The sequence below is a fragment of the Drosophila erecta genome, unplaced genomic scaffold (assembly GCF_003286155.1).
Source record: "Drosophila erecta strain 14021-0224.00,06,07 unplaced genomic scaffold, DereRS2 tig00000055-arrow-pilon, whole genome shotgun sequence".
Taxonomy (NCBI): Eukaryota; Metazoa; Arthropoda; class Insecta; order Diptera; family Drosophilidae; genus Drosophila; species Drosophila erecta.
Genome location: NW_020825200.1, coordinates 1,993,587 through 2,115,482, shown reverse-complemented (window position 1 = coordinate 2,115,482; position 121,896 = coordinate 1,993,587). Strand labels below are relative to the sequence as shown.

Sequence of the window (121,896 nt, the reverse complement as noted above, 5' to 3'; positions counted from 1 at the left end):
ATCCGAATGGGAACGAAAAGCGAAATCGAGCGGTGCGATGCGATGCGAGGCGATGCGTTGCTTTTTTATGCAAATAATCAAAGACGACTGACGTACAGTGGGCCCTCAGCATATGCTCAAGCACACCGCCCACTGATTCCACTCGCATCGGTTGACAGTTCAGTCCGGAGAGAGGAAGCCCTCTGGTTGTGCCCAATTTTCGATGATGATGACTTCTGACACCGCCTCGGCACGGCGTTCTTTTGAACCAAATCGGTTTCCTCGATTCCTATCGCCGTCGAAGGCCAACCCCCAATTGTGGAATGAATGTGAATGGTCCTTCAGCCGTTGTCATGTTGGCCGCTCCCCCAGTCGATTCCTTTTGATGTTTGCCTTATGCACGCCCAGTCGGCCATTCGAGTGTCCATCTGCCTAGCCATCTGTGCGCAGTGCCCCCAATCCTAACCCAAACCCACAGTATTCCCCATTCAATCCCACTGACACAAACCGACTTATTTGGCTAATTGAACGCGGTTGGTCGTCGGCAGCACTTCATGCAGATCTGGCCCGGATAACTCCGCTCTTTTCCACTTCTCGGCCCGCTTATGCATGACACCTTGGCACTCCGGACAATCAGATTTGGTCACCCGGCCGGATGACATTAATTAAGCTAATTAATACCTATTGATCCTTGGGCAGTGCCAAAGTTTTTATTTCCGCCCGAAGGACGCAGAAGTGCCAAGATTCTTGGGCACTCCCTTGTATATTAAAAGTAGTAAGACATCTTATCAAATTTGCTTATTTCTAGCAGATAAAAATCTAGCAGATAAAAAATTGCAATTGTTTTAGTTACCTCGGGATATAGGAATTGATTGCGAAAGTACCTGAATAGTTACATTGAGTGAGTAGCCGCAGTGATTTCATAAGAAATTATTAATATAGAAACCTATGAAAACACAGATTTTATCACGAATTTATAGTTTCTGATGCACTGATTTTATCACGAGCTTATAGTTGCTCCCACTCGAAGAGCGCTTTCCCCTCCCTAAAAATAATTTAATAACTTCCGCCATATTGGTGGCCCCGAAATTGTTTACCCGCCGTAAACAATTTCCGCGGGCGCCAAAATAAGCATAATATTTTCCGCCTTTGTTTCCAGCATATCAATAACTCTTATCGGCGGTTTGGGGGCCGTGGCACGCCCACCGATTGTGCCACAACAACTCGAGCACGCAACAGGGGCAAAGTGCGGAAAGTGCGGAAAATGCGAGCACTCGAGCCTCTCGCTGCGCACAATAAAAAATTATAATCCAATTCCATTGTCCGTCGCCGGGGGGTGGGAGGTGGGAAAATACGGCAGACAACGACTGCGCTTATCGCCCGAAATGGGGCAGAACAATAAGGACACGGATGAGGATGGATGGATGGATGGATGGATGATGCACCGAGGCGGGGATGTAAGTCGAGCGTGAACTGCAGCGTAATCTCTTCCGGATATGATTGCGCCACCAAGTGCGAGGGATTGTCTGCCACCGGTGCTGTGACCTATCAGCTTTGTGTGCCGGCATCTTTGTGTCCCTTGTATCTTGTAGCTTGTATCCTGGCATCACTCGGCTCAGCTGAGTTCAGCCCAGCGCAATCTGCTGTGATTACAATTTCTTAAAAAGCTAAAGCTGCATTTTCCTTTCAATTACGAACGCCCTCGGCGGCTCCTAATGGCCACATAAGTGTATCTCCTGTGCCAACAATGTGCTGGCTGCTGGCTAAAAAAAAGGAGAACAAAACAACACTTAACCCACGTTAATTGTCGACTCTCTGAACTATGACATGATCCCCTGCCACTCCTCCACATCGAAAGTGTCCCATGTCAATGGCTGGCTGCCATTAGAAAAGAGGAAGCCACGGGGCGCTCAAGATGCGAGCGTTACAGAATTCCATTTGAGTACTTATAGTTTGGTCTTCTACACTGGCAGAAAGTTCCTGCCCCACTAGCCACTGCAATCAAACTTTAATTGACAGCGCAAGCTCTTGGTCAACGAAACTCTTGTCGATGCAAAGTGGTTGGAAAATGCTGTGTAGCTTTGAAATGCCTCCTAATAACTCATAATCAGCCGGATTAAAACATTGTAGGCATTTTTCATGGATCAGCGACTTTATCTGAGCTTTGCAGCTTAGTTCTGACCCTGCGATCCTTTCCCGCGGAAGAGCAGCTGACTTGGAGCACATTCTGGCTGGGGTGACATAAGGTTGCCTCGAGCTCGCTTTTCCGGGCAGCAGTTGCTCGACTTCCCAGCGAGGAGCGAGATGCGAGAGGCGAGAGGCCGGAAAACGATGACAATATGTGAGGGGATCGGCGCGCTGCTTGGCAACACATTGAAATGCATTCGAGTCGACGTAACACGGCTCAATTAGTGCGGTTCAGCGACTGCCAATGCAGCTTCTCCTGTCCTCCAGTGCTCCGCATCCGCATCAGCATCCACATCCTCGTCCTGCCCGAGTCCTTGCGATTCCATTGCTCCAGCCATTGTCCGCCTGTTCGCCTGCTCGCCTGGCTTTATGTCAACTTCTTGCACGCTTATTCACACCTGAGCACAAAACCGCACCGCGGGATTTTGCTGCCTGAGGAGTCACGAATGCGCCGCCAGCTTCCCAGTTTTCCACGCCGCATTTTCACATTTTCACATTTCCACGTTTCCACATTGGCGGGCAGCGAGGCGTCGCTCATTACGTGAAAAGCTGCTGCCACATTCCATTAATTAGTCCTCCTTAGTGTGGTCTGCTTCGCCGCCTTTTGACTTAGGAAAGGGTGGTCAGAATCTGGTATCGCATTCAGGCTAAAACAAGAGAGAGTGGGCGTGGCAACATCAGTAAGCAAACTAAAATCAACTTTCTAGCTTTTATAGTTCCTGAGATCTCGAAGTTCATATGGGCAGACAGATCACTAATATTTGTATATACCTTATACCTATGCTACATACTTTTCAACGAATTTAGTATGCCCTTTCCCTCTACGAGTAACGTTTATAACAAATTATACATATGTGACCATGAATGTTCTAGCTTAAGTTCAGAGTTTTTCAAATTTCTCGGCGTATCTGCTGTCAAAACACGTAAATAGAGTTCGTAACATTGAATATCCGGAATTTCGATAGCTTAAATAGACCAAAATGCCGTGTTTTTCAACGGACCGGCGCGAGCCCATGTATTTCGAGGACGTGCGTAGCCGTCGGGTCTTCATCAGTAGGGTTTTAATGATAGTGGCCGTGAGTACGCAGTACATGGGAGCTGAATGGGTTTGCTTCCATTAATACGAGTGTGCATTGCAGATAAACTTGATCGTAACCACGCTGATAATGACATACTGCATCTTCCATATGGGAGCGAGGAAGTTCTTACAGAAGCACTGGTACATTGGGTTAGTCGGACTGCTTGTTATAACTATGATTTCCATTTTGATGTGCTGCTGCAGTTTCCTGTTTCGCACCCCGTGCAAATACATATTGTTGGTAATATATGTATTGGCCCATGCCGCAGTGGTGTGCTGTGCAGCGGTTAAATATCATCCGAGACTGGTAGGTGGCTGGATATTTGTGAAGTACAATCTGTAAGATACGATACCACGGCGATTTTTAGATTTTTATAGCCGTGGGCAGTTGTGCCGGCATTGTGGTGTTGCTGTGTCTGTTCGCCAGATTTGCTCCTTGCGATTTCACCGGATGCTGGATCTTTGTTTTCGTGTTTTCCCTAGTAGTTATGATCATGGGAATCGTGACCATTTTCATCCCAAGCGTACGCATAGCGTATGTATCGCTTGGAGTACTCCTGTTCTGCTTGTATGTGGTGATTGATATCCAACTGATACTTGGCGGCACAAGCCACCAAAGCGAGTTCGACGAGGATGATTATGTAATAGCTGCCATGACACTATACAGCGACTTTGTATTCCTCTTTATATTTATACTGGACCTCATTGGTTTGTTAGATGACTAAGAATAAATATGCTTTTGAACCGCCTAATACCATTTCTTATTTTGGACTCACATGCTGGATCTTGGATCTTCGGATGGAGGCGACTCCTTTTAAATACTTATTTAGTATATAAACATGCCTATAACAGACCGTGTTATCTGAGTCCTTTGTTAAGACCAAGTGAAAATTTGACACATTTGTTGGCGAAAATCCAGGAGGTGTCACTGTTGATACTGCTGTGCTTAGAAAAGAGCCAGTTCACAATTGTATTATTTCAAAGAGTGCCCTGTTTCCATTGCCAATTTTGAATTGAATCAGACGAGGCCTAAAATCAACTTTCTGAAACATGAAGGAGTGCGAAGTGCAGAATTTCATAGATGGCTTGTCCCAGACATTTATGAAGCACAAAATGATGCGTAACTGCCAAATGGTCGAGATCCTGAACAAAGTGCGCTCCTGCGATTGCAAGCACAAACGAAGGCTAAACAACTGGCGAATGGTCAAGTCCGTCTGCAGGCAATCCGCATCCCGGGGCTGGATACGCTTTCTTATCGCCGCCTGCTTTGCATTGCTCCTGCTCATGTCCATCTACATGGTCCATGTGGCTAGAAGGTACAACCATGTGCGTGCCTACGGCAGCAGCGCCTGCGGCTCCACTTTGTTCTACAGCTACACGGACTGCGATGTGTTTTACTAGCCTGCGCTCACCTATATTTTTACCCAATTTTCCAATATATATAATGGTATGGTAGGTGCTTTCACTTCCAGCAAATGTTGCATAAACTAACATGTTTGTAGAGTAAAACCATCATGCTAACTCCAAAATGACGCCGAATCAATACACATTTTTCCCACTGCTCACTTCATTTTTGTATTTATTTTACCATGGTCCGAGATACACATTCGGGCGTTGATGGGTCCTGGGAAAGTTGGGTGGCCCAGGGCAGGGGCGTGTCTGGCATTATTGGGAACATTCGTGCTCAACCTTTCAACCTTTCACCCGCTTTATGATTGGACGCTGCCGTAAATTATGCATAAAGCATAAGGCCAGAAAGAGACCGAGCGACGGGAGCGAGAGGGAGGGAAGGAGTGCTGGCTTTCGGGGTGAGTCCATCATCGAACGTGCCATTCAGTTTTATTGGGTTATCGAGTGGGACAGGACCTTCCAGCCAGCCCCACCACCCCCCTTCCCCGTCCATGGAAGTGCCCGCTTGTTGGCCTAGCTCAATATTGACACACGTTAATTGAAGCCCGCCGGCTGCCAAAAGTATCAATGGCCATCCCTTAGCCGTGGGTCAGCGCCGAACTGAACAACCATTGCCTGCTCACATGGCGCTGAAGGGGAGGGGGGAGAGGTGGGTTTCCGGGTGGGCGGAACTCTGGGGTGGACCTTGGTGGAGTCCCAAGGGTAAAAACTCATGAATGCAACCATGTAAAGGGTAGGGTACAAATTTATTGTATACCCGTGCCTAGTGCCCCAAAGAATATGTCGTTAATTTGGGGATAACTTTAAAGAAAGTTCACCCTCATGCTGGACTTTTGGGCTGGTGGGGTGGCCCAACCGATTGTGCCCCACATGTCGCCCGATTACGTCACCTGCTGCGCGGTCATCTCTTTGCAGGCTGTAATAAACACTGATTGCCAGGGTAACTTTAAACGCTTCCTAATTGACTCATACACGGGGTTAGCCGAACTTTACCTTTGTTCAGTAAACGTTGAATTATGTTTTATTACATGGCTTTCAATATTTCTTAGGCGTAACAATACACAATTCCTGCAGTTAGTCGTTTTAGTCGCTTGTAGATGAGTATATTATTTGGTTCTGAATGATGCCCATCCCATCTATAAATCTAGTGAGTAAGCTATCGGCAATCCTGCTGCCATATGACGTTTGCATATGTGCAGGATCTTTGAGGGATTAGATGTCCTAGACCCCAAAATCTTCGCCGCCAAATCGAGAAGAGTTCAGGCCATAAGTTCAAGGGGTCTCGGGGGTTTAGTCGTTAAGAGAATGGGCCTCGCGATTTTTGGTTAAAAGAAATCAGTAGTAAAAATAAGAAACAGTTAAATGTTTTCAAAAATTATGCATTATGTATTATTTTCGCTTTGAATTAGTTGTTTTTTTAGTTTAGTTCGGAGTTTAGATAGCATAATTAACGTAAGTGTGGGTTTTTCCTATTTGAAGTTAAATTTAATACATTTTGTTTAGTTGTAAATTATTGTAATGTAAATTTTAGGACTAATTCAAGTTCATATCTAGGTATATATGTATATTTATAGGTAGTGTTATAATTGTTGTAAATACAATCGAATAATTAACTAATACAGAATAATTACAGAACAAATTGATTGGAAATTGATTTTTCGCTCTGATCAAAAGTCTGAATATCTTTGATTCTTCTCATAAGCAATTCCCAGATAATCATTTGTGGCATGTCTAGATGCATATAAATATAATGTGAGTAGGCATACATAGTATATGGGTATAAATTGAAATTTTGGAATATTCAAATTTGACACACATTTCTCGTACTTTTGTCTTTTTCATTTGGAGTGATTCACAAACAGAACGTCAACAAAAAAGAGCAAATAAATCATACAGAAAGAAGGCATAGACTAAGCGCACTTTGTAACATTTCGCTCGACTCCTCCGGTCCGGTCCGGTCATTCCGTATCATTCCGCCTTAAACTCAAATAACACTTAACACGTACATAAACTGCTTATTAAACTTAACATTTACAGAATTTAATTCAAGCTAAACGCAATCGGTTGCCGTATAAATTATTGTTAAAAGAAATGCACACGCGCACAAAAACGAAACATATAACTTAGCGGCTACGCAACTTGAACTAATTACTAAGAAAATAAATTTACATCAACTGTGAATGTTTATTAATTACAAATTAGTGGTTGCTTGCTTGATTTCCTTGCCATTCGCCTGTGTGTGTGGTTTCAGTTAAATAAATAGTTGTTGGTTAGTCCTCCCCGCAGATCCTCTGCCCTCGTTTAGTCATTTAGTCTATCCTAAGCTCTACACACTAGGAGTTATTCTCACAGTCATCGGGTTTGTGCTTCGTGCGTAAATTGCTCAAAAGATCGGCACAGTTGTTGACCATCATCAGATAGTCTCCGTTGTCAGCGTTCAGCTGATCGTGGTTCAATCCCCCACTACCACCCACTCCTAATCCTCCGCCCATTCCGCCTCCGTTGTTCGTCTTCTCCGCTTGTCTGCAAAAAAGATGCAATATTGGTCAGTACTCTGGACAGGAGGACAGGAGCATTGCATGAGCATACAGTTCTTTATTTGAAAACCGTAGACTCATACTAAACTATCAATCCTACCGATTGGTGATGCTGCTTAGCATATTCCTGGACATGATGAGGGCGTTCTCCAGTTCCTTCAGCAGCAGTGAATTCTTCAGATTCGCATGCAGCTGCATAGCTGCCTGTGTGGTTGTATAAAGTTTATTGATCACATTGTGTACTTGGGCTTCCGCTGCAAGGAAATTCACTTTAAGTAAAGATATGATGCACATTTTTATAAATAGTTTCTTACGATCTGTGCCCTCGTAATCCTCCGTGGAAGTCACACCGCTCCGCTGTTTGGCATTTCCGCCGGGGCCGCCACTATTGTTTATCATCAGCTTGCTCTTGTGATCGAAGGCCAGGTTTCTAGGTCTTGGTGGCACAATGGGCTTGTTGTTGACAGTGCTATTGGGCGTCTCCTCGGAGCTGGAGTCGTCCTGCATGGGCGTGGCTAATGGGGGCGTAACATAATTAGTTCAGATCGAAGGAGGACGAAACTAGCACACTCACCACTGCTAAAGTTTGGCGCCTTTCGCCGATTGTTGTTGACATTGTTAGTCTTGTTGCTGTACTGGCGATTCGCAGCTGTATATGGGTTAGATTAGTTAGTTGAATTATTTTATATTTAAAATAATATGTTCACTCACCAATGGGTCCATTACTGCGTCCCTGTCCGTTGCTGGCACTCCGCAAGCGGTTGCTGTCCTCGGGTTCCGAGTCGCTCTACATAGAAATGAAAAGGGAATATTAAATTTCAGAATGCAAAACGAGTTGGTTGCTGAATACTTACACCCTGATTGAGTACGTTCATTGAGTTGCTGGAGGCACCCAGTCCAGTTTTGCCCTGCAAACTGTTCCTTTTGCTGGCCGATCGCGAGACGTTTCCATTTCGGTGCTGGACCTGCGGCTTCTGTGGAGTGCCATTCTGCGATTTTCCAGCTGCAAAGTCAGTCCAAAAATTAACAATTAGAACTTATGATTTTTACCAGGGTTATAGGACCGAGGGTGCTTACGCTTGCCAAAGTTGCCCATGTGCAGGTCGCTCAGCGAGCAGGCGCGGCGTATGGAGGACTCCTCGATGGGCATGGGATTGAGCGTTTTGGGATTGCCTGAAATGTGGGTCAGAGATTAGTTTCGGCTCGGGTCATGCGGTTATAGTAATTTGTGTGCTAGGATATCGAGAAATGGAGGGTGGTGGTCAATAAGGGGAAATAAAAACTAGTAAATAACTGTGGGTGCGCAAATGAAGGTGGCGGAAAACTCAAGAGGCACAACAACCAAGGCGGAAATGGGGCTCAAACCTGGCTCCATCCTCAAAACAACAGTCTGTCTGATGGCATCGTGATCAGCGCTAGCTGCAGTGATCTCGGTGTTTTCCGGATCTCCGCTCTCGTCGTCGGCTATCACTTCCTTGGCCAACTCCACGCCCTGGCTGTTGTAGATGCCAGTGAAATCGGTGCTCTCGAGGACATCTGGTAAGCTGCAGTTTCTGCGTATATTCCTCGCATAGGCGCACAGATCCGAGGCATCTTTGGATGCCAGATCCTCATCTTCTGTGGGATCTTCGCCTCTGGCCAGCATGTCAAAGTTCATGGTCAAACTTTTCACATAGCCCTTCTCCTTGGCATTGCAGTTGAAGGGCCTCAATCGTGATTCGGTGGCCAAGCGTATTTGCTCCATTTTGTTCTCCTCCATGGCGATTAACTTCTCGATGATGTCGATCTTTTTGGCTATATTCTGGCACTGATGGCTGGTGGAGCTGCCTGCTCCTTTTGCTTTTGCTTTTCCCTTTCCACTTCCTCCCTTTCCGCTGATCTTCCCAGCGTTGTCAAGGTTTTTCCGATACTTCTCCCGCTCCTGTTGTATCTCATCCACCACTGCTTGGAGTTGGGGCTTGGTGTACAGTTTGAGAGACTGCATATTTTCCAGATTTTCCGGGGCATTTCCGTTCTCCGCGAAATACATTTCGAAACTGCGCTCTCCATAATCGCTGGGCAGGCTGCCCACTTCCATTTCCGGCGGCTCCTCCTCTCTGGCCTGTCTTTCCCTCTTGGCACTGGGCGTATACTTGATCTGCGAGACTGTATTGAAGCGCACAGAGATCTTTGGCCTATTTTTCTGCCTCACACTGGTGGCCCTTCGACTGCTTTCGCTGGTATCAAAGCGGGAGACTTTCTTCAGACAACTCTGGGTCGCTGATCCTCCAGCCAGAGCTCCAGAACTTACTGAGCTTCGCATCGCCGGCCTCCGTTGCTGTTCCCGCTCCCTTTGCTTTTCCTTTTCAAATTTCTGTAAGTTATGCTCGAATTGCTGGACAACACTGGCGGTTCTCGACTGGGATTTCTGTTTTTGCTGCTTCTCCATGTGGGTCAAGGTGCTGACTAGATTGTGAGGTTTCGCCGGCACCGGCGGCTTGGGTTTCAATGGTTTCCTCACAAAGAGATTGTCTCCTGATTGCATGGGATTCGAATTCCTTTGCTGTCGCTGTTGGGCGAAGTCCGTACTTAAGGACTTGTTAACACCTGAGGTATATTGCTTATTCTTGGATCGCAGAGTGGGTATATTTTCAGAGACCTGAACCTGGGCTATCCTGGGATATGTCTTAGAACTGGGCAGTGGTTTCAGTGGCTCCAGATTGTAGCCCGTGACATCGAAGCTATCCGTTGTTGTGGAATGCTGTTGTCGCATATAGTAGTCGAAGCTGCCATAGGCATTGGGGCTGTTCCCGTACGACTTGGAAACCGGACCGTGGATAATAAAGTTGCGGATGCCGGCATGGCGCTGTTGAAGAACAGCCACCTGAGTTTGTGGATACTCCAGGGGAGCACTCTGGCAATCACTTTCGTCCGACAGTACGCTCTCCAAGCTGTTGCAATAGCTTCCAGGACCATCGCCATCGGAAAGCAGAGACAGTGACTCCTGACTCTGCTGGCCGGTGAGGAAGAAACTGGCACTGGAATGGCGCTGGGTCTCCAGAAATCTGGCCTCGTCCAGTCTCCTCTGACTGGCTGCAAATTGCTCGGGCTGCAGAATATCGGAGAGGGACACTTTTCTCTCGCACTGGTAAAACTCCCTGTAAACATAATACTGTGTAGTTCGGCCAGTGGGCGTGGAATCGCCAGTGGAACCCAGTCCTCCCAAGTTCCTCAGATTCGCTGGCATGGAGTACGAGGCTGGGATACTGGGCTCATCCAAATCGCCGTATTTCCGGGTGATCTCATCAATCATCTTTTCCGTATCAGCATGGATCATATCCAGAATGGTTCTAGCATCATCAGCATAAACAGAGTGTCTTTTAGGTTCGCCGAGCAGAGCACCTCTCTCGTTTCCCTCCGCAGACCATTCCACCTCTTCGTGGACTGGAGACACTGGACAAGATTTGTAGTGCTTCAGGATGCTCGGCGTACGCCTGTTATTCCCAGCTGGATTCCTCTTCGCCCTTTGTTGTTGCTGCTGCTGCTGCTGTTGACGGTGCTGCGGCTGGGAATGCGAACGCATTCCAGATGAGGAACCCGCTGCAGATCCTCCAAATGGTACACCTGGAGGCGGATGGATCTGATGCACGCCCACGTGATGTGGATAGGGCGGATAGTGCTGCTGAACCTGTCGCATCGTCTGGAAGTTCTGCTGCAACTTCGATTTCGGGGCAGCACAGTTGAAGAATTGCTGGGAGGCGGGAGGCGCATATTGCTGATGTGGCTCCTTCGGAATTTGGTATTGCTGCTGCACTGGTGGCTGGAGCTGCTGCTGGGTGTTCGTGGGTGCAGCAGTAGCTGTTGCGTTTTGAGGACTAGTATACTGCGAAGTGTCATGGGAGGCAACTAATGGGGTTAGTCAAAGTATCGTTAAGGGGGCAAATTGATCACAAATGGTAACCATTTGTAATACATTAGTTTTACCGCAGATGTCACAAATAGGAGAGCAATATTTAAAGAGAGATAGACAACACAGAGAGAGAGAGCAAACAACGGGAGAAAGAGTTTTTGGTTATATTAGCCTACTGTTCAACTTGGAGGGGATATTCATTTGGTTTACAGCTGTCTGGGCTCCCTATTTCCCCAACCCCTTACCTGGCTTCGTGTAACGTCCTGGTCCTCCGCCTGCATTCCTCGATCCATCCAAGTTGGCTGCCAGACTCAGGTCCGATATGCTATGGCTTCCCCGGAGGGGTCTATGGCCTACCTGTGGGTCAAACAATGTTAGATGAATAAGCGAACGTAACCGGAAATGTAAGTTAGCAAAACACCCAGCCTAGACTGTCAATATATTAGTTGAAGAACATCAACACACAAACATTAGTAACCGCAAAATTATATGGTATTGTTGTTAGGCGTTTGTTGTTGGAGTGAAGTTTTGGGATTGAGTCAGTAAATGGTGAGTGGTTTTCCGGTTCCTCAACTTGCTCGAGTGCTGCGATATGGAGTGGAAGGCTGAGGGGATCGCTGATCTGCAGCTCACTCCACTCATGAGACCGAGCAAGTTTTTCATGATCGCTAGCTTAGGCTATTTTTAGAAACAGCTTAGTGTGATGGGAATTTGGTTTTCCTGGAGTCACGAAGCATCGGTGGTTCAGTGGTAGAATGCTCGCCTGCCACGCGGGCGGCCCGGGTTCGATTCCCGGCCGATGCAACGAACTTTTTTGGTTTTTAATTTTTAGTATTTAAGAAATTAGTTAAATTTAGAGCGAATTCGGATTGTATTGGTTTTAGAGGGTAAATATTTTTACTTGTAAGCGTGATTGAATTTATTTACTATATGCTGTACTGTTTGCAATGTAGTGCGTTAGGTCATTCTCCCGTATGTTTAAAAGCATTGTCAAAATGTAACTGCCTAAAGCATCGTTAGGTAAGCAAAAGGTCTTTAGATTCCAACATAAATCGGCTCACCTCCGCTATAGCATTCAACCTTGTGTTGCCATTTTTGCGCGTACCCTAAACACACAAATTCGGTCAGGGAATTAATATTTTTTGGTTTTTTTTTTGGGTGCATGTGTTTTTTGGGTGGGAGGTTGGAGGTTGGAGATTGGAGGACGGACCAGACACCAAAAACAAATAAGGGACACATATAAAAATACAGAAGAACAACAAAAGAAAAACACAAATTAAATGGGCAAATAAAAGTGCTCGGAAAATGGAAAACCGACGAAGCAGTAAAGTACACTGAGAGAAAGGTCACTCCTGAGCCCCAGCACTTACATTCTCCAGTTGCTGCTTGACCTTGTTGATGACCTGCAGCAGCTCCTCCTTTTTGGTGCTCGTATACGACTTGGTGATGGTGGGCGGGGCCGCCACGCCCTTCCCATTCTCCGTATTGTGCTTGGCGCTGATGCTGCGGCGACCTGAAAGATGAAGGTATATGCAATTAAAGCCATAAAGAGGATTTCGACAAGATGAAATAATATCTTACTGCTGCCACCCCTTTCCATGGGCGTTGCTAGTCCCGGTCCCTCTGGCAAGGCGGCGTGCAGGAAGCTGTTGCTGCTGCTCTGGGGCAGATTTTCCGAGCTGCCGCCCAACGTGGAGGCCAGCGACCGCTCGGCATTTTCGGCACTGGGCGTGGAGCCTTCGTCTTCGGTATCGGAGGTCCCAGTTCCGGTGCTCGCCGTATGCGAACTTCCATTTCCGCTGAGGGCCGAGGGGGTAAGCTGAAGGCCGGACTTTTCAAACTTCTGACGGCGCACCGATTTGCGCAGCTCATCCTCGTTCATGGCCGTGACCTTGAAATCTCTGCAGGGAAATAAGCATTCGTTTACTTTATTTGCTACTGTAACTAAATTGGGTGTACTAACGTTGGTGTGCTGGGCGCGAGATTGTTGTAGAACATTCCGTGATCGGAGCTAGTTCTCTCTCCATCGGAGATGTCCTCCACATCCCCATCGTGATCATGGGTGTGGGTATCAAACCGCAGACCCGGCTTCAACCGTTTATCCGGCAACTGGAGACGCTGTTGAGCAGCTCCAGAACCCGTCGACATGGCACCGTTGGAGGCAGAAACAGCCATCGAGGAAACGGAGGACACAGTGACCACCGTTCCGTTGTTGCTGCTGCCAATGAACTTGAGTTCGCCCCTTCGCGTCTCCATCCCAGAATCGATGGAGGAGTCCTCGCTCAAGTAGGTTTGATTGTACGTAATGTCCTTGGAAGAGGCACTATTGTAATCAGAGGTCTGGACATTCACACCACTGTGACCACCTACAGATGAAACGGTTCCCAAGGGACTTTCGGAGTTGGAGCGCAGGTCATCGGCCGTTTCCAATTGAGTGCTCCTCTGGGCCCATCTTCCCCTTGCCCGGGGTGCCAGTCCTGGCATCTGTTGACTGGGCGATGAGCTCAGATTTCCCATCGATGAAGCAGCATGCATGCCAGGCACAGTTGCAGATCCACCACTGGGCGTGGGTATGGACAAGGCACCACTATCCGAATCCGCTGCTGCTTTTCGCATCGCCCACTGAGGCAGTTGACCCACATCGGAGAACCTTTCAGCCACTCCAAACTTGGGCTGCAATTGCGGCTGCTCTATTTCACTGGTGGGCGATTCCAGGACAATACCATCCGGTGGCGAAATTGGAGCCAAGGGGCGTGGCAACGGAGCATGCCCGGATCTGAGACGCTGTTGCGACATCCTGGCCTGCATGGTCACTATCATATCGTGCGGCACTTGCCATATGAAAATACAACCGTCGCCACTTGCGGATATTAAATGTCTGCAATCGTTGGTGAACTTCAGTCCCGTGACCAACTCGCTGTGACCATACATCCTTGCCATGCACTCGCTCGAGTAGTAATCATAAACAGCAAGCGTTTTATCCGTGCAGGAAGTGGCCACATAGATGCCACTGGGATCCAGACTGAGTTTAATCAGACTCCCTTCGTCTGAATGGGAGCCCTTGAAGGTCTTTGTTTGCTTGGCATTCTGGGTTCCGTAAACCCGCACGTTGCGATCCTGGCAGGCGGTCAAAATGTGCTTGGCATTCGAGTCCACCTCCATGTCGTACAACGTCGTCTTTCCTGAGGTGTTGGTGCCTCTCATGAAGATACTTCCCTGTAAAAGAAGGAGGTTAGATCACCTAGGTCATAGACAGCAATACAAGACTCACCTGAAAACTCCTAAACATAATGGACTTGTCGGCGCCACAACTGATCATCTGGAAGTTGAGTCCTGCACCCACAAACTTGATGGAGGTGATGGAGGAGCTGTGATCATCCAGCGTTTGTAGCAGTAGGTAGTTCTGTGCCACGTCGAACACATGGATCAGTCGATCCCTACTGGCACTGGCTAACAACTTTCGCTCGATCTTCTCGTTTGAATACTCCAAGCACAACACCTCAGACTCATGGGCTTCGATGGTAGTGAGCAGGCGCAAATTGACCAGACTGTACACACGTATGTTGCCGCACCGATCTCCACTGGCCAAGTGCTGCAGTTCCGGACTGATCTTGATGCACCGCACTCCATTCCTTCCATCGTAGGAGGAGTTTCCAGCTTTATCGAACAGAGACGAACCCTGATCCTTGATAAACTGCAGTTCCTCGTCGCTGTAGACGATCTTCAGCAGCTCCTTGGAGTAGATGTTCCTTCGGTAGATGTCGTTGTTGGTGCATCCATCCAATCCCCAGACACGGATCGTGTCGTCCGAGGAGCAGGTGACGAAGCATTCCTCTGGGAGGGTCTGCGACGGATCCCGCTCCACGTTATATGGCACTGTCTCCACGCCCCAGATGCAAGTGGAGTGATAAAGGAACGAGTGCGACTTGCCCACTCGTGAGATGTCGCGCAGATCCCAGATGTAAAGAGAGTGATCGTTGTAGACGCAGCTCACCTGAAAAAAACATTCGGAATGAGTATTTAATTATTTCCCAACTATTTGAAAGACCCTACCTTGGAACGCTGTTCGTCGAACACCATGGCAATGCAGTCGGGGAACTTGGCCTGCTGTGGCACCGACATGATGTGGTTGATCTGGATGCCCTGGGCCACATCCACGCCCAAGTAATGAGTTCTGGGCAGAGTGGTCACGTATTCCAGCGTGGCCGCATTGAAGATGCGTATGATGGACTCCGCACAGCCCACGAGGATGAATCTCTCATTCACGCAGATACAGTTGGCATTGGAGGTGCGGCACTGCACCCACTTGTCCAGCAGACGGCGGGAGCTGAACTCCACCAAGTGTCCTTGCCGCGTAATGGCGTACGTGCTCTCCGCACAGATCCCCTTGCCACATGCCACCGCACAGAAGTCGTTGTCCCGCAAGTCGCCCAGAATGGCGCTCCGACCCATCAGGGGAATAGGATCCTTGTACTGCAAAGGACGTAAATCATTAGCTTCTGACCTTCAGCATAAAGTGGGTTATTAAATATTCAATTCAGCAAAGCACATTAAATTGCATAGCATTTGAAGAGTATTCGATGTTCAAGGATATGCCTGCACTTTAGAGTTCTTTGTGAATTTAATAAAAACCATCTTTGAGTCCTGCTCACAGACACGAATGATTGCTTACCTTTCTGCCTCCCTCCAGATACCAGTATTTCACGTGGCGATTGCCCACGGTGACAAAGTAGCTGCCATCCTCGGAAAAGCAGACGGCAGCCACCTTGGAGCTGATTTTATTCGAGGCCATCTTGAGGTTGGCCCGCCAGTCGAACACATTGACAATCATGTCGTGCTGGGAGCCCACCGAAACCAGGTACTTGCCAGTGGGCGAAAAGGCCTGCGGATTGAGGAGGGCGTTATTACCTCGATTTAATTAAATAAATGTGATAAAGACGCGGACTCACCACACAGGTGACGGCGTATTTGTGGTCCACAAACTCAGCAACAACACTGCCGCCGCTGCAGTGCTCCAGACTTCCGTTCGGAGTCTCCAGCTCCCAGACCTTGATGGCCGGATTGATGCCGCATTCCCCGGTGGCCACGTAGCGACCACACCGGGAGAACGCCACGGAAGTGAATGCTTTGCGGGAGGTGTTGACCAGGTAGGCCTGTGTCTGGCGCTTCGCGTTGAAGAGCACCACGGTGCAGCTGCAAGACGGAGATATTCAATTTATAGTATATATATACATGCTTCTTGAATGACGCAGTCGCTTGAATGGTGCCGCAACAAAAACCACACAAATATAACGATTAAAGTCGTAAGCAAAATAAAGGATTATGATTAATTATTAGAATCGCTATGGCTGGCCAACTTTTTTTCTGGGAGTACTTCGTTCAATTGCTGATTAAATGCCAAATGAATTAGAATGCTGGAAATGATATTGCATTTCCAAAGACATTAAACGTGTGTATAATTCACGATGACTGCGTTATTTAAAACCAAACTAACAGCAGTTTGTAATTAATATTACATTTTGATTAGACAACAGGGGAAAATGAATAATCGGAATACCTTGTAGGCAGGCTTGATTTCAGAATATTTATAATAACGAAGTTAGCTACCATGTTACGCCCTTCACCCAATGGTATCATCTGCTGGCCCCGATCACTTAAAGACGCCCTTGACCAGGCCAGACGGCCAAGTTGGCTACACATTTAAAATGCCCAAGGATGCAGGCTCTGCTCTGCTTGGTCCTTTCCTGCTTCCACCCCATCACCTCCAACCGCTTAACCCTCTAATGCCAGAAGCTAACTGCCTGCCCGCCTGGCCCATCATTAAGCTCTTTGGCCTCCTTGGTTTATTTTCCGTTGTTGCTACTGTTGCTCGGTTAATGAGCGCATCACGCCCACATCTTTCACTTAGGGCTATACCCTTACAGATGGGATATGCTCAGCTAGGATATATGTATGTTTCGCTTGCTTTGGTAACTATAAGCTTTATAAGAAATACATCCATACACAAATAGTAAATACATAAATGAGTATTTAAACGAATGGCTATTTCATTTATTTATCACATGTAATTAAAAAGAATTTGAGTGCATTTAAATTTCGCGTGAGCCTGCAAGAGAATTTCCCGCAGAATTTTCTATTTATTCGTGCTTGCAAATGGCACAATGCATACATGTGTGCCAAGAAAAAACTTTTGCATGGCAATGGAAGCGTAAATATGCCCTTTTAGTTAATGCACATAATTAGTAGACTTCCTCGGCTTAATTTACTATAATTGAAATGTTCCTAGGACAACGAAACGGCCGTTAAAAAGGTTCGGTATTAAGGGGATCACGAGGAATAAATTGACTTTCTACCAATTAATTTGCGTGGATTTTCTTTAAACTAAATAACAAACGTCGTGGCACTTAATTTCCTGCCGCATTCCATTATCACAAAGCTTTCGCTTGGCCAATCTGCCATTGGTGATTACAATTATTCAGTTTATTACGTATACGCCGCGTTAAAATTGATTGTGAGCTAGGCAAACATTCAGTGGCATATGCAAATCCTCTGCGGGAAAACAGCAATCTCGTTGACATTATGTCACTTCTGCCCCTCCTGTTTGCCCCTTCCAACCGGACTGTCACAGGTTTTCCTCGTTGAGATGGGAAAAATGCAGCCATGTGCGACAGTTGAGCAGAGATAAAATCAACCATTTTCATTGCACTTTTTTTCCTTTTTTTTTTGGGGCACGGGGATGCAAACTTAAAGCACAAAATTTAACGAAATTGCATTTTTCTGACGCAAATAGGAAATGAGTGGGCGGTTCTGATGGTTTCGTTTTCGAATCCGCAGGATATGTCACGTCCTTGAGGTACGAGTATATGAAACTTACCCAGCTGGATAGGCCAGCAGGCCGCTGACTGGGGACACATCCAGAGCCGCATTGCTGCACACAGTCAGGCCCAGGACCTTTTTGAGTTTTATCTGCAAAAGGGAAAAGAACAGCACAACATTAGACATTACATTACATCACTCTACGCCCCAGCTTATTTGCCTAGTTTTTGTACTCTTTCTGCTTTCGGCAAGGTCGGTAGTAATATTTGCTAAAATAAAAGCCAAACGCAGACAAGTTGTTGTGTGAATTGTTAACGCACACAATTCGCACATTTATCAAGTTGTTGCCGTTTGTTTACATATGAACCCAGCCTTATACGATTTACATAAATATAAGCAAACGAAATTGCCTCAGCATGTTAACATGATTTTCCAATGTTTTTGTAGCTTTTATCAATAGTTTAGTAACAAGTTTTCGGAACTGGTGTATATTTCCCCACAAGGGGCGAAAGCTGGTTTCATTTTTCTTTAATAATACATAAACAACTGTGTTTTGACGAACTTTTCAGAAAAAAATTGTGATTGTGTAACCCAAAATGATATACGAAAATTGATATTTATTTGTAGTATCTGCATTTGAATACCACTAGTCACAAGTGAAGAAAAGCGGCGTAGCTTATTAAAAACACACTTGTTACCCAAGAACCCTAATGATTTCATTCATTAAAAACGTACAAATATGGCTCTTTGTGTTGCCATTCGGCTTTTGTATTCAAAAGCCGCCTTGTTACGCCTCACCAGAGTTTCACCTTGATCTTGCCCAAGCTACCAGCGAATATCTTATTAAAAAAGCCATAAAAACAAGTAAAACAATTAGGGGCGTATGGCTTAGAACAGAACAGGTTGATTTTTTTCAGTAATGGCAATAGGTAGCATAGTGAAAAGGAAGTGCAAGTCGACAAAGTGCGCAGACACACTACCGCATTCGAATCGAATATTGAAAATACTAGATACAAAAGGCAAACAGACGTAAATCAGAACGCAACAGTGGGCGATCCGTAAGACGGCTCTGTCAACTTTGGCATGCAGAGAGCATCCAAAAGATGCTTGATTGTATTTCTGCGTCGCAAATGCGAAACGCAAACTCGGATTCCGACTTTGAATCTGATTGCGGTTCAAAGTAAGCGAATACATTCCGACTGAGATCATCTCGAACTGGCGGAGAAACAAAACAAAGTAGCTCCAGCGTTTGTTTACTACGAGAATTACTTTATTGGCTTGTTTCAGTTAAGCGCGAATATCAAGCCACACCAACGCAGCTCTAAAATCTATATTTTAATGCATAAGGTCGATCTAGGAAACCGGTTTTCGAGTATCTCACTCGCACCTCTCCCGCATATTTGCATTTTTAATGACACCGTGATATGCCGTGAAATTGTACACAGATTTTCTGGGCATGACTAAAATGAAGCCACAATGAAAATATGCTAACCATGACTGTAAATTATAATCAAAGCTTCCCCCGAAATCATGACCAACTGGCATCGATTTCGTTTGAGTGAAAAATTTAGAGACATCGGGGAGTCCAGCAATTACGGGGCGTATGCGCAACGAAATCCGTGAGCTGGCTTTAATTTGTTTTCAAATGATAATTAGGCAGAGCAGCCGGAGGGGAAACAATTAATGGGATTTTTCTAATTTCAGTAGATTCATTTGGTTGGCTTAAAAGATTTAAACAGGAATTTTTGATACCACACTCCTGTTACGTATTTTAAATCATATTTATTCTACCACAACTAGGCACTTTAAATTCCATTTATTTTACACATTTACTTCTTTTTGTCCCAACGGAAGTCAACACACGCCATTCATCAAAGCTTAATTTGGGAGCTGCCAAATACAACAGAGCCACAAAAAACTAAGCCAAACAAAGCGAAATTCTTTTGTTACATATTTGGTGTAGTAGCGAAATTAACGAGCGGCCGAAAGGAACCTAAATTTCCATTTTGTGTGACAGATGGGGCAGTTAAATGATAATTAATTATGACTTAACGAGTGACGAGATACTGGCCCTGACCAGCCGTTAAAATTGGCCAGGAGGCCGGAGGCAAATCACTTTTCGGTCAAGTGGCTTTTGGCCCAATGCCCGCGGTTTGGTAATGAAGTGCCTGCTTTTGCTGGGCCTGCTGCTCATTGTTTTGGGCAAGTTCAATGCACGCAGCTGTTGGCTGCAATTGCTGGCCAAATTCTATGCTCCATAACCAACCCACATAGCTTGAATGTCTGAAGCATTTCGGATTTCTGCCCACAATCCGAGCGAAAAAGGCCACAAATAAGCTGAGCATTTGCAGCGGACAGGTGTCAACCAAGAATCACGCAATGAAAATGTTTACCTTAAGGCCACGAAAGCAAAGAGCTGAAAAATATGCAAATTGAAAGCCTTCTCCGGTGAGAACCAAAATTGACTGGGCATTATTTTGAGGCTACACGATATGCGTATCCACTCCTGCATTACTTTATTAATATTTATATACTAATTAAACATGTTCATAAATTATTATATTTAAGTCCATCAAGTCTCTTTTGGAAAACATGGCATGCCACAGATTATTAGTTTGGTTACAGTCCAGCAGCCAAAACACAAGTGGCGCCTAATACAAATACTTAATACAGGCTTAATTGGCCACGGGCTTAATCAATAAACGAATAAATATCCAAACAGGAAAAGATTTTCAGGCAGAATTTCTTGCATAATTTAGGCTTGACTTATTGAAAGGCTGATAAGTCACTTTTTGGAGTGGGTATTATGAATTGATTATTAATTCCCGGCATAAATAAATGCTAAATCTGTTCTGCACATTTTTGTTCTCGGCGGCTCATAGAATTTCTGGTTAGTGTGTGTTTCTGTTGGTTGTTTTTCTTTGCCCTACCACGTTTCATGCATTGCCAATTGGCTTTCATCGGCTTACTGGACAACCGAACATGTCCCCCATAACAAAGCTAAGAAAATCAAGATAGAATGCTATAGTCGAGTTCCTCGACTATCAGATACCCGTTATTCAGCTAGTGGAAGTGCAAACGAGAAATTTCAACATATTCTGGAATATCGGTAGAAATTGTGTAAAAATAATAAAATTAAAAAAAACTTTTAAACTTTTTAAAAGTGCGGGCGTGCCAAAAATTTTTTTTGCAAATCCGATTAAGATAAGTTGAGTTACGGAGTATAGAACTTCAGCCTTGGGACATTTTTTTGAACTTCTACACATGATACATAAATAAAAAAAAAAAAAATTTTTTTTTTTTATGAATTTCTAAATTTGAATGCAGATTTTTAGAGAATTTCTTTAGAAACATTTAGAGATATGCCACTTCAAATTCCGATTAAGATGAGTTGAGTTATGGAGTATGGAACTTCAGCTTTTGGTCATTTCTTAATTTTATTGAATTTCTACATCAAAGTACCAAAAAAATTACAAAAAAAATGTAAAAAAAAATAATTTTCTAAATTTGAATGCAGTTTTTTAGAGAAGTGCGCTAGAAACATTTAGAGGTATGCCACTTCAAAATCTGATTAGGATAAGTTGAGTTATGGAGTTTAGAACTTCAGCCTTTCTTAATTTTCATGAATTTCTACATCATCACATCAAAAAATTTACAAAATTCATACAATTTACAAAGCTTATATGGAGAGACGGACAGACGGCCCGTCATGACCAGATCGACTCGGCTATTTATCCTGAGCAAGAATATATATACTTTATATGGTCTGAAACGCTTCCTTCTGCCTGTTACATACTTTTCAACGAATCTAGTATACCCTTTTACTCTACGAGTAAAACAAAGTAAAACAAGTCAAACAAGTAAACAGAACAAAATATATTTCTTTATTTTATACTCAAACGATTGGTAAATTTCGAATGCTTGTATCCCACATTTTCGACCTAAGCTAATATTTTTTTAAGGTGTAGACAAATGACTGCACAGTATACATTTATATACAATTGTACCCACAAGGCGCTTACGTGAGCAAACTGCTTATGACTATGAAAACAAGCCAAAATCCAAGTCGCGCCAAGAGATTTTCGATGGAACAAAATCGAAATGAGCTGGATTTTTGAAATACAACTGGTATTTTCTATTGAGATTCCTCCTTTGAGTTTCAGAATCCGCCGCCAACAGCTAATTGCCTATAATTATCAATTACCCTGGGGCAGAAAACGCGGCAGCTCGGGCTCAAATAGAATACTTTTGCCGGGCAAAAACCACAAAAATCCATTACAAGTGCGGAGACAAAACTTTTGTAGCGAAATGAATCATGCGGTGGATAGTCTACCCGCGAGTGGGTAGAAATCTCAGTCATGGATATGAGTGAGTGTCTAGGCCATGTAGAAAACGGATGTTGCTCTGGCCAATATGCAAAGGGGAAAAGGCCGTTTGCTTTCTTTGCCAGTCGCATGAAAGTTGAAGTGGAACCGATACCGAAGGCGAATCCGTTCCGGCCATAAAATAATCTGGACGACCTTTACCTCGTAGGCTGCCACATCCTCCTTGCCGTAAATGGCAACTGGCGATGAGTTTCGGGGGGCGAACATGGCGCAATCTCTTCGGAGGTCCTTGAGGTCCCCGATATGCAAAAACACATTCCTCGGTGCGGGGATCACTTAGTCAGTTAATTGCGAGTCGGGACGGGACTCTTCGTTATCTATACTTTTATGGCACATTTGAGACAGACGCCCACCAAAAATAAAAATGAGCTTAAGGCTATAAATTCGTAATTGTTTTTTCGTTCAGTTCAACTCTTTTTGGGGGCGTTGTGGATTCGTTTTTCGTACAATTAATAATACACTTCAAAATAATACTTTTTACAGTTTTTTTCGTTGCTTTTCGGCTATTTTTTGATGACTAGTCTTTATAGCATGGGTTTTGCTTCTCTTCTTTTTGCGACTTTGTCAAGGTCGAGTTGTGTGTTCTCTTTGTATCCGTTCGGTTCGTTGTATCTTTCGGTTTCAGTGCTGCGGTTTATCTCTTGCTTAGCCACCAAAACTGAACTATAATTATTTTGTATTTTTCTAAAACTTTTTCACTGCGTTTCTTCAACTTTAGTTGAGGGTTTCATAAAATATTCGTTGCACGTTTATCGCTGACTTGCTTGCTAATTTCTTTTTACAAACAATCAAAGCGTCGCCCTATAATTATTCAAAAAATTGCTGCTCGTTTGTAGTTGTTTTTAACTATTTTTTTCTGCTTGTTGTTGCATTAAATTATCGTTAATTTTTCTGTCAGCCGTTGTCGCGTATCGTTTTTTAGCGCGGCTCAAATGAAACTGGCGAGATTTCAGCGATTTCAGCCACGATTTTGCCGATATCGAGTTGAGCACACCGGAGAGCTTGAGATATGGCAAGAGCTATATGCTATAAGCTATATGGAGAAAAATTGAAGAGAGAAAAACGCTCGTTTGAGACCTGTCCGATTGAGTTTTTGAGCGGCACGCACACGTATCTGCCAGATACTTAGATACTCAGTCTTCGAGCACGAAAATTTGCATATTTCACGATGGAAACACGTTTCTGGCCCCAAGTCCAAAATAGCAATCGCTGTTCTAACACGCGAAATAAGCAAACTACTTTAGATCGACTGCAACTTTGGGTGCGGGAGGGCCGAGAAATGGCGCGGATGTAAACTTAAAACACTCTAAAACAATTAATCAATGGCCGCTAGTTTTGGCACCCACGATTGCTTTAATTATTTAATAATCTGCATACACACTGGGAAAAGTTATGGCATCTAAAGTCTGTCTGCACTGCCCACCGAATGCAATAAATTCTCGGAGTTACGGAATCGGTGGGCGTACACGTTCCCTCCAAAAGCCGTAAAACGAAATTAGGCAAATCAACAGTGGCTAAAAATTACAATGAGTGTATGGGGTCAGCCAAGTGGAACACTGTTACCACTGCCATGCAGATAGTCAGATACGGATACAGATGGCTACAGATACAGATACATTTACATTAGGGGACGGATTGTTTGTTTGGCTGGCTTTGGTCAAGATTCAGTCTCTGCGCCAATTGCTAAATAAAGCCATAGAATTGTGCATTGGCTATTTGCAGAAAATATGGTAATTGCCGTTTATGACTTATGGACTTAATTGGAGGCATTTAAATGATGTTGGGGCTTCAAAGACTTCTAGATAACCTCTAGTATTCGGTTCCCTTCATAAATGCCCCATTGTAATTCCCACACATGCATCACCACACTGCTGTCGACACAAATAAACCACACTCTTTGGAAATTTTGATTCAAGTGCAATCATAAGCTTTGGCATTGCACAAAGGCCAATCAAATAGGTAGCTACCTTTCCATAAACAACTCAGCAAAACACACACAAGCCACACACAAGAGACGACAGAAAAGAAAATCAATTTGCATAACACAAATCAAGTGAAATAATCAGGCATCAGTGGAGAGAAAAGAGCCAGAGGCTGAGGCAGAGGCAGAAAAACCAAACCGATGGCCAAACAAAATCCGAGCTCGCAACGCACTGCACCACCGACAGATTGACAAACAAACAAAGCGGCACACTGGAAAAAAATGCACAGTTGACAGACACCTTTGGATTGTCGACCCCTCCCCATCCCCATCACCAGCACTATCTCCATATACATATACATTCCCCTGGATCCAAAATTGTGCAGCCAATTTCTTTATCTTGTGCCATGGCAAAGTCGCAGTTCGGCGCTAGTTTATGGGGGAAAGTTACAAGCGATTGCTCTGACAGATGCTAGGCAGATAGGAATAGTTGGGGATATGGGGGGTTTGGGGTTGTGGGGGGTTCCCGGGGGATGGGGGCCTTGGTATCTGGTATCTGGGTAGCTGTGGGTCCGCCTGCATGCGCCGCATATTCAAATGAATGCAGACTGCTCATTGTTGCTGCTGTTGCTGTTTGGTAGCCGTTTATTGCAGCACAGGAAAAAATACGACATTCGAATGGATACGAATCCATACTTTATATACCTAAAGAATATTTAAATGATCATTAGTTCCGCCACAATCTTACATCAAGGAAACTTGACTTTGATGGCTCGAAAAGATCCGAGGACCAGAGGTGCGACTTTTCTGCCAGTGTAAGTGCTGGTGCTGGTGCTGCCTGTTGTGCCACTTGGCTGCCTTTTTCCTTTGATTTGCGCCGTGAAAAATCGCTGGACTGCACTGGAATCACAAACTATCCATCCACAGTCTGTTTGCGGAGAGCTATTTATCGCCTTTGCAATCCCACCTTCTGCAATTTGTAATTAAAATGCCTTTTTGCCTCATTGTCGTTTGCCGGATTGTACAATTTTCAAATGTTTTTTTTGTAATGCAAATCACCAATCGAATTACTTTTGTTCGGACCTGACCAATGCTGGAAATGAGCCTTTGTTCGCTTCGATTTGTGTGGGCAACTATAATCAATAATTATTATGATTTATTTGCATTGTTCTGGGCGTCGCAGATTAGATCTCCGGTCTTTGTGGGCTAAGAACATGGCAGTCAGCCAAGTGGGGAGTCGCTCCGGAGGGTTGAAAGTGAGTTAGGATAGAGATAGTTCAGAGTAATTACGTAATTGGTGCGATGGTTAAGATTGAAGTCACTGCGAATGGTGTAAATATGTGATTTCTCATTCAGAAGTGTCTTGCACTATCTGTCCACCGATCACTGATCGATTGAAAGGCACTCAACATTTCAATCGCAGCTGTCGATCCGCTCAATCAGCGCTCCAAAAAACCCACTCAATCGATTCTGTGCGGTGTGGCGCATGCGCAGCTTGTCCATCTGTCAGTATCTCGGCAGCTCGAATTAAAAAAGCTCGCGATGAGGTAAGCTGCGAAATCTGAGCAAATCTCGGCTATCTGCGCCAATCATTTGCAGCCCCATTGAAGCGTTGCCGACAATTTTGATTAATTGCATTGATTTGCAGCTAGCTGCAATCCAAAGTGTTACAACTACAGGTTTGCCATCAATCGCTGCACCACAATTAATTCGAAATCAATAAACCCATAAAGCTCATTCATACGTGGGGAAATGGAAAAATAAAATATGAAACATAATTCAATAACAAAGCGTGGCAATTTACTCGGCGTACCACTTGAACTACGTGACAAGCGTGATGGCTCTCGGCGTTTAGTTTGGAAAAGTCTGGGAAAATCTGGCCATAAATTTGGCAAGGCGGGAAAGCGGCCAAAACGAAAACCAGCGCATGGAAAGCAGGAAGAAAATATTTAAGGGGCCAGCTTACTCTCGGGTGTCAAAGTTGATGAAAGATGCTGCCAGCTCCACGGGCTCTCAGCTTTGACTACAACTTTAAAGGAGGAGTTTCCATCTCGAGACTGCATCTTCGGCGGCCTTAGTCGATTTGAAAGTTTAATCAAGCATTAGTGTTAGTTAAGAGGCTTTTTCGGTGATTTTATTGTCTTCTTTGGCCAAGAGTTGTTGGTGGCACGTAGTGCACTTCGTAATGGCCGCGCAATTTGTCTAATGATTGCTATTTGAGCAAGTAATTTGTGAGTGCAGATCAGAGAGAGAGGCTTGTATACGGATGGAGTTGAAAGTCTTTTTATTCCGGTCGATTATAAGTGTTAATTATATGGCTTAAAACGCTTTCGGTGTAAGCTTTCTTTAATTGACACACCACTCTGTGACTCGAATGGCTAAGTGAACGCTGCTGACGCAAATTGAAGACGATGGAATGGTAATGTGTGGGCTTTAGTGGGTAACTACTGTGGGAAGTTGGGAGAGAAGACCTCAAACGCAGAGGTTCTTGCCAGTAGGGAAGAAGCACTATCTACTTAGATTTTCTTTAGTTAAAGAAACATTTTGGTTTAATAATCAGCATTATTTTGGTTCATGATAGTAATAAGATAGCTCCCTGTAAAATTTGTCTCGTTTTGACTACATTCAACTTTCCTAATCATCGAAAATGCATAATTTCCAACCAAGCCCATGTTGCTCAAATTGCTTTCAAAGTATCAATCTCCATCACATCTTAACCCTCATTATCTCACTTCATTTGTAGTCGTTCCAGTGCCTTTTGCATATCAATTTCCCCGCCAAAGACTTAACCCATTACAAACTGATGGCCACATTCAAGATATTGATTACATAATGCCCGAGCAGCAACCGAAAAAAAAATATGAAAAATATCAATTTCGTGCGGTCACAAAATGCATTTAAGTTTTAATTATATAGAGAGTGAAGCATTTTTAAATTCCACTTTGTTCGTGCTGTGCTTCATTTTTATGTACTGCTAAATGCTGCAGAGGAGTTGTGGTCGCTGTTGTGAAAACCACTCGAAAAAAATGCGTTTCAAATTGAAACGACTGGATACGCCCACAGGCAGACCAGATACAGATACATGCGATTCCATATGTTGTATAAAAGTCTCGGGAGCTGCAGCAGTTGCAACGCACTTAACCAAATTGCTACAATTTGACAAACACAAATAAAAAATAAAAAACAAGAAAAAAAGGAAAAACAGAGTACACCCAGGCCAAAAGTGTTGGCTCTAATAACAAGTGTCAGTCTGTCAGCTGCCAGCCCCCAAAATCTGCCCACAGTTCGACTTTTCTGTTTTTTGTATTGAAATGCAGTTTCTGCATAATTTTGCTGTAGTGATAAATTTTAAGTACTTAATTTTGTGGTATTAAAATGGTTTTATGACATTACTTATAATTTGATTAAAAGTCGGCAAAAACATTGAGGAGATCGGTGTATCATTTCCGGCATTTCATAAATTTAAAAATCAGATAGATGCCAAACTCTGCCCACAATCAATTTTTGCGCCATTTGTTAGCCATTTTTTGCTTGACCAAAACAAAAATATGCAAATCGCTTTTAACAACTCCAGACATTAATACGCCTCAACTAGTGCAGTTGCTTCTTTGAATATGGTACCAAAAGCCATAAAATATATGTTACCTAGTATATTAATTAATAACACAAGGCGGCAGTCTAAATTGTAGTGCAACAAGTATAACTAATAAATTATGGGCAAGTGTAATTTGGCGGTTTTTTTGTGTGTCGCGATTTCTTGCGTGCCTTTTGAGTTTGTGTGTCTCATTTCCTGAGCTCATTAAACAAATGTATAATTCACACCCAGACAGACCTAATGAAAACCTGTCTTAGTGTGCTAAATATAATTATTAACTTGCATAAAATTGGTGAACTATGAATATAAATCAAACTTGCGCAGGAAGTCATTATAGATAATATGCATTACATCAACTTGAGTGGAGATAAAAAAGTTAAGTTTTTTTAAACAAACAAGGACAGAAAACAGCTACTTGGAAATAATGTGTATTTGTTAGACTATTAAGATAAACAAGCTATTGGGACATCAATGATAGGATATGATAACCATTAATGATGATGTTGCCACCAAAATATTACTTATACGCCGCGTGGTGCGGTTGAACGTCAAAAGAAGTTAACAGATGAAAGTCTTTAGCAACTCGGATTGATATACGTTTTACATTGCAACTCACATCGTATTGTATTGATCTGAAAATATTGCAAAATCATTTCGTAACAGATCCCAAAAGTATACACTAATAATTCAATAGACTCAGGTGAGGTAAACATTACTAAACCGGACGCAATAATGAACAATATAACCAAAACTTCTAACATGATATTCATTTGCCTGACCGCAAGTCTATCCCAATAAAAACTATCCTCGCTACGAAGACCTCACACATTGCGGCTCAATAAACAAAGAACTTTCAGGCTATGCAAATTTGGGAAGACAAAGAAACCAAATTATAGGCGTTATCTAAAGCCAAGCCGTGTCACATAAATCGGTTACTCATCTGGGTCACAAGAGATGGCGAAGAAAGAGCCGAGATTAAGTTACCAATTCTTCAATGAGCCGTAAACAACAAGATCCAGCAACCTCAATTTGCAGTTTACATGTGCCGCTGCAACTCTCATTTAAGCTGGATTTTGTATCTGCATTTGAGTGGGCGTTCCGTCAAATAAAGCAAATTGTTATGGTTGTTAGTGATTATTTGTACAGCTTGTTAAGCAATATTGAGCATTATTTTGGGTCAGACATGCTACCTGGTAAATGCAATTGGCAGCTCATAAAGGTGGGAAAACTCAGCGTCTTTGGAAAAAATCAATTAAGTCCCCTGAATCTCCTCCGCTCATAAACACGTCATGTGAAGACCTGAAGTTAACCCCAAGTAGATAAAAGAAATATAATTTTGATTTATGATCGCACTCAGCCCGCTGGACATTCGACAAAACGGTTAATAGAAAGCTCAGACTCCAGTCGAAAAATGTTTTATTTATGACTTCTGCGGCACGCAATTGAACTGAAAACCCGAAGAGAAATAAAAGTAATTTTGGATAAGTATAACTGACATCATCTGCTGAGACAGCAAAAAGCTTTTTGCGTCTCGGACCCAACAAATCTCATTAGAAATGCATTTGCTAAGCCAAAAACAAAACGTGAATCTCAAAGCCAAGCTGAATTGGAGTCCCAACCAATTTCCGACTCGAGTTTGGCTCTAATTAAACAAATCAACCTGTTGAGTCAACGGGTAAATAGGAAACCAAATAATTTATAGCAAGTGAAAGAGAGCAGACTTTCCCAGCCAAAGTGTGGGCGTCAGAGGCTAATGGCTTGATAAAGATATAAACAGTCCATTATCACCGGCAGAATGCAAATGAATCTAACATCTCCACTCAACCTTTTGCCCGTCTGAGAAAGTCAATCTGTTAAAAAAAAAAAACCAAAGAAACTCAAAGTGGGCGTCCCCAAATGTTTTTTCTTATAAATATCGTTGAGCTCAGACTGTCTGTCTGGATATTCGGTAGCTACATGAGATACAATATCTGTATCTGAGAACAAAACATTTAGGTGTGCCCATGCATCAATCAATTTGCCAATCATGTGGGTTGTAAAGAGTAAAGAGGTATGTGGACTACAAAGAGAAAATCGAGGGGAACCCGTAAATAAAAGGTGTTGAAATCGGAGATTTATTGTTTTTATTTCTTTTTAGCTTAATTGAACCTTACTTAAGTCAGCCCAAAAGTCCTATTTTATAGTTAAAACGTGAGTGGCCATTTGTTTACACACTTATCGCACCATATTTATGCGACGTATTTAAGCACATTTGCTCACAAGTTTAAGCAAATTTGACAACTTTTTTGTCACTCGCCGGCCAGACAACATTCTCGCATTTGGAACTTCAAAAGTTTTCGCCGATTGAGTGCCACAAATCAAGTTTAAGTACGGCACCGAGGCAAAAAACTAAGCAAAACTATGTAGAATAGTAAAAAGAGCCACAACAAATGCTGCCAGTGGGCTGAAACAAATGTAATTGCGCGTGTCGAAATGTGGAACAAAAAACAGAAAAAAAATGAATAAAACTGAAAAAACCGACATGTATACAGATACTCTGTCAGTCAGACAGCCCACAAGTTTTAGATTCTGAACTCTTGATAAATTTATTTGTACGGGCGACAAAACAATTGAATATTTCGCCGGCCGGCTTCAACAGCATTTAAAATGCACAACACAACAGAAAAACACGAATTAAAGCGAGAATAAATGCTGGCTGCATTTTAAAATGGCCCAGACGCTCAAAATGTGAGGGCAACTGCCAAGTGTTAACTGAGTTTTCATGGCGCGGTTAACGTTCAACGATCGCGACTAGAGGAAAATGCCAAGACGTGCCAAAAACCAGACCCTACTCGCCCTTTTCCCCCATTTCCCCCGATTGCATAAAACTTTTCCGGGTAAAGAGAGAGAGAGAGAGAAGTCAAGTGAAGTTTTCAATCCGTCGGATTGGGCAAGAAGTGCGGTTACAAAATATTCCAGCCATCAATTTGGCGGCTTTAACAAAGTGTGTGGAGCGTTTCCAGCTTGACGCTAGTAAAACTGTCAGCCCGACAAGTGGCCATCAAGTGGGAGGAGTCGAGTGGGACGGCAAAAAGATTGTAAGGAAAGATTGATTATAGAAAGACGGCGGGTTAACTTATCACTCAGCTGAGAGGAAAGGTATTCGAATGATTAATACTTATGTGATCATCCGATTTAAATGGCATTGTATCAAGGGAAGTATTCAAATAGAAACCCTAACGTTGCACACATCTCTCACATAATCTTTCACCACAACAGCCCGCATTAAGTACACCACCCGTGATCCCCTTTTATGAATTTATCAAGCCATTTAAAAATAACTGCTTAAGTCATCTTTGGCAAGGTTCAGTTCTGGCCTCATATCTGAGCTCCATGGCTTATCGTAAATAATACAAAATCTCGATTTCATTCCGACCTGCACTCGGGCCCATTCGGGTTATTTAAATTCAGCTGCGAGCCAAAAATAAACAAATGACGATAAGCGCAAGAAATCACGCTCCGGTCTGATATAGTTAGTGGTATATACTATAAAGAATAATTCTGTTTGGCTGGGCAATGAACGGGCAAAAAACTAGTCACGTTTTTCCGGTGCTCAATGCCAAAGTGCAAATTATGCAAATCCAAGATCGCAAAATGGGGGTGGAGATAGCGGGCCATGCTTATAAAGGGTGCCAAGAGTTCCAAGACTTGGCTTTTTCAAACTAGAAAAAGAAACATAAATAATCGATGGAGTGATGGATGGCTGGTTGGGCAATAGGTAAATAAAAAATAAAAATCACGTTAACGCAGAATTTTAAACATTTGCAAAAGACTTCCTGCCACTTTTCCTGCCAAAGTTTCCTGTTTCTCTCGAGTTTTCCCTCCGACATGCTTGAAACTATTTAAGTTGGGTTCAAACCGAGTTTGCCACGCTTTGTTGCCCCAAATCACATCCAACTGACTGTGCCGCCCGTATATATAACTAATTACCACAGATAGTTCTTGTTTTCGGCCCAGTTCATTGACACCTCTCTGAATCTAGTTATAATTTCATGGGCTCCACACTCTGGATCCCCCATTTCTAACCGACTGTCTGTCATTTGCGGACTCTAACTGTTTTGCATTGTTTTATGGTCAGCCAGACTTTTGTTCACACATGGGAAACAAAGCCATCAAATCAAACGGCCAGCAAACAACAAAAAAGCAGCATAACACGATGTGCTGCAACAGTTTCCATTTAATGAAAGGTGTGGAACCACAGTGGAATTACGGTGGCTACAGTAGATACAGTGGATACAGTGGGTCACCCATGTGGCATAGAAGTTGCACCACCGAGCTGCCTGAATGGCCAACTACCGTTGGCTTGTTTAATGTCACAGTTCCACGATCTTTTCTCGTTGATTGGGTAATGCAACAGAGAAATGTGCGTCCCATTTTCACTTCACAAAAACCAAGAAGTGCCTCTGGAAATTTATGTGTGCTCCACATATTGCCCTTGTAATTAGCCCCTCGGCGATTTGTCAGCCCAACCACTTTTGTCACGTTCCCTGGGCTTTGGCTTGTTCAAGAAGGTGATGATGATGATGTTGATGTTGATGTTGAAGTCGCTGTCTTTCGGGACCCCGAGCATGAAGTTGTGGGGCGTGAAACCACCGTGAGTTCTCTGACAGCTATAAAGATATATGGGAAGTGGGTGTCAATTGGCAGCTAAGTTGTCTCGAAATGTCCGCATAAAATATGCGTGCTCCCTATCAATATCAAGCACAAGTTGCAGAAGCAGTTGTCAATTCAAGATGTGGACACACTTAGTTAAGTAATTCCTGCAAAGGAATGGCAGCTGGTGCAGTTGATACGGAGTATGCTGTTATTACAGTTTGTTGGACATTTTAAAATGTGATAAGAATCAGTGGGTTCAAGTGTTGCTACACAACATATCAGGAATTGTGTATTTAGCTTGTCTAATCCAACTTGATCAGTAGTTGCATAATGCCATGTGATAAGAATCAGTGCGTTGAAGTGTTGCTATACAGCATATCAGCACTTCTGTATTTAGCTTGTCTAATCGAACTTGATCTGTTGTTGCATAATGCATGTGTAGTACTACTCCCATCACATTCACCACAATCCAATCTCACTTTCAGCACCACAGGTCCATTCCTCATTGATGCCACCTACATGCTGAGTATTAAAGCGGAAATTTCAGCCTTGAAACGCTCCACCCGCAGAGGCAAGTGAGTAAGTGCATTGGTAATTGGGCTTAATAGTCGGGCTAATAACTAAAGGAAGGCACGCCCTACGGCCCCTTGAAAAACAACATCCAGTGGAGCAAAACTCAACTGAACTGAACTGAACTCAACTGAACTGGGCCCAACCCAAGGAAACTGAAATTGAAACGAACGCTGCGAGCTGGCCGAAAACATTAATCATGCAAATGGCCCAAACACTTTTTCTCTCGCTTTTGGAAATTACAATCCAGAAAATGCGCCACTATGGGTGACTGCTCCCACAAAAAGGTGGATATATAACTTCGACTTTGAAGGGGTATCGCGACGGAAAAGCGAGAAAAAAAAAAAAAGAAAAGGGAAAACAGTTCGGCCAAGCGGCCAAGCAGCCAACCGTTTTCCACATGGCCGCACAGAAAATTAGCAAACGAGATCAGTCCAAGAAAAGCTATCGGCTTGCAGATTTTCAATTCGAGAAGCCCGAATGCAAACAGCATCGAGGAAAAGCCGCTCCAGAGCGCTGTAAGCCGGCGACCGGGGAAAAGTCGAAAGTAAAAGGAAAGAGGAACGGCGACTTTCCCGCCGCAGCAGCAGCAGCAGCGAAGGCTACTCTAGACGGGTCTGCGCTCCGCTTTTCCTCCAGCGATTTTCCCGAGTCTGCGTGGGTGTGTCGTCGTCTTTTTCGTCGGCGGATCCAAAAGCACTCTGGGATTAGCATATATTAGCGCCCCTGGGAAGTGCAAGTCGGCCAAGTCGGGCCACTCAGAAAGAGAGAAACCCCAAAGAGTTGCGACCCAAAAGGAAAATGGGAAAGGTTTTCCACGAAACGAATCACTGTTACTCTTTGGAAATTAATTAATTTTTTGAATTCTCCATATTGAAATCTGTACATATGACCTATCAACATTTTAATAGCCTGCAACCTTTTACTATGAGTTTATAAGCCTGCTTCTTATTGTGGCCATAGAATCAGCGGATTCGAAACGCCATCATACACTCCCAAAACCCAAAAACCAAAAGTATTTGAGTGCAGCCCGTAGAAGGCTAATGCATTGCCACTTTTTAAAGTCCAAGTTGGAGGTGGTTTGTTTGCCGACTTCGGTGGGTTGTGGGTGGTGCTTTAAGTCCGGTGGTTTAAGGCCCGTGTCTGAGTAAGTGAGTGGTTTGCATTGCTGCCACTAAAGCTGATTTCATTGTTCGGTTAGCAACGGCTTATAGACTTAGGACTGGCGAAGCCAAGCCAGGGGCATAAATTAAGTCTCGGATATGGTTTCAATAGTTGACTTTGTCTAATCTCGAAGTCTGCAATCTGCAGATCAAAAGGCGGTTTTTAAGGGGCAAAAGGGGCGGGAGCGGTCGCATCGACTTTCAATATTCTTCGTGTTTTGTCGCATGCCCAAAAGCCTTTCAATTAAACGAGTCGCACGTTTTTTCACCACAGAAAAAAATGCATTTTAGCGCCAAAGTTCGACGGCGGCGAAATAAAATGAGCCGCAACAGCTATAAAGCACTGCAAAGTTGAGCATATGTATAAATTGAAGGTACAGTGGCGCCTTGGTTTGCACTAGAAAAACTGTTTAAAAAGAAGCACTACTCAAATCGAAGTTCCTAGTATGAAAACATTGATGTCATTTGAAAACGAGAATTTCTGTCATAAAGGCTACGCCTCTTAAGACGTCATCCAGCGTTTCAGTGCGAGGCTTCACTGTATGTGGTAAGCATTTTTTGTTACATTTTGAGGCCAACATGGGTTGGGGCACAGTCAACCAAACACCAACCGCTCCAAACTGGCTGCTGTTTTGTTTTTCTGGGCCTGACTCATGATGCATATGCCGCATATTGATACAGTTTTCTGTTATTTTTCTGCGCCACAAAAAATCGAGAAAAGAAATGATACATGCGCCGGATAAATGATGTATAGAGTTGGGTAGGGCTGAGACTGGAAGTGGAAAATGCTATTGTCCATTGCACAAAGATCTCTATTCATAGCCATTGAACTGGACGCAGCTTTTCCTCAGAATTTCCCGCTGTAGCACCAAGTGAAAAGCGGAAAAGACGCGAGAGATTAGAACGGCAGTGATTTAAATGTGCAAATCAGTTTCAATTAATCAATTCATGGCATACAATTCCTTCTTGCCAACGAAAGTGGAAAGTGGACTCGAGAGGAAAAGATACAAAGTCAAGGCTTCAAGTGCACTTGTTTCCTTTCACAATGTAGCCAAAAATGAAAAAAAAATGTATTCAAGCCTCTGGGGTAAATGGAAAAGCCACAACAACAGTATTGGCCAAAACCTGTCACGCAGCAACACACTTTGAGTTAATTAAGTTGCAACTCCCACACTCTCTTTCTACTAAATTATACCACATTCACTGTACGTCCAAATTAGCTACCAAAAAACACATATTGACTGTATTATCAATAGCACACTTGCTTCGTGATAAGTTCCACCCACAATTAGAAGCACTAAGCGATCATTTGCCAAAATAATTACATGATGTCAGCCTCAAATCACAAGGCGCACTTAAAGGTCTTTTGAAGATAAGTAAGTATATATCTGGCTTTATGGGAACTTAATTGAATGTTTACCTTCTTGGGGAAACGAAAGATACAACCAACTGGTTAGGCTTCGAAATTTTCCAATTAATAGTGTTTACATTAAGCTGTCTTCATCCAACCAAGATTTCCCACCCTGACATATCAATCGTAAAATAAACCCCGTTAATTGTGATCCGCTTAGCCGGTTTTAGCCAGGAAAACACCAGCCAACAATGTGAGCAATTTTTAAGCATACACTTAATCTTTCTGCAAGCAAAGTGACAAATCAATTCCCCCAGCGAATTAAAAAAGAATGATTAAACACTGTCGCCAGTGCAGTTTTCACTTTGTGTTCGACTGCCTTTAAAAGAGAATCGTTTAGGCCATATTTAGAAAAGAAGAAAAGCCGTCTCCGACTAAGAAAGTCTGCATATGTATTTGCAACATACTTGGCTTGATAAATGTTTACAAATCGCCAAACGACACTTTACTTTCTGAGCAGTTAGAAAGTCGACTTTGCGACTAACAGCGAAATATGATAAACGACTATACTGACTTGATGAGCACTTTCCCAGCGAACTGGGAGGCTGGTCATTAGAAGAAAACACCGTCGACAAGACTGGTTGCATTGGTTTTGTTTTGTGGCAGAGGGAAAAGTAGAACAAAAAAGAGGAAAATCGAGACGAGATGAGACCGGCAAACGGGACGAGGAAAAGTGGCTGCACATTTTGCTTTCAATTTGCCAAGTAGCCAGCGCAGATAACGCGGCGTATGAGCAATGTGCGAGAGCAGGGCGGGTGAAAATGGAGGGGGATGGAGGATCATATGGGCCAAAACAATTACGGCTGCAAATGAAGTTGCTTGCTTTTGTGGTCGGCGGGTGGTGGGCGTGGCTCGGGGAGCAATTATGTCCAGCAGTCGTGTAGAAAGAGGGGAAAAGCATCCATCTGCATACACGGAAAACGCAGGAAAACTCGGCTCGCTCCTCCTCACGAGCAAATGTTTTCTGCTCCAAAAAGCTCAAAGCGGCTGTGAAAATGATTTTTTCCATTTTCATCTTGTCTCGAATATCGCAAAATAGTGATTTAAACTGCAACACTATTGCCAATAATGAAACCGAAAGGCACACAGATAAGCAGAGGAAAATGCAAATTGCGTGCAAAAGTGCTGTTTGATTACCCGCTGCTGTGACCTTGAACTTTGCCACCTGTAAAGGGGAGAACAAAACAAAAACCAGACATCAAACTTGTTAAATCGCATTGCCCCCTGAGCTGTGCAGCTGATTAATTATTGCGCATTACGCAAGTCGAACGTTGAAAAGTTTCAGCCTTCTCTGTAGTATTTCCCCGCCGAAGGAAAACACAAATTAGAAAATTGTTTGCCGCAAATTGCGCTGTGCTGACATTTGCACAAGTTTTTCTGCGTTTTTGCAAAACTAGTAAATTTGCCTTGCATGATACAAAAAAAAAAAAGGAAAACGAAATTGGATCATAATTACGCGGAAATATTGGGCGGTTGTCCCAATAAAGGTCAGAAGGGTGAGGGCTCTGAATAAGAGAAATTTATTCTAAAAATGAATAGTTAATAGAGGACTTTCTTGGCTCCTGAAGTATTGCAACCAAGCCTTACCCTTGCAAGAAACCTGTATTATCACTCAAAGGGTCAGTCTTCACATTGAGAATCGCAGAGAACAGCTCTGTTATTAAAATACTGTTAGCGTTAGAAACCTGTTTTATCACTTACTTCTTCACATTGAGAATCGAAGAGAAGAGCTCTGTTATTAAAATAATGTGATCGTTTTTAGCACTTTTATCATTGTTTTATCACTTAAAGGGTCACTCTTACCATTGAGAATCGCAGAGAATAGCTCTGTTATTAAAATAACATGTGCGTTAGACACCAGTTTTATCACTTACTTCTTCACAATGAGAATCGCAGAGAAGAGCTCTGTTAGTAAAATAATGTACAGATTAATGAACAGATCTGTTATTAAAATAACGTTAGCGTTAGAAACCTGCTTTGTCGCTTACGTCTTCACAATGAGAATCGCAGAGAAGAGCTCTGTTAGCAAAATAATGTAAGCGTTAGAATCCTGTATTAACAGGCCTGTATAACAGCTCTGTTATTAAAATAATGTGAGCGTTAGACAGTCCGAAAATATTCTTCAAATACATTTTGACATATTGGCCCTCCGAAATGCACTCAAAGTCCAAAGTAAAACTTAAATTGAAATGTCAAGTGGCAGAGCTCCGCTTCACTCCACAAACACTGAACTTTATTGCCCCACAACGGGGACATTTGCATCAAAAATAAATGAACGCGTGGAAAATGCACCACAGTGGGTACAAAAACGGGGGGTTAAAAGCTGAGAAGCATAATTAATGGAAAACAAGCGGCTGCTGCACTCGTGGATCCAGATCCATTCATGAACAATATGGAGTAATTTATGATGGGGTCGTCAGTTTGTATATACATATATACATGTCTTTTTTTTGCCCCTTGTTTGGGAGGTATGCCATTTTTTTATGTTTTTTTATTGGCCATTTTTTAGTTTGCCTGACTTTAGTTTGCTGATGTTTTGAACTCACTTTTTCGCTGCGCTCGTAATTCGCTGGGAACTTGGGCGAACCAAAGACAGATGACGGCGATGGGGTTAACGGCGACGCCAGCGGCGACTGCGACTGCGATTGGAGCGCCATGCGCTGGTGGTGCAGCGTGGAGAGCGTCGGCGTCGACGCCGACAGCGACGCCGGGGTCATGATTAAATGCCGCATTATTTCGCCCGATTTTCCACTGGTTTTTCTCACTTCTCCGCCTTTGCCCGCCTTTCACTGGCAATTGTTTTTTTTTGTTTAACTGCGTTGCGTTTTGGTTATTTGTTGCACTCGGCACTCGGCGGCTATTTACATTTCAACAATTACATTGTTTTTCCGTTTGTTTTGGCCAGCGATTCGTTACGATCCGCGTTTTTATTTGCCTTTTGTTTTGTTTCACTTTATGTCGTATCCCCCATCTCAGTTTATTTCACTGTAAATGTCAATTGCCTTTGTGGGGCAAAACATTTTGCTAGAAACAACAGAAATTTAATAATCCAAATTCAACAGCTGCCGCGGATGTTGACAGAACGGAGCAGTCATCATTGCCAAATGGGTTACGTTCTGAATACCAGAAATAAAAGTGCTCTCTCACTGCCTCTAATTTGCCGCCCTCTATTTGGTGGTCAGTGTTTAAATGACAATGTTCACTCGTTAAAACATTTATTTTGATCAAATAAACTATTAATATCGGTATACAATTCATGCTCACAGATCGATTTCTACGATAATTGCAGCGATAAGTTTCTCTAGAATTGAAAATTATAGCCTCAAGTTTATTTTCTATACCAATTTGCTTACCATAACTTTTCGCTAGCTCGTTGTCTTCTTTTACCCTTATCTGAGCACTTTAATTGCCTATACTTTTATCACCTTGCTTCCTACATTTTCTTATCGCTTATCTCCCCTTCTCCCCCTTATATTTCAATTCGCAGCTTGTTATTCTCGTGTTTATTGCTGCTTTCGCTTGCTTTTTCCCATCCATAGACTAAAATGCTAGGATTTTATATTTCTTTAACGCTAATTTAACGATTAATTTAAATAATCAATAAGTGTTGTTTCAGCTATTCGAAATTTCTAAAACGGTGCTGTTCGGTACGGCTTTTTATCGGTATCGCTGTTTTTCAGCTGCCGAGCATATCAGTATTGTGATAAGCATTTTGCGGAATATTATGAAAAAGCTGATAAATTGCGTATACGCCACGGAGATAGCAAACAAAGTTCCTAAGGTTGCAGGGCAATGGTATAAAAACATTACTTCTTCTTTAATAAGCCAAAAACTCTTTTATTGCAACAATTTCAATGTAAAGACAACATATTTTCGTTTAAATTTACCACTGTTCAATGCATTTATTCTAATTTGCATGTGGCAGTGATCTAATCGCCTAATTTAATTAACCGCAAGAATCTGAGAACCGTAAATTGACTTGGGTTCTTTTTTCGCCGCTTTGCTCTGCTCTTTTACAGATTATATAACGTCATCTCGATCATTAAAACTTGATGATGGTGGGTTAATTTTTGTTTTGTGTTTATTTTGCTGTTGTTGCTGTTTGCAGTCGACCGAATTACACGCACCGAAAATGAACAAAACCAACAACTAGCAACATTCGAAGGTCATTCGGCAGTTTTTGGGCAAATTAGAAACATGAGAGGCACACTAAAAAACTAAGTTCAACACGATTTAAGCGGGTCAAATGCAATTTGTTCGCCTGCCGAAATATAACTTTTATTTGCGGTATTTCTCGTTACGTTGTTTCTTTCCCCGTTGATTGGCTTTTCATCATTTTTTTCGAATTGCACAAACAAATTGCATGCGAACGCGTTGCAAATACCAATACAGATGCAGCCAGGCGAGACGCGAAGACAGCCAAAGCCAAAAGCGGAAAAGCGCGAGGAAAATCACTGAGCACACAGGAAAACCGCGGCGCTCCAACTGGAATACGAATTGTAACTGAAAGGCGGCGACAAAGCAAACGAAGCTAAAGCGGCGCAAAGCAAAGCCAGCGGCGCAGGCAGCGCAAAGCTCCAAAGCCCCAACAGCTGACAAACAAAAACAATAACAAAAACCTCTGGGAGAGATCCCCACTCTCTCGAAAAGCTAAGCTATCAGCTGTTGCGCTTACTCCAGACTAACTAAATAGGAAATTAGTGTAAGAAACAAGTTTATAACACCTTAGCAGAATTTTACTGTTTGTTAATATCCTAGAACTTATCATAACATAGTTTGTTTTCAGTGTAGACCATTTTCACCACGCGAAAGCTTTTGAAGAGCGCGAAAGGCTTTCTCTTCTTTCTCTTCGCATCTAACGTTCGTCTTTGATCTCTTTATTGTCGCCTCTTTTTAGATCCATAATTGCCTTCGTTTCGATTTGGTTTATTATTTAATAGGATTTTGTGTGGGTGGTGGGTGTTTGGTGGTCGAGTGGTTTGTTCGTCTGTCTGCTGCGTGCATTGAACTTGACATTAAACAATGCAATTGTTTTGTTTTAGTAATTGCGTGAAACTTGAGCGCACGTTAATTGTGGGTTACCTTTGTGGAACCTGAGTTGGGAAGTGTGTGGAGGGTGGTTAATGAACTTATTCACCCGTTGGGTGGAGTGGGGTGGAATGTGGGTCGTGGAATGTGGAGTGACAATCGCCGCGGATGATTGATGAGTATTTCTTTTGCATGTGGATGCTAATTAGCTGGGTGTAAGTTTAAGTGAATGATATGTGCAATTACTTGTTTTTAGTCAGCAGTCATTTAATGACTTCAACATGTTGTATTTTAAATCCAATCATAGCTAACGACTGTGTTTGAATATTTAATATTGGACTTGAATATTTTTATGCATGCCCCTTTTAATATGGAAATGCAAATCAGTTGATTATAATACATTAATCTTCACTCATCAATGGCTTTCCGCCATACATTTTTGTATTGTATTTTTTCCAACTTTCTCAAACAACTACTTTCAATTAAAACCCGCCATTGAAAAACATAGAAAAACCAACGCCAACTCATGACCATTCAACATTTCAAAAGGAATTCCAGCAAATTAATCAAATCGTAGTCAGATGAACAAAAAATGTATTAAAGCGATCGGGAAAAATATATACAAATAAATGACACAACCCAATCGCTTTGCATTTGTGGGCGAAGTTCGAATGCATGCAGCGAAACTTTCCATTTTCCTCATCGCGCCAAGAAGATAAACAAAAACGTTCGGGAAACTGGATCACATGCGCTGCAGGCGGTCGTTCATTTAGGCGGATTCGACAGTGACAAACCTCCCAACTAAACCAACTTTGAGGCTTCTCACGAAATATATAGCGTTCGATAAAAACCAGCTAAAAGAAATGGAGTCGCTTGATCAAATGCGTACTTTAATAATATATATGCCGAGCCAGAATATGAATAAATTCCATTGTACGTAAAGTAAGCTTTTTCCATATTTCAAATAATATTTACATCTGTGCGTATCGTAGGAGTTCGGATACCAAAATTGGCGAAGGAACCCACGACAGATCCTGAGATCCTGAGATGTTTATTTTAAGCATACCCCTATCCCTATGGAGTATAATAATAATAGCATTGCAGTGGGACTCACCCTATCCATTAACTGTTCATCGTTGCGTTTGCGCCTCGCCGGCGCCCTTATAATGCGTCCCACATCTGGAACGTCCATGATTGCTGTGGATTGTAAACGCGAAAAGGAAATGAAATAAAAGAGAACGTTTGCTACCTAGTCTCTCTTTTACTTTTTCAAAATTGTGTCGCTCACCGCTCTCCAGCGGGGTTTCGAACCAGCGCGTATCACTTATACGCGAGCGCCGGTCGGTGGATGACTTCGCTGAGTGTAGCTTTGAGCATTTAGTTGTGCTCAGAAAATGCGCCTTGAGTTGCGCTCGAAGCTTACAAAATCCGCTGCATACTTTTGGGCTGGATGCATTTGGCTTCAAAATTTGGCAGTTTTCTTGTTTGTTTTACTTGAATGTTTTATAATTTTATGGCAAGTATTGAAGTTTTGTTAGTTTAGTGGTGGAAGCTTAGGTGGCAATTGGCCTTTGCGTAAGTGGACAGCGATCTGAAAAACATAAACAAGGTATTTTAATAATATTTCAATAAATAATAATCCCAGCTATTAAATTTCCATCAAAGTTTAGTCAGTTTTACTGCCAGCCCATTTAAATTTCTTCAACTACGTAAAAACTTTGTACCATTCAAGCCGTTTTATGCCAAATTGAAAAATGCATTAAAAGGACTTTTCACCTTTTCTCGTTTACCTTAAGCACACTTTTCCTGCTGTTGGTGCTCGCCCACTTTCACACCGCCCCGCCATCCCCTAAAAACAAAGTTTCCCCCACGATTTTACTTTCCCAGTTTTCCGCTGAATAAAATATGATTGAGGTTCAAGGCGACTGAAAGCTTTCAACTGCAACAATGTCAATTTGCTGCCTGAAGAGCTGCGGCTGTTTGTCTCGGGGCTACCTATTCCAGTGTTGGTAAATTGATTTTGAAGGCTAATAAAATAGTCAAGAGTTTGGAGAAAAAGTGGAAGGAAACTCGGAGCAACCTAATCAATTTGCCGAGTGAAAAGCGGTTGTGCGATTGCCAACTTAGTATATGGGCTGGGTCCAAGCTGCTCTTTCAACAAGGTAACATTTTAAGGCTTAAAGATAAGTTAAGTTGAGTTAAGGTAATTGGTATAGTTCGAATTGACTTCTTAAACAAGACAACCTAAAACTCCGTCACTAAGTCACACAAATCAGCGAAGCAATTAGACACTCCGCAAATCAATTGAATCAACATGAGGCTCGAAGATTCGAAAAGTTCGTCACTTCCCACTTGACAATTGACAATGAATAATTCATTTAAGATGCAGTTGGCTGAAGGGAAGTTCTGGCATCCAAAAACGGTTGACAATAGTCATCCAATAATGGTCGGGACATAAAGCCAATGAATCTCAAATCACACGCAACACCCACTTGTTACCACATTGCCACCCAGATTGATAAGGGATGTGGCAGTGCAAATGCACATGATTTCATTTGGCCAAGGTGAGTTTATCTTGGGCCTGCGATAAATGTTAGTGGGTCGACTGCGGTTGTGGTTTTGTGTGCTCGAATTTAAGTATATAGGCGGCACTTGGCCAACTTAATTAAACAGCGAAACAAGGAAACATTTGTAATTAATGCGCAAAAACGCAGAAACAACAAAACAATGACTAAGTGATTACAGATACAAAGCGGGCTGCAAAAAATAAAACAGAGTATAGAAAACTTGGGCGAACCCTCGATACCTCTGCTTGAATGAATCCAAAAAAGTGTGGCGGAAAAGCGTGGAAAAACAGCGGGAAAACGGCAAACAAAAGAAGATAGCTCCAGTCTTGAGGTTGAACAATTTTCCTCTTAGCTTTGCACCATTTTCGGTGTGACGCCGATTGCTGCATTTTCCTTTGCATAATTTGCTGAAAGACGCCAACGCAGGTGACCAAATATTGCGAAAATTCTTTTATTTCCCTGCCAAGTTTTCTTTGGAGGGGAAAACTTTGGAATTTAACGTTCAATGTGCAGGGAAGAGAATGGCTGTACGATGAGTCAACGAAGATAAAAAGCTAAAGTTTAAAGGATTAATTGTTGTATAATGATTCAAACTTCATGAATTAAGCAAACTTTTCAGTTGACAGCTAATCTGCTTTAAAAACAGAGGCACGTCACAACAAATACCCTATTTAATTAATGAAATCGACACTAAACTGGCAATATTATCGTTTTGTTAACTTGTTTAATTGCCCAATTCCGCATCACCGAAAGCGTAAAAATGGTGTTTATAAACAAGTGCTAACATATTGACAATAAACGAGTAATTTTTCCACATAAGCGAAGGGAAATTCAAGGTAAGGGGAGCTGCAGTGCCCACATATGGAGCAGTTTCTACCATTTCCCCAATCTTTTTCCTGGGTATCCTCTGGCCAATCAAGTCAGCTCCAATTTCGCAGAATCGCTTCAGTGTGTCGCCCACTTTTTACACCGAGCAATTAAATTATGTATTATCTTTGGATTGGCTTTCAGCTGCAATCAAGTTGTAAATCGATTAGGGGACTGCCTCCACTTTTCTCTGTGTTTTTCCTTTGTGCACAATGCCCGCCATAAATAAATGCAGTTGACGACAGTTGAGTGATTTATGCGACGGTTTTCCAGGCAATTGAAGTTTTTCATAATTTTTATATCCTATTTTTCCATTGATTAGATAGACTGGCGGCTGGCGACTGGCACATATTGGGCGGATCTTATCTCTGACCATCGCTCCTCTAGAATTTTTTTTTGCAGTTATTATTGTCTGAGCGTTGAGAACAAGTTTTATTTCATCTTTTTGTTGGTGGCTGGCGCTTTTTTCTCGCTTCTTGTGAGTCAATTGACCCAAATTGTTGGGCTTCGGCCTTTGTGTTTGAATCGACTTGGGCAGCCTCTCTTGTTGTAGCAGACGTGTCGTTTCGCTGTGCTCAGATTGGCCCCAAATACCCTGTAATTCAGGGGCATACAGAAACCAAAGTCGTCTAAGGTGTAACCAAGAAATGGGAGTTGATAGATCGCCATCTTAGCAGTTATTACAACGTAAATGAAAGGTGCTACTATTGCAACGATCCGTTTGTATATTAATAATACCTCTCATTTTGAACAAAGGGCATTCCGACTTCCACACACTCAATTAAGCCGCTATATGTTTTTCGCTCAGTTTCCTGTTCTTTTGTTTTTAGTGGGTCGTCTTAAAACGAAAGGCAGTTGAACTTTGCAAAAATGATCAGCTGAAAACTGAGGAGCTGAGAAGCTGAAGAGGCTGGGCATGTGGCTTCAAATACTCTTATCTGATGTGATGATATACAGAGGGACTGAACTATACACTAATGAACCAACTAATGAATACTGCATTTTGATTTATGAGCAGTGCGAAGTGCTTTCTGCGAATTATCAGAATGGCGAATTGATAATGAATACTCTGGAAGGAGGCTTTTGGGTCAAACCAGTTGATTGAAACAGATTAAATCACGCTCCACTAAATGCTCAGTCAGCATGGATTTAGAAGACTCCACCCAATTCCTGGAAATTAAATCGTTAAATCCGTTTATGACAAAAGGTTCAATAATGGTTCAATTCAAGGCCGACCAATATTTGTGTGCCTCGTCTACGAAATTTCGCCCACATTTCGAGCTGCGTTCGCAATTTACCCCAACATTTTATGGATCATTTAGCATATGAGAGGAGGCCCCTAAAGAAAACCGAAAGTCAAGCATCGTGAAAAATATTGCAAACTTTGATTAAATTCATTTCGAGGCCTTTGACTCTTTGCGAGTGCGAAACGAGTTCAATGAATTTCTGTGTCAACAGCTTGCAAGTTTTAATTTACATCGCCGCGTTTTGATGACTCCATTTGGGCATTCGATGAACCCCAAGCTAAATTTAGTGAAGTGGAAAGTTTTAAACACTATTTTCCCTATTTGCCAAAATTATATAAAAAAACAGCAGGACAGCAAGCGCTGTACCTCAACGCTTGAAAAAACTCTTTAATTATTTTCTTTGCATTCCAACCATATTTAATTAGCGCAGACTTATATCTTGAATTTTACACCCTATAATTGTGGCCAATAAGTATTTCAACTTGTGAACTGCAAGAGAAAGCTGTTGGCTCAAGGAAATAATCATATTTATCAGTCTGCTTTATTTATTTATTGTATTTGCTGATATTTATAGATTCCATTACGTGAAATGGGGTAATAAAAAAGTACTGCAGTCAGTAGAAACTGGCATAATTTCGAGAAGTATTCAGAATCCATTTTCGAGGAGTCTTTTGATGTAAAGACCCAGTGTTTCCACTACTCATTATTTTTAATATTTCTTGCGTACTCAAATTACAATTTTCCCCCATTAAATCGTCTGCATGGTGTAATTAAAATACAAATTTACCAGCCACAACCGAAAACGCCCCGTGCAAATAGTTTACGAGGGGGAGTAATCTCGAGATGTTTTCAGGAGCAACTTGGTGGCAAAAGAGCAATCAAAGAGGCGTCTTAAAAGAGGCGGCACTTGGAAACTGAAATCCAAGTTGGTTGATGATGCCGAGCTTAAAATTTAAGCTGGAAAATGCATACTGCATGCTGCGCGTTTCAATTTCTTCGACGCCTCGAGTGTTAATAAAATGTTACAGTTAAGCTGCCACGAAAGGCGGCGGAGGAGGCGTGGCACATCCACCGTATGTGGTAAACATTTTTCCAAGCGGAATGCTAAATGAATTGCAACCAAATGGAGCTGTTGCCGCTGCAGATGATGTTGTTGTTGCGCAAGATGATTGCAATTCCATTTCCAACGATTGGCAAACAGCATCCCCAGGGGCGTAGCGCATTAGGGGGCGGGGCCGGGGGCCCAAAGGGTGTGAAGACAACACGTCTTGGATCAAAAAAAAAAAAAAAGAAAAAAAAAATTCATTCGAGGCCCAGCACATGCAATATCTAAGAAAAACCGACGGCAAAAATTTGCATGATGTGCTTGCCATATGGAAAATGCTTTCGAAGCACTTGCAGACATAATTGCAAGTGTGATATGACTATTCAAACTTGGAAGGATTTTATTAAAAATAAATACTGCAAATAAACGTATTTTAAATAGCTTCACTTCAGAAGCCATTACTTTCAAGAAGAAAAAAGAAATGGTCAAGAAAATTGTAATTCCTAAATTAGGCGCCTTCCCCAACTTTATTTTCCAGTGCATTACATAAATTATGCCCCTTTTGCCGTCAGGTGTTGTCTAGGGAAAAACTAGCGATAACTTTGAGTGAAAAAAATGGCAAAATTTAAATACACATGAGATGAAAAACCCACAAGAAGGTGGATAAGTGGAGAAATAATTCCAAGACAATGAGGCTGCAGAAACAAACGCAACGCGAAAATGTACACGGAAGTCGAAATGAATTTCCAAGTCCAAATCGCGGGGAAAATGGTTTTCCAATTTGGCACGGACCTGTGAATCTCCGGGAAAAGTGCAAGGAAAACCCAAAGCAAATAGAAAACTGAGCTCGAGTTAAATGGGCGTTAAATTGGCTGCAGCAATCGCATATGGAAATCCAAAAGCCTGTGAAACGGCTTAGGGCCTATTAAGACCACTTCACTAAATACTCGAAAAAACATTTGCGTACTGAAACCGAGTTCAATGCCCCCTCGTCTTTCGCACAATGAAGAAAATCTCCGCAATTGACGCAACATTTCTGCGCACACACTTGAGACAAGCCACTAAAAAGAACATAATGAAAAGCCAACTAAATCATGGAAAGATATAGAAGCCCAGAAAGAAAGAGGTAAATCTTCGCACACATAACTAACAATGGGAATCTGCCAACTGGCTTATAACAAAGCCGAGCAAAAGAAAAGCAATAAAAGAACAGAAGTACACTATCGTTCCGCGAAACATGGCGTCACTACCATCGTCGTCCGATTTCCAGCTATCACCGCGCTAATTATACATATCACTAAATATATAGCACTTAGTTATCAGCGTGCAGAAATAAAACGAGTGTGAGCCGATATGAAAAGTCGCCAAGTCGCCAAGTTGCCGAGCTGAGGAGGGAAACCACTGAAGAATCGAACGGTTAAAATACAAGATGTGTCATGGGGTTTCGAAATCTCTTGTTTATTTCTCTGGCGCCTCGGGCCTATTCCATTGTTTACCTGTCTCAGAAAAGGTGTTCTTTGCCTTTCTCCTGTTTTAGTCATCAACAGTTATCAAACGGTGGCAATAAACATATATATTTGATGGTTCGATTATGGCATAGATGTTGAACAAGTCTGTTGACAGGCCATAGATTGGAGAACCTTTCAGGCAGGAATCTTGCAAGCCGATGAGATCATGTTTCTAAAGTGTTCAGATTGACACTTGTGCTCACTCAAAGAACAGCGATCTTCGACATAATCTTGACCTTAATGTTACGGCAGATTATAGATCATTATCTTTATTTGTGTTCATTAAATGGCGACCTTAATTCATTGATTTATAATGATTTATTGTTGAAGTGCCTGTTCAAATTCGTAATCATCGGGTACGTCTTGAAATTAAATTGTTTTCGAGAGCTGGAAAATCCATTAGATACTAAGACTGCATTGCACAACAAACATGATCTAATGGTAAGTAAAATAAAATCATGCTCTTAGTATAAATCAACAACCCATTAGAAGGTTTGAGTTCCTAGAAGATTGTCAGTTATTCCAATTCACTTCCACCTGGAAGCTTTCAACAATACGATGTCCAGTCCAACACTTGACAACATTCAACGGGGAAATGGAAAATCAACAGAGCTCATCAGCATGCTGCAGCTTTCATTCAGAGCGGACTTAGAATTCAAATAAGCAAAGTGTAATTAATATGCCCAGGAAAGAGCAGACTTCTGGTTTTGCTGGCAGGTTGCACACGTCAATGGCAGGCCCAGAATCCCCAGAAACAGATTCAGATTCATTTTCAGAATCGGATTCAGATTCGGATCCGAGCTGACAGCCTCATATCATATCAAATAACCTTCGTGTGGAAACAAACAGAAACCGGTTGCCTGCACTACGCTTATATAAAATTATACACTCTACATGGGAGAGGGTTGGGTTGTGTGGTCGCGTAATAAAATTAGAAAATGCAGGGGGATTTTGGGCGACCGGGAGGAGGAAGTGCCACCCATCAGCCCAGCAGCCCAGCAACCCACCAGCGGAGCTGCAGCAGAGCGGAAACCGTTCGCTCTTGTTGGCCATGTTTGCCACTTGGCTCTCAGCGGTTTGCTGTTAGTTGTTGCCTGTCGGCCGTTGGCAGATCTCAGATGGCTGGCCATTTCTTGACACTTGACAAACTTGGTTAGGGGGTATTTGCGGGGCAGATTGGACAGCGAGATATCTAACCAGCGTTTGCCCAGAGGAAATCGCATTAAAAGCCAACTAGTTAAGCTTACAATGGAAACTTTTCCCACCAATAAAGAGTACTTAACGCAATGCAAAAGACCACAGGCTGTTATGTTGGTAATCAGTTAAGAAGTATGGGTTCTATGATTTTATAGCATTGAAGCCTTGACATAAAGGGAACTAAATAATAGGATATATTTTATTTGATCCAGGGTATTTCTAAGCTTACAGCCCTCCACTTAGTTATGCAAATTCGTCAACAACTGGCAAGTAATTACGAATATTAACACCCACTTATGGGGAACTCTTATCGACAGAAACGAGGGTGCCGGTTCGCGTCCACAGGGGGCGTATTTGTCGCTGTGCCCGCCTTATCAGCTCATTAAGTCGTCTGTGTCTAGGACAGAATAAAAAACTGATTTCCAGGCGTAACAATTGCTAGTGCAACAAAACGCTGAATGGGCCACTTCATTAGCATTGTCAAACCGACCGCGAAATGACTCAACTTACCTCGACTTTTGAGCTTGGAGAACAGAAATGGGAAATAAGTCGAGATCAAGATTCTTCAGGCCTTGTCTCGTAATCTCCTCAACTTGATGGATGTGTCTTTCTGTGTGGGCCCGTGAAGCCGACGAAAAAGATACAAAAAAAGCCACTTAAACGCATACATAAATATCAATTAAACGTTTGGCCACTGAACTTTTGTTTGACTTACAAAACCGTTCAAGTTTAAGTGATTTCTGAACCATGAAGAGCCATTTAACATGCTGAAGGTCATTGTCTTCGGGCATATTAACGCATTTTGGGTCAAAAATTGGGTAAGCTTTCCCCCCAAAAACACTAATTAAATGTCACAGCGAGTTAAACATAATTTTGGCCCAGCAATTGTGCAATTGTCGCTGGAAAGTTAACCCACTTTTTCGGCCCTGTTGAGTTTAATTTGCAAACGAAACCAAAAAGAAATGGGGGAAGGGAAACGGGTTACACAGAACACAAGTTTCGACTTCATGACATTCCAATTGGCATAGGTGAGTGAAAACCACTAAAAAGAGCGTGAAGAACAGCGAACTTGTTCTCAGAATTATTATTATATTTTTTGACAATTCGATGAGCAGAACCGCAAAGAAAGCAGCAAACTTCGAGTCCAGGAAACGGAATAATGACACTAAAAAATTGCTCAAGTGAGTCATTAAGCTGCCTGGAAAGTCTCGGTTTCCTCGTCTCTTTCCATCGCTCTCTGCCCGTCTCTTTCCCTCTTCCTTTGTGGAATGTGGAAGCAGCCATAAAGGAAGCAATCCACACACCTCAACGGAACTCAAGGGGCAAGGGCAAACACCTTGAAGAACCCAGGAGAGACACAAAAAAGAGGTGGCCAACTGCATTTCCTTGGCGCTTTGTGTGTGGCATAAAAAACACCTTTTGGCCAAAGGGAATTCGGAGGAGCCATAAAGGATTTCCTTTGTTCTGCTTCGCGATGAGGTGAAACGGGTCAACAGGCGAGTGAGTTATCATTAAAATTCAACGGTGCTTGCGACAAAATGCATTTTTATATTTTGTTTGCCAGCTATTTGCATTTTACTTTTCAAATCAAGCAACTGCAAGTTACGCCCATGAAAACAGTTGTAAATTCCCCATAAAACATGAATCGATGTAGTAAAATATAGTGCTTCTTAGATTGCACCTCAAGTTTATGGGCAATACAGTTAACAAAGTAGTTATGTACGAATAAAGACCACAGCAAACAAGGCAAAACTAACAAGTAAACAACCCTGCCAATCCCACTTTCCATCATCTCAGTAATTTTTCTACCATCGTTTCTTACATTGTTTACCTAGCAAGTTTGGCAGGAAGCAGACAAACTGTCGATTTGGCCGACCAAAATAATGCAGACAACAAAGACGGAGGGTTTTCCTAGGTGCACAGGGGAAAACTCTGCCCTAAAAGGCTAAAACTCTAGTTAAAAATAGACACAGATGCATAATTGAAGCGGCATGAATGAAACATATTTTAAAGGGTATACTTAAGTGGTGACAAATCTAAAGAATGTCAACAGATAGTTGCAGTGTAGACTGCCTTCGCCTGTCTGGAAAACTTTGGCTAGAAAGCGAGGGAAATTCAACCTGCGGGGGCGTTGTCAGCATTGCCAGACGTTTTCCAACCGCAGCGGGAAAAGCGTTGGGGAAAATGGGAGGCGGGAGCGACAACTAACTACAGCTGACAGTGGCTTGGGCTGAATTGAGTTGGCATTAGTCTGGCCAAACAGAAGAAGAAGCACCTCAAGAGCGCTGAAATCATAGGTAAGAAACCCAGCAGTCGCCCCTCTTTCCGCTAAGTATATCAAATTTTTTCCAGCTACGTGTGCTGCTTCTCACGCTCCAGCTTTAGTTCATCGGAACAGATGTTGGCAAAAGTATTTCACGTCCATGTATCTATACATATAAATATATTTTTTTTTGCTCATATTTTGCCCGACTGCAACATTTGGTCGGCAGACAAAGTCGCCATATTATTAGCCAAATTCACATGTCAGGGAACTATTGCAAGCAGGGTTCAAAGTTTGTACATATAAACCAATATGTTGTACACTGTGTCTGCTGCAGAAGTGAGCAATACGTAGTTTGGCTTCAGAATGATGTGCAAGTTCCCTCGAGAAATCGTCTGGACAGTTTGAAAAGTCAGCTTTGGTCAGTCAGTGCAATGGAGTGTGAAAGGCATTCTCAAAATGTTGTTAGCTCGGTAAACAAGTGTAGCAAATATTTCACGGACACATTTTGATTTGAAATGGTAAGAGATTACCAATTAAACAAATCCGCAACATACTCATAAAAAAGCAAAACAAGCAAATTGCGTTATCAGAAAAGTTTATAAACAAGCTTTTGCAATTAGGGCACTTCATTTATGAAAATTCCACAACAAATTGTTTGCATTGTTGCCCCCAAAAAGCGTTTACTATTAATCAAGCCGAGCTGAGACAACTCTGGGGAACAAACAAAAAGCCAGCAAAACTACCGGGCTGTCTGGGCCAGGTAATAAACAATCGAAGCCGGCTAGAATTGAAACTCGAGACCGAACTAGTTTTTCCCTCACTTGGGGAGATCGTTCAATCGACGGAGTAAGTAAACAAAAAAGCCACGTTCCAAAGTCACAAAATTCAATGCAGCCAACGCCAAGCAACCAACCAATGTGGAATAATTTGAGTCGCGTCGAGAGCGAGCATAAAACGCAGTCAAACAGTCAAATGCCATTTCCGACTGCAGTCAGACATGAAAAGCGACAAAAAAAAGCAGCGGGACAACTGCCGCAGCAATAGTAACACCAGCAATAACAATGCCTGCAACAGTAACAGCTACAGTGAAGCGTCCCTAAGGGCAACGCTGCTCTAAAGCGCAAGTTTACAAGTCTGCTGCACATGCCTACCAGTTGCATTCAAATATAAAAGTGCATTCTATTGCCGGAAAGAGTTATAGCCAAGCTTGACTGTACTAAGGCCCCATACAGTAAGGCCAGGCCAGTTGAGCGCACGTGGCTCCCCAGACGGAAGCCAGTGGCCAACGAGCAGGCATGGGTGTGTCTTTGGGGGGCTGGTGGAGCCCAAGTCTGGCCAGAAACACAGACTGGTCTAAATACCCGGCGAAACGGACTAAGCGACGTGTTTTATGTGCGTTCCTCGGGTATTTATGGAGTTGCATGTTCAGCCGAAGACAGTTGGGCTTATGTTTATTATTTTATGTTGTTTTTTTTCGGTGCTTAGTGCTGCTCCTTGTCGTGGGAGTCGATGTGGGGACACCTGGGGGAGGCCCAGACCACTGGGTATAATTTTTTTAAGTGCAGCGCTTTACATTCCTCCCCCATCGAAGAAGGCGCGCCCACACGAAACTGGAAAAAGCACCTCCACACACCTAAAAACCAGCGCATATCATGGCTAATTTGGATGGTTGGGTTTGGTTGGTAGCCACCTGGAACCAGAAGTAGTCCCCCAAAATGGAGCACTCCGCTCTGCGGGGGTTGTCCCGCGAATCGTTAACATATACCAAATAACTTCATTTGCAGCAGTTTCTATGGCGGAGTTCATGAATACCCTTCCTGGAATGTAGATCCGTAATACCATACAGAATTATACATATATTCTGATATATTTCCTATGCTTTCTCCAACTTCCAGCTAAACGCCCCGAAAACAGAGCATTTCATGTGTAAACACACAACTGCAGTAGTTCTTTTCGGTTTATTTTGACTATAATTAAACAGCCAGCTAAACGGTGGGCGTTGCCCGATATGAGATTACTTTTTTGTGAACTGGTACTTTGTGGGCCGTTGGCTTGCCTTGACTTTTTGAGTTGAAGTTGATGGAGGACTTTGTTTACTACCTGCAACGATAAGAGGCAAGAAAGACAAGTTGAAAATTAATAACAAAAACATAGTCATACAATAGACATCATTAAAGCGATTAAATATTGGCACAGAGCTGTGGCAATAGGGAATATGGAGCAAATACACTTTCCTATAATAAAAATCCACTGGGGAGCTATTCACATCTGTTGCCATCTCTCTCGCCCGCCCATCGGTTATCTCTATCTGTCCGTGCGAATTAACCCACTTTTGCTGGCCATTCGCACCATCAACAACTGGCAGCGAATTTAGGATTATGAAATCGAAAATGGCTCTTATTTAATTTCAATTCATTGCATTTGTTTACCAATTGCTTTCGGCCACGTGAAAAAGCGATTTGATTTAATTGGTAAAAGCGAAAATATTGACCGGTAATATATTGCAAAGAAACTTCTGCTTTGTCCAGATGGGTGAAATTGTAAACTGAATATTGTTCATTTATTCAATCAAATATTAAGTATTGACATTTGCATAGTCTAATTCAATAATCAGTGTTTTTGTTCCGCATATGGAGCTGTGAACCTGATGAACTAAACTAAGAAGTACTAGTGCTTTCTTATCTCACACAATGGTTAAGTAAATATTTATCATTTTCATATTTATGAAAGTACGCTTCTATACCTCACTACATTCTCACTTTCAAAATCGTTCTCGCTCTCCGCTGAACTAGAAAACCGCGAAGCCAGCTCGGTTTTGAAAAGACCCCTGCTTTCTCTATCTAAACCACCTGACTTTTCCAATTTCCCATGCCTAATCATATGACTAGACAAACATTGTCGGATCCGCAGACTTCTAACAAGGAAGCGGCACTCGCAGTGACTTTCAAACTTCGACACTGACCTCGGCGATGCCAAAATGCATGGAAAATGCCACTCAGATACGACTCGTTCCATTGGGTTCCGAATCCCCCGTTCACAACAAAGTCAACAACGACTTTGACTTTCTAAGGCAATTTACGTTTGTTGGGGTTTTATGGCTAGAAAGTCCGCTTCGATCATAGAGTTGTAGAAAAATTCATAAGCATAAGCAAGCGAAAATCGTTTTGCGGCCATTTAGCGGGCCAATAAAAATGTGCAACTCGTCGACTGCTGTTTTTTTTATTTCCATTTTTTCTAGCCGTGTATTTGTGTGCACATGCATTATTAATGCCTCTGACAATTGCAACTGCATTTGGGCATTTGGCCATGTGGCAAGGCATCGTCGCATTGTTTGCAACTGTAATTTGCCACTGCCAACTGAGAAAACTCTTTAGCCGGAATGTGTGAAATTTCCAAACTGCCGGCACAGTTTAGTTATAGTTATACCCCTTTTTTCCACCGACAACATCTGGCCGTGTGCAGATAAGACCCTAATTGCATTGCCCAAATGCCTAATTTATTACTTTGAACAGCAGTCGTGTTATTTATGACGCGCACTGTCTGCTTGCACAATCAAATGCCAATCGAAAGTGAAGTTGGCACGTGTGAAAAGCATGGGAGAGATTATGTAAGAAAGCTGGTAAATATAAAATAGAAACATATGACAGATCTAAGCGGTTAATAGATTTCCACCAAAATAGAAAAATCCCTGAGCAGCCCAAATAAAGTGTTTTTTAACCTCAACACTCACCTTGGCAAATCGGAAATGCTTAGACTTTTGCAACAAAGTGCCGAAGCGAAATTAATAACACATAAATGTGTCTATAGGTGGGCAAAAAAGCCAACGAATGTCGAAGCCAAGGAAAAGTTGGGGAAACCTATATACGTTCGGTCAAAATATCTGATGCGTATAAATAATGAATTTGTATTTGCCAAATAATTTGTCCGATATGGAGTTAATGCCACTTGGACACGCAACGCAGACGAAACTTTTAGTCTGATTGAACAATATAGTAATATTGTAAGGAATGTTTCAGAAGCGGGAGGAAATGAATGAGTTTTCATACGCTGGCGAGTTTTAGTCATGAATATTATGCTGTGATATAATTTTTAAAAGATTGCCAACGAAAACAAACAATCGAAATACATGTTTAATATTAGAGCAAATCTATTTGCGTGCAAGTTTCTACCAAAATCTAATCTGTCACACCCAGTATTTAGAAAACTTTCGCTGGGCTCGTAGGAATGGTGGATAGAAAGTGCAATCGACCCCAAGAAGATCAAGATACATCCATGAGGCCGGCCAGACCGAATCGATTGAACCGAAAGTTCGTCACGTTCGCTCACTTCAAATCCTATCAATGGAATATGGCAGAGATCGCAGTCATGTGCTTTTGGTTTGAAATGCTTTCGAGGGTCGCTCGTTTACTTTTGCCCACAAAAGCCGAGACGCATAAATAACCAGCAACGGTCATTCCGCCGATGACAATGACAAACCGCTAATCATACTTTAAATATTACAACAATACCACAAAAAAATCGGCGAAACGTGCGCCTCATTAATATGTGAAAATAATAATACAACAAAAAGCGGCAAAAACTCAGGCACAAAAAGCGTTACTTAAGTAAATGTGGTCGACAAGTAAAAGTCAAAGGCGTTGAACGCACCTATCGAGGCGCAACAAATGGGGTACATATTTAAGTGTATATATTTATGTATAAAACTAAACAAACTTTACAAAATTACAGATTTCACGAGGTTCAACTAGGAAATAATGCTACAGATAGATACGTCTTTCATCCAATCTCCCAGCTGGCCACGTCCAATCGCAGCTTTCTTTTCAAGAGCCAGAAAATGTAACTCAAATTATAATTGATAAGCCAACTAAGGCGTCTTTCGTTGCGATTAGAAAACCGAAACACCGAAGTTGGGTAAAAGTATTTCCAGTTGAACCAGGTGAGGGAAAAACAAGATAGAATGATATATTCGAGTTCCACGACTATCAGATCAGATACTCAGAAACATTTAGAGGTATGCCACTTCAAAATCCGAATAAGATAAGTTGAGTTACGGGGTTTAGAACTTCAGCCTTAGGGCATTTCTTAATTTTCTTGAATTTCTACAACATCATAACATCAAAAATTTACAAAAAAATTTCAAAAAAATATTTTTTTAAATTTGAATGCATATTTTTAGAGAATTTTGTCAGAAACATTTAGAGGTATGCCACTTCAAAATCCGAATAAGATAAGTTGAGTTATGGGGCTTAGAACTTCAGCCTTAGGGCATTTCTTAATTTTTTTGAATTTCTACAACTTCATAACATCCAAATTTTACAAAAAAATTAATAAAAAATAATTTTTTAAATTTGAATGCAGATTTTTAGATAATTGCGCCAGAAACATTTAGAGGTATGCCACTTCAAAATCCGAATAAGATAAGTTGAGTTATGGGGTTTAGAACATCAGCCTTAGGGCATTTCTTAATTTTCTTGAATTTCTACAACATCATAACATCAAAAATTTACAACAAAATTTCAAAAAAATATTTTTTTAAATTTGAATGTATATTTTTAGATAATTTTGTCAGAAACATTTAGAGGTATGCCACTTCAAAATCCGAATAAGATAAGTTGAGTTATGGGGCTTAGAACTTCAGCCTTAGGGCATTTCTTAATTTTCTTGAATTTCTACAACATAATAACATCAAAAATTTACAAGAAAATTAAAAAAAATTAAATTTTTAAATTTGAATGCAGATTTTTAGAGAATTGCGCCAGAAACATTTAGAGGTATGCCACTTCAAAATCCGAATAAGATAAGTTGAGTTATGGGGCTTAGAACTTCAGCCTTAGGGCATTTCTTAATTTTTTTGAATTTCTACAACATCATAACATCAAAATTTTACAAAAATATTAAAAAAAAATAATTTTTTAAATTTGAATGCAGATTTTTAGAGAATTGCGCTAGAAACATTTAGAGGTATGCCACTTCAAAATCCGAATAAGATAAGTTGAGTTATGGGGTTTAGAACATCAGCCTTAGGGCATTTCTTAATTTTCTTGAATTTCTACAACATCATAACATCAAAAATTTACAAAAAAATTTCAAAACAATATTTTTTTAAATTTGAATGCATATTTTTAGATAATTTTGTCAGAAACATTTAGAGGTATTCCACTTCAAAATCCGAATAAGATAAGTTGAGTTATGGGGTTTAGAACTTCAGCCTTAGGGCATTTCTTAATTTTCTTGAATTTCTACAACATAATAACATCAAAAATTTACAAGAAAATTAAAAAAAATTAATTTCTAAATTTGAATGCAGATTTTTAGAGAATTGCGCCAGAAACATTTAGAGGTATGCCACTTCAAAATCTGAATAAGATAAGTTGTGTTACGGGGTTTAGAACTTCAGTCTTGGGACTGAATCGTTAGATTGGCAACATTTATAAACTTGCGCTGCGTCAATGTCTCTGGAAGCTGCATGGTTAATCTTTCTTAAACATTCTAGCTTTTGTAGTTCCTGAGATCGATGCTTTCACACGGACAGACGAATATGGCCAGATCGACTCGGCTATTGATCCCTGATCAAGAATATATATATATGTACTTTATATGGTCGGAAGCGTTTCCTTCTGCCTGTTACATACTTTTCAACGAATCTAGTATACCCTTTTACTCTACGAGTAACGGGTATAACTATTTAGATGATCGGTAATCGACTCTAATTGCGGTCTGGCTTTCGTGGGCCAAAGGTGTGCTGCCAATTAGCCGGAGCAAAGTGCGATTACTTTCGGGCCAATAAAATTCAAAGGTTGGAGAAGCACGCGAGCTGCCATCCCATTTTTCCATCTACCATTTCCCATTTTCATCCGACAGTATCTATAGCTGTTAATTAAATGTCTGAGGAGCAGCCACCCAAAATAATTAAACAAATTTACCGGCAGCTCAGAATGAATTGAAAAGTAATTAGATTTATGTAGAGTGTGCAAGTGTTTACCTTCATCAATTTTTCGGTGGGAGTTTCAAGTGGCTCGTTGAGCAATTGGATAATCTTTAACATTTAAATATAGAACAGAATCGCCACACTTGTTGTTGTTATTTTCATACTTTTTATCTCTTAGGAAAACGAAAGGTAAACAACAGGGGAATAGGCCTTTTGAAGGGCAAACATTTGAGAAAATTAGTTGGATTTTGATCTGCTTCGCTTGAGCACAAAAAATACATTTCAACTATAACTTTAATCCGCTTGAACTTTTGATATGCTCTTACTATTTTTGCCAACATTTTTTCTCTAACCTTTCACACTCTATTTAACTACTGAGGGCACAAAGTTCAATAAACCCCGAAAAATGAGTTAGCGCTTTTGTTTTATTTCCGCTTTTCTCATTTTTCATTGAGCTGTTTTCCTTTAGTAGTAATTTAAATTGGCGTAACAAGACAAAGAATAACAACAATCGGATGGGAGGCGATCCCAGCAACAATAGGAAAATATTGTGGCCAGGGGTCAAGTTGAATTGCTGGACAATGGCCATTCAAAAGAGACGGAAGGAAAGTGGCAAAGGGTGGAGTACTTCGCTTGTTCCAATTCATTTGGCAAGAACAAACAAAAAAAACACAAAAATTAAAAAAGATACAGACAATATAGACGAGAAATGCCTTTCAATAAATTCGGCCATTTTTACAGTTGGTTCTGACCATGTTCTGACATCATAACACCATAAAACCCATACTTCCTCGGAAAAATTATATTCACTTGATTCAGGGCAACTAAAGTGGCAACAAAAGAGCTAAGACTGTGCAACAAAATGAAGAACAAACCTTCTTATTATTTTTTGTTATATTTAAATTACATTTAATAAATATTTCTGTTAGGGTTTTTGTTCGAAATATCATCAAGGTATTTATTCAAATTTTGCCGCATTTTCTCCCAGTATCTTGCAATTTCTTCTTGAGCATATATATCTGATAGTTGTAGACTTGTCGATTGGTTTGTATCTTATCTTTCCACGTCTGACCCAACCGACAACCCAATAAACACGCGCTCATTCACACAGATACCCACTCCCACACTCACATTCACATTCGCATTCACGCATTCGTGGAGTCAATTGTGTTGACCATGGCCAACAGATTTTCAACATTCAATCATATTTGCTGACCCTCGCGGCTTTTTATTTATTCGCCATTATCTTCCAGCTTATTTTATATTTTATTTTTGCAATTAGACACACACTTCCCTCTTATTTTGTGGCTCTTTGCTGGTTTACTGCCGATTTTGCCTTGTGCAGCATTTTCTTTTCCCTTCCTATCTCTTTCGATTTTTCCCAGAGCTTTTCGCCTAATTAGTTTGATTTTTTTGTATTGATTTTTCGCCATGTGTGAGGTTTTTCCTTCGGCTTTTAGCTATTTGTGTTGTCTATTTTCGTTCTTTAAGAAGGCAAACACAGAGCATTAGCAGATAAAATGGCAAACACACCCACAAAAGGAGGCCAACGAAATGGCAAGGAAACAAAGTTTTGGCAATCGCTTTGTTATTGATTTTGTCTGGTGCTTTGGCCATGATTGATGTATAAAACCTTGATCTTGATGAGCTATTTAAAAAATCCGTTTAATTGAACTGATTTGACCTCCATATTTAATATTCTGCATAGTTTTCCATTAGCGAATATTCCATTAATCATTATAAATCTGTTTTTGCTTTGATCTCTCATTAACTGACAGTCTAAAGCGCTGAAAAACACTTGAGAAACTTACGTTGGCTTTCTTGCTATTGTTTAATTTATTTATTATTTTGTTTTTGTTCTTATTTAGCCACTTGACGAACACTTTCGCCTTTTCTCATGTGTTACGTCTTTAGCTTATCTGTTTGCCAATTTGTTTTTTATTTTTACCTCGTCACTTGCGGTTGATATTGCGGCTAAAAACTACGTTTTAATTTAGCTGATGAGCCATAGCATACCTACATGTATTAATGTTGTTTAAGTAAAAAATGACTACATAGTTGCTAAGTATATCTATCATATCATATATGTATCCATACATATATTTGAACAAATGTTGCCAATGGTTTTAATCAAAGTTTTTGCGCAAACTTACTGACGAATTTTGTGCAATTTCCCTGCTAGGCTGGAAACAATAAATTATAATTATTGCCCGTTAGTTTCGGCCTGGCAGTTGGCCAAAGGCAGTAATATCTGTCGAGAGATGAGGTCGAGCAAATGCAGCTGTTGCAATTCAGAATAACATTCGAAAAAGTCCCCCTGCAGGTTCTCAAACAATTTGCCCCACCAACTCGACAAGTTTGAGGACAGACAACAACGAGAAGCATAAAGTTTGCTGCCTTTTTCGGTTTTTTTTTTTTATTGCCAGTCTGCCACAAAAAAAAAACGGAAAACGGAGCAGCATTGCCTTTAAAAAATGCCACAGAAAATACAAGCAACTTTGGCCGGTTGTTGGACGACTGCATAATACTTCCTCTTCAAACTTGGCACAAGCCATGGCCAAAGCCAATTGCCGGCACTGCGGACCAGGTTCCAATCCCACTTAATGGGTTATGGCATCGATGGGTCACCACGGGGAGGATGGGCAGGACGAAGGGGTCCTCGAGCAACAATGTATACCAGGCCTAAGCCCAACTCATCACTGATGGCTAAAACTTGTAAGCCAGCAATTTCGCTTGATTAAGTTGTTCGTAATAGTTCGTTAGTTGAGTAAATAAAATGATGTGATTATGGGTTGATGCGGGAAAGCGGAATGTGATCCGCGATCATGAGTTGGCACTTCCTCATCCCACAGCCAACTCACAGCCTCATTCCTGCGGCATTAACTTGTTATATTGATTAACTACAAGTTAATTGGTGTAAAAATAAAAAAAAGTACAATAGTAGTTTTAAGCAACTGAGAACAGGACCTATTCTTTCTAACTACTAGTGGCAAAGTAATCATTGTAAGGCGGATTCTTCAACTCCCACCATAAATTTGAAAATGTTGCTACACTTCACGCATAATTGCCACATCCAGTGCATAAATTAGTTGCCACAGATTGCAAGGGCTGCAGCTCCACCCCCAAAACTAGTTCTCATCCCAAGACTCCCACATAAAAAATAAGCAGTTTTAAAGACGGCAGCACATTCTAATTAAGCCACAATACAATGCAATTCAAGTCATTGGAAACGACCTCAAACAATGGCCGTGAACGAATGCCAGAAACAAGAGGAAAGCTGGAGGAAATCTTCAAGGAAATCGAGCTGGGATTCGGAGGGGGGTTCAGTGGGGGCAGAGTTTTCCGGGCATAAATACTCGCTTCGATACTCCGATGGAGATGAGTGCGAAGGAGGAGGGCCTTGTGTGCTCAGCAGCCATGTCTTATCGAATCGGGTTTGCCATTAACTTGGCCCGCACCAAAGTAAACTGCATTCCAGCCATACTCAAGTGCGAGTAGAACCCTCACGGGCAACTCGGCTCCATCCACTTCGAACCTTCTGCCCCGCTTCCCCAGCATTTTCACCGATTCTCCACCTCAGGAAGCGCCGGCAACTTACACGATATCAATAAAAGTGCACACAGCTGAGATAAACTTGAAGAGCACCAGCAGGCCAGACACAAAACAGAAATAAACGGAAATAAATAAATAGCTAGCCCACCTGGAATGCCCTACCAAGTGAGTCCAAAGATGACTACTATGGAGTGAGCACTATACCCATCGAAAGAGTATAGAATATGGATGTGGCAGAGGACTGGGAAAAGGTGGAAAGGTGGCAACTTGCAACCAGAACAACAAGTGAAGGACGGGGCGGGGGCGGAAGGGCAGGAAAATTCAGCGGCAGCAAAAATGTTGCACCTTTGTTAGCTGTTGCTGATGCTTCTGCTGCTGCCGTTTGTTGGCGGCGACTCTTGACTTCTGGCGGCCTAATGGATATGCAACGCGCACTGCGAATTATCCAAAAATTCTGGGCGGAAGGGGGTTGGGGCAGAAAGGTGGCAGAACACACAGGTGAGCTCTGAGCCAAAGTGCAGGCCACACTTCAGTCGAGACATTCTCCCAGGTTGCCATAACTTTGAGCCTTCTTTTTTGCCTGTCTTGTTGTGTTGCCTTGGCAAATTTACAGTTGCATTTTGTGGAATGCACTCGGGAATTCTTTTCGGCCAGGCCAAAACCAGTTTCGGGGTTCTCAACTGTGAGTTGGCTTATGAAAAGTGATGGAAATTGGTGAAGAAATCGGCACTTAGAGGTGATAAACTTACTTTTGTCGAGGGCCAGTGGATTATACAAGCTTTATTTTTCATCACTCAGCTCTTAAAATGAGCAACTTTTATAATGCAGAAGCGAAAGTTAGTACATATGTATGTATATTAAAGTCAATCGGTGCAATCAAAGAATACCAAGCAATTGTTCTCTGATTATGCACTAACCAACATTTTGCAGCTTCTCTTGCCGGCATTCTTGGCCTTTTCTTGGCATTTCCCAGTTGATTGCGGCCGACACAGACTTCCAATTGAGCCGTGGCCATTAGTTGGAATATACGGCATAATATTTAATGGGCCCAGTTTAAAGTTGCGGCCAATAAGAGAGCGGCCGAGATAAAAAAGAACGCCAGAGACTGGCCAAAAGGCAATAAAAGAAGACGAGGCACCGAGCCAATGATGTGGAAAGGGGGAATCCAAGGGGGGCAGAGGCTGACAATGCCGACGCAGTTGGAATATTCAGATTTTCATCTCGCATCTATGAGATACGTGAGCCCCTTGGCACACTCACAGGTACAGTGAGCGAAATAAAAACAGGAACGCAGGAAATCCTTCGAGGGGCTCGGTATCCTCCTTAACCGTCTGTAGATAAATTGCTCAAGCGGCAGAAACGAGTTGAATTCCAAAACTAGAAACGATGCCAGCTAAGAATACAAAAACACTCAATGCGCACCTGTCGCCAGGTAAAAACGCAACCGGCGAACGTCTTAGTCAGCAGAAGGCAAGGCAAAAGGAAAAATAAACCAGAACCTAGAGACAAAAGTCCAGAAAAATCACACACAGGTAGAAAACAAACAAAATGGGAAAAGTGGGAAAACAGAGAAGAATCGAAAATAAGACAGCGCGAGAAGCGGAGATCTAGCATATAGAATCAGAATCCACCTGTCACTGGCGATCTCACCATTCTTAGTTCTTCTCTCTCTCTCTTTCTCTTTTTTTCAAACTCTTCTGAGCGGCTTTGACATTTGATCGCGAGTTTTGGGCTTTCCGATGCGCTACTCTCTCTAGAAAGGGTATGTAGATTCAAGCCAGAATCTTATTGGTAACGAACTAGGTTGAGTTTTTACTTCAAGGGTATAAAGTGCGTAATAAGCCTATGGAGTGTTTTCACTATATTGCTAAGACATGAAATGTTTTTAGAGCATGATGTGACCACTTTCTTATCGCAACACTCACAGCCTTTCTTAGGATTTTATGACCGAGAATGGCATTGGGATCATTGGGATCGCCATGTGCATCAGTTTTTTTTTTCGTATTTTCTAGAGCTCCCTGTTCGCCATCTCTTTCGCTCCTCGTATCTCGGGGCTGCCACCATTTATTTTTAACCCTCGGGTAACTTTAATGAGCTTAAACTGACCGCTGTTGGCGGCTCAAAATGAAAACACCACAGATTTGGTAGAAAAGGCTACGTAACATGAGAGAAGTCTTTACGAATTAGTCACTGTGATTAATGAGCCGACGTTGCCATCTCTCTCGCACCGAATCCATCCGTCCCTGTCTCGCTTCCAGACAAAACATGTCCGTGATTTATTTCGTGTGAGCTCCTCAACGAAGATTACAGGTGTCTTCGGTGGGCTGCGGCATGCCTTGTGCAACCCTGGGCTGCCCCACCGCCTTTATCTGGATCAGCAGAGCGTAAAGGGGCTGGATGCCAGTGGCGAGTGCATGTGTTTGGGTCAAGTTCAGTTGTTTTGGAGCTATCTCTGCTCATTTGGCTATGGAAATAGTGTAAATTGCATGCGAATGACAACGTTCATCAGCAAAAGATGCGAGCTAGTGCCGAAAGCAGTATTTCGCTGACAAGTAGCTCCCCATTTGCAGATGGTCTATGGCTGCGACTAGGCACCCACCAGCCTCCCAAATGTGCCAGCTTTCAGCAAACCGCCCCTGAACCCTCCACTGTTTGTTGTCTTCGATGCGACGGCCTTCGAAATGTGTACACACCAAGCACAGCTGAGAGCGAAAACCACCCCCAAAAGGGGGTGGCTCTGGATCCAAATCCGCCTTCGAAAACGCTCTTTCTGGTCTAGGTTAGGTCGCAGAAATTTCGACACACACGCAGCGTCCGGCGGAATGTGGTCCACCACAGCCCCCTCCCTACCCGGAAAAGGGGATTCGCTCGCTGGGCGGAGGAAAGTGTGTCAGGTTCGAAACTCACCTGGACGAGCGAACTCCTTGGAAACTGGATTTTATTTTTTTTATTTTTGGATTTCTGGAGTGACTCCTGCTGCTTTCTTTCGCCGGCGGCTGTGCTCTGCGTTTTGCTTCTCTTCGTTTGTTGTTATGGTTTTTGCCGTTTCTTTTACTTTTATTTGCAGACAGGTGCACTAGCAACAACAACAACTGACAAAAACAACAAGCGCACACACGCACACGCACACAGCGACGATTTTCGCGAGCGTCGCGCACACACACACGCACACACACACAAACTTTGGCTTTGAACTTCTTCTTTCTTCCTTCTGCTTTCTTTCGCTTTGCCCTTTTGTGCTTTTTCCTCTCCACTTCGTAGGTTTTATCTAATCTCGGTTTCTGCGTGTAGATAATGCCCAATAGCGAAATAGCCGCGCCACTCGACTTTAATTATTAACTATTTGTATTTCTCGCGTTCGTCTGCCTCTTTCTCGCAAACGCCGCACGCTGCGAACACAAAACACAGGCAAAACACAATCGCACACACACACACAGACACGGAGGCACGCGTACGCACACAGACACGGCGAATGGCGAACGGGCAGCGAAACACGTCCGACGCAGCGAAATTTTGGAGGCGCTTTGCCGCTTCGAGCTCCAAATGCCCCAAACAAACTAGAGGTGGCAGGCAATCGATTTCCCCATCGATACTATCGAGCGCGGGGCTCAGTGTGACCAGAGCGGCAACGGTGCCCGGGCGAGTTGGCATCTCCGCCCAGCTTGAAATCCCGAAGTAAAAATACCGCAAAACAATTGTAAGGTATCGGTAAGTTCCAATACATGTCAAATGTATTCTGTAGAAAGTCGACATGTTGACATGTAGACTAATGGAAAGACACTTTCATTGCTTGTACACTGCTTGGCCGCACGTGGCGCTTTAACGAACTATTTGAATTCGAATTTTAATTTGTAAACCGCTTATTTGTTTAACCGCGAAATAAAATCGAAAAATAAACAGTAAAACCATTTTTAATAAATAGCAAGTTCTATTCTAATATTCTTTATTTTACATAATTTTTTTCATTTATTTTCGAAAAATAGGTTCTTCTTGAAATAAACATTTTACTGCTCTTGTCAATCGACTGGTACGAAAGGCTAATAATATGCAGTTGCTTATTCAAATTTAAGAAATGCAGTTGCACATTTAAATACAAAAAGCACGACGAATGCAAGTGCATACCTAATTTCAACTTTCAGCAGCAACAGGAGCGGAACACAGAGGCAATAGGGAAGATGATGATGGATTCTCGAGCAGAAGGAGCTCTTGAATCAGCACTGTCGGGATGAGTTCCAGTTCTGAGTTCCAGAAGATTGGACGCAGGTAATTTTTCATAGAAAATAATGAAAGAATGCTCTCTGCAGAGAGCAAGAACTGATTGGGTTGAATTGATTGTCACAGAATTAACCAAATACATGACATTTAAAGCAATATTACAGATACAGATTATGCAGAAGCTCAGTATGTTGCTGCTACCTGCACTAAATAGTTATGGAATAGTTATAGTTAGTCAAAGAGTTTAGACTAAAGGTCGCCTAAAGTGTATCTGAAAGATGTTGTATGCGTATTAAAAGCAACCACTGTTTCAGCACCGAAAGGCAAGTCCAAGTATCTGTTAATTTCCCATAAACTCGTTTCAGCTTCTGGTTGAAGCTCCCTGAACTCACAGCTGATAAACGAAAACGAATGCTCCGGCATTCTGGGACAACTTTGCTTACGTATTTTGTTTTACAACATGTTTGTGTTTGCGGCTGATATCCCACATCCATCCAGATAGAAGCGTGCTAAATATAAAAGTATCTGATAATCGCTCTATCTTTGACATCTCCACTCCGCCCAACCAAGCGATAAACTCACACGGCAGAAAGTCGCAGAAGGACAATGGGATGGAGGCGACCGGAATTCAACCGATCGACACCACCACGAATTAGAAATATTTGCAGTTTGCTACTTAGTGGCGAGACAGATTAAATATTTTACTTTGCACTCACATGACACACGAGATGGAGTCCCACTATCTTATCTGACAGCCAACAAGCCAAAGTTATGAACTCCCTCCAGGAAGCGCCGCTAGTCAGTTAGCCAGTTAGTCAGTTGAGCCCCTCATATAAAGGCTTTTGTGGTTTTAATGGAGGTTAGGCCGGGTCAGTGGGACGTAAATAAAAATATGCCGAGACACGGCGAGAAAATCTGTTGAGCATTGGCCGGTTGTCAAGCCGATCATATCTGGTAATTGGCGCCCAGCACACGTGCTTTGATCCCAATCAATCAATCAATCACTCGATATGAGCATGTAATTTCCCTATCGCTAATGAGTTTCCCTGCCCATGTGCAGGTGCTATCGAGGAATATGCTCGATTGCGGTCAGTTCAGTTCGGTATTCGCTTCGGTTTGCAACGCTGGAAAAACTTATAGAAATCTTCGCTGATGAAATGCATGAAGCTTTTGCGATTCTGGCACGATTTTCCCGTTCAAAAGCCTTCAAGAGCACAGCCTTCAGTGGAATTTTCGAGCGGAGGGGCGATCGTTTCACTGCCTTTGAATACGGCTGATGTATAGTTGTGGCAAAAAGTAAGGAAAAGCGGGGAAGAAGTCCAGGAATATGGTTTTAAAATAATGTGGTGAACATTTGACGAGCTTGCCAGCTTATTTAATGTGATTTATCACAGATTAGATACAACTAAAAAATCTGATGAATGATCATTTTTCACTGTGCACTTGGCTGCTCTCTTTGCTTTGTATCTTTGCCGACTTAATCCGCACACCGTTCAAATCTCGAGGGGTGTATCTGCAGCACCCAGCCCCTCCGGTGGGTGAACCTTGGCCTACCCAGTGATCTTTCGCCAGCCTCCAGATCCAGGTCCCCCACCTCCGAGAGCTGCGGGCTGCCAGTCACTCTGGCGGAGATCGCGACATTGTCGCACGTCAGCCGTCGCTCAGGTTTCGTTGGCTTTTATCTCCATTCAAGAAATCCGGAGACATTATCTCTCGGCGATCTTGTCGCATCAACAAAACACCAACTAGAAGAGCTCCGGATCGGCCACCAACACACCGAGCGACGCTCCAATTTAAGTTAGAATCAGCATCATCATTATGATCACCAGTGTGCTCAGAGATCCGGGGGATATGGGATCTTGGAGATCAGTAGATCTGTATATCTGTATATCTGTACATCTTTATATCTGTCTATCTGCAGATCTGTGTATCTGGGGATATAGCTGAGAGGTTGATAAGACGTTTTCATTTTCCTGCAGCTCAGTCACACAGCGAACGGCGACTGGAAAAGTTCGAGCGGCAGGCCAGGAAGGAAAATTTGTGAGCGAATCGAGAAAGTGTGTGGAAAGTGAGCAGTTCAAAGGAAAATCCCAAAGAGGAAACCTTGAAAAGTGCGGGGAAACGGAAAAGCTAATTGAAAACAACAACGCTCAAGTATTAGAAGTCGTGAAAACCCAAAACTTGCGCAAACTGTGCTCTGTGATTTAGTGTGTAATATATATATTTATATATCTACATATATATACGTGCATAGCTATACCTACAGCGACAACAACAACTGTCTTGGTTGCCTGGATGATCACAAATTTCAATTGAATTTAATCAAAATCACAAGAAAAAGCCAGCGAGAGAAATCGTAAAAGGCAAATAAACTACGGATTTAATTTCGAGTGCCTGCCATGTGTTAGTCTGTGTGCATCCGTGTATCCGTGTGTGTGCGTGTCTGTGTGTGCCTGTGTGTGTGTGTGTGTGACCGAGAAACTTAGATCGGTGGCCGCTTTCCATTGAAACGAACTTCAGCACAGTCCACGCACAGTCTATGCCAACAGCCGAGTGTTAGCAAGGGGAAAATGGGGAAAATGGTCAGCGAGGAAATGGCCACGGATCCGGCGGTCTCGGAAAAGGTGGAGCTGTCGCGATTCGGAGAGTTCTGCCAGCGGCGCGGCATCAATCCCAACCTGATAATGCTGAAGATAACCCTTTTCGTGATGTACGGCGGTGAGTAATGTGTGCACTGTATCATTAAAAACCAATTAGAAATCGCTCTTATCACCGTTCTTCATCCAGCTGGCAAAGAAACCAAAAACCTTCATTGCTCTGCGCGGCTTTTTACAGACATCACGCATACGACACGTTGGCTCCGGCTGTTTTGTCAAGCAGAACGAAGCGGAGTCAGAGGAAAAGCAACTTATTCTAGGCATTGGCTTTTTTCTAAAGTCCAAAGATATACAATATTTACGCAGTAATGGTAACTGGTTAAAAAGGGTGTTCTTTTTACAAGTTTTTCAATATTATGCGCTCTATAAAGAGCTTACTATAAGCTATATTGATTGGGGCTTCTATTTTCACACATTGAAATATCAGCGGTTGAAAGTCACGGGCTTTTCCCAGAAATATTTACAAATATTCCAAATAAGCGCGTCAACAGAGGGTACAGTTGCGCTTTTCCATATCGCTGGAAAGCAAACACAAGCGCAGCAGCTGGAAAAACGCCGAGCAAAGTCCGGGCAACCGACTGCTTCTCTGGCAGTGAATCTGAATTCATTATCACACTCCACGAAGCCCCTGCTCCCAAAATGTAGGGTAGCGGGCTGGTCGGAAGTTATCAATTAGGCTGGGGAAATATGTAACACATTTGTGTAAATTCAGTTAGAGTCCGATGCACATTGAGCAGATTTTCCCAGCGTGTGGCAATTAGGCATTCACAATGTGTGTGCCTGTGTGTGTGGCTGTGTGGGTGTGCCTGTGTGTGTGGGTGCGTCTTTTGTAAATAAATCTAGCTTATGAGACTTAAGCTTGAGAAAGGTTTGCTCTGATTCGCCTTGGACGAGTGTACGTCTGTATACGAGTGCCTATTTTCTGACCGTGCGCCATTTTCTGAATGCTTTTTCTGGCGGTCAATGGCAAAAAGATTCAACTGCCCACCCGCCCCTTTGTCTTTCGCACACTTAACTCGGTTTGTCACTGAAATGAGTATTAATGCGTTTTTTATTTGGCTCAAGACGGGCGGAGGATTCTTTTTCGGCATTTCTTTCACTTTCGTCTTGGTTTTGGGCAGTGCAAAGTTCACAGAACAATTTAATTGGCTTAGCTAAAATGTAATTTAAAACATTTCATTGGCTAGACATTGGAATTTCACAGCATGTATTACTATTTTTGTGGCTTCAGCTATCATGTTTCTGGTACATTTTGTTCCCTTTAAAATGTTATTCCGAATAATACATTTAAATTTAATTAAATACAAAGCTTCAAATGGCTACAAAGAATATTTGAGTCTAAAATTGGTCAAAAGCAAATAGTTATATGGCTTTTTCAGAAAGAATTGTATATCTTCGGCGTGGTGGTCACAAAAAAAGAGAATTTATTATTGAATATGAATGCAAGAACATTAAACTGTAATTAGTTGGTGAAATGTGCCTTTTGTTTGCGCAAGAACCCATTGCTGATTTAATTAACTTCATTTGATTATTTGTTCAATATTGATGTCGATGCAATCAGTGTGAATTGTGGCCTTTGTTCTTTTGATCTTTTCCATTTATTTCCGCCCGCACGATTCACTGTACAAGTTTTATTTTTGTGAAAAGATTTGTGGTTGCGAATTGGTCAGCGGACTCTGAAAATAAGGTCTTGCAAATGTAGGGCTTAATTATGCAAATGGGTTACAAGTTTCTCGAGAGTTTGCTTTCAATCAATCAACTTTAATTTCCGAAACCAAGTTATCCAGTGCAAGAATTTTCCCCAAATGTAAATTCACAATTCACCGGTCGATCGGAGTTCGAAATAAAAGCAGGGCGAAAAAATGAATCGCAATTAATAATTCTGGCAGCACATCGCGCACTTGTCTCCTCCATCTGCTCGCTCTAAAATTCACAAATAAAGTTCCATATATGTAGTTGCAAATTGCATAGATGGCCCGAACGTGTTTGGCAAAACTTTGTGCCAGCGAAAAACGGAATAATAATTATTAAAGTGCGTCGAGGGGCGAGGAAAACATTTAAATGGGCAAAAGGACATTAATTACGAATGACAGCGTGGCAGGAACAGATCCAAACCGAACGGAACTGAGGCGAACTTTCCACGGACAGCTGCACAAAAGAAATATTTGTTGTGCTTTAATCACTTACATTTAATGCAACAGTTTATGCATTATGTGCACTATTTAAAACTCTGCAGTTCACTGTATACTACTCGCAGCCTGCTTGGTCTCGCAGCTGCTCAGCTACGCACATACTTTTCTCTCTGTGTCGAAAAAGTCGATTGAACATGAATGGCGGCCGCCGAGCAAACAACCCTGACATGCTTGCGTTTCCGTTTCCGGCGAGCGAAAGGGAAGAAGCGGCAGCGGCAGCGGCAGCGGCAATACGAGCAATTAATTGTTATTGCATCGGGCAAACAGAAGCAGCTCCACACACACTCGCACACACAGGGCGAATTATTGTTAATTATCTGAGGCGATGCAGGAGCTGTAAAGCGAATTCAAGCCGCCGTTTTCCGAGGCCGCCTTTTAAGTGCACTTCAGCAAACGAATTTCATTCAGGACACGCACTTTTCCCACGCTCACACACACGTACACGCATATCCTTACGTGCCCGGCATCCTTGGCGTGTTTGCATTGAAATTGGTCAAGGCTGCGGAATGAATTGGTGGCCGGGCAGCCAAATTGGGAATGTGACTGCTGCCCTGTTCGCCCAATTTGCCACCATTATTTCCCTCGGTTGCGCCTCCATTTTGACTGCAGCCACGTGACGCGTTAATGTTCATAAATTATTGAAACGCAGGGGATTATCTGCGGCCGTTTTCGATTTCTGTTGCGCGGTGTCTCGGCTGGCACATTTTGAAGGCCATAAATAATAGCGATTTATGTGCCATAATGGACTTAGGAAATTACACAAAACCACTGGCGAGCAAGATTTTTCCGTATGTCCTTTTGCTGTAATGCTGACAAAGTCGTTGTTTTAATTCACTTAACTTGCTAATTTAATGACGCTCTTTGTGTCATTTAATTACGCGCCCAATGACAATGTTTTTGAATTGAAACGCGCTTTTCCACCCATCATCAAATTATATATTTTGCGGCCATTCCAATCGCCAAGAACTCCCATTTCGTAACTGCCTTCGACTGGTAATGCCATCATTGTGTCTGAGCCATTTCCCCTCCTTTCCATTTCCTGCCGGTGATTAAGTTCTGCCCGCCCGCGCCCATAATTCGCATAATAATATAATAATCCGCACTTTCTTCTCCCCCAGCGACCTCATCCCTGCTGCCCTACCTCACCATTCACATGCAGTCGATTGGACTCACGGTGGAGGAGATTGCCATTATCTACCTGGCCCTGCCCTTCACCACCTTCCTCAGTCCGCCCATCACAGGTGAGTAGATCGGGATCGGCGGTTAATTGCCTCCATGCACTTTCATTAGCCCGCCGCCTGGGTTTTAATTAAAAGTTTGCTTTGTTTGAGCAAAGTGAAGCCAGGCGAGTTTCGCCAAGAAGTGCATTTCAAGTCGCTCTTTAATGGAACTCGGCATCTTCGCAAGAAACCTGGGTGCACACGTTGGAGGTCAACGTGGATGCAGGACTTTAGTGGGAAATCAATCAATTGAGCCTGTATGATTTATTTCCAAATATACACGCGCTGCGTAAACACACATATATTTATTCAACCGCACAGCGGACATTTGATTGGTTTTATCCGCCCGCGTGGCGGACTTTTTCAAACGCCCAGCGTTTTTTAGGCCACTTTTCCGGGCGAGTGCGAATAATTTAATTCACTTGCAGTTTAAATGACAATTAAACAGAGTTCTGTTGCTCTGTTGCTCTGAATGCCTGTATGTGAAGTGCCCCCATCGTGCGGTTGCATTCTGCTCCTTTTGTGCAGCGCGCTTCGTGCGTTCTTATTATTTGCTTTCGCATTTTTAAACAAAAAAAGATGCATTTGCGGTATGAAATGTTGGCGACAGCGAAGGTTTTTAAACATTTCATGTGGACACTGGCTGCAGACAAATGTTGTGATGTTGTGCAGCAAAAAGTGGGGCTGGTGTGGCAAGTGCATAAAGCTGCTCGAATCGCCGCACATAAAAGCTGTGTGAAAAAATATAAAATGTGCGCTAAGTGAAAACGCTCTCGTAAAGTTGCGACATCAAAATTTCGATCATCCAACTTGCATTATAATCGCGCTTGATAGTCGCAGTTAATGGCATTGGGGGCTATAAAAGCGAAACGAGTTCGAGATGAACGAGCGAATAAAATGGCAGGGCAAGGAGTTTTGGAAATGAACTGCAAGTGCTTAAAGCAGTGTGTTTACTAAACATTTTAAGTTTGTGAGCTCTAGTCGAACATAGAAGCGTATGTGGTTTCATAATAATAACTTTGTGAGCATTGACAAAATGCAACCTAAGCCGCATTCGAGCTGCCAGCAAGCAATCAAATGGCAGACAACTTGCTTGGCGGAGCCAAGTATTGGATTTGCACGCCCCACGGTGCAGCTTGCAACGCCTTACAGCAATTTCGCTCACCGTACTTACTCGCTTACCGTACTGATGCCATTTTCCCGGCCACCCACCCGCAGGCTTCCTCGTTGACAAATTTGGCAAATACAAACCGGTCGTTGTGATGAGTCTGCTCCTGAATGCGATTTTCCACCACTCGCTGCTCTTTATTCCGCAGCAGGAGATTCCGGGCGTGGTGCCATCGGCGTTCGTATTGAGACATCCGGACAGCGGCGACATTGAGGTAAGTTCTTCCACTGCAAAAATTATCCAACTCTTTCTACCTATATGACAACCTAATAGCTCCACAGGAGAATGCATCCTTGAAAGCATGAAACTTTGCCACTTACGCACATTAGGTACGACTGGCTGCGGGTTGCATCCTTATGCGTTCAGCACCCAGGTTTTTCTCGCAGTGCACACTAAAGAGTGATGAAATCTGCACTGCAATCGATTAAAGCGCTCCACCTTCGTTTCAATCAGTTTGAATGTTTGGCGATGACTGTAATCTGCTTAGGGGCTGCGGTTGAGGTGGGCGTGGGCAAATATCTTTAGACGCTTGTTTAGTTAAGAGCTTAAAATGATGTGGCTGCGGTTTTCCAACCTCGATTCTGGCAGTTTTCCCTTGCGGCGAAAGTTCCCGGATGCGTTATTCTGCTGCTCCTGGGAAAACAGCTGTTGCGCTGTACAGTTTTAATGCGCTTATTTCACGGTTACCCTGCATTTTCCGCACCCACTTTACCATCATCGAGTTGAAGTCGCTCCGCACTTTTCCGATGCCTTTAAATGCACATTGAGCTGAGTAAAGAACAGGGGGAGGGGGTGTGAATACATCATCAGTACGGAAGCGTAGTTACTTGATATAATTTAATATTGCAGCGATTAAAGTTTTAGTTGCCACATTTTCTTCAAGCACTCAAGGCGGAAATAAATTCACATTTTAGCCAGCCCGTAATTCAAATTCAACTCGAAGTGTGCTGTATTTGGAGCAGCGAATTCATACCAGCCAGCCCGAGTATTTTCAATGGCAGTTGTTGCGTGTGAGTTGCCAAAAATCTTCGGCATCCCCCCTTAGCCATTCGAAACCGCTTTTAAGCCCTCTTTCCACTCCTCACAATGGCCTCACTTCAGTCACGGCACGTCTCTACTTTGGCGGGTACGCAGGAGCCAGCGGTGCGGCGGAGGAGAACTACATAAAAGCCGGCATTTATTCGAGGCAGTGGCAACATTATGTTGCCACATGCAACACACCCACGCCAGCACTCCGCGCACCAACACAACCGCACAGGCGTGAACTATCTGTGTGTGCACGTTGCCGCGTTGCGCGATTCTGCGGAAAAGCAGGGAGTTGCCACGTTCCGCCCGGCAACTTCCTGCCGATTTCTGGGCTCCCAGCAACTTGCCACATGCTGGCGCACACACAAACGCACACGGGGCGGATACGCAATGCGACGAGGTACGCACACACAGCACAGCGCGCATATTACGTATACGCCTGGAGGACCTGACTGGCAGCTATTCCTTTATTCCAGTGACACGACACTCGACGAGGTGGCAGCAAGCAGCTCAAAGATCGGTTTTCGTGTTGGCCAGTTTGCAGTTGTAGCCCGATTGGCGTAGGGAAATTGGAATTGAATAGGTTTCAAGGGTATTCCTCGCAAAACACGAGCTTAAGCATTTCAATCGGGTCTTGATGTTCCTTTAAACTTACAGATAAAAATGTAGTTACTTTAAGCCTGGACACAGTGCCGCACCATTTTTTATTCAGGTGCATGTGAGCAAATGTATTCTCCGAGTGCACATGTTTTCTGTCACCCTGTGAGTGCAGCAGCTGCAGTCATCCCCTTTCCATTCGCTTTTTGCCCTCAGCTTTTTGTCCTTTTCACCGTCGTTGGTGCGGTTCAGCTCCTGGTTCTATCTGCATTTGTGCATAAATTTGCGTCATGTAAAATCATCGAAATAAAGCAAATAAATGTCATGCCATCTGGGAGGGTCGGCGGGGTTAAGGGGTTATGTATGCCGTAGCACAATTTCTGTGATTTTCCCCAGCGTTTCCTTTTTATTGATATCGATATGTGTGTGTGCCCGCTTTATGCTTATGATCGTATCAATGCAAACGACTCTGACTCCGGCTTTGGGGCCTCGATGTTATTGCGTGTCCTTGGGGTCCTGTGGGTGTCCTTCCTGTAAGCCGGTTAGATGTGGCATAACAAATTTGAGTACAAGCTTTACGGCTGCCAGCAAGAGATTTCGGGCATGGATTTGCAGATGTGGAGCACAGCCACAGCCACAGCCGAGGTGTTCGACCGACTTCAGCTCCGTTCAATTCCCCCAATACGGCATTCTTTATGGAGTCAGCAGGAGAGCCAGGGCCTCACACCTTTTGGCAATTGCATTCGGACACAAGCAGCTCTTGAGCACTGGCAGCAAATTGCAGCAGTCGCAGGACTGCAGGACTACAAGAGTTTTACATAAATCGAATTATGGGCGGCGAACGAAGGGGCGGGGCATTCGCATGACTGGGATATTATGGTAAAACGAAGCCGAAGGGCCCTTGCGTTTGAGAGCGGGCCGAGGCTAAACAAATTCGAATGGAAAATGGAAAATAGGAAATGACAGCAGCAGCAACGCAGCCTGACAGCCAGCAAGCGAATGGAACGCATTAGAAACAGCTCACCAGACTGCAAGATTTTCCAAAGGAGGGGCGGCAGATTTTGGCGTTCTTCTGCAACTGCTAGACGGTGGCAAAAATCCACTTTGGCCGAGTGCACATCAGGCTTACAAGCACTAGCAGAAAATCTTGTTATGGTAAAACTAAATAATTCCCTCAACTTCAGATGTCTAGCAGTAATTGAATGACACAGGCATGGATAAGTATTTTTATTTTTTCACCATGGCCGTATCAATTTTTGCTTGTCCCTATTCTGCCAGCTATTTTACCATCCAATAAGTAAGAAAAACATGTGGCTTTTAAGAGTATTTTGCTTGTATTAAAAACATGTTTTTGTTGTTTGAAAGAGTCGCAGAAGGTGAAAGCGTACCTACTTAATGGTAGACAAATGTATCTTTCTGTTTGGTTGGGCAAAAGCTTATGGATTTTTCCGAGTGGCAGTGTGAGTGTTTCGTGTCCGTGGCTGTGTATCACGTACATTTATCTTAGTGTCGTTTTGCTAGCACTTAAGCCGCACTAAAACACCAACACACACACTAAAATCTCTCTCGTGCTCACACGCACAGTCACAAGCGCACTTACACTCACACCGACACTCAAACTCACACTCACACTCACACACGCAATCGCAGTCGCACTACAGCCATTGCCGTTAGCCGTAATGAAACGCAATGGAACTGTTATTTTGGGGGAGATTCCGGGTCCTTGGTCCTGGATCCTTGGATGGATCCTGCATGCTTGGCCCTTGGCCAAAGACGACCACTCCCCCCATGCGTGTGTGTAGTGTGTGTCTGAGCGATACGCACACACGCGTCCAGGGCGGCCAATTCCACCCAGCACTCGCCACTCGCCACTTGCCACTTGGCACGGGCGTATATTGAATTTGTATTTATGATGTGCCCATAAAATACAATAACACCATTAAAATGGCTGCAGCAGACAGGGGTAGTGCCGCAGCAAACTAGTCGAATATGCAGTACCCTATAGGGCACAGCCTGCTCACCCAATGCTCCAGTGTTCTAGAGAAAGCAATGTGCTGTTACTGGCAGGACACTGAAGTCCTGGTACCCCTTGCTAGAGCGCCTGGCTGGCAACAGGACATGCAAACGCATCTTATGGCTACATTTGTGTTCACTCCGCACGTTCCACGGACATCAGCATCCTTGGAGCAGGAGTCTCGTGCAGCGCCTGCCGTGTCCTGCTCCACTGGCCCGGCCATGTCCTGTTGCTTGCGGTTTACTATTTTATGCCATTATAGAGCCGAGTTCGGTTTGCCGTTTGGCATAAATTTATTTGGCATCGACCGCCGACGACGACGGCAGTGAACGGAAATTACCATTTTATTATTGCAGGCGGGCGCTCGATGCTGCCGCCCAATCAGGCCGTCCCCTGTAGCCCTTCGCCGAGCCTTATTGAATTCGCATTAAAATTGGTAACGGATATATGCGGGAACACGAGCACACAGCCGCAGGCCGTGCACTGCGAGAAACTGCACCCACCCGTTGCTTGCCAAGAAAATATTTAAAGCGAAACACAAACCTGACCGTTAACCCATTTATTGCATGGCAATACATTAGAAATCCCAATGAATCTAGAGCTGTACATAATTTTTAGCGTTGATGGTAGTGCGACGGGCTGCTTTTCTCAGTGTAGTGCTGTGAATGCAGATACACATAAAATCCGAGAGGTATTTGTTTGTGTTTGTGTTATTACGGCTAAGGGCTTAAGTTCATATATGGGAGCTTATGATGGGTTAAGTGCCACTTTTGGCTGGATTTCGATGGGCGGCGTGTGAAGATGGGGGTGTTTAAGCCCTGGCCACCACCGTTACATCTGCGTCATTCCATATGGTCTGGTTGCTAGGCCCATCTGGTAAGGTCTCATCGTCGCCGAGTCGGGCATTACCATCGCCCTGGCCCACTTGACGGTAGGACTCCTTCTCCTTCTCCTCCTCCTTTTCATCATCCTCGTCCCTGTCCTTCTCAACGTCATGCCCATCGTCATCGTCATCTTCGTCCTGCTCATCCACGCGATCATCCTGGCCTGGTGGAAAATCGAAGGCAGTGCGTAGGGAATCGCAATCGGAGTTGATGGCATCATCGGCTGGGCCCAGGTTCAGGTCCGGAATTTCGGGAAGCAGTAGCTCCGGCTTCGGATCAGGCTTCTTTGCCGGCTCCCTCACCAGCTCCATCTGCTGCTCCCCAGCACCTTTGCCATCCTCGTCCTCGCTTGATGCTTCCACAATTGAGTCCATTTTATCCACACTATCAGTGATCAGATCTTTGTCCACGTCGATAAGCACACCAGCGGGATGGAAGAAGTCTTCCAGCATCATTTCCCAGTCGTCGTAACTGGACTCAGTTTCAGGCATCACGGAGGTCGCTTGTTTTTTTATGAAATCCGATATTTCGGTTCCCGCTAGCTCGGCGTATTTTCCACCAGGTCCAAACATATGTTCGGCACTCGAGACGTCGTAGATGACGTCGTGAAGGGCCAGCAAGTAGGTTTTATCCGGGCGCTGCGAGTTGTACTTGGCCAACTGCTTCCGGTTGAGACGGAGTCCAGTGAGCGGAGCCGGCAGCTTGCGGTGCCCCTCGTTCTCGTAGTCCTCATCGTCGTAGGTTCCATGCTGGCGCCTGGTCTGGCGGTAGACCACGTATCCCAGGACACAGGTCAGCGCGATTATGACGAAGGGCGAGTTGGCCAGTTCGCGCAACTGGATGCTCCACGACTTGGTCGGCACAGAGGACATTGTGGGTTGCTCAGCTTACAGGGATTGTATGACCTACAAATAGCTTGCCAAATTGGTACTGACAAAACGGAAGGGTGACAGCGGGGAGTGCGTTCTTAAAGCCAACTGGGTTGCTCTAAAACGACTAGGATAGATTATTTGAAGCTCGAAGGATAGAAAAATGTGTGGCAGTAAATACCTTAACAATGTTCTCACATATCCCATCGCTTTGGTGCAGAAGCAATGAGCCAAGCTTACTGCAAGCTCAAACAATCGATGTAAGGAATCCGAGCAAATGTTCAGGGATATATGCAGTCCTTACTATAGCGCGCTTGCACAAATCCTTTACCCATTTCTAATTTCCAATACGTACTTTGTCTCTTCCCCACCGCTTGCCCGGCATTTTTCTCCGCAGGTCTGGTGGTCGCCGTGTCCAAGTCGGGAATGTCCGGAGGAGCCGGAGCTGGAATTGGCCGTGCATCAGTGCGTCGACTATTGTCTGATGCAGGAGCAAGTTAATCCTCAGCTTTACACGAATACCCCGGCGTATGATGTGCGCCCGGCAGCCACCTCGTCCACCACGCAGAGATCCCAGCTTACAGCAACCACAACAAGGACGACCACAATGGAACCCTCCTCGGAATCGAGCTCATCGCCGGCCCCAACCACATCGACCACCACATCGCCGGCGTCATCATTGCCAGCGTTATTCGCAACGCAAACGAGGAGCAGATACCAAGAAGTACTTAATATGTCATCGACCATGTTCCCGCCAATGTCCCAGCTGAAGGACGCGTTGGAGACGGGTGTGGGTGTGGAGCTCGGCCAGTCATCGTCAGCCGAGCTGTCGGCCATGTCCATGCAGGGATTGAATTGTAAGTGACGTGATGAACCCGTCCACAGCGGACTCCCCTTCGCTCTCCTCCGACTGACCACAGCGTTATTATCACGGCCAGTTGGACATGCACTCGAAGAAACTCTAGTTAGAGTATAGGCTAGATTTTCAAAAAATCATCAGGGGTGCTTACATTTTATTCACTCCCTATATTACTAACAAATTTCTTTAGCATTTCTTTGCATGTTTTCAATGCTGGGTAAAAGAATCCACAGATTTTGTGTCCCAGTGTAGCTGGGCAAGTTGATTCTATGTAGTCGCTCCTTTGTTCTTCCAGTCAGTTTACTTGTTGTCGACTTGCGATTCTCTCCTATCCCCTACCCACCCATCCATTGAAGTCCATAGTCTCTGTCCGTGTCCGTGTCCGTGTCCGTATCCGTGTCGATGTCCGTATCCCTGTCCGTATCCTTGTCCGTGTCCATGTTCCTGCCCCTGTCCGTGTGTGTTTTACTTTTATTAGTTTGTTTTTCCGTCTTTGTGAGCTAGCAACCTGCAGGGCGGGAGCAGAAACCGAGAGCAACTTGCTCCGTAAAAGCCAAAGACCGAGTCGACTCTCTATGAAACTGCAAGAAATAAGTATAATTCAACCTGTCGAGTGCGTGCGAGTGCTAGTGCGAGTGCGGTGGCTGCTGGTTGTCATTAAAGCCTGACGTTTTGTGTGGAGCCAAAGTTTACGGGGGAACTTTTTCCAATTCTCCGAAAAAACTTCACTGAAAGGCGTTTTTATTCCACATTATTAAAAGTGGGCGGCAGCCCGTCGGTAGATGGGGAAAATAGACAGGGGGAATGAAAACATTTCCAATGGAGATGGAAACGAGAGTGCTTTCGCTCGGGATAATATCCAAGGTAAACAGTTTACTTTTGGCAGGGAAAAGATTGTGGCATGACTACCTTTATGGATTAAAATTTCATTTTATTTAACAAATACATTTGATAATGGAAATGTATTGTATTTTTAGCGACCGCGTTGCTAATATAAGGAAAACATTCACTTTAGCGGGGATAATAAGGAATATTTCAATTATTGCCCATCGGATTTCATAGACAATCCATCAAACGTGAAGTGATGATTGGAACAAGTGTCCTCCATTAGCTCCTAAAAGAACATTAGATCCCTTACTCCCAGAAGTGCGAAACTGGAAACATCTCCTATTTATGAGTTATACGTACGTCAGAAGTTGGCTAAACTCTCCCCAGCCCTCTTTCACCCAAACAAAAGTCAGGAGAGTCCGAAACTTTGGGAATGTCCTGGCCTGAAATCACAATGTGGGAATTCACGAACAGCAGCAGCAGCAGCAGCAGACAAAAGTGCATAACTAACTAAACATGATGGCATTACACTCGGGCCCCACTCTTGACACTTGGCACAATTGGAAATTGGTCATGCATGGCCGGCGCAGGACATCTCCGTCCAGGACACACCAGGATATAACTGGAAGTCAGAAGCAGAATCCTTTCTGCTCTTTTCTCGAGGGTGCGGAGCAGAGCCGGAAAAGTGCAGAAGCAATTTTACTGTCTGTCTGATTACGGGAAAAACTCAGTCGAACACAGCGGGGAAATGAGAAATGATAAGACTCACAATTATAACTCTTGTCTCGCAGTAATTTAGGGCCTTTCTAATTTCCTGAACCGAGAGCTGGCTCAAAAATCAATAAATCTCTAAGCAGTCTTATACAATTATTATGCAATTGCTCCACAGTGACAGACAGCAGTCAGAAGAAGTTGCCTTGGAGCAGTTGGGTGCACTCGGACAACGACGATGCCACCTACTTCATGCTGCAGATGCATCCGGATCTCGCCGATCCCACCGAGCAACTGGGCATGGAGATCGAACAGGACGCCAACGAGACCGTCACCGACATCCTGCAGAGATTCGGTCGGGACTTCTTGGTCAGGGGCAACATCAACCTCACGGATATGGACGACCTGGATTTGCGATGTGGCGGCCTGGTTCGGCGCACGAATATGACCAATATCGCATCCGGAGCTGTAGAGTGCATGATGCAGCGCTGCACGTTCACCATGAATGCGCCGGAAATCTGTCCGCCGGACTACAAGGAGACGGACGAGATCATTTTCTGGGTGTACTTCTTGCTCAGGTGAGTTTTGTAATCGCTGCGTTGACTTCATGCCCACTGTCTCCTTGCCCGTCTGATTGTTTTCCAGATTTTTGGCCACCACCATGCTGTCCGCCGGAGTAACCATCATGGATCCGATTGCCCTGACCATGATTGAGAAGTACGGCGGAGACTTCGGACGCGAGCGTTTGTTCTCCAGCATCGGCATGGCCATATTCTCGCCGATAACGGGCATCATGATTGACTACTCCTCGAGGGGTTTGGGGTACACGGACTACTCGGCTGCCTTCTATACGTACGACGTACTGCTGGTGATATCCACGATGTCGGTGCTTATGATGCCGCTCGGCGAGAAACTGCCGGCGGACAATGTGTTCCGGGATCTGTGGAATCTCCTCAAGATGCCCCACGTGATTGCCTTCATCTGCTTCCTGTTCGTGCTCGGTAACTTCTGGGGCTTCATCGAGAGCTTCCTGTTCCTGTACCTCAAGGAACTGGGGGCTCCAAACTACCTGCTGGGTGAGTTTATCCGCCCTGGCCAATTTGAGTTATTATTCCGCACACTAAAGCTGCATTTTACCGCCCGTATGACCTGGCCTGACCTTCCTTTACGACTGATTTCATTGTCCAGGCATCACCATCACCGTGGGCACCGTGAGCAGTATTCCCTTCCTGTATGGAGCGGAGAAAATCACACGGATCTTTGGGCACGTCAATTTGATTATCATCGCGTTCTTCTCGCACGCGGGTCGTCTGGTGGGCTACTCCTTCATCGAGTGAGTGCGAATCGCATTCGGCCTAATGCAATTCCAAATTGAATTCACCTCTTTCCCCTTTCGCCAAAGGAATGCCTGGTGGTGCTTCCCGTTCGAGGCCATGGAGTCGTTATCCTGTCATCTCATGTGGGTGGCTGCGGCTACCTACTGCTCGATTCTGGCCCCGAAAAGTTTGCTGGCCACCCTGATTGGTGTCCTGGGCATGGCTCACTTTAGTTTGGGTAAGTAGCCTATGGAACATGCCTATGGAACTACAAGAATTAATAATATCCGCATAAATATGATGGATCTATCCACAAATATCTTTAGTTTCATAAAACTAAAGATATTTGCAATATTATTTTGCAAACTTTGAGCATTTTTCTCCGTGTGCCCTAATGAGCCTCTTTACGTGTATGTAATGACATTTGGTGTGTGCAATTTCAGGGCGCGGCAGTGGCAGTTTCACTGGAGGACTCCTCATTGGTCAGTTCGGCACGCGGGATGCCTTTCGGTACATGGGCCTGCTGGCGGTGGTTGGAGGAATCGCCTACGGGCTGCTCCATCTGATTTGGCTGCGGAAATTCGATCACACCACGGAGGAGTCCGAGGAGGAGGTCGAGGCAGTGGAGGCGGGAGAAACGGAGAAGCTCACCGAACCGGCCACCAAGGAGCAGGGCACTTCGATGTCCTTGGAGCGACTGAGTCTGATGATTAAGTACAATCAGATTGGCAGTTTGTCGTCGCTGCCGCGGGGATCGCGGGTGAGTGTTTTTCTAGGGCTAATCAAACATCCTTTGTTGGTCAGCGCACGTATACAATACCTCTGTCAACTTAATTATCGAATGTATAATTGAATTCACATGATTGAAAGTATAAACGATAAGCTGAGTCAGTTCCTTTTGCTAATGATTCCTTTGCCCGTCACAACATTTTCCTTCGATTATTCGCGTAATGATTGGGCGAAAAGCGCTTTTTAAATTGATTTTCCCCCCTGCAGGCCGATATCCATGACCATCTGTCCGTGCGACGCAGCAGCTACAATGTGGAGTCCTTGAGGGGCGTTCCCCGGCACGGGAACATCGGCAGTGCCTCCAAAGTGGATATCCTGCGCTCCGCGCTGGAGATTAATCACAAGTCCTCGAACCATTCAATGCTGAGCAAGGCCGATAACAAGACGTCGAATCAATCATTGGGTCGCAATCGGGCCGACAGTGCCCCGAAATTGAATCACAGCAATCTGAAGAATATTTCACAGCCCGCCTTGGAGGGCGTGGTCCTGGAGGTGAGTACATACCTCCTTGGGGTCCTTTTTCGTCCTGTGTGTGTGTGTCGGTGTGCGTGTGCTCTGCGTTGGAGTTTCTCGCTGATTGCAGTCAATTGTTTCGATTCCTGTTCTTCACGCTCCTATGTTTGGTTTTTAAATACCCAACATCTGTTGCCACAATAACTTTTAGCATGCTGCCGCGTGTCCTTTGTGCCCGGCCGTATCCTGCCTCTGGTTTTTGCCTTGACTACCGGAAGCGGGGCCAACTGCATCCGCCTCGGCTTCGATTCGTACGAAATGCACTCAGAAAAAGCGGCTTTAGAAGTGAGAAAGTCTGCTGAGTGAGAAACCTGTTGGAAAATATACATTTCCCTGTGGAATAGCGTGCAATGAATAGCTTCTGTCTATTTTTGCAGGATGAAGACTGTTTGAAACTTACACTTAAGTTACCAAAGGAATGCCCAGAAATGTTGGCATATTTTTCTGCAAGTGAACTCCATTTAGGAGGCAAGTGGGGCATTGGAGAGGCGGTTGTTTTGTGTGTTTGGCATTTGGTTGCCTTTGTCGAGCGGTCGTTTCTTTTGATGCCGCTCCAGTGGATTCGATTTCGCTCTGGAGCTTCGGCTTCTCTGGAGCTCCTCTATTCCGGTTGCCGTGCAGCTCGAATTCGAGCCGGGCTTATTGGTTTTGTTTTCCGGACAAGCATATTCGCCGCTGGCCACAAACTCTGCAAATTTAAATTCCGTGCAGAGAGGAGCATTCAAAACCCCAGAACAACAAGAGGTTTTCAGGTGAAAATCGATTGGGATTGCTGCGTTTGAGGGGGGCTTATGAAACAGTAGTCTTTTCAATTTCAAAAGCAAAAACTTAGTGCCATTTAAAAAGGCTTTGCATCATCTCTGGACTGAACACAAACTAACCAGATTTGCCGCCCAGTTATCGCCCCTTTCGATTTGTAGCAAAGTTTATTTAGTTTACATACTCAAGTGCGCTGTTGCAAGAGATATTGCCATTATGGCTTAAACAGTGTAATTTGTTTCCGAGCCATCTGGCCAATGACACTTACTTTCAGATACCTACTGGCCAAATCTTTGGACATTTTTAATAATTTATGGCGAGCACCAACTGGCAGCCCCAAGCTGCAATTGCAATCGAGCAAACAGTTTCATCCGAGCCATCCTTTAATTAAAAACTTTCCCATGATATATGTCCGGCAATTGATTATCCCCTCCCCCTTCCCTTTACAATCTCAGCCTCAGCCCAATCCAGCTGCACTCAAAGCCGCTTGTCAAAGTTAATTTCGTAATTAATTTTCAATGCTTTGAGGCGAGGCTTTTATGGCAACTAGGCAACCATAATTCAATAAATCAAACGCTGCAGCTGCAACGAAACGAGAGGGAGAAAAACACAACAAATTAATGAATTTATGAACAAGACAAAGTTTTTCCTGGCATTTGCTCTTTCGCTTCTGCCGTTTGCCCAGCATTCCGATGCCAAACAGACCAAACTGACAGTTTTGCCTCCACACATCACTGGCCAACAAAATAGAATGAATCCCAGCCCAGCACCCGGAAGACCAGGAGCTCACTCAGTGCAGTGTTTTAAAAAGCAGGGGGATGTGGCCTCAGCGGGGGGCAGATACGTGCTACACTTAGCCAAACCAACAGTAACAAGTAGCAAGAATATACTCAAGAATGTACTTAAACTATTGGCACATATCCTTATGATAAGCTATTCTGTATTTAGTATAATATTTGGCTGATGTGAGTGCAGCTCCGCACTTGAGCTCCCCTTTTCTCTCTGTGCACGAGAAGGCGCTTGCAAATTGCAGGCCAGTTCGGCTGCAGAATCCCGAACCAGAACCGAAACTTCGCTTTGTGCAAAATAAATTTGCCAAAACCAGGAAAGCTGAGAGCTTTCTATTCGATTTTCGTATGTGTGAGAAAGCGGCTGTGCGGCTGTGTGTGTGTGTGTGTGTATCTGTGTGGATGCATCTCTCTTTACTATATGTGTGGATAATATATGCTATAGCCAAAATGCCATTCGCATACAAACAGGGCGTGGAATCAACATTTTTTCCCAGCCGCATGAAAAAGTATCCAAGTGGTTTGTTAACTTCAATACCCGCTGTGGATTTATCCGTAATACCCAGCTCCATGTTAATGGTAATGTACAAGAATCCAACAAAAAAACAAAAACGCACAGTAGAAACCAGACATAGTCTGAAATAAAATGAACCGAATGCATGCAAGATCGAATGCTCACTTACCCTTTGCTGAGTGGAAAATTTATCGTACTTTAATTATTTTGCGAAAGAGTTCAGTAAATCTATGCAAAATCAGATAAGAACCTAATCCCGATCCCCTTTTGACCAAATCGACTGGCCATGAATTTTGGCCAATCGATGCGACCCCTCGGCGCAGGGTAATTCGGCACACAAACATATGTAACTGCATCTGCACGGCATGTCCTGGCTCCTGGGTCCTTCGTCCTTGGTCCTTGGTCCTTTTGGCATCGCTTGTTCTGGGATGCAGGCGCCCGAAAGCATGCAGCACTGAATGCGAATAAACAGAGGCCATGGCAGTGGCAAAAGCAGCATCACTCGCCAAGATATTGCGCCACTGCACTGCGAGAATTCGGGCACCACTATCAGCTTTTCGTGTAATTACTCGGCTTAAGGTCAGCTAGATGGGCATGCATTTTCCCTTAGAAAGGGATCACGAAACCAAGCAAGCTTTCAAGTTCGAAGTCTCACTCATAGGCACCACAACTTTCTCTCAGTGCAGACGTGCTGGAAAATGCAATGGCATGTACAGCTCTCAGTGCAGCTTTGTTGGTTGCTTTTCCGATGGCTGGGTGGTTGGGTAGTGAAAAATGGCTGGCTGGAGGAACAGGAGGACGCGGTGGCTCCGGCGTCGCAGTTTGCCAAGCCATCCGGGCATTAAGTTATTTCGTTGAATTAAAGCCCGCACTTGCGCCATTTGACTTTTGGGCATCACTTGTTTTTATGTGCATAACCCACAATCCCCGCTTAACCCCCTGATGCCCCCTGCACGCTGAACGCTTAGTTGAGTTTAGTTTAATTTTGCACACTCGTCGAGCAATTTGAGCTCGGTTCCTCACATCGCCTCACATCCCATTTGGCATTTGTTTTTTGCTCCTTTAGTGTTTAAAATTTCAGATACGGAATAGCTCGGAAAATGCTCCTTTTTCTATGCTCTCATGCGCTCTGATTTTGTTTACGTTTTGCGCCAAATGATTTGTTGTTCAACCTAATACAACTTGACAAAAAGAAATAACAATGGCAGCTGCTGTAAAAAAGCAACAATGTTTGTTTATCCCAATTTAACGGGGGGTTGGGGGTAGTACAAAATGGGGTGGCAGGTGTAGTTGGGGCAAAGAACAACAATGCCATAGAATAAACAAACAAGCCAAAAGGCAACGTCTGTTCGAATGTGGCAAATGATTTCAAACTTTTCAATCGACCGTGGTAAGCCACCATTGGAAAATCAAACATAATTAAAAATATAATAAATATGCATAAATAAACAATGGAAAACGAAGAGAAATATATGAATAATATAAATACATATGATGTTGACACCCTTCAACTGAAGTGATGTGTATTTTGTAACAAATAACAGCTTGAATAACTGGCATAAAAATGTGGTTAAATCCAAATTGTTGCAAAACATTAAAGTATCTTTTTAACATATTACTAGCATTGCTTAATTGCAAGCATCCGAGCTTCAGAATGCTTTCACCACGGTTTCAAGAACGAAAAGCACGAATGAATGGAATCCCAATCGAATGCTCAATATTTTAGCATTGCCCACGGTTGCTGTGTGTGTGTTTTGCACACATGTGTGCACGTGTATGTACATGTGTGTGTTCCACTTCCTTCTACGATTTCCGGTTTGCGCTCTCTCTTCTTCAACTAGAGCTAGGAAAAATGGCAGTTTCGCCAAACCCACACACACACATGCAGAGAGTTTTCTTTTGCTTTCCTTATGGAGCTGGCATTATTTTTATTTCGTTTTCCATGAGAGCGATTTATTGATGTGCGAGAGGAGGAGTGAAACTGCACCAAATACAGAAATATTTATGGGAATGATCGCTGAATGAATGCCACGTAATTCGATGCTCTTGGCCACATTTGTCATTGTTGATTTTGGCCAGAAACGGAGGGACTATGACTATATGTACGTAATCGTGGCCCTTCGTCGAGGCCAATAACTTCTTCAGCACAACGCACAAAAAGTGAACGCGAAATTGCGCGTAAGTAATGCCCATTGTAAGCGTCTTCAAAGGACACGAGTGTGGCGAGTGTGGGCCGCAAGGAGGGGTTAAAATGGTACGTATGTATACATATAGTATACATACATATATGTGGAAGGACCGACTCGAAGGCAAACAAAGGAGTGGAAACAAAGGCAGCGCAAAATGAACTGAACAGGAACATTATAGAAATTCTCGGCCCTCATGCTGTCGGTGCATACAGAAAAATACCCAACTTAATCTAAATATTTTCAAATCTTTGAGCCCCAAAATCGTATTTGCATAATATGAAGTATGGAGAGGATATTTCAACGGAAAGTGGATAAACTACGAACAATTATGTTGCCTGCCAAACAGTTTGCTCTTAAAAAAACCGAACTGAAATTAGTAGAATTACATAGCTTTTTCACGAACTTTTTCCTGTGTACCTCGTGCTCTGCCTCCATTTTCCTTTGAGTTTTCCTCTCGCTTTTCAGCACACATGCCACTTAAGATGCGCATTTCTATACAGAGGTGCACTTGTTTGTGTGCGTCAGTTTGCTGGAAAAGTTTTGTGCATTCAACTGCAAGGCCGGTGCATTTTCCACCCACCTCACTCAGCCACCCCAAAACACTTTTTTAATAAAAAGCCAAACAACGAGCCAACTACGTTCGATGCATGGCGAATTATCCAAAAAGTTTGATGACGCGGAAATGCCTTTCGACAATAAACCAAAAAGTGCAAAAAGGAAAACCACCAGCCATCTCCGATGCAACTGCTGCAGTTTATTCGTTTATTCGTGCATATGCGATGCGAACTCAGCCGGAATGCTTATGGATCGAGAATTGAGTGGGGGAAAATGGAAACATCATTTGAAATTCGAATGGGGAGCCAGGGACCCCAAAAAGATGGAGAAGATGGGGCTAAGGAGTTATAGGGCAATAGTTTAAAGCACTGAAAGTACCAATGGTCAAGATAAATTGGGTTAAGTTCCATAAGCGTACGTAAAACTAGTTTTTCGTGGGTCTTCGAGTAGCAACCTCTATTTCCAATCCAGTCGGCAAACACGTTCATTTTGCGGGAAATCCATACGAGCTGAATATTCCGGGCATCATCGAACTATAACTCCATTAAATGTGATTTATCGGCCACTTAAATTTCATGTTCAAACCCAAATTAGCATGCATGTTGATTATACTTGCCCGCATGTGCATGAAAACGCGTTGAGGGCGCAAAGGGAAAACTAAAAGCAAGTTGGGTGAGTAAATGGCAAATAGCACTCTACACTGCACAACACAAAATGCGGCCACAATTCAGGATGGTATTCATCCGCTGCCACTTGATTTTCCTTTTTTTTTCGGCGTTTATGCTTTCATTTTGTTTGAATTGGTTGGTTAATTTTGATGCTCGTTATGGAATTGGTTTTTGCATGCATTTTACCTTTTTAATTGCTAATTGCATGTGTGCGAGTAACGAGTGGATGGCAGTGTGTGGTTGTGTACTCACTTTAATTGCAGCAAATACAGTGTGGCCCTAAAAAACCCCGATTCGCGCGAATAAAAAACACCTATCTGGGTTACTAAAAATATGCTGTGTTTGGCATGAGTTCCGCAAAATACTTACCATATTTACGCAATATTTAGCATGACGATACGCCAAACACCATTCCTTCAAAGTTATTAATCCGCTTCTTACCTTCGCATTCCATAGGACCAAGAGGGTCGCAAGGTCATTCCGGAGGAGACGGAGTTGCATGCCTCGAAAACCGCCGTGGATTTGGGGGAGGAGAAGGCGGAATCGGCCCCGCAGCAGCAAGCGCAGGAAAATGGAAATAGGAAAAGTGCGCCGTTGCAGCAGGATGATGAAAAACCCGATGCCACTTGACGGACTGGCAAGGCAACTCTCTGACCTGCCACACGTGGCGTATGAGTGATATTAACAAACCGAATGCGACATAAATGAAGAGAAATGTGAAATTGATAGGCGAGAACTATTTGTTAGTTGTACATGTGTGGTTTATGTTATGTAAATGTGTATGTCTATGTATAAATTATGCAAGAAGAGAGAAACTGAATAAACTAAAAACTGTTGAAAACACAATCGAATAGCATTGCACATAATTGTTTTCCCACTCAAATTGAATTCAAGCCTTTTCATGCATCGTTTGATTTTCCACTTTATTTCGCTGATTGGCTTAAAAATTAAATTGTAATTGCCCAAAACGCGGAGTGCTTTGCCATAGGTTAAGTTGCTATTATTTGTATTTTTTTGTTTATTTTTATTTCATTTCATTACATTACTTTCATTGGCTTTGCTCTCTTTGTGTCTGTGATTTTCCCCTTAGGCTAAGGCGTGTCATTAATGTTATGTTATTTGTTTTCCATTTGTGTGTATTCGTTTGTGTTCGGCTTGCCTCCGTTTATCGTTATTAATTACTTAATATAGCCTTTTAATTACAATCTCATTTTTCACTGCATATCAAATTGCACGAAAATCTATAATTGATGCAAAAATGAGTGCATCAAGTCTCAATATAGTTCACTTATTTGCCTTACGCTTTTGTTTTTTTGTGTTATTTTTTTTTTTTGCCACTTTATTTGATTTAAAACGCAGTGAGCTCCACTTTGTGCCGACCTCTTTTGCAATTCGATCAGTATTTATGTTTACATATCAACAGCAATATGCTAAATGTAGCCAGCACCTGGACACACACACCACACATTCAGTTATGGAAATAATTTCAAAATAAATATTATTTATGCACAAAAAACATATTAACTTTTGTGGCAACGATTTTAATTTATGCTAATTACTTTTCACTAACAACTTTCGACTGCGGTCGAACATTCGGAGCCAGCAGCAGCAATAATCTATGATATCTGCCTTGACCGAATTCAATTTAAGCCACCCTCCCATTTGCGCAATTTATTGCTGGGGCGAAATTAATTAAAACTAAACTAAACAGAATTTGCTGAAATTAGTTGATATAATTCAAGTGCTTGCGACACATTCGCGGGAAATTGATTTCATCGCCACCAAAACGCAACACAATCGAATCGGCTTTCGCTTTATTATATTTAACTAATTGCAAACATTTGCAAATGAAAATGCGGTGAAAACCATGCTTTATTAAAACCTATCAAATTCTATGTCTGTTTCTCATTAGAGTGTCATATTTTCGGACCAGCAAGCATAATTAGTTTGGCTCTCTTTTATGTTTTGCTAAAGGCTTTGGGTTTCCCAAGCACATCTCACACTAATTACATTGAAGGAGATATCTTTTTGAACTCGGCCAGCAAAGTCATTTAATCTCTTTGAAATGTCCATATGCAAATGCGCACCTATAAACTTTAATTTGGGACTGGGCATAGCAAATTTGCATACCAAATTTATGAAGATTTTGTGGCCACAATTAGCCGAGATGGTCTGCCGTGTCTGCTCCTTGAGACCAGCCCTAATACGATTCCACATGAGAAAACAACATAAATTGATGTTTCCTCGGACAAATAGGATTGGGCAGTCTGGGCAACTGAAGAAGGCTTAATGCAAGCTTATTAAACATTTACGTAATGCCAGATGATCTCCCTTCCAACGTGGTATTTTATAATCAAACATTATCCTTTCTGTGTCAGTGTGCCTTGTGTGTGCGTGTGTGCGTGTGTGTGTGTGCTTAGCCAAAATAAACGTTGATAAACAAGTTAGCTAAGCCTACGTTATGCAATGTATGCCAGAGATTCATGTATTACTCATATGTTACATACATATTTGTGTTTGCATTAGCCGGAATCGTAATCATTAAATTAGTTCACACACCTCTTTAGTTTATTATTATCGAATACTGTTCAATATTTGGAATATTCAACGAGTAGCATCAAAGATAATTACACAATCACCCGAACCCGAACCCAACCCGCTCACTCCTCTTTGCGTGGAGTGAATTTGACCAGCCATCCGCCGCTCATATCCAAGTCTCACTGTATCAACGGCGAGTGCTGTGAGTTCTCGCTAAAGTCCACCGTGTAGTACATGTCGTTCTCCAGATTCATGGCCAGGTGCCGCTGAAAAGGTCGCTCCTGCAGCTGGCCACCCAGCGTGGTCTGCGTCTGCATCTGTCCAGCCAGATGCCGGGTTCCCTGCTGCTGCCCAGCTGCTCCTCCTGCTGCGCCTGCTGCTCCGCCGGCCCTCGGTCCACCCGGGGGCGCCACATTATTGGTGCTGCTGGTCGCGGTGGCCCCCTTGCCACTCAGCCAGTGTTTGTTCAGCTTGCCCTGCATTTTCGGGCGGCGACTGAAGCCCAGAATGGGTATAAACGAGGTGGAACGTGTTGAGAATTTCCGATACGTCTGATTGACCTTGCAGTGACAAATGGTGACCTGCAACGGCGAGAAATGTGCACGGGGGTTAGGTAAATGGTTATGGATTGCCGCCTAATGGCATTGCAAGTGGAGCAGCGAGTGGTAGTTGCCAAAAAAGCTATTTACCAAAAGGCAGCAGCTTTATAAACTGAAATCAACTTAGGTAGCTCCCCATTGCAAACAGTTCTGATTGCATATACATTTTGTATGTGAAACTATGATACCTCTTTGCCTCTACCCCACAGAAAAAAGCCAAAGTTTGCCCGTTAAATAGTCCAACTTAAACTTTCGACATTAACCTGTCCTCTGCAGGACTTTCCAAGTTTGCATTAATTCGGCAAGGGAGCCATGCTAAATCGCTCACAGCTACCAATAAATTGGCATGGACTCGACTCTCCACTTGAAGGCGCACACATTGTGAACGGACACCAATTGTATAAATTTGCATCTACTTTAAGCCCCGGCGTCCAGGCGATTGGGCAACTTTTGGTTAAAGCCTCGTCTGCAGCTCGAACCATTTTGCCGACATCGAAATGAATATGCAATGCCATTTCGCGCACTTTGCATAACCGCAGAGTACAATTTCCCCCGTTCGGTCATGGGAGCTTGTTCGAGTTGTTCCCCGGATTCCAGGGGAGGATGAGGAGGATATGCGGGCATGCGGGTATGCTGGTATATGAGGAGGAACTTACCACAACGGCAACGATGAAAATGGCGGCTGCCAGGACTCCGGCCGCAAAATATGCATTATGCAATTCAATGGGACTCTTAAGCACAACCGATGAACCGAAAGTTTTGTCATTAAAATTTCTGGCGTTCGCATCGTCCACAATAAATTCGCTGGAACTAACGACCGTCTCCACCACGAACTCATCTGCGAAAAGGCCGGAAAGAAATCGCCGGAAAAAAGTTAGATAGCCGCCGGGTAAGGCATATATATATATTCTGATGGCCCTAATCAAGTTAATGACTTTTGGGCAACTCACCTTCGCACATGGTTCCTGTGTAGCCGGGACGACAGGCGCAGTAGAAGCTATCGCCGCTGGACCAACAAGTGCCGCCATGGGTGCACGGATTCACGTTGCATTGCTGGAAGTACTGAGAGTTATCAATGCGTTGGAGGTGGATTGCATCGGGAACTGCCCCGGGAGCTAATTCTGGCTAACCTAATTTGGATATGGACACAACCTGTTCATTATTAAATATAGATAATATAACAATATTGCATTTCAGGGTTTTCATTTAAACAATGGCTCACTACATCATTTCGCCAGCACACTTTCGGGCTCCCAAAAGTGAGAACAACAATTTTCGTATTATATCCCATATCCTTGCCTCACGGCGCTCGTATCCTCTAGTCACGCCCACTAGCAATTAGAATGGAGGCGCCACCGCCATTCTTCCACTTTCTGTGTGTACCTGGCATGTAGAATGTAATTAATTTAGCTGCCTTCCCCAACAGGAGCCACGAGCCACCATCAGCCGCAACTTGGAACCGCGGTCTGCCCTGCTCCTGCCACGCCCCTTTCCCCGCCCTCCCCCAGCATAATGACAGTGTGCTGCGGATGCTTGGGTCCTTGGAGCAGTCGCGGTTAGTCAGCGTGTCCATCATTTTCACAAAGCTTTAATTATGGCGCCTTGCCGCTTAATTTATGTACATTTTGTTAAGTTTTATTTTAGCACCACAAATTATCAAGTCCATTGAGCGTTTATTAAATTCCTCCTAGTTGGTTCACCCCTCGTTGGGGGCTAACTCGATTTATGAACCAAGTTGGCTTCAATGGAAATCGATTTGCAAGTCCAAGCAGGCGGTAAACTTCTACACGGAATATCAATTTCTATGGGCGGCCAGCGCAAACCGAAGTCGTAAATCAGTTTAAAAATGCACAGCAGCCGCACAAACAATTCTGCATGCAATTGGGCCAGCAAAATTGGCTACAATTATGCCACTGCCAACAATTTGTTTGGCTGGAATGCTGGCAGCACTTGCAGGACTTTCAGGACTTGCAGGACTTGGAGGACTGGCAAAAGGAAGCTCCCGAAAATGCGGAGCCCAAGCGAAACTGCATAAATCATGACTTACCGTTCGTGGCATTTGATTACAATCCGGTCCGTTGCGACCTCCTGGGCATTCGCAGCTGAAATCATTTCCATGATCAATACAGCGATGTCCTTCGGGGCAGGGCTTGTTGGCGCAGAAATCAACCTAGAAAACACAGCAGAGAGCGGGCACAAATCAGAGCATATTGTGGCGGCAGAGTTGCGAGGCTTCATTACGTATTCAAAAATGTATTTGCCCAGCATTCGTATCTGAAGGATACACTCCCACCCACACACATACGGCCATCCAATGCCATTTGCTATGCCTGTACGCGACTCTCGGTCGGAGCAAATTAAATCAATACCCATTCAGGACTCGCAGACTCGCAGACAACCGCCAGCTGGCTGGAGTCCTTCCACTTTCTCATCGGGGAATTGTCGCGGGATTTGTTTTCAATACAAAATATTGATTATCCTGGGGAGCCAGCACCAACTGATGGGCACTCCTGGGGCTCAATTTTCATCGCAGACTCACAAGTCATGTTTTCGCGCATCTCGGATTGCTTCGTAAATGGTACAAGTGCTGCTCAACTGAAGCTTAAGATAAATTACAAACAATATATCTGCTGCACTGTGAAGGCGAAGTGCTTCCAGTTATTAGAATTCTAGCAATTTAGTTGGACTTATCGCAGCACTCAGATGTTGAGTGCGTGTGTGTTTTGCAAACTCCTCTCCGCCCAGCTGAAACTCATTTGACATTGCTCACTCACCTTAATTTGGCAGCGGTTGCCACTGAATCCCTTCGTGCAGCGGCACTCGTAGCTGCCAATGTGATCGATGCACTCGCCGCCATTCTGACACGGATTCGATTCGCATTCATTATACTCGAAGTTGCACAGCTCGCCGGCGAATCCTGCGAGACAGGATTCGAAGAAATGAAATAAAAGGTGAGTTCGAGATGGGGGAAGGGTTCAGTTGAAAAGCTTGCGGGTAATGTAAATGTGCAAAGTAAATGAAATGGAAATTTCAATGGGAAATGGAAAATGGGAAATGCTCGTGCTTGGGCGACAGACTACTGTCTCGACTTTCCGGAATTGCCCTCGTCTGTGTCTCAGTCTCAGTCTCAGTGATTTTTTATACATTTACTTTCATTGTGATTGAGTGCGATTTATGCAAATTGTGTTTGTGCCAATGAAATAATTTATGAGCTCCGATGTAGATTTTTTGATTTGCGCTGATTTCAATTCAATTGCAAAAGCGAAATTTGATTGCCTTAAAGTACGTGGATTTTCCGTGCAGAAATGCCCGTACAATATTCGACTCGCACATACAGAACAGTAAGTATATATAAGCTAGTTTCTTCTTTCGGCAAAACAAATATAATTCATGACAAAGCTAGTCCAAAAATCCAATATATAATAGATCCAGCTAAAGCCAGCAATCGCTGTGTGCAATTTCGACGATGATAACTCGCAAAATATTGGCATTATGGGAGCGATTTCGCCAACGAATCAACAAAAGAATAAAGGCAATTTGCGCTTATTTGGCTGGAACTGTTGGCCCCGTTTACTCACCTGGCTGGCAGAAGCAGCGGAACCCGTCCTCCTGGTCGACGCAGATGCCATGAACACACGGCGAGGACTCGCACTCATTCAGGCTGTGCTGGCAAAGAGGTCCTGTGAAGCCGGGAGCACAGTCGCAGCTGCGGGGCGGTACAGAGGGGGTTAGTACAGTGGGGAGTCGCAGAAGTATAACAAAAACTTGGCTAGAGCTGGTGGAACGACTGGGGGATTTTGAACATGCGACAAAAGTCAACATTTATGAGCAAACACAGACGGCGGCGGCTAGACAGAACCGCAAAACAATGGCCAGGATAATTGAATGAAGGCTGCTCCTGCTGCTGCTGCTGCTGCTGCTGCTGAATGTGTACCCTGCACTCGGAGCAAAAGTGATGGCTCTATTCGAAAATGTTAGGTTTTAATTGCTGCCATGTACTATTCTTTACTGACTTGACAACAACTTATGCTGTGCAAATTAATGTTTGTTGCGTAAAAATCTTTAATTTTAGGTTCTTGGGCATTTCCGTGTGTACGGCTGCCGTTTGTTTTTCAGAGTGCAGCTTAGCCACTCATCTTCCAGCCATTTCTGCCTTCTTTGCCGCCTATTGTTTGCCCCAGACTCACCGAAAGTGCGTCGAGTTGCCCACACAGCTGCCGCCATTCATGCACTCGGCGGGATTGCAGGGATCCGACTCGTATTGACAGTTCTTGCCCGCGTATCCTGCGGAGACAAAGTGGAGTGGATGGATATTAATAGCATTATCGCAGCGCACCCACAGCCACTAATGAGGCACCAAGCTAATGACCTACCGTACGGGCACAGGCACTGGTACGAGTTGCCCTCGTGACCCTGCGAGAGGTCCACGCAGATGCCGTTGTTGGTGCAGGGACTCGGATTGCAGGCGTCTATCTCCTCGCAGTGCGGTCCGGCGAATCCGCTGCAGCACTGGCACTCGTACTCCTCCATTCCGGCGTTCGAGTAGCACACTCCCTTGCCGGAACAATCGGCGTTCTCGCCGCAATTGTCGGTTTTGGTGGTCACCTTCAGGCGCACACACTGCGCGCCCCACAACTCGGACACCACTGTGGGCAGGAGCAGAAAAGGGTTTCATATTAATTAAGGCAACACGAAGGCTCCGGCGGGGGACAAAAAAAAAAGCATTTAATAGGCCGAACGGGAACCACAAACAGGGAAAAAACGGCTCCCCAAAGGCAGCTTCCGCTGGCACGAGTTGGAAATGACACCGCCTAGATGAAGATGGAATACCCTAGCTGGCCAACTGGGAAGCCCATTCCGAGGTGCTGATGGCGCTTTGGGGAACATTTTACTTAAATATTCAACAGGACAGGTTCAGAAAATGTTAAGGCACAGGAAACATAAACTCTGCAACGTACTTCATCGCATATTACATGGATGTGCTCTCTGGTGTTAACTTTTATTTGCAAATTAAGACTCCGCACGTTGGCAGTGGAATGAGCCCGTTTGAAGCCACAAATTCGGCGCAACCCGCTGAAGTGAGTACTCACCAATTAGCAGGTTAACTCCCTCGGTGAGGTCCTTATCGTACAGGGTAACCAGCTTCCTGCCGTCGACCACCAGCGGTGTGATATCCAGCAGGACGCCCTCGGTCACATCGCAGTGTTCGTGGCCGGAACGAGTCACCTGGTACACCTGTGTGGCATGGACGGCGCTGCTCGTGGATGACGTTTATTGGGACAGCGACCAGCGTTCAGAGTCCGGAGTCCAGAATCCAGGTTTCAGGATCCAGCATCCAGAATCCGGGTGGAGGTGGTGCGGAAAAATAGACACAGACATGCAATGAGTGGGGCTCAAGGTGGCAGCCAAGCTAAATGGCTTATGTTTGCTTGCTTAAGTTATAAATATGACCGAAGACATCGTAGTCCCTACTGCCTCGGTCTTGCCTGTGTATGTGCTTAATTAATTGAAATTTATTTATAAGCAGTTGCTACCGCGCTCCTCCAGCTCCTCCAGCTCCAGCGGAAATTAAATAGCACAAAGGCGGAAATGAAATTAGTCGGGCAGGGCGGCTGCCTCGGAAAGAAGGGTTTATTTTGAGGATTCCCGGGCCGCAGGGCTTCCTTCTAATTTCCCTGTTGCCAGGCGGTTATTGCGGTTACTTTTGCGGCAGTCTGCAGTTCATAAGCAGATATTAATGGAGTGCCAATTGGCGAGTCCTGGGCCTATGTGTGTAAACATGCGTCCACTTTCCCTAAGTTGTATCTAGACATACTTTAAAATATTACTTAATATTATTAAGTGCTTCCCGCCTTATGGTTTCTGCCACTTGGTTCTAGTTTTCGATATTCATTTGGTGGAAAGGGACATGTGTTCCACTCCTTGGTTTCACTATGAACTCTTGAAGCCTTTCAGTTTTCCGCCTTATAGAAGTACTGCACTTGTGTTCATTCGAAGCCATCTTGCCGACTTTGCTTTGCAGCTCTCATGTGAAGCCCTTTCTGTACTTCCACTACTTGCCTCGAAAGCATAGATACAAATAGGGGGAGACACCTCGTACAGTATCCAAGTTAGTAGTTTTTCAACAACACGTAGTCGAGGAAAAAAGGGAAAAGTTGTTGGAAAAGTGCGACCCCAGAAAGTTAGTGGCTCCACCTCCAGCGCCGCCAATCTATTTGCTACCCACTCGCTTTTCCTTGGGTTCGCAGGAGCATTATTATTTGTTGCTATTGCATTTGCTAACTTGGCAGGAGGCGCACACATACACATATTAAATCGATAATAAAAACTTTTTTGACATCTCATTTTCATAGTTGGCGGGAACTTTCCTCAGCGGGCCCAGCGCTCAATTGTGCGCTATACCTCGCATCACTTTCACTCCTCAACTAACTCGATTGTTTGCGGTCTTATTTTGCCCCCAGGAAAGTTACAAAATCGGAACTTATGCCAGGCATTCCCAGTTGCCAGAGTTGCCGCGGGCCGGATAGCAAAAAGAAATGCGGAAATATAAGGAAAAGCGGAAAATTTCCAGCGCGGTCGCGTTTGATGTCTGGCCCAAAGTTCGACAAATGAATTTTAATTTTTCTTGCGCTTCTCTCCGGGGTGAAAAACTTTCTGATGGCTGGCGGCTGCGGCATCTATCAAGTGATAAGATAAGAACCAGCCACCACCACACCGAGCCAAATTAAAAAGGGCCAAAAGTGTGGCCGTCCAGTCGGGCCAAAAATGATAGCAAAGCCGAGAGAAACGTGATAATTGCCATGGCAAAAAGGGTCAGCCAGCTGCGCTGTGTGTACAACCAGGCCCATGACTAATGGTCAACAGCTAGGACTGCACGCAGAGAAAAATCCGCGATCCAACAGGCATTGATTCGGCAAAAAATAATAGTCCATTTTAATCCCACGTCTTCTTCAAAAACTCGATCTGTAATTCCTGCCGCGCAGGACTTTTTACAATGATTTTAGTACTGACAACATTGTTTTCAGTGCTTGGGTGATATCGCATTTATATGCGCAGTTTGTTGGGGCATTTTTGTCTGGTTTTATAAAATAAACGAAGAGAAATAAAAATTTGCGAGCTGAAATAAGGGATATGGCCAGAAAGGAGAGTTAGACTGCGACTGCCAAGTAAGAGTAAACAATTTAATAAACTGTAAAGAGGCCAAGATAATGGCGAACGTGTCTGGGAGCTCTAACTATCCCCTATCTTTCGACTCGAGCAGACGTGCTGGAGAAAAATCAATAAAGGTCCCTAATGGACGTTATTATATAATAAGCCGCCGAACAAACACGTTTCAGTGCGCATTAAAGCGTTTAACTGAATATAAAACAAGAGTAAAAATAGCCCAAGCCACGCCCACCACCTGCCAACTAGGTGTAAAATAGGGGAGTGATTTCGTTTTTTGTGGCACGGACTCGGGGACTCCCCCTTTCGCTTCCTAGTAAACTCAGGTGTCTGGCGAAAGGGTCGCTCCATCATGAGCTCCATGATGAGGCAGCAGTTGCTGGTGGAAAGTGCTGCTGCCGCTGATGTTGCTGCTGTTGTTGATGATGTTGCTGATGCTGCTGATGGCACTTAATGACAGTTTTTCCGGGGACCCGAGTCACGGGCTTTGATCAACTGCATACATCACTGCCAGCAGCCAGGTTAAGTCGCCTTCAACAAGTAACGACGGCAAAAAGTGGGGATTATGTAATTGGATACCTTATCTGCCGTAAATTGATACTGTTGGTCTCCGTACAACACCAAATGACGCAGAGGAAGTCGTGATTGTCTCAGATTATTTGGGAAAACTGTATCTGCGTGCCTCAAAGGCGAAGCCATCCACTGTATTAAAATCTATGTATCTCCACCTCGAAAGAAAAAATCGATGGTTCATCATGGCAATGGGAAAAAGTATTTTTTCCGCTTTTACAACATGTCACTGCCAACAGGATTAAACTGAAAGTTTGGAGTGCACAGCTGCGATACAATTCTATTATACATTGTATCCCATTGTTTGCGGATTAAATTTAGCCAGCAGCACTGAAAACTAATTTCTCGTTCACAACAATTTAAACTAACCATTTTTTTGCTTAAATACAGTTCAAACTCAGCATTCACACTCACCTGCTGGTGTTGTTCGGCTCGTGCGAAGGATTCAACATGGCATCATTGATTTCCACGATTAAAATGTCGCCGGACTGGATCTCCGCCTCACCTCGCCAAGTCAGGACATTGGGGACGCAGTGCTCGTCCGGCTTGCAGTGCTCCGTGGTCTGGAGAAGATCAGATTGGGGTGCAAATGGGTTAGTCAGAGCCTGGAAAGCTGAATTATTTAGCAAGTTTTGCTGTCCCTTTTGGACCGAATCAGTTAAATAAGTAGTAACAGCCCCGAGTTAATAAACCTACAGCTAAAAGGTTCATTCCGGCTGGATATTAGCAAAGTTTCTGGCATATGCCCGGATCCACTCGATGTTGCCAAATTTGTATTAATTCGGGTTAAGCCAGACATACGCCGCCAGTGGGGCACGTCAAAGTCGGTATACAAATAATAGAAATCCACATCCCAAAGTCGACTTTGCGGTCATCCCTGCCCTTTTTTATGTGCTCGTCCTCTGTGTCCGGCAATTTTAGCATATTTTTGCGCAATTTGAAGCGGTTTAGTTTGCCTGTCGCTTTTTATGCCGCATTTGTACTTTTTGGGGGGGATTTGTAGAGGCTCAAAATTTATGGCATTTTAATGGCCTGTCTCTACGCACATAAAAATCCACATTGTATGTCGGCCAGGACGAAAAAAAGCTGCATATTTACATCTAAAAGGGGAATGTTGACCCACTGGGCAATGGCCAAGTTTTTTAGGTCGCATAGAATTTCATGCGTATTTTGTGGTCGGCTCTTTTTTATGAACACCGCAATAGGTAATGGCATAAATTTCCATTTTTATTTGTTGTATATGTTACAAGTTTTCGTTGTGGACCGCGCTTCTTGGAAACATACAATTTGTCGAAATTAAAACCACAAATATTTGGGAATTTATGTCCACAGTTCTTTCATGAAATATTCAAATTTACGCTTGGCCGAAACTCGACATGTACTTTACAAATTTCTAATTTAAAGTCATTTCAATTTTAAACAGAATGAAGGTATTATTCTATAAGCTGTAGCAATTAAATATTTTGAATCTTTTAAGTGCAACCAGGGCATTCTGCACACAATACTTAGCATAGGCTCAGAAAGGAACTAAAAATATGCATTTAGGCTTAAATGACTTAAGAAGTATACAGTAGGCAGACAGAATGAAAAATTCCATCAAAAGGAGGCCCGAAACAACAAACAGCAAAGTAAACAAATTCAGTTGAGAAATGTTTTCACTGACCTCCGAGAGCGCAAAACTTGATGAAAAGCGTCCACCTTTTATGCAAAATTGTTTTCTTTAATTGTTTTCTTTTTCTCGGTAGCTCGGCAGAAAAAGGACCTTGAGGCGCCAAGGAAGTCGGCATTAATTTTATGCAAGGTACACATTATGCCAATGCCTAAAGTATATGTATTTTCCATTCAGGTGGCCGGAGTTTGCATAATGCTGCAGTGCGTTTTAATTAAATTCATGGCCGAACTGCCATTGGCCATTTCCCATTTGCCATTTGCTGGCCAAAAAGTAAACAGGAAATCAATTTCGCTGCCTTCTTTGCTGCTCCATTTTGGCCGCCCACAAAAGAAACGAATCTCGCCCAAAACATCCTTCAAATGGCCATCAAACTTAATGGCATTTCGCTTGGCAACACACAGAAAGCCGTTTGAATAGACAGTCCGCTCGATGTTAATTAAACATTCGGTCCACAGTCAGCTAGTCAAAGGTTTTCGGCTCACATAACTTCTGATGCCGATGAAAAGGGTGTGTATTTTCTACGAAATGAATTTAAATATTTGCCAAGGAGCAGCAGCAGCTGTGATTTGGCCAGGCAAATGGCTTGATTTACGTCAATATAAACAGGACACGAAAGGGATATGTGCAGAAAGGAAAACTGACTCCGAACTGGAGCCCTGACCCGAATGGAATTCGCCAGATGAGCTCCGGCTGGAGTCCCTTGTCTAGCTTATTCGTGATTTAACAACAAATGCGATTTAATAAAGAAATGAATAACCCTTTTCTCAGCCGAGCGGACAGTGCGTTTCGGCCCTGAATGACCAGGCTTTAAAATACTACCCATCTTTGGCGTATATTTTATAAAAGTAATTACCTAGATTTACTAATTTGCAGTCATCAATTAATAAGCCAGATTTAAATAACCGCAAATAATGGTTAATAGGTTATAATCAGCTTGTGCTTTTTTTCTAAACTTAATTAAATAACCACTCCTGTGGCTATTAAAGGACCGCAAATTATTTATACATTTTGCATCTCCCGTTATTGCTTATTATAAAAATTAAACTTCAAAAGAAACATTAAGTTCAAACGAAAAATAGCCGATTTATTTATAGCTCAAATTTGCACCTGACTTCGGTGGGTCCTATACAAGCGAACTGGACTGTAAGCACACCCCAGGCTTCGTCCTTTTTGCATAAGGACTAGGGAGACCCCAATGTTTCCGGTCAACTTGCTTAGGGTCATCCCCTCTACGGCCATCGTCCACATGCTGCTGGGAAATGGCCAAATAAAATGACGATCAATAATTTCCTTTGTTGGCCAACTTATCGGGGGATTAAATTTGCACGGAGAATCCTTTTTGTGCCGATGCCCTTTTCTTGTCCACTCAACTGTTCCCGTCCATGTTAACTTCAAATGTGCTTGTCATTTATTTATGTGGCTCCGGTTGCCATTGATTTCCTTCGGTTGCCGAATTGTCTCAGCCCTGAAAGGTTTTCAATTAGCCGAGCAAACAGTTTTAACAAGTTTCGGCTCTTCCAAGGGAACTTGGATATCGAATGTCGGTTGTCATTGGTAAAGCTGAAGCTAAAGCTGAAGTATTTGGGTTGCCTGCGCTGAACTCGGTCCCTAATCAATCTTTTCTAACAACTTCAGCAGCTTCATTAGGATTCACGTTTCCGTTTGGCTAATCCGTAGGTTGCGGAACCCGAAAACCGAAAACTAAGCTTTCTCCATACTAATTAGCCGTCAGCAGGCGTATTATGTAAATGGAGTCCGTTAGTCAGTCGCCAGCTCTCACTTTTCTTGCGCATTTTCCGTTGCCGTTTCCCCAACCGCCAGCTAATTGCTTAACCCGCTTACTCGAATAACACGCATACGCCCTGTGTTCCCGCTCCTTTCAACCGTTAAGCTGTGTTTTCTTTCGCTGCCTGTGTGTCCTTTGTCTCGCTAATGATAAGAACTTAATAAGGCCTCAATTGTGCTGATAAACGCACTGCACAGAGAGAACTAGATGATATATAAAAAAATATATATACATATTACCCAATTCACTTTATAATAATCCAAGCAAATTCCCAACGAAAATAAATAAATATATTATTAAATGACTTTTGATCCCGCATGAATCGCTTACGAGTGGACTCACCACAATGGGCAGCAGCAGTTCGTGGGTCTCGTTGCCACGCCACAGATGCGAGTCCTGCGGCACATTGGGCATCTCGCACTCGAGCGAATTGATTTTCTCCTGCAGGCGACTCAGGATGCGCGGCCTGGCGATTGGCTTTGAAGCGGTCTTAGTGGGATTAGCTGCGGCAGGACGAGTCCTGGCGGTGGCCAGCAGAGTGGCCATCGTTGTGGTGTGGCTGGCGATTGTGGTGGTGCTGGTGGTGGTGGTGGTGCTGGTGGTGCTGGTGCTGGTGCTGGTGGTGGGGCTGGTGGTCGATGATGGGTATGCCGTCAACTTGTCATCCGACTTTGGCGGTGTCAAGGCCTTGAGCAATAATTTGGCACGCTTAAGCTGCTTCTGATATTTTCCAGTGGTTGTTGCCGGCAGTCTGGCTGTTGTTGCTGCCGTGCTAGTTGACTCAGCAGTTGTTGTTGTGGTGCTGCCCGCCGCTGTAGTTGTGGTTGGGCCAAAAGTTTTCCCTTCTGGCGTCACGTTCGAGCTTGTGGCCCGAGTTGTATCCTCCGCTGACTTTATCGGACTGCCTTCAGCCTTGGCTGCCTTCATTAACTTGCGCTTATTGTGGAGCAGCATTTCGTTGTACAGCTCCTTGCTGTTGTAGAACTTTGTGGTGGAGAACTCGGGATGCGAGGCTGGGGGATTGGGCGCGTCGGCATCCGTTTGGAACTTGGTGTTGGCAAAGTCAATGTGCGGCATGGCCATCACATCGCTGGCGCGATGCTGCATGGGAAACTCGAAGCTCTTCTTGACCCGGCGATCAATGAATGTGTTTCCCGGATGCTGCATGGTCGTTGCTCTGGGTCTCAATGTTGTCGTTTCGTGCAGCTGGAATTTGCTCTCGATTTCGGTAATCAAATCATCCTGATCGGCCAGCAGCTTGCCCGTGAAATCGGCTGTCGTTCCCTGGTGCGGTCTGCTTGTGGTGGGCTTCACTGTGGTCGAGCTGTCGAACTTTTCCTGATTTACTTGAATCTTGTCCTTTAGCTCAATCACCTCCTTGTCGACCATCATCTCCACTTCGTTGGGCATCAGATTCTGCTTGTACTCCTCGGCATTTTCAGGCTGGATGAACACGGTTCTCTGCTTAATCAACTCATCATTATCGTTCTGTATAATTGGCTGAATGTCCTCGATTTTCAATGGGTATAGGTCCACTATATTCAGTTTGCTGGCCGTGGGCTGTTGGGCCAACATGGCGTCGTATCTGGCCCGTTCCTCCTCGTTCAAGTCGGCCAACGTTTCGGCTACTTGATAGGAGGCAGCAGCCTGCATCTGAATTTGCAGCGGGGAAATCGTGGGGGTTACATCCTCCTCATCCTGCTCATCCTGGTCCATGGCCTCTGGTTGCTCCGTGGTGGTTGTCGCTGCGTCCACTGGTTTTTCGCTCAGTTTAATCCGATGCAGTGCATCCTTGATGCTGCCTATTTCACCCAAATCGGCTGGTACCATCTTTTGGGTGGTTGTCATTAGCCCGACTGTTGTTGGTGTGGAAGTTTCTTCCATTTCCTCCTCCCGCTCGGTTGTGGCCCGGGTTGTTGTTGTGCTGGTTGTGGCCGTCGTGGTGGGCGTGGCCGTTGAGGTTGACCCGCCCACAGCTGAAATTTCCCTAGATTCGTCCGTGGAAATTTTCAACAGCGTTCTGTTGCTTTTCGCAGTCAAGTCATTTGTTATGGCTTCACTAGTTGTTGCAGCAACCACCGCAATTACCAATGTATAAATGTACATTTTCCACATTTTTCTGGCTTTGAATTTCCCTTTGGGGATTTTTCGTCGTTTGAAAAATTGTTACACTATTTCAGTTTTTATAAATTTCCGCTCATGGCGACTGCAAATCTGTAAATAGAAAAATAGATTATATTAGTGCAAACAACTTTTGGTTTCCCTTTTTTGCAACCACATCCATATATTTGCTAAACAAAAAACGGTCATATATTATGTATAAATCCATGGCCGGCTGACTTTCTGTTGTTTGGCTTTTCTGACAAATATATTTGCATTTAATCGTATTTATTTCCAGCGCGTTTCGCTATACAGTATTTGTTTGGCTTTTTGAAAATCTGACGGCGCAAATAGAATTCATAATGCCAGGCAACATATTAATTAAAATTCCCTACACCCAAACACATTGTTTACGGAAATGCCACGCACACTTGAAATTTTCCAATACAACAATAAGCTGGTAAATACACTTGTTCAGCGAATTTCTGGCCCTTCAAAAAGAGTTTTCGCTCGACGAGTTGTTCGAAAGTATGCAACAAATTTGTGCACTCGACACTTGAAAATTTTTGCCAACTGCTGGTCGAATGTTTTTGTCAGCTAATCGAACAATTTCCCGCATGCGGGTCATTGCGGGCCATTCATAATTCATTGGACAAATTGAATACATGCCAAAGTAAAATAACTTACACATGCAATTGAATTTGATGGCCCGATAAAAGGAAGACTGGAATTACATAATTGACAAAGCATTTCAAGGGGCACTGGAGCCCCAAAATCAGTTGGGAATTTCAAGGGGACCCGATTGATTTGCGGCTTGCCGCGCTTAACCCACTGTTGCCCCTCCTTCTGGCCACTGCCACTGCCTCTGGCAGCTGACAACTCACAGTTGATTGCGCCCAGTGGACTGGACGGGACAACCATTGAGCCAACTTGAGTGGAACTCTAGCTGGACATACATTCATGACTGGCTCTGTACTGGCTCCACGTCCGCCCTTTCGCACGCTTATCTCTGCAGTTTGTCAACGCAGCTGAAGACGCAGAGTCGCCTCATGAATTTCTCGAGTGCACTGAGAGAAAATATCGGGAGAAATTCAACGAACAACCTACTGTTATTTATATTACTCTGCAGTTAGTTAAGCCGCATTTATATAAATTCATAAATTGTTTTTTTACATTTCCTTCACTAAACATGATTTTCTCCCGGTGCAGCATGTATGGATGGGCATGTGTGCTGACTCTAGTTCAACAGTCGTTCGTTGTGGTACTTTATGTGCGACATATTTATCTGGAAAGCCATAATCCTGCAGAGCGAAGAGCGGAGGGGTGGAGGGGCGGCGGAGTTGGTATCTTGAGCTATTTATAGGCACATTTTCCCAGATTAAGTCGGCCCGTGCTCGCTCTGTGAAATGGTTCCCCTGACCAGTCCAATGCGATGAACCATCTCAGATATTCTGTTTGAGCCGAAGTCCTACTGCTGCTTAAACCAAATTGGCCAGGACAAACCACCGACTGATTGGGTGGCTCTGTTGGGTGGGGAAAATCCATTTAATTTGGATAAGTTTCACTTTGGATTGACTTAAATCTGTGAAAATGTGATTTAAGGCAGTTCAAATGAGGTTAGTCTCGTAAGCAGTCATAAAGTTGCTACGAAGTAATTGCTAACGAAAAACATGCATTTTTAAAGCATTTCATAATGGATAAGCAAAGTAATTTAGGAGTATTGTAATGAATTGCTTGCAGGGGTCTGCCCACACTAAATGCAATATCAGATGGGAAATCATTAGTTGGCTTAGTTGGCTACCAGCCCCAAGGGCAGTATATTGGGTTGGCCTATTTACGACCACCGATGGCTGGCGATAAATCAAACCTGGGCGCACACAGTGGCGTCGAAAAGTTGGCACCCGTGGTGCATGTGTAATGCCGACTAAGTAGCTGTAAAATATATTGCAATTTGTTGCAGCTGCGCAACCAGCCGCCCACCCACATTGCCGCATGTCCTTGAGCGCCCCCAGCAGGCATTCAATTAATTATTGTAATGACGAAATTAATTAAAACTCATCCAATTTGAGGCTGCGGCTGGGCCATATTGAAAAGTATATTTATGTTCTGCGGTCTGTCTGTCAGGTGGGGAAACTCAAAGCCCCCAAATGGTTGTCAAATCGGCGTACAAGGGGGGAATGGGAAGTGGTTGGGGGGCTGGGGAAACGTTAAGAGCATCGGGGACTTTCCGGCACAAACAACTTAAGCATATTTCTTTGATTGGCCTGCAGCAGCAAGCGAAAACAAATCAAAATCCGCTTAGTTCCGCATCCCCGGGCCACTCTTCATTTTTTTTTTTTTTTGAAGTCTCCTTAAAGTCAGCGCTGTGGTAAGTCCCGATAACTGAGCCCAACTTTTCGCATCTTCAGCCCCAATATTCCCAGATTTTTCATCAACTTTTTGCGGCTGAGCTGCACACGCAAAAAGTCTGAAAAAAAGCAGTCGTAAGGAGGATAACTGCGGGAATTTTCATATTTCCTTTGAGAAATGAATTTATGCTCCGCAATTGGCCGGCTTTTTGCTGACCACTCTGTACTTCAAAAGGCTTTTTGTCCGACTGTGATTCATTGAGGGCGATGGCTTCAATTAGAAGTGAAGCTCTGCCTTTCGTTTCATTTGCGAATGGAATTTTAAAAGGATACAGCATCAATAGGCAGAAAAAGTTCAAATAGAAAATGAAATAATGGCTAGGTATTTCAGCTTAGTTTGTTTGACTCAGATATTCTGTGTGTCAGTAGTAATTAGCCACACATTGCCCAACAAAATTTTATTGGAAAGGAATTAGAAAATATACTTATACAACTATTACTAAAATAAATACGTTAGTCACTGTATTTTTTCCACCAAAAATATGTCATAAAACCTAATATTCCCCTTGACAAAGCTTATTCAAATCCCTCTGCCGAAATTGTATACTCAAATAGAAAAACTCATTTCCGTAATCCAGAACGAGATCGCCCGACTGTTTCCTGTCATAAATCATGCTCACAAAGCTAATTCCCAAAATGAAACATATCTTACGCCGGCTTACGAAGAGTAAAAATAAAACACTTAAAAATTTCCCAATTTTCTGGAGCTTACAAAAAGAGGCACGCGAAAACGCCGAGCAAACGGAAGAGCAGAGTAAAGAAATAAATACAGAAATGGAGTGAAGTTAGCCTGTAAAAAGCAAAGTAGCAAAAACACATAAATAAACACGTTCAATGGCAAATAAAAAATAAATCAAACATTTCACTTGGCGCGGCCCGAAAATAAATAAAACAGCAACAACAGCGGGGCATCAACAAAAATATTGTAGAAATGCTGGAATAATAAAAGTGAAAATGAAAAACAAATAAAAAACGCTGGCAGGGAGGCGTGGCCCTCTATGTCTGGAAAAACTTTTCCGCTGCTTCTTCTGGGCAAACAGTTGCAGCAGCCGAGGAAAAGCGATGTGAAAGAGCAAAATGTAAATAGAAATAAAAATGAAGCTTAATTTAAAATGCGACGAAGCGTGCCACACACACACACACAGAAAAAACCAGGGAAATGCCTCGAATTTTTTATACTCGGCAGTGTGCAAAATATGTAGCATACTTTTTTGGGCAGCGCACATATTTATTAGGGGAAAATTAAATTTGATAGTGGCCGAAAATCTTTTTGTACTGTATCTGTTCTATATTATTACACTTTCCCCACACTGGTAAACTCTCCCATTACTGGGTATACAAAATACATATACAGTGGGCCATAAACAAGCGCTAATATCAACAGAAAAATAGAAAAAAAAAAGGAGATGGAGATGGGCCGCTGCAGATAAACATTGCGAAAAACATTTTTCGCTCTATGCAAAACAACTTTCCTCCTTCATTTGCCCCCTTTTATATTTGGAAATGTGTGTGCTTTTTTTGTGAGCTTGCTTTGGTCGCATTTTTGGGGTAACACACACACACACCACCACGGACCGAGAAAAAGGCTAAGAGAAGAAGAAATCTAAAACTCGCAACCGCAAAAACCACTCTACTCCGCTCCCCTGCGCTCCTAGACCAACTCCATCCACAAGTTTTTGGCCTGCTGGTGACGTTTTTTTGATAGCAGCCACAGCGCCACCCAAAACAAACTCCCCCTGTTTATACCCCTTAGCCAGGACCTTAAAACAAGGTGTGTCCTTGCACAGTGGTGGCCAAACCGTTGGGCAACTGAAACTGTTTGACTGATTGGCGAGGAGCTGCAAAGTTGTTTAATTGGCTTTAAAACTTGCTGACAGGAGTTTGTTTCGCTAGCTAAGCAGTTGACAAAAGATCCTTTTATAATTCCAAGCTTTTGTGGTTTCACCTATGTTTAAAATTCGTTAAATTATTGCGTTAAATCGCTTGCAAGCCGCGGAATCTGTGTAATAGCTGTAGTCACGAGTTTAGTGAACTTCTTCACGCATCGCCCACAGTGCTCGGTTACAAGAGGGAAAAAGGGGCGTAGTGAAAGGGGGTTTTCATGGGAACTCGAAGTGCTCGGCGCTGCGTTGTAAAGAACTCGCATTTATCTTTATTTTTATGCCACAAACACGCCGTCTTGCTCAAAGCGAAAGAGAGGGCGACATGGCGGGGTTTTTAGTGCGCTACGCAGGGGTTATGGCGGAGTTAACTTTCGCACCCTTGGCCCTCTGCCCCGCCCCCTTTGCACCTACTCCACCCACAGCGCCCCCTTTCCGGGGGCAAACTGAAAGCCAACATTAGCTGGGGCCACGTTGAAGGCGGCGAACGCATACAAATCACAGAAACAAGAAGGTGCGAGTGCGAAAACGACACTCGAAAAAATACATAACCCAAATCAATTTATTCTGATGTAATAAGATGTAGTGACGAGGTAAATCCTCCTGGTTTTTTCTCTATCTTCGCCTTTGTATGGTAAGAAACTTAAAGGTACAATCCTTCTACAGTTGCAATAACTTGTGTGCAGTCTTTGGTCTCCAATTTTTGCCAGTGTACGAAAGAGGCTGGCCAGAAGGCTTCGGGTCGTCGCGGCAGTGGGCGGGTGGGCCTAATCTCTTCAATCTTCTAGTTTTTGCTATGTAAAGTGAGGCGCTTAAGGCCTCTCTTTCTCGTGGGTGACAACATCAGCCAACCGCACAGTCACACACACAGACACACCAACATACACACACACACACACGTGCAGTGCCATGCCTTCAGTGGGAAAATCGAAGCCCTCGCACGCCACTTGAAGCGCTAAGCTAAGCTGGAAAAAACGGGACTTGGAGGGGCTGGAAAAGCCGAGGGAGGGGGTAGCCACAAGAAGCTAGGTAAACTTCAAGTGCTGAGCGGTGGAAAAGGGGGGAAATATCAGGCGAAAGGGGCGGGACCTCGCACATCTGCCAGTAAATATTATTCAATGTAGTTCTTGAAAGCAAAATCACGTACAAACTCCGGCTAAAATCCCTTGTCCGTCGATCCGATCCGTTGAGTCTGCTTATCGTGTTAGTTTTAATTTCAAATTATTTGTTTGGGTTCACCGCCTTTACTTCGGCCTTGGCTCGTGGCTCTGGTGTTTGCACTTTTCCGTTTTGTGTTTATTTTTTTTGTTAATTTCACTTTGTCGCTTTTTGTTTGTTTTTCATGAATTTTACTGTGTTTATACTGCAAGGAATTTTGTGGGTGACTTTCATAGAATGTTATCTTTGGGGCCACAACTACCCCAACTGCTGGCTCACTTGACCAGTTTCGCAAAGTTTTTCTAAGCCGGAAAAGGCTATTACTGAAATACTATCTGCTGCTGTGTTTTCTCTGATAATCTAAACAAAAACTCTGGCTTAACTTTTTTTTAAGCAAAAATGAGCAATACACAGTGGGAATGAGTTAAATTTGAGGACTTTACCCGATCTGATTTCGAAATATTATTAAAACAGCATGCCGTCAAACTGCAAGCATTTCAGATTTCAAGTAAGTAAGTTGTTACGATACAATATTATGAGGTACGGATTCATCACTTAATAAATATATAATAAAAAAAATAAATTAAGTAAACCGTCTTTTCAACTATTGCAATTGCATACTCAAAAATCCTTAATGCTGTGTGGCTACAGCTATTGGTATTTTGTTGGCTGAATATTCTTTTCTATAAATGTGTTTATTCTGTTTATTCTGAGCACTTTTTGGCCGAGTTGTGTGCCGAATTCGCAAGCACTTGGCCAATTCAGCTTAAGCCCACAAGCGACAGGAGCACTTGGCAAAATCCTGGCGATTGGATGAGACCGCTGTGAACTCACTTTGGCTTGCAAACAATGTAAACACACTTCGACCGGGCAACTTGTGAGGTCCTGTGCGATACTCCGACTCCAAATCGCGACCAACCGTAACGCTTCAAAGTTACTCCGCTACTGGTCGCCAGGATGCTGGCCATGTTCAGATAAACGTCCTGGAGCTTTGCCATAAAATCCGTGGGAGAGTGATTGCTCTCCGCAGGACTCGCTGCTCTCCACATGCGCACTCAGCATCCGAGAGGAATGTTTTGGGTTTTATTTGAAGGGAAGTTTCGGCTCTGTGAGGAGAGGTTTGTCTGAAATTACCCAAAACATTGGATGCCCCAACAGCTGGGCAACAGCTGATTCAGGATGAGGATGAGGATGGGGATGGGGATGCGGATGAGGCTTGAGGATGGTAAGGAGCCGAGGCAAAGCTTTCATAACTTGTGGCGCGTTCATCTCTATACGTGTTATCTGTATTTATTTTCCTTTTTCGCCGGCTTCTGCGTCTGTTTGATGTTGCGGTTGCTTTGGTTTCTCCTTTATTATCATCATTATCGTCATCAGTGTGACGCACTCTTGGCTGCCAAATGCTTTTCATTATGCGCACTAATGTCTATGGCCTTTATGTCTAATGCGTGCATAAGGACCCACTCTTAAATCCCGTCTTGGCCCTCTTTGCGGCATATGTATGCGTGGAAATGCGTACATATAAATACAGGGGCATGTCGGGGCACACATTATGCGGATTGGGCCAGTTTATTTGTACTTTTCTTGGCTGTGGATTATTTTTATCATCGCCTGTGCATGTAATTTATTATAATGATTTACACATTAAGTATCATTAAGCCGAGTGCTCGCTGGGCTGTTGTGTGTAAGGGCGTATAAATTGCAACTAATTGTTCACAACGCGGCGTATGCGTGATATATACGCAAAACTTTAATGAGAGCGCAAATATTTACACGCACCCACACACTCGCAGCCAGCGAGTTATTAATAATCCTGCATCGTTTGGGGAACTTGAGGCAAATTCTCATCGGCACCTTAATGAGCAACTTTTCCAGCAGTGCGTGGGTGGGCGGTGGGTGGAAAATGATTGCGGAAAAGCACCCAGCCCGCACGCAAAACTTTCCTTCTCATCAATTCGAAACTAAGAGGAGAATTTCGCAGGCGTGCATGATATTTATGCCCCGGATTTGGGTGTTCCCCCATCGCCTCCCTTCGCTTCCCTGGGAGGTTCATTAATTTTTCGCCAGCTCTTCGTTTGCAATTATACAAGGAAACTTTTCGCCGCCAGTTCGACAGCCAAGCCAACGGATTGACAGTGAGATATTGATTTGATGCATTGCCAGAACTCGTCGGACTTTGTGTGTTTCTGATTTATTTGTGAGCTGCCTGCGTGAGCGGTGAAATCTGCCAAAACTTTTGGCACAAAATGTCAGTCTACAAAGGGGAAAATATTGCGCAAACCCCTCTGACACCAAAGAGTGCAAAGATCACTTTGACATTTTCATTTAATTAGAATTCATGTGGCATTTCTGCCTGTGTAACCGCTTACAATTCCACTTAAAAGCAACTAAATGACAGTCGTTCCCCAGGCAACTTTGTCTGCTAAACGCTGCCATACATCCGATATTTCGCTATCAGCAACCAAACACACCACACGAAATGCATTAAAAATATGCCAGGCATAAAAAGTGTTCTACCATTCTGTGAATTTAGCGCACAAAGTGGGAAAACTTTCGATTTTGTGTGGGCCATGGTTGGGAGGATATAAAAGATTGGCACCGCGCTTTATTGCCCTAGTTTTCCCAGCCCTTTTTATCTATTTTCTGCTTCTGCTTTCTTTTTTTTATTATTTTTTTTTTGTGGCTGGCGCCTTCTGCACCTTGACACTTTTGCAATTGTCGCATGGGAATATTTTTCCATCCGTTGTTATTCTTGCTCAATTTGTTTTTGTGTGCCCCCATTGTTTGGGCCCAGTTTTGTTGATTTTTATTCTCGTTATTCCCCTATTTTTCTGTACGTTTTCTGCACTTTTTATTTATGGTTAGTGCAGCAAAATATTTCAGCATCAGGCGGATAACCAAAGTGCCGAGTGTGAGGGCGGCATCGGGCCAAAAACTATGTGGGTGATTTTTTATGGCTTTGCCTTGCCCCTTCAGTTCAATGAATAAATCATTGGACACCAAGGGGATTGGTTGGGGCTTTGCAAAATGGAGTGAGACTTCTCTGGTAATGTTTGATAATATTTTATGGAAATGTCTGTACTCGTTTTGGCTTTGCATAAATGCGTCGGGAGTCGGACGAACTGAAAAGATAACAATTAGGCAATGAGCTTTAATTTTGGAACACGTTTAAATTAGCATTTGAAACCTATGATTTTAATAGTACCGGATGCAAATAAATATTTCCTAAAGCTTCAAGGAAAACCCCATTTAAGTTGTCAATGTCTGAACCCCTTAGCGTTACCCTCTTTTTGCAAGCCGATCCCATTAGCCGAAAATCCCAGAACTTTCGCTGGCTGCAGGCCAGCAAAAGTAAACTAAGCAAATCTGCTGGCATTCTAATCCTTTTGAAATTTGCTTTAATTAACTCGAATAATAAGCAGCATCCGCATACTTTGTACTGCTCCTTCTGCCGGAGCCTTTTTATGCTGTTCGTGGGCTTATGAGCTTTGGCACTTTGTGGTTAAAATTTTGTGATTTTTTTCTTTGGCATTCGGATTTCCGACATTTGCCAAAGCAAATTTCAGCAGAGCGGGACTAATAAGCCAAACAAGAGACACTGGAGAGGGGGCGGATGGGAAAAGGGCGTGGCTGGCAGACAAAGTTAATACGACACAGCTGCCCTCGCGGTTGGTGGGCAATTGAAAAGTTTATTAATAACCCGCAGAACGGCAGTGGCAGCCATACGAACTTTAAAGAGACTGCTGCTCATTTTTATTTGCATGATTTTTATTTTTAATTAAAAGAAGGCAAGCCTGAGCGGTAGTGAGTGCGGTCTGAGGGAAATGTAATTACATTTGAACAGCATGCGAAATATGTTTTAATTTATTAAATTAAAATAAGCGAAAAAGAACCGGAATGAAGGAAAAAAAAAAAAAAAAAAAAACAGCAACAAAACAACAGGCAAAGGAAGCAACCAGCCGCAAACCGAGTGCCCAAAGCAATTTGAACCAACGTCACACGCGGCGTATGCGTAATGTGCTCGCAACAAAATCAACGTTATGCAAATTTTAATGCGAGCATAAGGCGGAAACGAAACGGCGCTACGCTTGCCAGTTTTCTCCTGAATCCTGTTACGAGAATCGCCAGGGTATCGCCTGGGCATGATGGACCCATGCATTAGAAGTCAACTAAGCTGACCACATGAAAAATTTTATGAACTGTATTGTATATCTTGTAAGTGTGCCATCATTGCCATAATAATAAAACCATGTAACTTACACAATAAAACGCTTAAAATATTGCCTACATTTGGGGGCACGCCGTAATTCTATGCGATTAAATGCCATATTTTATATGAACCACTATTGAGGGAGCTCAATTACGGCAAGAGCCACAACAAACCAATTTCAGCTTTCCGAGCAATTGAGCAATCCGAGGGTATCGCTTAAAGCCGACCCAAATCGGCGCAGGACTCCTTCGTCCTGCCAGTCGACTGGCAGTCGCCCTGCAGTTGTACTTGTATTTACATAAGCGTCCGTATGTATTTCTCACGGAGCACTCGCCTGGCGCAAAATTACACTTTGTTGGCGAGACACACACTCAAACACACCCATACTCACACACTCACACGCACACATGCACACATCGTGGCGCAAAAAATTGTAATGAGCTTATTAAGTCATATTAAAGTCCAAGTACAGCCAATTTGATAAAAACAGCAACTGACAGCAGACCGGCAATGTTTCCATGCGACATTTTTTACGATAGCATTTGGCATTAATGTTAATAGCAAATGGCGTAGACACACGCGGTAGCTATGTGCGGTACACTCGAAGAAAAGCTAGGTTTTAATGAGTAAACAACAAAGGTGCTGATTTGTATCTTCGCCTTGCGAAGATACGTAGATGTAGAAGAAATATAAAAATCATTTGCCTTACTGTGATTTGAAAGCAATGAATAGTAAACAATTTCTTTAGGTGCACGTAATTTATATGACTGATGTAAATGAGCTTGGCAGCAGGTGGCTTAACATTTTTATTCGCTCCGCACTGCGGTAAATTGTTGTTAACTCGGCTTAATTGAGTATGATCAAATGTTCGCTGAGTTTGCACTCGACTATATTTCGCCCGAACTTTCAAAATTCATGAAATGCTGCGCACGAAAACAACATAAACAAAGCCCAGTTAAAGTTAAAAAAAAAGTCGTAAATATGCCGATACTTGATCAAATGCTTCCTACCAGTAAGTAAAGTTATTACATACTAGATAATTACTCAATGAACTCACTTCTGCTCCCAGATCTGGGTCCCAATTTGGTGACAGCCTCTAAAGCGCTTAAAAGTCCTCTTGGCCAGGCGTTGGTCTCCTTCTTGGTGGGCTACTTTGTCACCACAAAGTTGTCGCAATTTTACGGCAAGTTCAAGAGGGACTCTGAGAAAACCGACGCATCGCAGGAGGATTTGGACACACCACCCAGGGAAGACAGTGAGTCAGTGACCAAAGGACACGACATTGTCCTGCTCACTGTGGAGGAGCTAACTGCCTTCGATGGCTCCAGCCCCAGTCTACCCATTTACACTGCCCTCAACGGCCTCATATACGATCTGAGTCCGGGCCGAGAAAAGTTCAGCACTCATGGGCCATACTCCCTTCTGGCCGGCTGCAATGCCAACAAGGTCCTGAACATTGCCTGCAGTTCCATGGGCGTCTGCGCCCCGAATGTGATAAGTCGCTGGGAACGGAGCCTGAAAGCCGAGTTTGCAGTCGTGGGCTACCTAGTAGTTGCGGATTTATATTTTGATGATGGGGGTCTAGAGAAACACGAAGATTTGGCCGCAGCGGATCAAACGGTGTGATTCTGCTTAAGGTGCTGTGAATATCCCATTTTCTTAGCTTGGCAATAAAATATTATTCATCGAACTAGTAATTTAATTCCAAGCCAACTAAAGGGGATATTCACTGCAAATGCATTTGGAAAAATTACATGTAACTTGTAGCTTGAGCTGTAGAAAAAAGAAAATTAATGAAGACATATTTTCCGCTGGTCTTGGGTTGCCAAACAAATGGTCGGCTATTCCTTTCAGAATCTCCTCCTGCTTGAGATTAAATTAATTCTCCCCCTCCATTTTGCCGTTTGACCGAGCTCCTGGCATTTGGAAAGCGGAAAAGTTTTTCCGGCTTTGTCTTGTGATTTTTTTTGCTCAGCGGTTCGACAGGAAAATATCGACAACGGCAAATGTCGATAACAACAAATTGTTTGTCGTGTTTTCTTTTTTACTTGGCACTTTTTGCCCATCAAGCTGTTGACTTTGTCAAGTTGTCGCCGAATTTTCAGGGCTTCGGGTGATTCGGGTTTCCCATTGTGCTGGTATGTGTGTGGAAAAACTTTGCGCCAAACACGCAATTGACTTAAATTGAATTGAAAGCTGAATGCTGAAAGGCAAGAAGTGACAAAGTGGGCGGGAGAGCAGAAGGAATGCCGTCAGGTGCTACACAGCTAATAAAATCAAAATTACTTTTCGCCAGCGCAAAGTTTCGCCAGTCGACGTGCTTAAGGAATTTAAAAAAGTTGTCCAAAAATTGTTAAGCACACACTTCAAATTCAGTCAAATGTGCAAAAGGACAACACACACTCGCTGCCAAGTAGCAAGAACAACATTTGGCAAAGTGTTATTTGAAGTGTCGAATTTGATCAAGCGCAAAGGTGACAAAAGGGCTCAGAAGTTAACAACAACTACGGCCAACAATAACAAGTGGAAATGGTCCTTAAAAGCTTAGGAGATGGCGGAAAGCTGGAGCCAGCCAAGATGGAATGGACAATGTCCTGGAGTGGCCCATTTGCATAAATTGTACTCACTCTTTTCAGTTTTTTATTTGGACTTACTGAAATCCGATTGCGATTACCCAACACCATAACAGAACATGATAGAATGCTATAGTCGAGTTCCCCGACTATCAGATACCCGTTACTCAGCTAGTGCAAGTGCAAACGAGAAATTTTAACATTTTCATTTAATAAAATAGAAAAAAAACTTAAATATTTTTTAAAAGTGTTTCGCCAGAAACATTTAGAGGTATTCCACTTCAAAATCCAAATAAAATAAGTTGAGTTATGGAGTTTAGACCTTCAGTCTTAGGGCATTTCTTAATTTTCTTGAATTTCTACAACATCATAACATCAAAAATGTACAAAAAAATTTCAAAAAAATAATTTTTTAAATTTGAATGCAGATTTTTAGAGAATTGCGCCAGAAACATTTAGAGGTATGCCACTTCAAAATCCGAATAAGATAAGTTGAGTTATGGGGCTTAGAACTTCAGCCTTAGGGCATTTCTTAATTTTCTTGAATTTCTACAACATCATAACATCAAAAATTTACAAAAAAATTTCAAAAAAATAATTTTTTAAATTTGAATGCAGATTTTTAGAGAATTGCGCTAGAAACATTTAGAGGTATGGCACTTCAAAATCCGAATAAGATAAGTTGAGTTATGGGGTTTAGAACTTCAGCCTTAGGGCATTTCTTAATTTTCTTGAATTTCTACAACATCATAAGATCAAAAATTTACAAAAAAATTTCAAAAAAATTATTTTTTAAATTTGAATGCAGATTTTTAGAGAATTGCGCCAGAAACATTTAGAGGTATGCCACTTCAAAATCCGAATAAGATAAGTTGAGTTATGGGGTTTAGAACTTCAGCCTTAGGGCATTTCTTAATCTTCTTGAATTTCTACAACATCATAACATCAAAAATTTACAAAAAAATTTCAAAAAAATAATTTTTTAAATTTGAATGCAGATTTTTAGAGAATTGCGCCAGAATCATTTAGAGGTATGCCACTTCAAAATCCGAATAAGATAAGTTGAGTTATGGAGTTTAGAACTTCAGCCTTAGGGCATTTCTTAATTTTCTTGAATTTCTACAACATCATAACATCAAAAATTTACAAAAAAAATTCAAAAAAATTATTTTTTAAATTTGAATGCAGATTTTTAGAGAATTGCGCCAGAAAAATTTAGAGGTATGCCACTTCAAAATCCGAATAAGATAAGTTGAGTTATGGGGTTTAGAACTTCAGCCTTAGGGCATTTCTTAATTTTCTTGAATTTCTACAACATCATAACATCAAAAATTTACAAAAAAAATTCAAAAAATTTATTTTTTAAATTTGAATGCAGATTTTTAGAGAATTGCGCCAGAAACATTTAGAGGTATGCCACTTCAAAATCCGAATAAGATAAGTTGAGTTATGGGGTTTAGAACTTCAGCCTTAGGGCATTTCTTAATTTTCTTGAATTTCTACAACATCATAACATCAAAAATTTACAAAAAAATTTCAAAAAAATTATTTTTTAAATTTGAATGCAGATTTTTAGAGAATTGCGCCAGAAACATTTAGAGGTATGCCACTTCAAAATCCGAATAAGATAAGTTGAGTTATGGAGCTTAGAACTTCAGCCTTAGGGCATTTCTTAATTTTCTTGAATTTCTACAACATCATAACATCAAAAATTTACAAAAAAATTTCAAAAAAATAATTTTTTAAATTTGAATGCAGATTTTTAGAGAATTGCGCCAGAAACATTTAGAGGTATGCCACTTCAAAATCCGAATAAGATAAGTTGAGTTATGGGGTTTAGAACTTCAGCCTTAGGGCATTTCTTAATTTTCTTGAATTTCTACAACATCATAACATCAAAAATTTACAAAAAAAATTCAAAAAAATTATTTTTCAAATTTGAATGCAGATTTTTAGAGAATTGCGCTAGAAACATTTAGAGGTATGGCACTTCAAAATCCGAATAAGATAAGTTGAGTTATGGGGTTTAGAACTTCAGCCTTAGGGCATTTCTTAATTTTCTTGAATTTCTACAACATCAAAAATTTAAAAAAAAAATTCAAAAAACAAATTTTTTAAATTTGAATGCAGATTTTTAGAGAATTGCGCCAGAAACATTTAGAGGTATGCCACTTCAAAATCCGATTAAGATAAGTTGAGTTATGGAGTTTAGACCTTCAGCCTCAGGTCATTTCTTACTTGTTTTGAATTTCTACAACATCATAACATCAAAAAAATTACAACAAAAATTAAAAAGAAAAAATAGAATCAGCCAATCGATAGAAATTTACAAAACTAATAAAAAAGTAAAAAATATTACAATACTTACAAAAAATGTGGAAAAAAATTTTGAAATGAACTTGCGCTGCGTCTATGTCTCTGGAAACTGCATACTTAATCTTAACATTCTAGCTTTTGTAGTTCCTGAGATCGAGGCTTTCATACGGACAGGCTTTCATGGCCAGATCGACTCAGCTATTGATCCTGATCAAGAATATATATACTTTATATGGTTGGGAACGCTTCCTTCTGCCTGTTATATACTTTCCAACGAATCTAGTATACCCTTTTACTCTTCGAGTAATGGGTATAAAATCCATTATGCTAGTACAGAGCACTTAAAGTTTTAAACATTGTCATTTAACATGCCACTTTAATGGATCTTTATTATTGATGATGACAATAATGCGGACAAAGGTAATTACTCATTCAGTTTTTAAATGACCCTTTTGAAATGAATTAACTGAAGGGAGTCGTTATCATTTTGGCAATTCATTATATGTAGCTCCTTAAAATAAATTTCCACTTAGCCACGCCCCGAAACTTTCCCGGTCATGGCATCCTATATAATTTGTGCCAAATTCTGAATTTATTACCATCTGGTTGTCATGTGCAAACGATGCTCTAACCCCTATTTCGCAGAGGATATGGAGCTGGAGACCTACAGCCAGTGTCATTCGTTCATTTTAATGTTTTACGTGACCCATTCGAAATCGAATCGAATGACTCATTAAATGCAGAACGGGCCAAAACAGTTGGGTTGGCGAAAAAAGGGGGAAGGTGGCCATAAAAGATGTGTTCTAGGTGAAAGGCAATTAACCATAAGAGCTTATGTCGTGGAACGTGCCTAATTGCTAGAAAACACTAGTCGAATTGCGTCTGGATTTAGGTGTGTTTGCCCAGGGAAATTCAAATGAGTGTGTGAGTGTGGCAAACAATTAGTTTTCCAATTTCGAAACTAAAATGTTGGCAAACAACACAAATTAAATTCGCCCGAGCTGCATTCTGATTTTCCGAAGGAGGGGAAAGGATTCACTTTCTTTCTGGCCAAAGTTTACTTTGCTCTTTGCCATTCGCTGCTTGCGGGAGTTAATTTAATTAGTTTTCATTTATCTAAAGTACACGCTTCATTACATAATTTAACAATTCATTGGATTGAGCCCGGCTTCGTGGTAATTGAAAAGCGCGTCACGCTCTAGCCCCCACATTTTCCAACGCCCCGATTTCCTTGCACATCTGAGTCCTGCCCCTCATTTCGCAGTCTGGTTTTTATGTTCACTTTGTTATTATTGCCGGCAGACAATTGCTAATGGTCGCTGTAATTATCATTAAATGGCTCGCTTTCTTTTTAATTCCTCAGCCATCGCTTCTTCCACCTCCCAATCTCAACACTTTTATCCTTTTTTGCTGGGAACAATGGCTGTGGCCCAACAGCTGCTGGCTACATTTCAATGTGTTTGTGAAGGGATTAAGCTGCACTTGGCTCCTTAATTTGATTGCATTCGAGAGTGATTTGCCATTCATGGACAATTATGGGTGAGCGGAAAAGGAAATCGTAACTGAAATGTGAAGGGCTTACTTGGGGCTTAACTGAGTACTCAAGATTGCTTTTAATTCATTTTACAAGATATATTTGTCAGGGGCTTGTGTCTATCACGTAAGTAGACATCCGAATGCTACAGTTAGGAAAACCAATTGTAATTATACTCTTTTTCCAATTACCACATCATCAGTAGCATTTGCCATTCAATGAAAGACATCGGTAAGGAACAACATATGTTTTCCAACCTTTTCTTCTATTTGCCGT

General features: G+C 43.1%; 7 protein-coding genes and 1 non-coding gene across 22 annotated transcripts; 5 read left to right on the top strand and 3 right to left on the bottom strand.

Moving 5' to 3' along the window:
- The first annotated feature begins 3,146 nt into the window (after positions 1–3,146).
- Positions 3,147–3,986, top strand: LOC6541122 (protein lifeguard 3). Its single transcript, XM_001968297.3, has 3 exons — positions 3,147–3,242; positions 3,306–3,551; positions 3,613–3,986. The coding sequence occupies exons 1-3, from the start codon at positions 3,147–3,149 to the stop codon at positions 3,967–3,969; spliced, it is 699 nt and encodes a 232-aa protein (XP_001968333.2). The 3' UTR covers positions 3,970–3,986.
- Positions 3,987–4,294: 308 nt separating this feature from the next.
- On the top strand, positions 4,295–4,645 carry LOC6542527. The gene has a single exon (XM_001968296.3). It carries the CDS (start codon positions 4,295–4,297, stop codon positions 4,643–4,645), a length of 351 nt encoding a protein of 116 aa, XP_001968332.1.
- A 1,557-nt stretch (positions 4,646–6,202) lies between these two features.
- Positions 6,203–65,403, bottom strand: LOC6542991 (mitogen-activated protein kinase-binding protein 1). 15 transcript variants are annotated; one of them, XM_026979667.1, is made up of 21 exons: positions 64,689–64,875; positions 41,870–42,195; positions 41,719–41,801; positions 17,955–18,046; positions 16,030–16,273; positions 15,753–15,962; positions 15,134–15,553; positions 14,352–15,074; positions 13,044–14,296; positions 12,662–12,981; positions 12,451–12,593; positions 12,142–12,186; positions 11,326–11,437; positions 8,557–11,076; positions 8,269–8,364; positions 8,046–8,194; positions 7,903–7,978; positions 7,766–7,840; positions 7,506–7,706; positions 7,292–7,445; positions 6,203–7,177 (listed from the first exon to the last, which is right to left on the bottom strand). In XM_026979667.1, the coding sequence occupies exons 3-21, from the start codon at positions 41,794–41,796 to the stop codon at positions 6,988–6,990; spliced, it is 7,101 nt and encodes a 2,366-aa protein (XP_026835468.1). In that variant the 5' UTR covers positions 41,797–41,801; positions 41,870–42,195; positions 64,689–64,875; the 3' UTR covers positions 6,203–6,987. The 15 variants fall into 15 exon arrangements, with proteins under 15 accessions (XP_026835468.1, XP_026835467.1, XP_026835465.1 ...); XM_026979666.1 differs by lacking the exons at positions 41,719–41,801; positions 41,870–42,195; positions 64,689–64,875 and adding exons at positions 38,123–38,600; positions 39,878–39,940 and having other exon boundaries at positions 13,044–13,390; positions 13,451–14,296; XM_026979664.1 differs by lacking the exons at positions 41,719–41,801; positions 41,870–42,195; positions 64,689–64,875 and adding exons at positions 38,123–38,600; positions 39,878–39,940 and having other exon boundaries at positions 15,753–15,816; positions 15,856–15,962.
- Positions 11,814–11,884, top strand: Trnag-gcc. The gene has a single exon. It is a non-coding gene; the product is annotated as a tRNA-Gly (tRNA).
- Positions 65,404–67,708: 2,305 nt separating the features above from the next.
- Positions 67,709–89,948, top strand: LOC6541988. The gene is made up of 13 exons (XM_001968293.3): positions 67,709–67,889; positions 67,976–68,714; positions 71,964–72,086; positions 73,284–73,447; positions 79,021–79,480; positions 81,200–81,599; positions 81,667–82,097; positions 82,210–82,354; positions 82,424–82,575; positions 82,781–83,097; positions 83,334–83,618; positions 85,658–85,765; positions 89,569–89,948. The coding sequence occupies exons 2-13, from the start codon at positions 68,567–68,569 to the stop codon at positions 89,740–89,742; spliced, it is 2,907 nt and encodes a 968-aa protein (XP_001968329.1). The 5' UTR covers positions 67,709–67,889; positions 67,976–68,566; the 3' UTR covers positions 89,743–89,948.
- Positions 77,562–78,664, bottom strand: LOC6542665. The gene has a single exon (XM_026979261.1). The coding sequence runs from the start codon at positions 78,624–78,626 to the stop codon at positions 77,682–77,684; it is 945 nt and encodes a 314-aa protein (XP_026835062.1). The 5' UTR covers positions 78,627–78,664; the 3' UTR covers positions 77,562–77,681.
- Positions 89,949–90,977: 1,029 nt separating the features above from the next.
- LOC6542304 (protein HEG) lies at positions 90,978–111,957 on the bottom strand. The gene is made up of 12 exons (XM_026979329.1): positions 111,822–111,957; positions 103,784–105,655; positions 100,398–100,546; positions 97,340–97,503; positions 96,623–96,895; positions 96,437–96,533; positions 95,828–95,955; positions 95,024–95,166; positions 94,297–94,419; positions 93,200–93,311; positions 92,906–93,087; positions 90,978–92,231 (listed from the first exon to the last, which is right to left on the bottom strand). The coding sequence occupies exons 2-12, from the start codon at positions 105,554–105,556 to the stop codon at positions 91,830–91,832; spliced, it is 3,546 nt and encodes a 1,181-aa protein (XP_026835130.1). The 5' UTR covers positions 105,557–105,655; positions 111,822–111,957; the 3' UTR covers positions 90,978–91,829.
- Positions 111,958–116,082: 4,125 nt separating this feature from the next.
- LOC6542379 (membrane steroid-binding protein 2) lies at positions 116,083–116,999 on the top strand. Its single transcript, XM_001968291.2, has 2 exons — positions 116,083–116,209; positions 116,267–116,999. The coding sequence occupies exons 1-2, from the start codon at positions 116,113–116,115 to the stop codon at positions 116,821–116,823; spliced, it is 654 nt and encodes a 217-aa protein (XP_001968327.2). The 5' UTR covers positions 116,083–116,112; the 3' UTR covers positions 116,824–116,999.
- The last annotated feature ends 4,897 nt before the right edge of the window (positions 117,000–121,896 follow it).

Coding starts and splice junctions, on each gene's coding strand:
- LOC6541122 (XM_001968297.3), top strand. CDS start 3,147: ATGCCGTGTTTTTCAACGGACCGGCGCGAGCCCATGTATTTCGAGGAC. Junction 3,243..3,305: donor GGGTTTTAATGATAGTGGCC/GTGAGTACGCAG, acceptor TGTGCATTGCAG/ATAAACTTGATCGTAACCAC. Junction 3,552..3,612: donor TTAAATATCATCCGAGACTG/GTAGGTGGCTGG, acceptor GGCGATTTTTAG/ATTTTTATAGCCGTGGGCAG.
- LOC6542527 (XM_001968296.3), top strand. CDS start 4,295: ATGAAGGAGTGCGAAGTGCAGAATTTCATAGATGGCTTGTCCCAGACA.
- LOC6542991 (XM_026979663.1), bottom strand. CDS start 38,308: ATGCGGCATTTAATCATGACCCCGGCGTCGCTGTCGGCGTCGACGCCG. Junction 12,594..12,661: donor CATGGAAAGGGGTGGCAGCA/GTAAGATATTAT, acceptor TTCATCTTTCAG/GTCGCCGCAGCATCAGCGCC. Junction 8,195..8,268: donor CATGGGCAACTTTGGCAAGC/GTAAGCACCCTC, acceptor CTGACTTTGCAG/CTGGAAAATCGCAGAATGGC.
- LOC6541988 (XM_001968293.3), top strand. CDS start 68,567: ATGGGGAAAATGGTCAGCGAGGAAATGGCCACGGATCCGGCGGTCTCG. Junction 81,600..81,666: donor TGGGTGTACTTCTTGCTCAG/GTGAGTTTTGTA, acceptor ATTGTTTTCCAG/ATTTTTGGCCACCACCATGC. Junction 85,766..89,568: donor TACCCAGCTCCATGTTAATG/GTAATGTACAAG, acceptor CGCATTCCATAG/GACCAAGAGGGTCGCAAGGT.
- LOC6542665 (XM_026979261.1), bottom strand. CDS start 78,626: ATGTCCTCTGTGCCGACCAAGTCGTGGAGCATCCAGTTGCGCGAACTG.
- LOC6542304 (XM_026979329.1), bottom strand. CDS start 105,556: ATGTGGAAAATGTACATTTATACATTGGTAATTGCGGTGGTTGCTGCA. Junction 100,547..103,783: donor AACTGCTGCTGCCCATTGTG/GTGAGTCCACTC, acceptor GATCTTCTCCAG/ACCACGGAGCACTGCAAGCC. Junction 93,088..93,199: donor CACAGGAACCATGTGCGAAG/GTGAGTTGCCCA, acceptor GCCTTTTCGCAG/ATGAGTTCGTGGTGGAGACG.
- LOC6542379 (XM_001968291.2), top strand. CDS start 116,113: ATGAAATGCTGCGCACGAAAACAACATAAACAAAGCCCAGTTAAAGTT. Junction 116,210..116,266: donor TGATCAAATGCTTCCTACCA/GTAAGTAAAGTT, acceptor TTCTGCTCCCAG/ATCTGGGTCCCAATTTGGTG.